At 35.6% G+C, this 137882-nt stretch overlaps 3 protein-coding genes and 1 non-coding gene across 12 annotated transcripts; 2 read left to right on the top strand and 2 right to left on the bottom strand.

The window, feature by feature from the left end:
• The first annotated feature begins 20552 nt into the window (after nt 1-20552).
• On the top strand, nt 20553-50905 carry LOC127871857 (snake venom metalloproteinase atrolysin-C-like). The gene is made up of 16 exons (XM_052415119.1): nt 20553-20607; nt 22910-23139; nt 23842-23931; nt 24727-24901; nt 38578-38642; nt 39241-39329; nt 41360-41453; nt 42157-42234; nt 42601-42758; nt 43442-43597; nt 44150-44341; nt 44681-44813; nt 45349-45462; nt 46720-46777; nt 47494-47712; nt 50737-50905. Coding segments are annotated over exons 1-16 (1908 nt in total). The 3' UTR covers nt 50739-50905.
• On the bottom strand, nt 37779-37868 carry Trnal-uaa (transfer RNA leucine (anticodon UAA)). Its single transcript is given in 2 exon segments — nt 37779-37814; nt 37832-37868. It is a non-coding gene; the product is annotated as a tRNA-Leu (tRNA).
• On the bottom strand, nt 50826-125707 carry LOC127871834 (C2 domain-containing protein 5-like). 5 transcript variants are annotated; one of them, XM_052415072.1, is made up of 28 exons: nt 125378-125707; nt 124200-124327; nt 123339-123469; nt 122198-122293; nt 121693-121848; nt 119684-119744; nt 117588-117713; nt 108498-108934; nt 104569-104654; nt 103557-103665; nt 101536-101650; nt 99849-100046; nt 99425-99529; nt 97863-97952; nt 97279-97336; nt 95424-95477; nt 93519-93593; nt 90175-90336; nt 86154-86183; nt 70418-70525; nt 68081-68209; nt 65601-65687; nt 62846-63071; nt 59693-59788; nt 58704-58747; nt 58257-58382; nt 55782-55928; nt 50826-54469 (listed from the first exon to the last, which is right to left on the bottom strand). In XM_052415072.1, the coding sequence occupies exons 1-28, from the start codon at nt 125465-125467 to the stop codon at nt 54344-54346; spliced, it is 3396 nt and encodes a 1131-aa protein (XP_052271032.1). In that variant the 5' UTR covers nt 125468-125707; the 3' UTR covers nt 50826-54343. The 5 variants fall into 5 exon arrangements, with proteins under 5 accessions (XP_052271032.1, XP_052271042.1, XP_052271067.1 ...); XM_052415082.1 differs by lacking the exon at nt 86154-86183 and adding an exon at nt 85972-85995; XM_052415107.1 differs by having other exon boundaries at nt 108498-108634.
• On the top strand, nt 75288-80919 carry LOC127871865 (60 kDa lysophospholipase-like). 5 transcript variants are annotated; one of them, XM_052415137.1, is made up of 6 exons: nt 75288-75415; nt 75968-76089; nt 76486-76584; nt 77501-77600; nt 79105-79206; nt 80541-80919. In XM_052415137.1, the coding sequence occupies exons 4-6, from the start codon at nt 77535-77537 to the stop codon at nt 80805-80807; spliced, it is 435 nt and encodes a 144-aa protein (XP_052271097.1). In that variant the 5' UTR covers nt 75288-75415; nt 75968-76089; nt 76486-76584; nt 77501-77534; the 3' UTR covers nt 80808-80919. The 5 variants fall into 5 exon arrangements, with proteins under 5 accessions (XP_052271097.1, XP_052271103.1, XP_052271091.1 ...); XM_052415143.1 differs by lacking the exon at nt 75288-75415 and adding an exon at nt 75439-75513; XM_052415131.1 differs by lacking the exon at nt 75288-75415 and adding an exon at nt 75544-75665 and having other exon boundaries at nt 75843-76089.
• Nucleotides 125708-137882: the final 12175 nt, after the last annotated feature.

The following is a 137882-nucleotide window of genomic DNA, read 5'->3' as shown; positions in this document are numbered from 1 at the left end:
CTACAAAGATTAAACTAATTACCGGCTAAGTATATTAACAGTTTCTTATTTTACAAAACATTTTCCCCTAAGCCAATGTCAAATTCAAATTTACTCGCCACGGTTGAACTGGATGGTGTTTCTTTAATCATAAATCACGTTCTATCTTTAAAGATTACTTTGATTGTGTACGACCATGAATACAATTGCTCTCTCAATCTTACATTAATTGTTCAGGTTCAATTGGAAATCTGGTTCATTTCGGTAAAAGATGCTACTGCGATACAAAATCGGCCATCGGTCACCCACAAAAGCAGCTTATCAAGAAATACCATCGCATTGGTTTGATCTTAATGGTCACGTAAATGGTCATTTAAATACACTTATTGCATCTGGTTCATTTCGGATAAAGATGCTACTGCGTTTCAAAATCGGTCAACTGAATAATGACCCACTAGGGATATACAAAAGTAGCTTAACAAGAAATACCATCGTATCGGTTTGATCCAAATTCGTAAATGGTCATTTAAATACACTAATTGCATATAATAGCTTGTCTCTATTTAACAACATATCACAAATACCCGCTGTAATATGTTTACACTACCCTTTGATATTTCGCGTATATTTATTAGGTAGATCCGATTCTAAAATAGTAGAAAAAACTAAATGTTTGATGAAAAAATAACTAAATAGATAAACTCCTACGACATTCATGATATGCCTTTAACGTGGTTTTTGATGTTAAAGATATGCAAACACAAGTAACACACCGTATTACGCGTCACGTCGATGGCAGCATGTTCCGTCGATGACAGATAGCTTTACTCGACCGCGCACACAGGTAGGTTAAAATTCATTCGATACAATTATATAAAGCAAGTAAGGCCAAAATCGTTGCTACGAACATATTTTCCATTGACTGAGGACGCCACCAGGTAATTTTGGACTCGTAGTTCAAGTTTTTAAAGAAATGTGAACGAGTTAAAAGTGACAGTTTCCGAAAAATCATGACAAATGACTGATTTTTGTTAAAAATATCTCAAAATTGAAATAAATGACATGATTTCGTGTTATACACATACGCATTTATCTCTCAGGGATACGTAAGCCAAATATCCGCCCTTTGAGTTGTTTAATGATCATGTTACAGGCGTCCAAACTGACCCCGTCGAAAAAAAATTGGTGCCGTAGTTGGCAGATATGTATTTTAAATGATGCCGCTGATGGCAGAAACGCTGTAGAGAATGCTAACTTAGATGACAGATTGTCAAAATAACTATTTCGTTTATTTTTCTCTTCTTTTTTGTACTTTTATACACAATTGAGAAGCGAAACTGTCCTTTGTAATATATTCTCAAGAAAAGAAGGTTATGTATGCTGTAGGTGTATGAATATTCTGTTCAATAAACTTGATTGTGATACCTATATAATATATATAACGAGGCTATAATATACTATAATGAGGGTGTTTTTTTGTAGAAAACCGTCACCACGAAGAGGTTCAGGTGTTATTACTGTTACTCTTGAGTTTGATGTCAACAAAGACACTGTACACCACCTCATAGAATACCACGAATCTTAACTATTAAGTACAGGGAACTGGAACTGAATGAGAAAACGGGTCGTCACGGCTACTGAACAAAGGATTATGACCATATGTTAAAAATATATGTGACCATACATCACAGTGGCATACACTGTATTTGATATTTATTATAATGATGCGGTATGAACTTTAAATGTTTACTAGTGCCTTATTTATCATAACAAGTGTCTGTGTTGAATCATGATTTCGTATATACGCAATTAATCCAAATGGCCATGTTCGTCGACATAATAATGTTTACCTCTTTTAAGATTTTCAGAACAATCTTTATAAGATTTTTTGAGTTTTAAGAAATCTTTTTGTTTATTATCAAATGTTTAATTGTTTTTCATTGTTAATGTTCTTTTGAAGATAGTCACACTGTTTTAAACTCCGACAAGTCATATTAGTATACCAGTAAGTCCTGTAGGTCCGTGCATTATAACCATTACAATTTTTAAGTGAAAACAAAAAAAAACACATAATCTGATTTAAAATTTAATGATAACAATTGTATTTCTAAGATGATAATTATCTAATATTGCTTTTATTGAACAAGTACGTTTAAAAATATAAATACAAGTCAAACGTATTTTGATGGAGAAGGTAAGTCATCTAGAGGTTTTGTTTTGTATGTTTTACTTGTAACTTATTCGTATGATTATGTTATTTTTTGCATCGGGCATTTCTTGTTAAGTCGTCTGGAAAGCCAGCGATAGAGGTAAAACTAAAAGTTTTGGACTCGAAAACACGATGATAAAAATTTAAATATTCTCAATTTATCTATATCGGTGGGTTTCCAGATGACTAAAGACGAGACGCTCAATGCAACGTATAGTAAAATAATTCGTTGAAGTAACAATTTAGATGTACAATATAAACCTCTCTCACATTATACGTTTTCACAGACATGCCATTCTAACACAAACAACGATGTCTCTAACAACATACACGTAATTTTATATCTCAGAATTTTAAAGTCGCAGTATACGTTATATAGGAAAAATGACGAACCCGATAGTGTATGATATGTAACAATAATGTTAAACTGTCCATATTCGACGTTTGTTTTGAGAATAATGTAACACAATTGTAGCAGGGAGATTGCAGATTTTATGTTATTGTTTACATGTTTTTACTGTTACAGTTCTAAATAAAGATTTATCAGATGAATTGTGATGTGTTGTTGAATATCTTTAAGACCTTTGCGGATATGGGCTAAAATCTTGGATTCATCGCATGCATGAAATTGTCTCACGCCCCTTTGTCCATGCGCAAGTTGATCTGGAGCCGATATCAGTCCTTTCTTTCGTTTCTGCTTCTTGCGATTTCTTTCTGTAGTGTCAAAGAAGTGGTCTCTGAAAATTTAAATAAGCTTTTCTATATAACAGGTATGGACAGTTACATGATAGCGATACATAGTTTATATTTTAATATCACTAAATATGATTCCAACTATCATTAAATATACATGTACTTATTTATTGTCATTGTTACATACCTTAGAACATATTAAGACGGAACATTCTGCCGGATAAATATCATAATCCTTTGTTCAGTAGCCTTGACGACACGTTTTCTCATTCAGTTCCAGCTCTCTGTACTTAATGGTTAAAGATTCGAGGTGTTCTATGAGGTTGTGTACAGTGTCTTTGTGGACATCAAACTCAGAGTCACAGTAATAACACTTGAACCTTTTCATGGTGACGGTTTTCTACAAAAAAACACCCTCATTATTTTATATTATAGCATCATTATATATATTATATAGGTATCATAATCAATTTATTGAACATAATATTCATAAACTTACTGCATACATAACCTTCTTTTCTTAAGAATATATTACAAAGGACAGTTTCGCTTCTCAATTGTGTATAAAATTACAAAAAGAAGAGAGAAATAAAAAAAATAGTTATTTTAAAAATCTGTCATCTACATTAGTATTTTCTACAGCGTTTCTGCCATCAGCGGCATCATTTAAAATACATATCTGCCAACTACGGCACCAATATTTTTTCGACGGGGTCACTTTGGACGCCTGTAACATGTTCATTAAACAACTCAAAGGGCGGATATTTGGCTTACGTATCCTTAAGGGATAACTGCGTAAGTATATAACACGAAATCAAGTCATTTATTTCAAACTTCAGATATTTTGAACAAAAAGCAGTCATGTTCAATGATGTTTCGGAAACTGTCACTTTTAACTCGTTCACATTTCTTTAAAAACTTGAACTACGAGTCCAAAATTACCTGGTGGCGTCTTCAGTCAATGGACAATATGTTCGTAGCAACGATTTTGGCCTTACTTGCTTTATATAATTATATCGAACGAATTTGTAACCTACCTGTTTACGCGGTCGAGTAAAGCTATCTGTCATCGACGGAACATTCTGCCATCGACGTGACGCGTAATACGGTGTGAGTAATGAAGATTACAATTAAGCTTGTACGGATGTTGTTAATATATACATCAAGTCCGAAAATGCTTTTTTAAGACTTTTAGATAAGGAACCGAAATAATGAATGCAGACATTGTATATATTAATACATACATATTATATATATATAATCTAATAATTTATTTATATTTATATATATATATATATATATATATATATATATATATATATATATATATATATATATATATATATTATATATATATAGGGTCAGAACATAGACCGATCTATATCGGACCATATAAACCAAATATTTCAAATTTTTGAAAATATTTTGATAAATAATGTGCGATGTGGACATAATATGGAAATAAAAGCAGACAACAACCTTACTAGCTTTAAAGACTGTTCATGTTTTGGTAATATTGACACAGCTGAGTAGGTGATTTCGCTTTAGTGAAAAGTTTGACGGACGACGAAGAAAGACCAATCACATTAACTAACCCTAAAATTGATCTACAAATAGCCCAATTTTGTGTCACATTTGAATAATTTTCCATTTCCTCAAAAACGAATTATTTACCATTCAACAAAATAAAGATCGTATTGCAGTATGAACATTTATTTCAAACATGTGCTATATACACTACAGTTTCAGGAACAGCAAATCAAGTAAGAAAATACAAATTAAACATATCATTTATTTGCGCCCGTGTTAATATTAAATATAAGATTTACAACAGTCGTTTCGTTTCATATATTGAAGTTTGAAATGAAATGTTAATAAATCTTTTGAAAGAACCATATTTTGAAAGGAACATTCCACACTTTACAAGGATTTCATAACTAAATGACCGCCATGTTTTCAAACAATTAGTGACGTTTCATTCATTCTTTTGTAATCTAACCATGAAATGAGGAACATGATTAATCTGTTTTGCCAAGTTTGCAATGTCTGTAAATGTATACAACAATCTGAGTGAATTTATTTTAGCAAAGAAAAAAAAACAACGTTTAACTACTTCATGATCAATTCCAATAACAATAATATCAATTTTGTGTTTCTTATCGACACATCGTAAATAAAACTGGAAACGAAACTTTCTTGAACAAAACGAACGATTAAATTTGCAAAATATAACCACTTTTTAAGCATATATTTTTGCATATGTAATTAGTAACCATCCAATATTTCATTCAAGGCCAAGGACAAAGAAGTTGCACTTTCAATCGATTCAGGTATTGGCAGTTGCTCCCGCTGCATTTCACACACATGTTCTAGGACTGGTATGAAGTCATCTTTACATCCAAACTGCGGTTTCTTTACAAAGTATCTCTCTTGAATACGATCAATGGTTTCCAATTCGCAAGGAAGCCGAAATAAAAAATATCGGGTTCCATACGCCTCAGGCTGGTAGTACATTACTATCGGTATCCCATTTGGTGTTTCCACATGTCTTTGCTGCCGAATCCGATGAGAATTCCATAGATGGGTGAAAAGGTTCAGATCGCGTTGTATTAATGGTATGAAACAGAATCACAAGCATTCTAAATGCACAGGATCATCATTCCGAAGCAAGCCGCTGTCTACCATATCCTTAAAATAGTTCCTCCAAAACACAGTAAAACTTACTCTTAAATTTACCCAAAAACGTTCAATTCTTTGATTGCCAGTGGATCTCCCAGTCATGTAACTGTTCATTCCAGACATGTTATCTCTGTCATTAAACCTAAACGCTATCTGCATAGCCCGTACCCAAACGTTTTCTGTCCCTGCAGCGCCACGAACCAGACGTGGAAGGCGACCAATTCGTTTCACAAAGTTAACAAAGAAGCCCGCGATAATTCGAGGGTTATTATTCGAATAACATGCCTCCAGCCATAATATGCATCTGGAAAATCCATCCACCGCAACGTGTATAGCAATTACAAAAGGCTTTAGCTTATCATACCCTTCAATGTGTATAGTAAAATTAGGACCTTTATTGGTATAGACTCTGTTTCGCAGGCGATGTGCAGACCTGAGAGCAACACCCTCAAGATCAATTACCTTCAATACACACCTTGTTGTTTCTTGGGTTGCTTTGACATTTGTGGTTGTGTTGACCAGTTTCCATATAGTTTTATAACCACATACAGCCATCCTTCTTTTATATACTGAGCGAATCGCTCATATAACGTCTGGAAGAGGAGACGACGCGTTGCGTCTTTTGAGCCCTTTACCCACGCAGTATCCGTTTCAGTTGACTCAAACTGAGAGCAGTGTTGTGTAGGAAAAGCAAGAATCCACATATATCCAGATGCGTATAGCCCTGTATGTGATAACGCGAAATCCAAACATCCCTTTCTTGATTTGAAAGTACAGCTAACGATGAGTCAACATATATCAGTGCCACTGAGACACAAATCTGCAATATAAAAAAGTTGTGAGTCGTTAAACACACGTTTTGCATGTATTAGTTGAAGAGAAATATCTAAATGAATCAATCGAGATTTAAGCTCTCTAAATGCTCATAAAACCCAACGAACACATTAATATTTATTGTTTGCAAACATTGTATGTTATTTTTACCTTTATACCAAGCATTCCTGCTGTAAAAATGGACTGTCTTGCGTGTTTCGAAAGAATATACCTGAAACTAAAAATCTGTTCGCCGCCGGAAGTCATGGACCAATGTTGCAATAATTGGATGATGTCAAAATTCTACGACGACATGATATGAAAAAGGTTTCATGGCTTAACAATAACTCATCGTGTCGACTAAAACTATGATGGCAAGTCAGTTTCACCAGAGCATGACGCCAACAATTATGTAGATTTGTCGACTTAGATCATGTCGACCAAATATATTTTCGGGAAAAGTCAGAAACATTTACGTCGAGACTTCAACTTAATGTCGTTATGACGAGTAGAATTAAGGTCGGAAAAGCTACAAAACTATGTCGACATACCATGTTATTTCACAGTAAGTCGATATAAATTATTCCGGCATGACCACATTGTTGGGGTGTACCATATACGTTTCCGTACAACCATGAGCTGAAATACCATAATGTTCCGTGAGCAATAGTATTTGGCATACTTACGCGGTCTTGTTGACTTTTTCGCTCACAATATTAGGCACATCCATCATTTCGCCTTGTTTATGTTCTGATATGATCCGGTGCCGTTTCGCATATTATCCGGAATCGTTCAAAAGTTTCCGGTATTATCCGTATTGGTTAGGCACCGTGATATTAGTAATACATTATGTAATATGAATAGATACATAACATAACGCAAACTTGTTCTAGTAGTTCCAATGTCAAAAGTTGTTCAGTCGCAAATAAGGTAGCTTCCGCTCGTTACAAATGGATGGTGTTAGTATATGACTATGTACGTTTTATTTTTAAGTAGCTTTACAATATTAAAGTTTGAAATGCTTTTGACAGATAACGACCTCGACGTTTCGACAATGGACGATACTCATTTTGTTATTAAAAGGATCATGATGATGGAAATTAAATTAAAATATTAAATATTGTACAAACACATATTTATTTCTTGAAATCTTTTAAAACTTTCTTTATATTTTACAAGTGACCATTTGCACATCTTCTTACTTCGTTTGTGATCTTCTGAGTGCTGTTTAGTTTGTAAGTCGAATTTAAAGTAGCTCCTTCAAAACAGAGTATCCGACGGCCTTCGTTTTAGTATTGAACAACGGAAAGCACTATTAAAAAAACGGTTTCCATATAACAAATCTTTTTATCGGGATATCCGAAATGTCAACTTATTAACCAATCGGTCTCAATTTATTCGATGATAAAGGCTGAGCGTTCGGTTTTACATATATATTCTGTTGTCTGACATCCTTTACATTGTAAAATTCAGTGTCTAATTGGCGCATTGTCCCGAAATTATTACTGGAGAAATATTACATAACGTGGAAAAGTATGTGAATAAATAGAGTGGTTGTCAAGTTTTTTCGACTGTTGAAAGTCAAATGCAGTTTTTTGAAACAATTTAGCCGTAATAGTAATACTATATCTTCGTCCATTAAAACTATTTTAATCTTAAAGTCCCTAAAACGCTCAAAATCAACGAGAATTTGTAAAGTATTTCGTAAAATAAAGTTAACACCTAAACAATCAGTGTTCCTTATAGCATAAGCCACAATTTCAAAGCTAGATGTGGTATGATTACATAGATTTTTGCAGATACAAAATGCTCGTTTGTATTTATTTGTGACCACACTAAATTCCATGTTAATTTTCTGCGATTATATCTATTGATACGACACACGAACATTAAAAAAAATCATAATAAAAACGAGCATTTTGTATCCACAAACATCTTTTTTATCAGACCACATCTGGCGTTAAAATTTCGACAATGGCCATAAAGAACAGTGATTTGTAATTGTTTATCTTTATTTTACGAAATATTGTACAAAATTTTCGTTGATTTGTATTAGTAATGTTACTTTAACCATTAAGAAGTATGTGCGCATGCTGAGTGTAAAAAATACCAAATAGTATGCTGTACTCTGCATTGAGATATGTTTTGACGATAGACTTAAATTCGCTTGCCTTCTTCCAATATAATTTTGACCTCTGCGTATCGTATCGTAGAAAAACAAGTTTAAAGTAACATTACTACTCAAAATCAACGAAATTTTCGTACAATATTTCGTAAAATAAACTTAATCAATTAAAAATCAGTAATCCTTATGGCAATTGCCGAAATTTCAACGCCAGATGTGGTCTGGTTAAATAGAATTCAATTGATTTACATGTAATCAATGACCGGAATAAAGTTTAATGTTGCTATGTTTGCAAATACATATATACAAACCACAAACATATTGATATTTAAAACCAAAACAAACTGGTAGAGTCATCCAAATATAGCCCGAACATTTTCAAAAATTTCAGAACAAAACAAAAGTACATTTGATTTTTTTTTAAATGGTTAAGTTTCTTTGCAGCGTTTTCACGATTCGCTATTTAAGATCGAGGTATATTTTGACTGCATCGCGCATTCGTATAATACATAGTTCTGTCTAGGTTATTAAAAGGAGACCATTGAGTCGATTCTGAAGGTTCAAAGCACACTCGGATTATGTTCTTACATAGTCGGTTGCCTACCCAGTTGTTCGTTAAAGAGTCCGGTATAATGGCTATGGATCGTTTCAAAATATAATTTGAAACCCTAGGGGATAAAAAATATTAAAGGCATTAGATAAGGAATCTGGATATTGATATACATTTTGTAATATGTTTAAACGAGTAAGACATATTTAAATTCACGATGAGGAAATAACATCTTAACAATTTCATGTGTGCAACAATTCAAATATTGACTACTTAAACCTTCTTTAGTGTATGTCGTGATTTGCACACGTGTCAAACTAGGTCATTAAATCGCGTTAGTTCGTATGCATCTTAAACCATCAACAGCTGTGAGTGACGTTATACAATGTTCGACTGTAGTCAACTTACCTCGTACAGAGCTTTGTAAGACTGTATTAAAGGTTGAAAGGGACATCAATCTTGAAAAGAAAACAGCATTTGTAATCTTAAAGAATGTCTTGTTAAATATATTATTCGGTTTCGTAAGCAAATATATATATATATATATATATATATATATATATATATATATATATATATATATATATATATATATATATATATATACAGTCAGGAACGTGAAAAAAACGATAGAGAGACAATTCGAACAATACAGTTTTAATAAAACATTATTTTAGTGATGGTACGTATGGTAAAAAAATATGTGTATCATAATTATATTCGTCATCATGTCAAGTCTCCAAATAATGGTTATGTGTACATTAGAATAGTTCATACATCAAGTATAGAATCTAGCCAGCTCAAGATGTGACCGAAGTTTGGCGACACACCGTACAACTGCATCGTATTTGTTAGGAAACCAATAATGGTTTTGATTTGTCTTATGAACATAATTATCTTCACAGCATATTGAGAATTTCATTACACAATGCATGACGACTGTACAAAAAGTATATGAAATTGTAAAAAAAACTATGATATATTCGATGTTCAAGTACTCTGCCTTCTGAATTTTTGTCATCAAACAACGTTGAACTGTGTTCGTTACGTTCATACGGTACTGCAAATAGAACGTTATTATTGAGTTTCAAACATGAAACCTTATTTAGTTTTGGTATTCAGGACTAGGTTTGCAAAACAGAAAACTACCTGTTATTGGAGAGCAGATGCAAATACTTTGAAAAGTCATTCGCTTTAAAGTAGGAACTCATTTTACCGAAAATTCTTAAATAAATTCTGTGTTAAAAAACGTGAGCATGTATTGTTCATATGCTTAAACCTCTGTACAAAATATATTTTAGTTTCATTTTATTTCCACAAAACATGAACTGTAATTGATTACACTGTATTTACTCGGTATCGAATAATTAATATTGTGAAAATATGTCATATTTGTATGTTTCGTTTTGTTGCTTCGTTGTATACTTTGCGTGTTGCTTAAATCACGGTGTATAACCATATAGGTCCCCCTCTCTGATGAAACGCTATATCGGTAACCCTCTCGGAATCGATAACGGTCATGCTCGGATAAAAACATGGTTCTTTGGGGACGGTCATCCTTAAAACAACAATTTATTTTTAAAAAGGGACACGGGTCATTCAAAGTAAGTATTGCACGGAAATTAGAACATTATGCTTTGTAGTTTTATATGTTTATTTTGTTTGCTTCGTTAGTGATTACTTATATATAAACAAAACAGTCGATGGCTGTCCCGCTATAGAAAATGAGTTTTATTATTTTTAAAAGTGTTTTGCGTGTACAATGAAAACATCTGGTCGCTTTAATTAAATACGTTGTAAAAGAATAATGGTAGATATGGTTTAAAGTCTCTATAACGCTCAAAATCAACGAACATTTCGTAATGTATTTCGTAAAATAAAGTTAACACCTTAACAATCAGTGTTTCTTATAGAAATAGCCAAAATTTCAACGCTAGATGTGGTATGGTTACATAGATTTTTGTAGATACAAAATGCTCGTTTTTATTTATTTGTGGCCACAATTAATTCCCGCGAATATATCTATTCATACGACACACGAACACCAGTGTTCATGTGTCGTATGAATAGTTATGCAAAACAATCATAACAACGAGCATTTTGTATCTACAAACATCTATTGTACCAGACCACATCTGGCGTTGAAATTTCGGCAATTGCCATAAGGAACACTGATTTTTAATTGGTTAAGTTTATTTTACGATCAATTGTACGAAATTTTCGTTGATTTTGAGTAGTAATGTTACTTTAAAAGAAGAACAGTCCATTGACATTGTCAAAAATTTTGATACTTTGACTTCTTTCTGTTTGTATGCAGCACGGGTATCCCTCCAATATGTGATTATACATACCTTCTCAGGCAACCTCTCGGTTAGATTCAGTCTACTGCTGCTTAAAGTGATATTATGGGAATTTTTCACTGTTGAATTTAGCTGAAAAGAATTAACAGGTCAAAAGAGTAAGTTAAAATGTGGTTACTGACCAATTATCTGCAACTCATCTTGCTACCTTTTGTTTATAAAAATATATTTTTTATTATTTTTACGTGACCCACCCAGTCCTGTAAGCCGAAATGATCCGTAAAACAAAATGGTGTCTTTGTGTCGTATAAACGAATCTGCACTAAAACTAAATTTAAGTTCACATTGTACATGCGTGATCAGTTGTCAAACGAAAGTAAGGTTGATATCCAAATGCATTATTTTCCTCTTTCCGGGATATTGTTTTAGTATGTTGATGCTGCATTAACAAATATAAGTGTATATGAAGTGAAAACACCAAAAATAACACAACGGTTGCGATTGACACCTATAAACTGTAAGATGCCCATAATATCACTTTAATAAAGATTTAAAAACGATTGAAAACCCCGACTGAGAATTCGTTTTACATATCACGTATTATTTGATTACTGTTCCTGCAAAACAGGCCTTGGCTTAGAAAACTGTTTCATGTATCAACCCCGACAAGTCCTAGGTCGGTAGATGGGAATTTTTATTAAAAAATGAGTGTTCCAACAGAATTTAAACATCAAGCGAAGCTAAGATAAGCCCAACTGGAGCAAATGCATATACTTGTAAGATATCCATCGCAAACACATCGTTGGCAATCTTATTCTGCATGCTGCTAAACATTTGATCGAATATCACCAAATCCATGTAACCGTGTTCATGCTTATAACCTGAACGATAGGTGTAAAATCTCATGCTCGGAAATATTGATAATGAGTTTGGAAGTTAAGTTATAATTGTTAGACAATGTATGCATATTAAGGTCGGTCGGGCAATCAGACACAAGAATTTTGTGTATGCCTTAACCTGTAGTTCGTGGCTAGCTGGTCGCATATTTGTGAATGCAACTGGCTGTATTTCTGGTTTTAGCGTACATATATTCCAAGATAATTCTTACAAGGCGAATCGTCATGTATGCGTATTTGGCATCGCCAAATGTAGAGTTCAATATTTATTCCGAAAGTTACCGACAGTAAATAGCTTGGTCTACTAAATCTAACGATAACAGACACTGGTCTTTCAAACGCGCGTTTTGATCTGACACGTTTGCTATCTTATTAACATATATTTGTGTCATATGCCTTACCACACTGAGGCTGACTCTATAACAATTCAGAAATTTAATGGTGCGTTTTTATTGGCGTCGCTATGGAGAGCGGCGACTAGTATGTAATGCTTTTTTTTCGCTAATGGGAGGAGAAGTAATTTTACGGATCAATGTATATATTTTTGTTTTAAGAATATTTTGCATAGTGATGATTTTTTTTTGTAAATTAGTGTAAATAAGTACTGCATTTATTACATTTATTACAACATTTATTGCCATTAATGCAAAGCTAATTGTTTTAATTAATAACTGATCCACAACTGATCACAGGGGAAAGATCACAGGGACTGGGCAAATACGCGAAACTTTCTGGTTTTGTATAAAAACAAAACATAATCAAAATATATTTATTTTGTGGTTTTTCAATTGCTTTTTTAGTGGTGAATCAATGTAGTACGATATTTGACGACCTATCGCGCAAGCAAGCTTATTGGAAGGCGTAGTGGTACGAAAACGTACAATATATTAGTTTATTAATATACATATAATAACGATCGCTATACACAACTTCACCAAATAGCAGTACATAAATGATGTCAGCCGGAATAGCTCAGTTGGGAGAGCGTTAGACTGAAGTTGTTTACGCAACAATCATCTAGAGGCTCCCGGTTCAATCCCGGCTTCCAGCACGAACGGAACAGTTCGGCGGCCCTACTTTTTTTTTCAGTCATGTAAATGAATATAATAAAGCTTTATTTTATGTAGACATTTTAAAATCCATATTACTACATTGGACATTTTTATATAAATTAATGGATGCCGCGTGGTGACAACGTTAATTAAAATTTCTTACATCACTTATATATCTTATAAAAAAAAATACATGTGTTTTTATATTAACAAATTAATGCAAACAACACATCTATTATCCATGTATTTTTATGGTTGTCTATCATAGGCCCTAGGTACTATCCCTACCACATATTGAGCGCGAAGATCGACACGTATTATTGATTGTAACCATGAGATGCGATAAAGGAAGCAGCCGCTTATCAAGTAGGAGCTGTGTCCCAGCAACCCGTTTCCCTAGAGTCAAGCACTCCTCGGAGTTTTTTTTTAAGAACCACATATAGAGCGCGAAGCTCGACACGTATTACTATCCAGGTGGTATGGGCCCTTTAGCATTATCCGACCATTACGTCCATAGTTATCTTCCTTAGAATTCGAGAAATTTTGAAATCGTTGTTCGAAGTTCACAATTTTCATCCGATTGTTCCCAAACTTGCACAGGTTTTTTTATCAATAAGGACCCAACCCAAACTCTATATGAGCAATATCGGACCATAAGTCCAGAATTATGTCTCTTTGAATTTAAAAATAAAAGTGAAAAACTGCTTGGTTAGCTGATTATGTCAACATTTTTCATCAGATTCTTTCCAAACTTACAGTGTCTTCATATCAATGAGCATTTCAAATGAGAAACATCGGGACAATAAGTCCAGAATGTTTCTATTAAATTTGACAAAATAAACAAATTCCACTTTTTTAAAGATTTCACAACTTTCGTCTGAATCTTTCCAAACTTGTGTTTTATATCTGTATTACTTGAACCCTATTGAAAATGATGAATATCGTAGCAATAAATCTATTATGATCTTTTACTGAATTTCAAAGTATTGTGAAATGCAGCTTCTTTATGCAATTTACAGTTTTCATTCATTTTTTTTTTCAAACTTTTACAGTGTCTTCATATCAATGAGTACTCAACCACTATCGTTAATGAGCAACGTAAGAATAAGTTCAGAATCATCTCCCCTTGAAGTTGAGAAAAATATAAAATTACGCTTACAAGATGAAGCAGATTTTTTTTAACCTACACAGTTCTGTTCCATTAATGAAAACTGCGCACGGATGCCAGTCAAAAAAGGAAACCAATGTAAATAAAATGAATTATGAAATATTTGGGGGTTACAACAAAAAATCATAGATAATGGTTATTTGGGGGTTATAACACAACATCATAAATAATGGTTATTTGGGGGTTATAACACAAAATTATAGATAATGGTTATACCAGTATCTTTTTCTATTTTGTTTAAAATAATCGGCCAATATATTAATATTGACAGTAGAAAAAAATCGTTCCATGTAACTTCATTGAGTGCCTTTTACACTGAAATTCCCGACGCCCTTTGATGCTTTGCATCAATACTTATCTTGTTATTTATCCGTTTCTTATAAAACTTCTTTGTGTAAAAAGTAAGAATAATTGTTGCCGTTTTGTTAAAACAGTATGGAAATAGAAAAGAGCTGTGTGACATATTGCTGGTGATAATTTCGGTCATATACTTAGTTTGAGTGTATGTGTTAAATTGAGCCACTTTGACAGAACCCTCCAATATACACACAATGATTCCCGGCGCAATTCTTAGAACAAAATCGACTATTTTAAAATTCGCATCGATCATAGCAAACACGGCCGTGCAAACTAAAGTTTGTATATTTTATAATTCATGAAGATTGGCTCTTCATATTTGGGTTCAGCTAAACTGGCGACTCGAGCGAGGATGAAAGTCCGAGTCACCATTACTTGGCAGTGTAACTGAATCTGCATACGAGGCAATTATGGAGTCAGATACATTGTTTGCGGCTGCAAGCGGAGAAACGACGGCGTTATTACTGCCGTTGGACGAAGATCCGATTCTATCTTTATGTGCTCAAGATTCGGTATTAGCAAACACGTACAGTTCAATCGTGTCTGCGATAGGTTTTGAGCACAATGTCAAAGAATTTTTTTCAATGTAGTGTTTGAAAAAAAAAAAAAGAACTTTACACTTTAAGCCACAAATACTCAAATAAACAAATACACTCTAAAATAGTACGTAAAATAAAGTTAACCCATACAAAAGTGTTTTTTTACAGCAATAGCCTTATTGTCACCGCTAGAAGCGGTCTGGTAGCATAGATTTAATGAGATACAAAAATGCTCAATTTTATTTTGTGTTGTCACAATATATTGCATGTAAATTTACCGAGACGATATCCTAACATTTACAAGAGTACGCGAGATCGGCGTCGGGCAGCTCGTGAGAACAACTTCTTGCCTCCGACGCTGATCGTAAATGTACATGTTGAATTAATGAAAATTTGTCTGAAGCTGTTTTCAACCTTGATTTATCGACATCAATTTTCATGAAACTTAAGCATGTGTATTATCAAGCTGCAGTAGTTCACGTTGAAATTTCGACGGGTTCGGCTTGGAAATTCCAGAGTTAAGGTCCCTTATTTGATTTAAAAAAAAACAGGAATGTATCCGTCTCGAGATGCTCTTAGTAACAGGGTGCAAGAGCACGTGACGTTGTAGTGTTCCCAAATTAAACGTTAATGGATATAAACACACCGGTAAAACGTACATTATTTCTTAAGAATTTCGACTGGTGCATAAAAAACACATTTGTATGCTGCTAATGGCAATGTGAAAAACATCAGAATTACTTTATTTAACAAGCATGTGTTCTTGTTTAAAACTTCTATTTTTACTGCATTCATGTATACGGTTTTGCTTTACGCAACGTAAAATTTTGTCACCAATTTCAGACGTATTCAATGATTTATTCTTATACCTTGATATATCGGCACAAACAGCAAGAAAAACTGTTTGTATGCACTAAATATGTTTGCAAATGCATTTCAATAACTTGAGATATTTGCAAATATAAAGTTCTTTACGTTGTGTTTACAATCTGTCCAGCCCGTGTGTAAGACCCTGAAACCCCCGTTGATTCTGCACCCTGAGTAAGATTTGTTTTTAGTTTCATGAAATTCAAACTAAATGTATACCATCATATTGCATTAGTGCGCTTTCAACTTTTGTAGGTATCAACTCTATAGAGGTCTGGCCCCTTAATTGAATGAAACTGAGTAATAATCAAGAGTACAACATGAAACTGTGTAGCGCGTATCTAAACTCCAGGGAATGGAAAATTAAAACGAAGTACATTCAAACATAAGTCAAATGATATTATGTTCCGTGAAATACATACTTTTGACGTACTGCGTTTCCTTCAAGGTCAAACACACATTTTTGGTCACCACTCTTCCTCACTGAAACATGTTTTATCTGAGAATGACAGGTACCGCATCCGATATGGATACTGATATAGCGTTTCATCCGAGAGGGGGACCCACTGTGCCTATACCTCGTGACTTTATAAAATCTTTATTGGGAGAATAAAGCGCGACCCAGTTAACATTGTTAATGATGTCTTTTTAAATATGTCACCATTTAAAATGGGATTAAGTGGAGAGCCCGCTCATTCGTTTGCTATAGGTATCATGATCTTTGTAAACAAATAAGTATTTATTCAGTTAAGTGCAATCGCGCGATTGAACGGTTAGACAAATGTCGGATCAGTGTGGGGGCTTCATATAACAAAAGCGCGGTTGCACTTCGCTGAAAAAATACTTATTTGTTAAAAAAAAAGATCATGATACCTATAGAAAACTCTCACAAATGAGCAGGCTCTTCACTTTATCCCATTAAAAATGGTGAAATATTTCAAAAGACATCATTTAAAATGTTAACTCGGTCGCGCTTTATTCTCCCAACACAGATCTTAAAAAGTCACGTGGAATAAGCACCGTCATGGATATACAACGTGAATGTAGGCGAAACAAAATAGTTTCATAATTACGATATTGTATTGTATTGAGATTTAATTTTTAAGTAACCAACCCTGATAAATTATTTCATTAATGGCGTTTACAAAGGTAAATACAACGTGTACACAGCGATGATGGCTCCAATTACTTATTCACCTACTGACCTCCAGAAGTAAAATATACCGTTTGCTTACTTACCAAATAAAACGCGAATAGGGACGGTCATAAGTAATTTTAAAACACGTTTATATTTGAATGCTGCTTTTTACATATTTTAGTAGCCTGAAGTAACTTATCATTGGAAAAACATCATTTTCATTTGATCATTGTGTCAATAGATGTTTTAATAACGAGTTTGAAACTTAAGCAGTGTGTAGTGTTAATGATTGATTTATTATGATGCTGTCGCCGCTAGTTACCTATTTCCCCGCATTATTATATTCATGATATAGCTAGTTATAACTAAATCAAGACTAAATTAGTCCTTACCACGAGTTGGTTGTCATGCTGTCTCGACTACCTAAACAAGAGGCCCATGAGGGCCTGAATCGCTCTACTGGCTGTAATCAATAGGGCTCAAGCCCTTGATAGTATGAACAATCTGAGTAAGTTTTAAATAAACAGACCCAAAATGGGAAATTCATCGCATAAACAAGAAGAAACGTAAAATTTAAACTTCAAATGGCTCCTTTTCAACAATAAGTTGGACAAATTTTCTTCACTCTCAATGGGGATCTGGCCCTTGATGATATAAAACATCCGTTGAAGTTTCAAAAGGATAGAACTTTATATGTAAACAAACAAGAAATGTGTTTGTCGGAAACACTATGTCCCCTTCTGCGCCGCTTTGAAATAATTATTTTTTGACCTTTGACCTTGAAGGATGACATTGACCTTTAACCTCTCAAAATGTGCAGCTTCTTGAGATACACATGCATGCCAAATATGAAGTTGCTATCTTCAATATTGCAAACGTTATGGAAAATGTTAAAGATTTTCATTTCTTCTCAAATTCAAGGGGAGAAGATTCTGGACTTATAACTCCGATATTGCTCATTGTCAATAGGGTTTGACTAATCATTCAGATAAAGACACTGTGCAAGTTGGGAAATGATTGGATGAAAACTGTGGACTTTATTGCGTAAACAAGCATTATTTCACAATTTTCTCAAATTCAAGGGGAGATAATTCTGGACTTTTTACTCTGATGTAACCCATTTTCAATAGGGCTCGAGTCCTCATTAATATAAAGACACTGAACAAGTTTGAAAAGAATCGGATGAAAACTGTGGACTTTATCGCGTAAACAAGAAAAAGTCTAACGCACGCACGCACGGACGACGGAAACCACGCCATGACATAAGCTCTTCAGGCCTTCGGCCAGTAGAGCTTAAAACAGAAGCAACTTAAACCTGTAAAAGTATTAAATGTCATTATTACGTCGCAAATGTCTGACTGAAATCTACAGTACATAAACCGGTCACGGGTATTCAAACACTGGTAAAATTTATCATTATTGAAATAGTCGAAAGATGAACCTATTTTACCCCATGTGGAAAGGCCTACAAAAAAATGGTGTGGTTCTGGTAACATTGCCAAAATTTCTAGGTAGGGTAGGTCAATTTTTTTTTTTTCCAGACAATAGGCCTGTTTTAAGAAGTCATTTTATTCTGATGGTTTTCACATAAAACCTCTATGTACGTTCCAATTATTGTGTAGTGATCTTCTTTGTATATTTATTATTTTAACCACTCTTTTTTCCAGCCAGGTGAGATTCAACCTATGATAAAAACCAACAGAACAGCCACCATGATTCCGGTTTACGCCCAAAAACTAAGTTTAATACATGAGTATCACACTGTATGCACGAAATGAATGCAACTTGATTAAAAATAAATATAAATGTTATTAAATCGCGTATTTAAAAGTAAAATAATCACTGTTTTACCCCACCCACTCACGATCGCATGAAACTTACTCAGTGCTTTTCACAGGATTCGGGGTATGGGCTGCACCCTCCATACGTTATTTTTATTACATCTGTAGCGTGAAATGATTTTATTTGGTGCGTTATGACTCTTCTAGAAAAAAACAGCAATGCTGTCATCGATAACAACATTTAAAAAAATTGTTTTACCCTTTCCCGCATAGATACGCATAATCCCGTCTCGATCGATTCCTTAATACATCCGTATCAACCATACTTTCTATCAATTACTACATATACTTACTACTTTTCCCGTAGCTACTCATTACCCGATAATCCCGTATATTCCAGTTGTAAAGCAAATTCTGGTAAATACGATAACAGTGCTCAAGAATTTCAAGAAACACAAACATTCGCCATTTTTCTAGAGTATCAATTTTGGCACGTGTTACTATAATTGTGATTAAATAACGTCCAATCGGGGCGGTTTTTTTTCCACTGAACACGCGTTAATCGCCTGACGTGATGTTCATTTTGTATAAAACACAAAATACACCCACACTTTCCATGCGACGTTCTACATGTCTGCACAATTTTTTCGCGCTTTTTATTGAGACACTGTTTATTTGACGCTAGAATTTGTCAATGTCGCGTTATCATTAAAATTCGGAAGCGTGTTTCGGATTACAAATTGAATAATGCTCATTTGAGAATCGAACGAAACATTTACAGTTGTGCGTAATTAATTCAACGATAATTTGTTAAAGCACATTACGTGTCGAATAAATGTTTTGACCTTATTATGCATGAAATGCACAATACCAACGAGGATTTCATCCTGTTGTCATCATCTGTCTTCTACTTCATCGTGGACGTGTACACCGAAGGGACCGATGAGTGTGTTAGATAACAAAGCCAACAAAATGCCATTAAATCACACACTTCTGAAAATTACGTCACTCGTCGTCTGCATGATTTTACTGCAGGTACAGGTATGATTGCTTACTAGTGTTGTCGCTCATTCAAAGCATGCTATCTCATTGGCCAACTACAACGACGATCCGCCTTAAGGCGGGCTTTAGGTGGGTAAAGAGATACATGACGTAATTGACAGGATCATAAATCGGCTCTCACAATTTTAAGCTAAGTCGATATCGCTTTGATATTTATCCTACCGGAAAACGGTAAACAAAGTTTAGGGTTGGCACGGCCAATAACAAACTTTAGGGTCGGCGCATTTTTCTAGGTAGGGTCGGGTGACCGGAACCACAATATTTTTTAGGCCTAAATACAAAAGTGGTATATATTGAGGTTAACCTATGCTAAATCCATTTTAACCGTGTTTTTTTTTCCGAACATGATCTTAAAATTAGCAGCTCTGGTGATTTTTCTGACGGCGGGATGGGCGCAAGGTATGCATTTTGATGGCATATTTTTGTTTTCTCATACACAATCATCTTGCATTGTTAAACAATTTAATCGAACGCGTGTTTCATGTTCCTTCCGTTTATGTGTTTTTCCTTAACATAAATTGTTGTTATTATTTCCAGTCGGTGTTGCTATTGTAATTGTGTGCAGTATGTTTGTTCATACTTTTTTATCTTCATTTCACTGCGTGTTTGAATTTATAAACGGGGATAAGTAGAAAAACAACATAATGTATAGAACGCGAATAAAACGCACGTTTTTTATTTTATCTGGCGTAAGCTATACAAATTACCAAAAGTCTTCCGAGATTGTGTTATTAGGTACAGAAATGTTATTGTTCTAAGTAACGATAATCACAGAACTAGAACAATATTAAACATGCAATAAAACAGCCATTTTTGTTAAGTTTAAACATATTATTTATTTGTACAAGAACAGTGCATGCCAATAATTGAAAATACAATCAATATAATAAAAAAGTTTGACACGAAACAAAATCATTCCTATACTGTTTCTCTCCTTGCAGTAATATTCACGCAATAAATGGGTGTGTTTTAAGACTAGTTTCCATTGGAAACGCCGGAAACGAGAAAAGAAATTTCACGATAATGAATTGTTTATGACAAGGTTAAATTTTATTTTGCGCATAGTATAAATATTAATATTGACTTGTCGATATGGTCGCAATAGGCACATATGGCTTAGTACAGCCTGGGACGTGACGATACATGAAATCTTTATGAAAGTGTAAATAAGTTAGGTTAAAAATAATTTTTAGAGTTAATGCTTTTAGCTTTCCGACTTCTAAAGTTGAAAGATAATTACTTGTTCTGATAAAATTTGTAAAATATTTGACAATTAGCGAAAACAAAGCAGATCTGGACTATTATATATCAATCTTCTAATATATAAAGCCTTTTGAAATGTTATGCAGTTATGCTTATTAAAGAGTTTTAAAAGGTTTCATTATTCCTTTGGCTGTCATAGGTTACAAAACAATACGGTTATTATGTGTAAAACTTCCGTTTATGACATTCGTTGGTTCAACTTCTAATTGATTTCATCTTACGCCTATATAGCTGTGCCCTTGCAAATTAAAATAATGTTTTGTAAATGGATGTGCTTTTGTGTTTTGTGTTTTTATTTAAAGATAGATTTAACCTTGCCGTTATCAATATTCCATGGACATTCGTATCAGTTTCTAAATTAAGATCATAAATTAAATAATTGAAATAAATATTTCAAGACAGGTGTAAATATTCATGTATACACGGGCCACATTTCCTCCTTAAGTGATAGCCTAACAGCCCAAATCACCCAAGCAGATGTTGTTATGTGAATATGTATGTGTTTAAGTCCGAATTAACAATTGCCAGCATAATATAAACTGCTGGATGTTCATACTACTTAAACCATTGAGATTGAGAATATATATGGGCCGTGCTTTGTGAAAAGAGGGTTTATTGCATATGCGTAGTGTCACGAAGTACGCACAGGTTAATCATGAACGACGACGTCCGCTTTTATGATATTTTTCTTAAAATTAAGTTTAAGCGAAAAGCATCGTCCCTGATTAGCCTGTGCGGATTGCACAGGCTAATCTGGGACGACACTTTACGCACAAGCATTAAACCCTCTTTTCACAGAGCTCGGCTCTTATGAATAAGTTCTTTTGTTTGTTTTACTGCTGTTTTATAGGCGAAATAGTGATGTTACTTTTAGTGATATTATACATTCAAGCCATATAATACAAATTCAATAAAATATAAAATATTTTAAAGAGTTAAATTTAGTTGACATTCCTCATGACATGGTTGTAAGGAAAAAGAGTTACATCATGAAAAGAGCATACATCGCTAAGCTCGAACCCCTGGCAACCGGTTTTCTAGCCATACATATGCCCACTGCACCAACACAATGTGGGTGAATTGTAATGCTGTTGTGTATTTTATAATTTCTATATGTAAGCAAATGTTTGTATTGAAATCCCCCATTGTCCTCGTTTTCCTTACGGTCAACAACGAATGATGTACAAATTTTAATGAGGTCCAGGTTAAATAAACCGTATAATCCATATGTTGCTATTGTATTATTGTATAAATTAAATAATGACATTTTGTGAAATAATGATCTTTTGTATCGCCATTTTAAGAGTATGTATCAGGAAAACATTCTTATGATTCATACAAATTCGTGAATATGCAAACATGTTTATGAAACTTCTTTAAAATAAGAAATTCGAACGGACTTTTTATGAAACGTGCTATTTTTATCGTACTACTACAGCTATAAATCAAGCCGTTTGGCTTGAGGACATCACCCTGAACCCCAAGACACGCAACCTTGACCTGGGGTTGCCGGAAAGTCTTCAGTTTAAGCTGAAGCGGAGCGGACACCAAGATCTGACATTGAATCTCGTGGAAAACAAGCGACTGAACCAGAACGCCCCAGTGTACGAGGTCCACACAGAGAATCATCAAAATAAACTGGTCAAGAAAGAAACATCGCCCATCACTGTAAGTTTGGTTCCATAGTGTAATTGAGCACTAATGTTGGTGTTGAATTAAAGACAAGTTTTTTTATGAAAAGAAAATGTTAAAAAAACTACCAATGATAGAATTTTCAGCTGCTCGAACGTCAGTTTTACAGAAACAGAGCTGAATGAACGTCATGGTACTGTCTAGTTAAATACATGACCAGCTCCTATACGTCATAGTATTGTTTAGTTAAATACATGACCAGCTCCTAAACGTCATAGTATTGTATAGTTAAATACATGACCAGCTCCTATACGTCATAGTATTGTCTAGTTAAATACATGACCAGCTCCTATACGTCATTGTATTGTCTAGTTAAATACATGACCAGCTCCTATACGTCATAGTAGTGCCTAGTTAAAAACTTGACCAGCTTCTATACATCCTAGTATTGCCTAGTTAAATACATGACCGGCTACTTCACGTCATAGTATTGTTTAGTTAAATACATGACAAGCTACTATACGTCATGGTTTTGTCTTGTTAAATACATGACCAGCTACTTCACATCATGGTATTGTCTAGTTAAAAACATGACCAGCCACTATACGTAATAGTATTGTCCAGTTAAAAACGACGGGTATACATTGGCAGCATATTAAGTTTGTTGTACTACAGGTAAGTGTAAAGTTATTTATCGAAGGCCCGCTTTTGTTCATAAGTGTTTCATATCTGTTTAAGGATGTGAAGTTCTACCACGACAAGGAGAACGGTGGATCGTTCATGGTTGAATGCTCCAAGAGATTGAAGGGCGCGTGCCGACGAACACTGGTAAGGAATTCTACTGTGCTTCACCGCTGGTGTTTACATAGGCCTAAGAGAAATCTCAACTTAAGTTGTTCTTACGTGCAAATTGGAAATTAACATATCTAAAATCACTGTTTTCTGCTTAGCGTACAACAGTCCATTGTTAGAGCAATATTACCTAGTTAGAAACATTTGATAGTAAAAGAACAAAACACAAATTATACATATAGGTGAGGCATTTTATGAATTTTCGGTATTGTCTTGAATTTTCTATAACTTAAATTCTGAATACGAACCATGCCATAAAAATGTATGCCACCATGATACCAATATACGTAACAAAATATACGCAGAAACATTTAAACCGTTAAAGAGAAACATTTAACGAGGCTTTTGCAACAGAAATCCTATGTTCAGCATTATAATTTTCCTAGATTATCATGGTCGACGGTGCATGATAATGGGTGCAGTTTACTGCTATTTCAAAAACATTTTCAAATGCAAACTCATGAATATAAACTACTATTGTCAAACCTTAAATCACATGATATTAAAGCTTGAATATAAGTGTTCGTAAGTGTTTTGAGACGATGTCACAAATATTTTTACAAAGTCGATTAAATACTGTGCCTGAAGGTTTAAAGTGTCATTTTACCACAATATTTTTTCATTCATGAATGAGGTTAAGACCGATAAGGATTTGAAATGAATTAATGACATTCCTTACAGGCTATACATGCATATGCATACACATTCAAACATTCGCAAAACAGCCCATGACTGACATGGTTTAAATTCGATTTCTGTTTTTATTTATAGACTGGTAGCTTGGAGATTCACAATGAAGCCTTCGAAATCGAACCAACGGCTGATTCATATGTATCAAGGTCACTGGCCGTGAACAAGATTAATCCCCATATGCTCACCAGGGTGGTAGATCGCACCGGCAAGGGGAACCCCAGCATTATTGCTAGACGGGGTCACAATACCGAAGGTAACCTAGATACTGCCAAGTTAAACCATCAATGTAATATTTCAGGTGGAATAATTGCCACGATATGCATACGGGTTATGAAATACATGGGATACATTTCACTGTAACAATACGACTGCAAACTTTAAATGACAACTGATCCTTTTTGAAAGGATTATTCTTTAAAGCACCGGCTGACTATGTTATTAGTTTCGCATGAGAAACCGATGATATCTTTTATGAGGAATACCTTTGTTCGTTATATATTTAAAAAACCGTGACCTTAGCATGGCGACATTGAAAAAAGCAGATTGGATAACATATGATTCGTGATTACTGTAGCCAACCCTTCAATTGAGAAAGCCATTGAGATGTTCCTTGTGTATTAGTCTATTTACAGCAATAAGTGAACCATATAAAGAGGACAGTTTTAATCATATTGACGCTTATGTTATAATGGTTTCTTAAGTGGTAAATTCGAAACATATTTTTGACAGTTAAATAAGAATACTTCACGTTTTACAATTACATTAAACACCCAATAAATCAAGTTTTTTTATTATTGGACAATTTATCGACATCGTTAATTGCGAAATCTAAATGTCTTCTAACATGGAACACTGTATATGCCGACACAAACAAGTCCACTTAATCACTCACATGCTTTGCGAACAAATAGTTTGGACTCAACAATATTGTATAAAAACAATCAGGCAATTAATAATGTGGTATAATTTAATTAGAAAATCTCAGTCTGTATCGCAGGTTTTACACACCGTTCTTAAATTGCATTGATGAATATATTATTTACACACAAACGTATAGTCGGTGTGGCGAGCCAGTCGAACCCGACTAGGTCTAGGTCCGACAATATAAAGTTTTGGGGGCAAGTCACTGCAATACACGCGTCACGTTAACACCTTTATTTCGTCTACATAAACAGTGCCGCCGACGACGCCGACGTGAACAAGTACTACGTCGACAATGACGTCAACGACGGTTATGGCAACGATGACAAATGCGAAGACTATGACGAATATGGCGATTACAAATGCGTTCTAATTGACGTTTCTGACATATATCATCCTACGAACAATCTTTGTGACGTTAGTGACGTTTGTGACGGTTATCTGTAATTAACAATGCGAATGAAGTATAATAAGCAAATGACAATCTTTCATGCAGAATCTAAAAACATGTGCGCATTAATAACCTATAATATTATAAAAATTACACAACATTTCTCTCAGCTGATACAATAACACATACTTGAAATGAAAACTATATTCCATTTACAAATGACTGTGTGGTTTTCCTTTACCCTTATTACAGAGTTAATTAATCAGACTTAAAAAGTCGCTCAAACCAAAAATGTATCAATTAATTTACACGTGCAGAAAAAATGCAAAAAACATTAAAGTCACTATAACGCTCAAAATCAACGAAAATTTCGTTAAGTATTTCGTAAAATAAAGTTAACACCTTAACAATCAGTGTTCCTTATAGCAATAGCCAAAATTTCAACGCTAGATGTGGTATGAATACTTAGATTTTTGTAGATACAAAATGCTCGTTTTTATTTATTTGTGGCCACAATTAATTCCGGGTGTGTAGAAATACCGAAATCCCCGTAATTACCGAAATCCCCCGAAATCCCCAATAATATTTATTATTTATCAAAATACTGCGGATATTAAGATAGAATATTGCAAAATACAATCTATTCACTGATGAAAAATTGTTTTTATCCATTTTTGGTAGTGAAAAACTAAAATATATACATAATTATTGGGATTCCGAGGATCGCCGACAATAGTTATCTCCCTTCTCAAATACTCCTGGAGGGAAACACCTATTCGGGCGAAGTAGCCAAATTTATTTGTCGGCGACAGCGGTTCTCGATCACGGGGATCATCACTTACCTGTGTAATCGGTCGGTCATTCAAAATCTTATCTACTTCCGCGTAGAGAGTTGACAGCGCCTCGTCGCCCAGCAGTTGTTCGCGTACTACGGATTTCAATGCGTTTTTGAAAAAGCGCACCAACCTCTCCCAAACCCCGCCCATGCGGCTTGCGTATGGAGGATTGAAGTGCCAAGCGATTCCCTTTTGTTGCAAATGCCTCGAAATTCGGCTCTGATTCCATTAATTCATCGACTCACGTAGCTCCTTTTCGCCAGCCGATAGATTTGTGCCATTGTCACTGTAAACCTTTTCTGGATGGCCTCGACGAATTACGAATCGCTGCATGGCGCATATGAATGAATCAGTATTAAGACTGTGCGTTATCTCTATGTGTACAGCTCTCGTGCACAAACATGTAAATAAACCACCGTACCTTTTCAGTTGTCTCCTGCCGGATTTGACGTATATTGGTCCGAAGAAGACTACACCGACGTACGAAAACGGTGGTTTGTCCGGCTCCAGTCTTTCAGCTGGATGTTGACCCATTTGTTGTGATTCAGGACGTTGTTTCTGTCTCTTATAAAACATGCATTTGTTCAAAACAGACTTAATCGTCTTAAGACCTGGCAATACCCAATACTTTTGTCGCATCAGCGACAAAATATGATGAGCACCCATGTGAGCGTTTGTTTCATGGTATGCCTTGATAAGGATCCGTGTTACGTGATGATTACCTGGCAAAATTATTTGATGCTTAGTATCACTGCGCAAGTCGGCGTTCTCAAGACGACCGCCTACTCTTAGCAAATTATCTGTGAAAAGTGGACTTATCTTTGCCATCGAACTTTTCTCTAGGACTCGTCCTAATTTCACAACACTAATAATCTCACTGCTATACCCACCATTTGTACAAGTGACAAAATAGCATTTGTCGCGGCCCTCATTTCACTTACCGTCAAGTGCTTAAACTCTAAGCAGACATTCTCTTTCTGTCGTAAATATTTCTGTATGAGATATGTCTTGAATCTGAGAAGCCAGGCTACCGACCGCTGTAGCCTAAACCAGTCTGAATGCATTAGCAACAGGTTATCAAGCCCGCTATTGGTTTTCAATATTGTCGCGTGTACATAACGGTCCTGTTTTACCTCAATATCGTCAGATAGACTGGCTACTGGTTGTGGTATGGATGGCCAGTCGGACTAACCTTTCAGCAGGAAATCCGGTCCGTTCAGCCAAATGTCATTATTTTCTATCTCATGCGGACAAAATCCCTTAGACGTGTTGTCAGCAAGATTAATTTCAGTCGGAACGTACCTCCAGTCAATTGCCGAAGAGTCATCTACTGCTGTCGGCTGCAAACATCTCCCCTTCCTTTGCTTTTGAGCCTTCCATGATTGTCAGTGCCAGTCTATCTTCCTGTGACATACCTGTCCGAATGTCAAATCTACAATCTGGAAAATCGGTATTCCAAATTTTTTCTATATCGCTATGTACCGACGACATTTGAAAATTTACATGACGGGTAGAGGACGAGGTTTTCCCTGTAGGGCCAATTATGCTCCAACCAAGGATTGGCCGTATTGCATACGGCTCACCCCGGTTACCTCTCCTCTCTTCCTCTACCCAGAAAGCCTCTGGGGTATCACTCCCAATTAGCAAATCTACCTGAGCGGCGTTAACCTTTGGCAGTTGTATCTTCGCCAAATGCTTCCACTTACCAATTTCTGCTCCAGTTGGAAGAGACTGAAGGGATATAGGTAAATGTTTTACAGACCAAACTCTATTTCCGTCAATACTTTCGCGACCATCTAGAGAACTCACCTTGAAGTTCAGCTGCATGCCAGATCTGCGCTGGATAGACTGATTAACAGTTGTAAGGGTGAAATCCCGCATCGTACCCTTAGCGTTTAACTTACTTACTAAACTATCACTACACAGCGTTATGTCGCTGCCTTCATCTAACAAGGCGTATGTTTCCGTCTGTCTGGAACCATATTTTACTACAACAGGGACAATGCGTAAACTTTCCTTGACCGCGTCTGCTTTTGTACAACAATTGCTATTCCCCTTGCTATCGTCTGCACGTCGACCTACATCAGCAACGGTCCTATGAAACAAAGTATGATGTTTCTGTCTACAGCCATCTATCTCGCAACAACTGCTCTTTCGACATACTTAGCATAGTGCTTGAAATTTAGACAATTGTAACACATTCGGTTCTTTCTTACAACATCTAATTTTGCATCATTATCAAGAGCTTTAAATTTGTCACAGTCAACCAGCTTATGAATCTCCCCACAATAAACACATGATAAGCCCCTAACTGATTTATAACGCTCTTTTCCCGGATCATTGCCTCTACGCGCTCTGCCATTACTATCAGCTGTTGTTGTGGATAGAGTTACAAATTTCCCACGTTTTGATCCAGATCGCCCGGCTGGCTGCTTAGAAATGACTGGTTAACACTCATTAACTAGATCATGCCCGTACAATGTATTTGCAACAATAGCCCTCTTTTGAATAAATGCAAGTAGATCTTTAAATGCGGGCTCGGAACCCTGTTCAATTAGTTTGCTAGCTTGATCAGTCCATTTAGCCTGAAAATGCATTGGTAGTCTTCTTACAATTTTCTTAAGATTTTCCGTGTTATTAATATCAGATGAATAACCCAACTGTGAAAGTGTTATTTCACATTTTTTCATGTCAAGTGACAGATCCATTAAGCTTTGGACATCATTAGATCGAATGCAGGGGCCATGAATTAAACGTTCAATATGCGACCTAGCAACTAAGTGAGGCTTACCATACCTGTTGAGAAGAATTTCCTTAGCCCTTAAATATCCATCTAAAGGAGGAAGAACCACACAATCCTCAATTGCACGTTTTGCATCACCCTTAAAAAAATGCAATTAAATAACTTAACTTAAGTCTATCGTCTGTTACTCTGCACTCAATGTTAGTTTCAAAATTCCGAATGAATTTGCTATAGTCCGCAGGATTGCCACTGAATCTTAATATTTCCGGTTTGGGTAAGTTTAAACTCTCTTGAACACTAATAGTCATGTCCCTAAATCCACTGTAGACATATGCCTGTCGGTCCGATTCCGCGCGTAGTCCTCTGATGAAATCGGTGACCTTCTCTTGTGAATATTGGGCGTCCACTTGCAACACTGGGATGGCCTTGTTCGATCCTTTGTCACCACTATTCCCGGGAAGCTGGCTATCGGAATCGGAACATATTTCCGATCTAGCAATTCGGTCCTCCAGGGCTTGGATTTCTATTTGTTGCTGTAATTCTGTTTGTTGTTACTTTTGTTGTAGCTCAAGTTCAATGCGACGTCGCTCAATTTCCAGACGCCGCATTGTTTGCGCCAGTTTCAGTTCCGCAAGTTGGCGCTTTCGCACCGTTGATGTTGCCGTCTTCTGGCTGCTCCCTCCGCTGACACTCGAAAGTTTAACTTTCGTCGCTAGCCACATTTTAACACGTGCTAAAAGTGCTAGATAGTCAGGTTTGGTCCTTTCAAATAACAAACTGGTCTCCAAACGTTCTTCGGACATGAACATGGATATGTCTGAATATTCACGTTCATAATCACCCCAGCATTTCGCAAAATTCAACTGGAGATTTTCTACATTTTCAACAGGTGGATTCTCGGATAAGAAAATGTCCATAGCCTTTGACATTCTCGCAAGACCGGACGAACAGCCTTTCATTTTCGACCATTTCATGACGATGTTATCTTCATCCATTTTTCAGTCTTCACAGAAAACTGTACATCAACTGTACGACAACTCTTCGAAGAATGTACAATAACTCCTTGAAGAATGTTCAATAACTCCGCAGTCTTCCAAGAAGTGTTCAATAACTATGGCAAATCTTCGAAGACTGTTCAATAACTTCTTGAAGACTGTACAATAACTGTTCAACAATTGTACACTAACTTGCAGTCTTCACCAAAAACTGTTCAATAACTTTACGGCAACTCTTCGAAGATTGTTCAATAACTCCTTGAAGACTGTACAATAACTGTCCAACAATCGTACACTAACTTGCAGTCTTCACCGAAAACTGTTCAATAAATGTGGCGAGCCAGTCGAACCCTACTAGGTCTAGGTCCGACAATATAAAGTTTTCGGGGCAAGTCACTGCAATACACGCGTCACGTTTACACCTTTATTTCGTCTACATAAACAGTGCCGCCGACGACGCCGACGTGAAGAAGTACTACGTCGACAATGACGTCTACGACGGTTATGGCAACGATGACAAATGCGAAGACTATGACGAATATGGCGATTACAAATGCGTTCTAATAGACATTTCTGACATATATCATCCTACGAACAATCTTTGTGACGTTAGTGACGTTTGTGACGTTTGTGACGGTTATCTGTAATTAGCAATGCGAATGAAGTATAATAAGCAAATGACAATCTTTCATGCAGAATCTAAAAACATGTGCGTAATAATAACATATAATATTATAAAAATTACACAACATTTCTCTCAATTGATACAATAACACATAATTGAAATGAAAACTATATTCCATTCACAAATGACTGTGTGGTTTTCCTTTTCCCTTATTACAGAGTTAATTAATCAGACTTAAAAAGTCGCTCAAACCAAAAATGTATCAATTAATTTACACGTGTAGAAAAAATGCAAAAAACATTAATACAAATCAATAACCATAAAATAACAATATTAACTTACTGAACAATGCCTTCTCAATCCCCAAACATTTATATTTCGTTAATGAGAAACACAACCCGCTTGTTTCAGAGTCTTAACGTGTTCTGCGGGCTTCGGGCGTCGTTTCAATCGGACGTAAACTAATTCTAAATAAAACCATGCAAATTACATCATTTTGACCAATCGAATTCTAGTATTAGCCCCAGCAACCACTTCTAAATATACCCCTTGCCAAATCTGGAGTTCCGGAAATGCCATGACCATATTAGGAGTGTCGAAACTTCAAAGAATTGATACGCATTAGATGGGACACAACAATTAAAATATATCGGTGGTCGACATTCCCAGTCCAGGAACACCGTTATTGTTTCATCATCGTTCTGGTTTTTTTAACAATGGTGCTAGTCTGCAACAGTCGGCTATGGAACGCCTTCACTGTCTTATAATACCAAAACTTGTGATATTAGGTCAATCTGATCTTTATATGAACATAAATCGTTATGTTATAATGACAACGGATATTGTTTCTTTATAAATAGGCATTACTTGTTTATATAAAGGCAAAATACCTTTATATAAACATAAATCGTAATTATATAAACACACATCGTCTTTATATGCAGATACAATTGGAAAAATACGTTAAAAATCTTATATTAATTGATGTAAATATGTAATCTCAACAAGTAAAGATAAATTTATAGTACATAAAGATTTTAATGTTTTGCATGATCCTAAATAGTTGTTTGTATTAAGATAATTGCGTTATTACATAAATCCATATTGATGAGGCCGTATCGCTATCAGCCATGGGCATGATGGTCATGGATTGCCAATTCTGCAGTGCATTTTAAAACTTTATTCTTTCACCAATGGTCACCAGACCAAAATTTGTAAACTCGTTATCTTCCAACGATTTACAACTCTCAATAGAATCTCTTTTTTGACTGATAAAATTTTGATACTGTGAATGTAAATCAATTGAATGTAAAACACGCCTAACTCTGCCATGTTATAGACTACCGCGCGATTTTCCGTTGCGTGAAAAAATATTTGGCTTACAATTTCACTCACCAGTTGTATTATAATGATAAAATCACTTTATATAATGATGAGCGACCAATATATAAATAAAGAATAGCTTCGTATATTACTGTCTAAACTTCATAGAAATATTAAACTACATCTATCTTCATATCAATACATAACATCTATGTATCGAGATATAATACTTATATATAATACAATTTTATCTGTATCTCTCAATGTTGTATGTACATATTTATAAGGATCTTTTATATTTATTTCATAACAATTTATGTTCATATAAAGATCTTTTGCCTTCATATAAAGAAGTAATGCCTTTATATAATGGAAGATTATCTGTGTATAATACAATCGTATCTGTATATTTTTACATTTTATCTATATATAAGAAAATTATTTCTTTATAGAGTAATGCTTTATCTGAATATATTTAAATTATGTATGTATATATTGTGATTATGCACATATATATATAATGGTTACAGGAATTTATGTAAGGTCAGATTGACGTAATATCACAAGTTTTGGTATAATAAGACAGTCAAGGCGTTCCATGGTCGGTGATTGTGTTGTTTATATATAGTTCTCAATTGTCGGTGTGATCAATTTAATTTCGGAAACAGGATTTACCTCTTCCGTATGCATAAGAGCAAAGCATTTGTTTATACATAAACACAATAAAACAATTGTGTTTTAAAACATGTGCACAGTCTATGTTTGTCTATTGAAAACAACACTATTCAGATCACATAAATCTAAATACGGCTGACATATGTGAACATTGAATTGTCATTGAGACGATTCAATGTATTAAATTGATAACATTTATGGACGATATTAAGTAGTTAGGCATGTACAAATTGTTCTATTGTTAAAAGATCTTAATCGCAATTGATTTAATCAACTTTCATTTACTTATTAACTTAGAGAATTCATTGAAAAATGCTACATCAATACCCTTAATTTTAAACTGTGTCAACCAATCTCTCTCTTGATTTCCATGAGTGATATAGGTTAACCAAACACCACTTATGATTTTTTTCTTGTTGCACCACTGCAGTCGTTATTTTTTTATTGACCATTAAAAATTAGCAAAGCGCCGTCCATCTTTCTTAAAAAATATCTGACTTAAGCAGTGTTTTTAATATCGCATAAGTTCAACAACCGTAACAATATTTTTACCGGAAAACCCGATTAAATGTTTAAATGACGGGAATTACTAACGAGTGCTGGCGTTGTCAGTGATCAGACTTTACGATTGGTTTGCAAATGTTGTCCGATACGTACGAGTTTGCGTTGCTATGCACACGTATCGCATACGGCATGCATCTAACATGGCGGTCAATAAAGAAAAGAAATTTCTATGTTAGTGGATCGGCGTATAACAAAGATCTATCAATCAACTATTTATAGATCTGTGCGCATAACTAAATAAGGTTTGTTTTTGCATATTCTGCTTTATCATGTTTGTCGCCCTGTAAATTTGATTTAATATGATATAGGTGAAGTGGAATATTTGGAATATAAGCATATTAAAAATATTAATGTTTATTTCTCATCTTCGCCTGTGGTCGTTCAAGTTCTGTGCGAGTATTCCAGCTGTCCTCACCTCCCGTCTATCTGTTTTGTCATCCATAACTTAACTTCATATGTTTCTAGGCAGCTTGTTCTTTATATTTCCTTGGATGTTCCAGATGAGATTTTGCATTGTCGTATTGGATGGTGGCTTGCGAAGGATGTCGCATATGCATGTGTAACGTCTCTGTATGACGTCCTTTTTCAACGGATTGCAAAGTTTGTTCTTCTTCATTATTTGTTTGTTAGTTATATTGTCTGGCCTGATCTGGAGGATTTTTCAGAGGAAAATGTTGACAGACAAAGGGCTTTATTTCATAATGGGTCTCTATGTGTCTGCTCCTTAGAGTAGTATTGTCTTCACGATGATGTCGAGGATCCAAAAGGCTGCTCGTGCTTAACCGATGCATGTTCTAACGTTTCTATCGTTTTCTATATCGTTGACTTCGTTTCTGAGAGACAGGTGAAGCTAACTACCTTTTAAAAATGAGTTTTGCAGGTCAACTCTTTCCTAGACTTCCTGATAATGTTTGTGATCTTTCCTGGCACTCCGTAGTTTCTCTGCTGTCTCCAGATGGACTACCGTTTAACACCGTCTAAGCAGTTGTATGAAGTTGACGAAGAGGGCAGAGTTCAACTCCAGGTATTTTAGAATGATGTGCATGGTTACGGCCCGATCCCAGCACAATCACTCTATTCAAAAGCCGGCTGTTTAGTCATATAGATGCGGGTCTACAGAATCTTTTATTATGTTTAGCAGGATGCGACTACACATCGTTCCTGTGATGGAAAACAACGTTATCACAGGTAAGTTGGAGCAGGAGGAGATGTCGCCTTTCTTGGGGAGCTTGATGCGATGTAGTTCTTTCCAGTATGTTGGTATTTCATTCTCTTTCAATATCTTGCTGCGACGTCAGCCTTCAGCGCTTTTGCTGGTAGGCCGCAAGGTCCTGTAGACTTGCCGTTCTTCAATTGTTTGATGGCGCTGAGGACATGGTAGTTCGCTTGTAGCTGGTGGTATCAACTGAGTGTTCAGAGGGGCTAGCCCGTTAAATAGCGCCTGTATGTGCTCGAACGACCTCTCTTTTGCCCGTCCCATATGATATCCCTCTTCCGCTTATCCCTTACTAGCCTCTCTGACTTGGTAAACTCTACTGCTGTTTTCATGGTGATGGAGTACAGTTCCTTGGTTCTGTTCTGCTTGATTTTTGTTGCAGACGTCTCTAGATAATTCCGATGTTCTGCTCTTAAACGTCGCTTTGCGTTCCGATTATATTGTGATTACTCTTCTAGTGATTTTGCTATTGCGGCTCTTGCTTTGCTGTTGTTGACACGTTCGTTCCTTTCTCTTTTTTCTCAATTTTCTGTAGAGTTGATGTTATTCCTATACACATGAATTAAATTCAGAACAGTGTAACACAACAATAACTCTGGATTGTGAATATTTATATTTTTATATTATATTTATATTTTGTAATAATTACCCCCAAACTGCCACTAACATTTTCCCACAAAATATTAGAATTTTATATTCATGCTTCTTTTATTCATGCTTCGTTTTGTCCGTTTTTGCATGAACTGTGCGTAAAATGTGCGTTTTGAATTAACTTCGCCATACACATATGCGCTCGTCCATAAACCCCTTCGTATGCATATTAAAGTAAGATCTACCTGTATGTCTGAGAGAGTGTGAACTTCATATAAGAAATAATTGCAAGTGTATATTCAAGATTATCCCAAGTATATGTCCTTGCTAGTTAAAAGTTTATATCCAATTTAATTCTAATTGTACTTCCGAGATAGCTACAATAGCAAATCCAAGAGTTTCTATCTATTGAGTATATAAATCCAATTAAGTATAAAGTATAAAGAGTATATATTTCATATTTCGAAATGTATATCCGTGATAGTTTCACCTGTAAAGGAGAAAATAGTTCCAAATTAATGTCAAATACATTACCAGCAGTATCGGAGATCCACGCAGGTGCAGGTTCATATTCGGTATAGTTCAAATCGCATATGCGATAAAGCTCAAAGTGCCCATCTAAGGAATTATCTGCAATATTTATAAATGAAATTCAGCGTGAGTTTTATTTGCAAACCAGTGATCGTACAAGATAAGTATTGATGCAAAGCATCAAAGGGCGTCGGGTATTTCAGTGTAAAAGGCACTCAATGAAGTCACATGGAACGATTTTTTTTCTACTGTAAATATTAATATATTGGCCGATTATTTTAAACAAAATAGAAAAAGATACTGGTATAACCATTATCTCCAATTTTGTGTTATAACCCCCAAATAACCATTATTTATGATGTTGTGTTATAACCCCCAAATAACCATTCTCTATGATTTTGTGTTGTAACCCCCAAATATTTCAAAGCTCATTTTATTTACATTGGTTTCCTTTTTTTACTGGCATCCGTGTGCAGTTTTCATTAATGGAACAGAACTGTGTAGGTTTTAAAAAATCTGCTTCATCTTGTAAGCGTAATTTCATATTTTTCTCAGCTTCAAGGGGAGATGATTCTGAACTTATTCCTACGGTGCTCATTTACGATAGGGGTTGAGTACTTATTGATATGAAAACACTGTAAAAGTTTGAGAAAAAATTGAATGAAAACAGTAAATTGCATAAAGAAGCTGCATTTCACAATACTTTGAAATTCAGTAAAAGATCATAATAAATTTATTGCTCCGATATTCATCATTTTCAATAGGGTTCGAGTAATACTGACATAAAAACACTTAACAAGTTTGGAAAGATTCAGACGAAAGTTGTGAAATCTTTTTTTTTTAAGTGGAAATAGTTTATTTTGTCAAATTTAATAGAAAAAAATCTGGACTTATTGTCCCGATGTTTCTCATTTTAAATGAGGTAAAAATGCTCATTGATATGAAGACATTGTAAGCTTGGAAAGAATCTGATGAAAAATGTAGACATAATCACCTAACCAAGCAGTTTTTCACTTTTATTTTTTAAATTCAAAGAGACATAATTCTAGACGTATGGTCCGATATTGCTCATATAGAGTTTGGGTTGGGTCCTCATTGATAAAAAAAAAAACCTGTGCAAGTTTGGGAACAATCGGTTGAAAATTTTGGACTTCGAACAACGATTTCAAAATTTCTCAAATTCTAAGGAAGATAACTATGGAAGTATTGGTCGGATAATGCTTAAGGGCCCATACCACCTTGATAGTATTACGTGTCGCGCTTCGCGCTCTATATGTGGTTCTTAAAAAAAACTCCGAGGAGTGCTTGACTCTAGGGGAAACAGGTTGCTGGGACACAGCTCCTCTTTGATAAGCGGCTGCTTCCTTTATTAAGGATAAATAGCAACTCATTGTTACAATCAATAATACGTGTCGCGCTTCGCGCTCTATATGTGGTAGAGATAGTACTTAGGGCCTATGACAGACAACCATAAAAATACATGGATAATAGATGTGTTGTTTGCATGTATTTGTAAATAAAAAACACGTGTATTTTTTATAAGATATTTAATTGATGTACGAAATTTTAATTAACGTTGTCACCATGCGGCATCCATTAATTTTAATAAAAATGTCATATTGTAGTAAAATGGATTTTAAAATGTCTACATACAATAAAGCTTTATTATATTTATTAACCTAACTAAAAAAATGGTCAGCCGCCGATCTGTTCCGTTCGTGCCGGAAGCCGGGATTGAACCGGGGGCCTCTAGATGATTGTTGCGTAAACAACTTAAGTCTTACGCTCTCCCAACTGAGCTATTCCGGCTGACTTCGTTTATGTACTGCTATTTGGTGAAGTTGTGTATAGCGATCGTTATTATATGTCTATTAATAAACTAATACATTGTACGTTTTCGTACCACTACGCCTTCCAATAAACTTGCTTGCGCGATAGGTCGTCAAATATCGTACTACATTGATTCTCCACTAAAAAAGCATATTAGAAAAACCACAAAATAAATATATTTCGATAATGTTTTGTTTTTATACAAAACCAGAAAGTTTCGCGTATTTGTCCAGTCCCTGTTATCTTTCCCCTGTGATCAGTTGTGGATCAGTTATTAATTAAAACAATTAACTTTGCATTATTGGCAATAAATGTTGTAATAAATGTAATAGGCACAAATGCAGTACTTATTTACACTAATTTACACAAAATCACCACTATGCAAGATATTCTTAAAAAAAATATATATATTGATCCGTAAAATAACTTCTCCTCCCATAAGCGAAAAAAATGCATTACATACTAGTCGCCGCTCTCCAGAGCGACGCCAATCACAGACAAGAGGCGTATTGATATACCAGTAATAATAAATAAAACTATTCAAATATTTCAGCAATATTGGAATTGATATTTTCAATACATTTAAGGATAAATATTATATCAGCGATATGTCTTAATGAATTTTAGTGACAATTATAGTCTTAAATGATTAAATTGTTATATATGTACGTCGCGTTGATGGTTTCAGGGTTAGAAAACAAGCTTGCCAAAGAAATACGAGGACTCCTCCTAAAAAGAGAGCGGAATATAGAGGTGATGAAAAAAGGATTAAAATTATTTAAAATTATTTAATAGTAAACCATATGAAATGAGCTTTACTGATTGTACCATTTAGTTTCAAAACGATCTCATTTGAACATTATGTACGCTGAGCAAGCTACTACATTATTAACCCATTTATGCCTAGCGTCTAGAAAAAAGGCCTTGCCAAACAGCGTAGACCCAGATGAGGGGTCTGCGCTGTTTGCTTAAAGGGATGTTTGTAAGAAATATTTTAAATATAGAAATAAATATACTAGACCTTCCTTATTTTGGAAATAAATTGATCCAATTCAGAAAGATGGGGGAGTCCACTAGGCATAAGTGGGTTAATCGACAAATTGGCCATAAACCAGCATGTTTTGACATTGCTGGAGTTTCGAGACAAAAGTGGAATGTAGAGAACTCCGTGTCCTATGAAAACATGAAAGGTTACAATAAGCATTTTAGTTGATATCATAGTGTGCTCCCACGCTTCTTGTGTTACGCAATATACCATAACTTACCATATCTTCGAAAAAAATATATATTTCTGGTATTGCTGGCATTTTTAATGATTACGCAACTGATTTATTATGTGTTTCAACTAAAGAAACTTCACCAACATCGTCCGAAGAGACAAGCAACCAACACGTACGCCCTGGAAATCCTTGTTGGCGTCGACCCTTCCGTCTGGAAAAAGTGTGTAGTTGATATTTGTTGCTCGTAATTTGAAAAGTGCTTTATCTATAAAGCTCTTGACTAAGGAATATGACATTTTATTCGCGTTGACCTTTAAATATAAAGACCCGGTCACCCAGTGATATACGGCTAAATCACGGCCATACCTAGTCAAATATTGATCTCCCGCGAAGAAGACGATGTTGTTCGCGTTTATGTCGAGTTTAAGAAAAGCTAAAGTCGATGTTCAGACGTGGCAGGACGCGGGTAAAATTCGGAACGGCTTTGGAACTGCACAAAACTTTATACCGCGAACAACCATGGGTGATACACGAAGTAAAGAAAAACAAACGTGTTCCGGCAGTGATTACAACTTCGGAAGACAGAGCGGACTGTCACTGTCATCGGACGGGTGTTACGCGTTGGTATCAAGTGCTCTTTGCGATTTATAGCTGAAAAGTGGGGCGCACATAGCACCACCTAAGATAGTTTAACACGACGTCTTGAACGAGTGCTAAATACTAATGTATTACTTCTGATTTTCGTCATATAAATGCAGCAATTGTCTTAGACTTTTGCCATCTCAGTCTAGATGTCAATTGGTGAACATGAACCTTCAACGGTTATGCTCCAGCACCAGCAGAATCAACTGATATAGGTCCGACATATCCTTGCTGAGAGAAGGAGAGGGAGGATGAGGAGGAGGGTGGTACGGAATATCTGGGTGCGTGACTAGATTGCGTTGAGTCCTCCGCTGGAGCTATACGACCGTTGCATGGTCGAGCTGCTCAACGAAGATCCAAGAGCCTTTCGGAACTTAATGAGGATGCCTCCTGCGATGTACTATGACATTTTCCAGAGTCTTCCAGGCAGCAATCGTCTGACTGTAACCTGTCTTGCTTCGCAAAGGTAGCAGTTTGCCTTCAGCAACTCTAGAACGCCCTCCTCTACAGCAGCTTCAAGGCTCCATTCGTTCTTGGGAGCCTTGTTGGCAGCCTATGCCTTACCCTTGCCATGTCCCCGTCCACGGCCATTGCCTACGAGTACTGGTTCTTCCTCCCAGATTTGTGGATGAGGAGTAGAAGGCATCACTTTTTACACAATTAGTGTTTCTCCCTCCTCATGTCTTGGGGGCGATTCTCCAAATCTCCACAGGGGAAGCAGGTATGGAAGCAGGGGAACCACATTTCCTGGGCATTATTAAATTGAGAACATAGAACGAACTTGGACTGTAGAAGATCGCCAACTGTGAGGACCAGCCGTGCGCGGCCTCTTTTATACGTTGCAAGCTGCGCTACGGCTAGCCGTAGCAACTTGTCTCTTTTTCCCCGCGTTTAAACACGCGCGAACCTATTTCTTCCCTTACACGCGGCAAGAGGTGGTAAGCCTTGCATAGGCATTGTTTCAGCACTGGAACAGCCGCCGACGGCCTCACCAAGTCGAAAGCAAGGCAAGGCAAACATTGACAAGAAATTGCCACTTACGACCATGTCCACCAGATTTTCAAAACATAATGTACGTGATTAATCCGTAATGCGCTGTGTGACAGGGCCTTTATAGTTTTAAGTATTGAAACTAAGTAACATTGTAAATCAAAAACTAAAATGAAAGCAATTTATACAATTAATGACTGAATTAACCATTATTTTTTATGTTTTATGACATATTAGTAATTTCAGTTTTCATTCAGCTTTTTACATGCACAGTTTTGTGTCAACAATTGAGAAATATATTTGGTTCATAGAAATTGCGTATCCCAGTATGATATTTGTTAGAGTATTTCTCTTAACCCATTTATGCCTAGCGTCTAGAAAAAAGGCCTTGGCAAACAGTGTAGACACGCGGCGCTGTTTGCTTAAAAGAATGTCCGTAAGAAATAAATATACTAGACATCCGTAATGCTGGAAATAAATTGATCCAATTTAAAAGGATGAGAGAGTCCACTAGGCATAAATGGGTTTAATAACAACGATGCCGATAATTTTACACGAAATAATGCATATATTACAAATATTCCACCTGTTTAAGTACGTTTCTGACTACGTCTGCAGGTACTACGCAAAAGCTGTTGCCACGGCCACTATGACGAAAGATGCGGCAACCGAGTTGTTCATCCGGAAACGTTTCTCGCACATCATTAACGGGGTAAATAGAGCGCGCGTGTGCGCGTGCATGCTTGTATGTCTGTGTGCAGTTGTGCCGCAATAGAAGATTGCATCAGGATTGACCGCGCCCTCATGGTATTTTATTAAGGTTACTGATGACAGAGAAAAGTACAGAAGACGCTCTATTCCAGAGACGATCGATTTCTTTTCTTTAAGGGACGGTGTGCAACACCAAGACAACTGCATGTCGGTTAAATTTCCCATACGAACGATGATCAGTCATAAGGTGTAAGGGGGATTCGAACCTGCTGCTAATGGATCGTGAATCTAGTTTGCTTTCGTCTACTTCTTAGCATATGAAGCTGAAAAACATTGTTTAACTTCATTTAAAAATATGATGTATGATGTACTTAAAAATGTGTGCTTACTTATTGACTACGCATGCGCGTAAAGGGTTTTCCCAGATAAGCGTGTGCAGTCCGCGCAGGCTTATCAGGGACGACACTTTTCGCTTAAACTGAATTTTTGCCAAGAAAAGACTTTCTTTAAATATTATCATACAGCGGAAAGTGTCGTCTCTGATTAACCTGTGTGGACTGCGCAGTATTATCTAGGTAGACACTTTACGCATGGCATTAAACCCCCTTTAACTAAGGACTGCTCATTTTATTAAAATATTACTTACAGCCAGGTACTGATGTCCGCCCTAAATACAAATCAACAACAATCTCGTGTCATTTTAGATAAGTCTTCGCTATGAAAGCATCGACGATTCTGAGTTGAATATGTACGTTACTATGACTGGAATCATCATTTATAAGGTAGGTTTTAAGGACAGAAGATTCGTGGATTTGTCTCTCAATGAAAATGTGTTGGAAAGAAATGTGTAGACGTACTCATGATAAGCTATGTATTAATAGCGCATCAACCGTAGTATCAGCAGTATAGGCATTATTATCTCAAAGCCCTGTAAAGTTGGAATCCTTGGGACTTCACAGCGCGTCATTATGAATCAATAAGATCGATTGATGAAAATTCAAATACGAGACGCCGAACTAATATGCATACATTCAATGCTGCTATTTTGTTTTTGTTAAAAAATTCATAATGCATACATTCTGATATATTTTTGGGGAAAATCGTCGCTCTGCCAATCTGTGAAAAGTGTTAAGAAGCTTTTTTTGCAGACAATTGCTGCCAATAATCCGCTGCCGAATGGGAAAACGGTGCAGACGGTTGATGGAAGGGAGGTTGCAGATGGTGGATTCTATTTGGACCAACTGGTCAGCTGGCTTGCCGGTCTCTCGGGCAAGCCCGATAATGATCACGCTATGGTGTTTACCGAGTAGGTCGTGATTTTACATGTCCAATATATCGAATTAAATCGAACAATTGCAACACAGTAAATCTGGCATGCTCGTGGTTGTGTTTTATGAAAATGTATCCTTAAATGTTCCCATCTTATTATTTTAAGTTAAAACTGTGCTATTGAAAATAAAACTCATTTTATAATTCGTGTACATGTATGTATATGTATTATGAAAACGAAACATAGGCCAAAATAGTCATTTGTTTTTACTTACATCAACAAACATGTATGAAATTTATGTTGGCTTAAATTTTACTGTAAAAAGTTTTGAAATTCTCAATTTCATAAAAATATTTTATGACATGCCGAAATGCCGTGTTTCTATGGTAACTTAAGTTTACGCCAAGTAAATTTAGCCCATTTGATCAGGTACGAAACATGATCGGTAACCTTGAAGTTATGTTTATGAACTGTGCAGTAGCTGTTTAAAATCTAAACATGGAAAACCGAAAAAAGCGTACGGTCTTAACATAAAGAAGTCGGCGGGGTTCGCGGAAACAAATCATTTTTACGCCTTAGTATCATATGCGTAAAATCAAATGATGTGCATATTTACGTCTGTTTTTGATTCCAATTTCGTTATGTATTAGTTGATAAGAAAGACAGCTTCGAGGTATGCAAATATGCATTGCTTATCGCTCTATGTGAACATCCTGCAGGTACGACATATACTCGGTTGAGCAAAAAAAGAGAGATTACAATGTGATTGGCATGGCCCCGATGAATGGTGTATGTACGAGCGAGCGTGTGTCCATCCAAGAGGACAACGACTACTTTCAAACAATAAGTACCGCTGCGCACGAATTAGGACACAAGTAAGTCCATGTAATGTAACAAGTATAGTCGTTTTGATTCATATACTTTAGATATATACATGTATATAAGGATATACATGTATACTGACTTGCAGTGCTGGACAGTAGCCAATATACTGGATCTGTTGGGCGACTGTTGCAGTGCTGGACAGTAGCCAATATACTGAAACTGTTGGGCGACTGAATCACCTGAGATCATATTATTAAACGACACACATGTGCTTCTATTATGTTAATTACATATATATATATTCAATACACATTTTAAGTATATGATACATAAATATGAACAGAAACCGATATGCATTGCCTATGAAATGATTATACTGATCGACAAGCCTCGTAATGTAAACCTTTCATATACTCGTCAAATACATTCTAGCATACAAAGACATTTTCTGACTTTGAATGCTGCTGAACCGCTAGCTGAGAATTGTTGTCACGGTTGAAATAGCGTCCCAACGATTTGGGATCAGAAGGTAAGTAAGTTAGGAATGAGTAAGCTTCGAAACATAGCGCAAGAGTTTTCATGCATGTACTTTTTCCATACAGTCTTGGTTCCGACCACGACGGCGAAAAAGAAGATGCGATCGCCTTCGCTTGTTCAGCCGACTCTACGTTCATCATGGCCCCGTCCACGTCCTCATTCAGTCGCGACGATGCGTACACGGTGAACCCATGGCACTTCTCGAAATGCTCTGTAAAGCAATTCAAAAAGTACATCAAGTCGCTGGGTAAAAACAAGTGAGTCCGTATAGGGCAGCAGAAAGGCACGAAATAGACAAACTAGGTCTATAAAATTATAATACTACCAAAATTGTTTTTATTGATCGCAACATCATGGTCGTGAGGTCATATCTGCTCGGCATTACAATATCGGTCCGAAGTCTGTATTGCCAATATGGACCATACGCAAAAATGACAGTGATAAGTGGTATAAAACTTAATGTATAAACAAGCAACTAGGCATATACAGTGGTGACAACAAATATGCTGAACGCATAGCACATGTTAGGTCCTCATAATACGATTTTGATTATAATAGTTCCATAATACGACTCAAAGATGCACCATTCTTTCAAGCTGCCTGCTGGACGCCGGAGAATCCATGGACGAGTACAAAATCCACTCGAGCAAGCAACCCGGGGAGCTGTACTCGCCCGCAGAACAATGCAAGCTCGAATACGGGCAAGAATCTGAATTGGGGTGCGGCCAGGTAAGATATAAGAGAGGATTACGATGTGATACTGTTTGATATAAACCCTGGAAAGGGAGGCAGCATTTCAAATTTACTATAAAACTATCACCATAGTATATTTTTAACATAATTACCATCGTCATCATCATTATCATCGTCATCATCATCAACATCATCATCATCATCATCATCACCACCACCTCCATCATCATCATCATCATCGTCACTATCACCATCACCGTCATCGATGCTATCATCAATATCTTTATAGTATATTATTAATTATTCTTCTTCCAACTGTTCCTATTTCTCTTTTTGTTCTCTCCTCATTTTAATTTTCAAAGAAGTCGGCATTTTTGATAACTTGCCAGAAATGTTTACCGAAAATGTCACGTGTAAATTCCGCATCCTAACCTAAAATGTAAAAAGTTGCCATAAAGAGATTGATGGTTTCTGTCTCATCCAAACTTTGCCATAAATTGATTGAGTTTCAAATAAATTATCATTTTTATTTTTTTATTATTATTATTATTATTATTATTGTTGTTATCAGTCGGCCACAGACCCACGGATATGCCTGCACATGTCATGCAAGCAGCGTGACGGTGAATGTACCGACATTGCTGCCGCCCGAGGCACTCCGTGCGACAAGCCTTCACTGAACAAGGTACGATTAAAATAAAGGCGCCCAGAGCTTTGATTTCATTGATTCAAAATTTATACGAAAAAAAGTTAACGCATATGTGTAGCCTACAAGATAAGTTTTGATGCATAGCATCAAAGGGCGTCGGGAATTTCAGTGTAAAAGGCACCCAATGAAGTTACATTGAACGATTTTTGTTTCTACTGTAAATATTAATATATTGGCCGATTATTTTAAACAAAATATAAAAAGATACTGATATAACCATTATCTATAATTTTGTGTTATAACCCCCAAATAACCATTATCTATGATGTTGTGTTATAACCCCCAAATAACCATTATCTATGATTTTGTGTTGTAACCCCCAAATATTTTATAGTTCATTTTATTTACATTGGTTTCCTTTTTTTATTGGCATCCGTGTGAAGTTTTCATGAATGGAACAGAACTGTGTAGGTTTTTAAAAATCTGCTTCATCTTGTAAGCGTATTTTCATATTTTTCTCAACTTCAAGGGGAGATGATTCTGAACTTATTCTTACGTTGCTCATTTACGACAGGGGTTGAGTACTCATTGATATGAAAACACTGTAAAAGTTTTAATGTGTTTACGAACCCCCCCCCCCCTCTCACACATATATTTCATTGTTACAATAAAACAGCATATTTATTTAAACTAAAATGTCTACATCGAAACAAAAAGTTAACGTAGAACACAAATAAAATAAGTCGATTCTACTGGTGCTCGAACTTTGGGCCTCTCACATGTGAAGCGAGCGTGTAACCACTACAATACGGACGCGCTTGAAAAACCACCTTTTAACTTAGATATGAATAAGCTATTAATAGTCGGTTTAAATGTAAACCCGGAGTTATAATTCCAATATCAGTGGGTGGGGATTTTTTTCATGGCTCTTTGTCAATTTTTTTTCTCATGATTTTATATAGTTATTTGAATATATTGGGCTCCTAAAAAAATAAATAAAAAAATACTATCCAGGGTACGTTACTTCCACCTGTGTTACATGCTAGTCGCCGCACTTCACGAATAAATATACTTGTTCACAGTCCGACGAACTTCAAAACTCAATTTTGACGTGGGACTCCATCAATTAAATACATTGTTGATTATCAAGAAGTACTTGATCAAAACTGCATGCAAGGTGATAAGAACGTTGATGAAATGGACACATTACTGATTTGATATAGGTCGAATGTCTAGTTTCTTTTTACTTAATTTTTTATTTAACTACATGTAAATACGTTGATTCTGTTATAGTGGTGCAAAGAAGGACTGTGTGTCGATAAAGGGGCGTCCGGTTATCAAACGGTTACGGGTTAGTATTGTACGAACGAAAAAAAAAGAAAGATATATTTGGGCTCTTCTGGATTCAACTTGTCTGTTTGTCCTGTTGTATCGGTGCGGTTAACCCTTTGCATGCTGGGAAATTTGTCGTCTGCTAAAATATCGTCTGCTGAATTTCTAAAATTAGCGTTTTCTTCGATTTTTTTTTTCAAAGAATACTATCAGAAAAGCAAACAGTTTGAATCCTGATGAGACGCCACGTTCTGTGGCGTCTCATCTGGATCCAAACTGTTTGCAAAGGCCTTCAAAATTCGGTTACAGCACTGAGAGTTAATAATTCCGTCATTGTAACCAATGCTATATTATCTGCATAGTATTCCCATTCGTAAGAGTTTAGAGTAACAGTTATCCGACTTCGCTAACTGCTAGAAAATATTTTTATGACCAGGGGTGAATATAAATCGATATCACATCCAATTCTTTTTTAAATGTATGCTTACACATATTTTGTATTTTTTGCTGAAATAATGACTTCGCGTAACGTTATGAAAACGACGTCATTTCATCGTATAACAGTGAACATTAACAATTATTTTCACTGTCGATGTTCACTATTCCAAACAGCGATTTATCACTTCTTATTCACGTTTATTTCCCTATTTACAAACGGAAAGCATAAAATACATATTTTTTATAAAACTCCCATGGAAAGCTAATAAACCATTTAATTACTTACGTCTATTTCAGCAAACAATACACCAACGACGATATCTACGCGGCCTTCGACGACTAAGGCAGCGAGTACGGCCCTCATACCGGAAGAATGCTCCGATTGCACCGACTGCTGCTGGTACAACAAGCTTTGTGAAGAAGTGAGCGCCGACTTCGAGGACATATACGACTACGAGCCTGACTTCTTGTGTGACGACACCTCCGGGCGGGACCGTTGTTACGCCACGTGCATGTGTGAGATAGCATTTCAAATTGTTTAATTGTTCCACCATCACTGTCCCATTACAACCCACCAAATCCAAGTACATGCCACCCATGCAAATTTCATCCCCACCCAGTCCCCGGTGAAAAGTTAAATTCTCATCAATAACAGGCGCACATTATTTAAACTTTGCAAGGCGCTTAATGAGCAAGTGTAATTTACATACTTGTATGTATGTTCTGCTGTTGTTATTCCTTCAATACTATTTGAACATATTTGACAAAAGTCATAGATATGTAAACCTAGGCGTGCTTGTTCGTATTGGTACTTAGGGATCTCAACGATTCTTCTTCGTGTGGAGCTCCTTAACTTCTTATTAGTTTTAAATTTTAATTCTAAAAATATGTTCCTCTTCGATGAATTATCTCAGATTTAGGTCAATTAAAATGTGCCATAAGTTATTTCTTTATCAAGCTATTTCTACTCAACAAACTGTTCAATTTGTTACGAGTCCATAAACAATGAAGATCAACGAATATTTCGGAAAATATTTCGGAATTTTTTTAACACAAACAAATTAATGTTCCTTATAGCACCAACCAGAATTCCAACGCTAGATGTGGTCACAGGTGGAAGTAACGTACCATGGATAGTATATGAGCCCAGGAGCCCAATATATTCAAATTAATATTATATAAAATAATGTTTAATGAGAAATCAATTGACAAAGAGCCTTGGAAAAAATCCCCAACCTGTGATCTTGTAATGATACCAATATCAGATGGTGGAGATTTTTGTCATGGCTATATTGGGCTCCTGGGTCCATATACTATCCAGGGTACGTTACTTCCATCTGTGGATGTGGTCTGGTAACATTGATTTAACAATACATAGCAAATTTGCTCTTTTGTGTGGGACTATAGGAGGTTTTTGTGTGACGTCACAAAAGGGGTTTTCCGTTACTAAAAATAGATTGGCCGTCAACTTCTCGATCGCGGCCAATTACATTGTATCAGAGTAAAGGTCGTCGGAAGACTTAATAATTACAATTTCACAAAACAAAACTATCAATACCCGTATTCTTTAAGTAAGACTTTAATAAATGATATTTCAAAAATAATAAAACATATAATAATTTGAATATTACTTTAAGTGGTGTGGATGCGATAGTGTTATTTTTCATCAGCGATTCAAATTTAGTGCTAAGGGTGGGTGCATTGAATCGGTTATAAAACAAAGCCCTGAAATAGTTCAATACATTTCAATCTTGAATTGTAGTTTTAATTTTATTTTACATTGAATGAATTTTCGTTTCGTTTGCATTGAATGAAAATATTAATAAATTTAAGCATTCAAATCGAAAAAAACACCTGCATATTTTGCAAATTGAAATGTCTTTGCATGTACATGTATATTGAAAACTCTTCTGTAGTGATACTGAGCGATACAAATCTAGCATTTTATGATACCATAAAACTACACATTTAATTTATTTTACGCAAGTATTTTATATCCCTATGATGACCAAACGCGACTGCTTGTTTTCATGATGATGTTTCGAACACTGCAGTAACGCACGATCTTTACACATTAAAGCAGATTTTACATTTGCAGGTACCCGTTAAATACGTTAATTGTGTAGCAGTAAACTTGTACAATATTTTAAATGTATAGTTATTAAACACTTTATTGTTATGTTTAAACTGGTTAATTTATATATACTTAATAGTTCCTAGCTGTTAATCCATTTCGGACAAATGTCTATTTTTTTAAATATGTTCAAATATTTTATTTAAGCAACTGTTAGGTTAGACTTAATATGCCAAGAGATGACATGGAGGTATCATAAATTGTGTTTAATGACCAGACACATGTGGTTTATGCAGAGACCCCATACAGAGCCATACAAGCATAGGTCCCTGGGTTTATGACACACTGTTTTTTTTAGTCATTGTCTGGACAGTATCCGATCATATCGAGATAATCGGTTTGTGATAAACAAAGGGGCAATTAAACACTGGGTTAAAAATGCTGAAACAGAGTGTAAAAATTGGTGTGAACAATTAAATAAATAAAAACATTTACATTTATCAAGAGGATTTAGTTATTCTGTAACAAGGTAAGTTTTTACAGACAAATAGGTTCAAATCAGTTTCTATATGTTGATTACATAAAATCAATCAATTTGTTGTTTGTTTTCGTCCTTATTTGTGTTCGTTCATTGGATTCAATTTAATCTGAAAGAATTTTCAATTTCTGAGTATTTTTTGTTCATTAAAAGGGTCGCGAATATGATTGTAATCCTTATTACAATGCGGTTCATCAAATGCAAACAATAGCAGAATGGCCGCAGTTTTGACGGCCAAAATTAGAGCATGCGCAAACGTGACGTCATTATCGGAATCCCCAAAACCTCCTATATATTCAACACATGTTCATGTACCATGTTAGTGTTCGTGCCTCGAATGAATAGATATCGTTGCGGGAAATCAAAATGGAATATATATTGCCAAAAATTATAAAAACGAGCATTTTGTATGTAGTTAAATATATGTTACCACACCACCTTAGCGTTGACGTTTTGGATATCGCTATGAGGAACACTGATTGTGTATGGGTAAACTTCATTTTACGAAATATTCGTCGATTTTGAGTTTTTACCGGTATGTGACATTTCTAGACCAAAATGACGTTTGCACACCAGCAATATTTTCTTCTGCAGTGATTCAATAATTTCATAATTGATTTTTAGTGCATTTGCTTGATGCATTTTTTCAGGAAATATTGACCATACTTTAATACAATGATTAATTAAGCTCCACTGCAGCAACGCGGTATCTATATCACCAGGATGTTCCGCTTCTTACATTTGTATTTGATTTTTATATTTCAAATTAACCTTTACCTTGTTTTCATTTCTCTGGGACTATGATAGCAGTGAACGAAGGATTCTATTATGAACACAATTATTATAGTTTCTGTCAATCACTTCGATCGAACGTATTCGAACATGTGGACACATCTGAATTGATAATTAAATCTTTCGTTTTTTTCAGAAGACGATTGGCAATGTGGGCAAGAAATAATCGCGAAAACATGCTCTGTTACGGCGGTCCCTCTGTTACCACGGACACAAATTGCTTGCAACAATTATATACATGTATTACGTTTTTTGACACAACTTTATATTGACATTTCTTTTCTAATAAACAAAGCATCTCCGAATTTGTTATAAGTTCACTTCCACCCTTGTAGACAACTGTAAACAATATATTATCACGAATAGCATGTGTGAAATAGATATCTTGTTTAACAATCTTAACAATTCCAAATGATATACGTATGTGATTCCCACGTAAACACTGGTTTTGGCCAATCGTTTATATCTAAATTTTGTCAAAATCCTATCACACATACAACAAGAAACCGTCGGAGACGGGTGATGCTCCTCAAAGTTTTTTTGTCACAATATTGCTCTATATATTCAGATAAAAGGAAACGTCTAGTAGTTGGGGGACAAGAATTGCACTATATGTACAGTTAATGGAAAATTTCAAAGGGCCATAACTCTGTGAAAAATCATCCGACCAGAACCGCTGATAATATGCACATCACAGGTGGTTAGCGTGTGGCTATGATATTAATTAGTAAAAACATCATTTTGAATGATAAATAATCATATTGAAAAATTACATTTTATGGAAAAAAAAATCACTATCAAATATATATATAACAAGGTATGCAACTCAAAATCACCCCAAAACGGGGTGCATCGCTTTGAACAGCCATATCTTCATCAATTGTGCAGCGATTTTCACGATCTCGGTCTTATTCAACGCAGAAATGAATTTCCTTTCTGAAAATGTATATGTCTTGCAATATTTTTACAAATGCTGGGTCAACTTTTAAGAAATAACACGATACACAACTCGCATGACCCAGTTGACAACGATCATGAAGCCTTTATGTAGTCTTTAAATAATAAGAATAATTTAGAAAATAATGCTGGCGTTAAAAATAATTTAGAGTTTAATTATTTCAAAATTCCAACCTTTTTCATGAGCTGTTAACTGTTCAAGAAAGCATCAAGAGGTGTTTAAATCAATATAGCAAAAGTTATTGCAAATGTTAAAGTTGGCGCAAACCAACCAACAGACCAACAGACCAACCAACCAACCAACAGACAGGGCAAAACAATATGTCCCCCCAGTATATACTGATGGACATCAAAATAGATTACTGAACCAGGTTAAACAAGGGAGATAAATACTGCATAAATACTGCAAAATCATGTACATGTTGTCTTTCTTTCAGTTATCTCTTAGTTGAAAGGCTTATCATAAGTGTTTATGACTAAAACAGTTATGTTAACAATGAAAATTCTGTGTTATGAAAAATTACATAATACAGTTGATGTCACATAATATTGACATAATAAAACCAAACTTTACTACACAGGAAACAAATGTTCTGACCAAATTACACGAAGATTGAGCAAACTAGAAAGTTAACAAGATTTTACTATAGCCATAATTATATATATAGCCATATAACAAAAAATGCCCCGCCCCTTGGCAGTCATGTTTTTCAAGCAAAGGTTACCATTTTTGAACTCATCCAAGATATCAGTGGGACAAATCTTCTGAGCAAGTTTCATGAAGATCGGAAAATAAATGTGGCCTCTAGAGTGTTAACAAGGTTTTACTAAAGCCATATAAGGAAAAATGCCCCGTCCCCTGGCCGCCATGTTTTTCAACCAACCGACATCATTTTTGAACTCGTCCAAGATATCTTCTAACCAAGTTTCATGAGGATCGGACAATAAATGTGGCCTCTAGGGTGTTAACAAGATTTTGCTATAGCCATATAAGGAAAATGCCCCGCCCTTTGGCAGCCATGTTTTTCAATCAAACATAACCATTTATGAACTCATCCAAGATATCATTGAAACCAATCTTCTGACCAAATTGCATGAAGATTGGAAATAAATGTGGCCTCTAGAGAGTGAACAAGGCAAATGTTGACATCCCACAACGCAGGACGGACAACGGACGACGGACAAAAGGTGATCACAAAAGCTCATCATGAGCACCTTGTGTTCAGGTGAGCTAAAAACATCAAAACGTGTTCTGAAAAAAAAACACAGGAAATAAATGTCATACTTAAATAATTATATCAAATCAATTACATGCAGTATAAAAAATATTGTTACCAATGAGTAAAAGAACTAGAATATTTAGATTCTAGTTCAGACTTGAAATTTTTAAGAATGATAATTAAAAAAAAGAAAGATATTTCCGATAACATTGAGCCGAACAAATTTCACTCATAATCCTTAATGTCCTCTTCTAGTGATGAAAAGTACCCGGGCACGAAAAACCTACAGTATTAAAATATGAAGCTGTGGAAAAACCTAGCTTTTTGCATGTGCATAAAATATTGTCCAAGATAGCATGCGCAGTCCTTACAGGCTAGGGACAATAACCCAGCTTGTATTGATTGTTCTGTTTGAAGTAAGTCCTTTTTAAATGAAAATTTAGTCTAGGTGGATATGATTCGTGTTCTGAAAAAAACTGGGCATAATGCATGTGCATTCAGTGTCGTCCCAGATATGCCTCTGCAGTCTGATCAGGGACGACACTTTCCACCTAAATTGGATTTTTGCTACGTAGAGACTTCATTTAAACGAAAAATGTCATAAAAGCGGAAATTGTTATCCCTGATTCAGATTAGCCTGTGTGGACTGCACAGGCTAATCTGGGACGACACTACGCACATGCATTATGCCCAGTTTTCTCAGAACACGACTCATATTGTCAGCCCTGTTATCCCAGATACCGGCTCACATAGGTTAATATATGTCTCGAGAACAACCACAGATACATGAACACAGTATGTTAACCCTTTGCATGCTGGGAAATTTGTCGTCTGCTAAAATGTTGTCTGCTGAATTTCTAAAATTAGCATTTTCTTCTATTTTTTTCAAAGAATACTATCAGAATATTAAACAGTTTGGATCCTGATCAGGTTCCAAATTGTTTGCAAAACCTTTAAAATTCGGTTCCAGCACTGAAAGAGTTAAACAAAGTGGGCACTAAAGCAGCAATGAAGATGTAAACTATCAATGGCTGGAACATGTTAATATTCTGGAGGCTGGTTTCCAAAGCAAAAAAGCATGATTGATTTGTTAAGTTTTGGTACTTAACATATACAATACAATATTAATTGACAGTAATGACAGGTCAAAAACACAGGTATAAAGTGTGTTTTCCAAGTTTGAACAATCCAAAGCACAGTCCCATGTTAATTGACAATTTGCATTACCAGTACTAGTTTCATACAGTTATCTCCACGTTCAATGTAGTAGGTTTTGATTCCCACCAGGTAAGTCTTCTCAAGATACTTTTCATCATAACAACGTAAGCAACATTTCAATTCTACCACAGAATTGCTTAAAATCCATTCCTTATCACATCTTTACAGTTCAAGAACAACTTAAAACAAAAACTTCCTCCCAAACTACGAATCTCTTAACTAAATAGGCCATAAATTAATTACATTTATTGATTATTAACAACTAAGGTTTATTGTGAATTGCACACTACTGAGTCACAAGTAATACTATTTTAAAAGACGTGTCAAAGCGTTATGACGCCGAGCCTCTCATGTCGCAAAGCTTGGCGAGTCGCTGGGTTTTCTGCTGTGAATGAGATCAGGAACTACCGCAGTTATCTCCCCTTCACGACTGGCAAACACCGCATCCCCACAAACATTAATCAAACACTGACTCTGAAAAAACATCAACCCATCATTCTTATGATCATTTTAACCCTTTGCATGCTGGGAAATTTGTCGTCTGCTAAAATGTCGTCTGCTGAATTTCTATAATTACCATTTTCTTCGATTTTTTTCAAAGAATACTATCAGAATAGCAAACAGTTTGGATCCTGATGAGACGCCACGTTCTGTGGCGTCTCATCTGGATCCAAACTGTTTGCAAAGGCCTTCAAATTTTGGTTCCAGCACTGAAAGAGTTAATGGATGTTGAACCTTCCTTCATAGCGAACATGCATTAACCTAAATATCAGTATAGGACATATGCAACATTAATGATCTTCGAGGTATTTGGTTTCAATATAGCTTACATTTATCATATTCATTGTTAAAACAATGGTTGATCAAAGATAACTTGTGTGTTTGTGAAACACTATGTCCCCCCATATATTAAACCTTTGACCTTGAAGAATGACCTTGACCTTTCACCACACAAAATGTGCAGCTCCATGAGATACACATGCATGCCAAATATCAAGTTGCTATCTTCAATATTGAAAAAGGTATGGCCAATGCTAAAGTTTGACACAAACACACAAACAAACACACTAACAAACCAACAGACAGGGCAAAAACAATATGTCCCCCAGTATAGACTGGGGGACATAAACAATATGTCCCCCAGTATGAACTCGGGGACATAAAAAAACATGCATGCATAACATTAATCATGATAATAATAACGAGTAAGCCAGCAAATATAACTGGACTTCAAATGCCTTTTAAAGTCTCTATAACGCTCAAAATCAAAGAAAATTTCGTAAAGTATTTCGTAAAATAAAGTTTACACTTAAACAATCAGTGTTCCTTATAGCAATAGTCACAATTTCAAGGCTAGATGTGGTATGATAACATAGATTTTTGTAGATACAAAATGCTCGATTTTATTTATTTGTGACCACAATAAGTTCCATGCTAATTTCCTGCGAATATATCTATTCATACAACACTCAAACACAAAAATGGTACCATGTTAAAACCATAATGAAAACGAGCATTTTGTATCCACAAACATCTATTTTAACAGATCACATCTGGTGTTTAGATTTTGGCAATTGCCATAACAAACAATGATTTTTAATTGTTTAGCTTTATTTTTCAATATATTGTACGAAATTTTCGTTGATTTTGAGTAGAAATGTTACTTTTAATGTGTAACAAGAATTCCAATTTCTAACAATTAAAAGATGTTAAAAGTTTGTAAGTTTGTAACAAATAAAAACTAAATTTTAATGACATTACATTCCATTTTAATGTAACTACCCACCTGGTTTTTATGTTCATTGCTGAGCAGAACACACTGTGTCATGTTGTATGCCACTAGAGCATTTCCACCCAGGGACGACACATGGGCTCGAACAATGGCAAGTACTTCTGTGATGAACTTCTGCATGAAACCACATACTCCACCCACCTAAAACAAGAAAATAAGTGAGCAGCCGAATGAGAACAAGTGATGTGTTTGTGAAACACTATGTCCCCATATATGTGACCCTTCACCATCACCTTTCACCACTCAAAATGTGCAGCTCCATGAGATACACATGCATGCCAAATATCAAGTTGCTATCTTCAATGTTGCAAAAGTGTATATTGAATAAGCGATTCTGACCCATATATTTGACCTTTGACCTTGAAGGATGACCTTGACCTTTCACCACTCAAAATGTGCAGCTCCATGAGATACACATGCATGCCAATATTGCAAAAGTTATGGTAAATGTTTAAGTTTGACACAAACACACAAACAAACACACAAACAAACCAACAGACAAGGCAAAAACAATATGTCCCCCACTATAGTGGTGGGGGACATAAAAATGTGTAAAATGCATGTGTGTACACTGTCGTCCCAGATTAATCAGTAATAAGCAACACATCTTTCCACTTTTATAGGTTTTTTCGGTCAAAGAAAGTCTCTTCTCAGCAAAAATTTTGTTTGGGCGGAAAGTGTCATCCCTGATGAACCTGTTACGACTGCACACTTCTGGAATGACACTTTAGGTACATGATTAAGACCATTTTTTGCAGAGCAAGGTTTAAATAGATGTACAATTATTTTGATATATAAATTTAAAATTAGGGACCCATCTCAAATTTGTTGGGTCATTGGCTGGAAGACTCCTGCTACTTTCCATCACTAGGTAAGTACTTAAATATTAGGTCTGTTAACACCCATTGGGGAAGCATACTATTCTGTGTATTTAAACTGTATAAACTGTATCCTTTTTGCCAAAGCTGCATTATGGGAGGACCAGAGAATTTCCTAGCAACATGCTGAATGTACATTTTAATACACAACAAAACTTGGGAAACATTGATTTACAGCTTCAATACTGTAGTTCTGGGTTTATTTGTGCTTGTTTTTTGTTTGTTTATTTTCACCATTTTGTTCCCTAACAAAACAAAAATGAGTGTAAATAATTGTGTCTATAATACAATTATAAACATACCAAATTGTGTTACTGTAAGTGGTAACTTGAACATTTTCTGACTTACAGTCCTTTGCCAATGTGCAATACTGTTTTCCACTCTTGGCCAAAGCATTAAACCATAGCAACGCCAGATCATGTCAATGTTCATATACAATCAATAACATTTCTGTATTTTTACTTTCATTGCTATTTTCCTGACTTAATGATGACTTGAATTCACAACTTCTGGAATTAATAAAATGGTCATAATTAGAGGAAAATTCTTAAAATTGTTGAAGTGATTGTTTTTCAACAGAATAAAGCCATGTTCCATATCATTAGAACAAATTTTATGAAAAAGTTTTATGGCGATTTAACAGAAAATTTGGATTCTAGACTTGTTACAAGGTTTCACTATAGCATTTTAAGGAAAGCTGCCCCACTCAATGGTGGCCATATGTTTCAATGGACTGAAATTTTTGTGAACTACACCCAAGTGTCATTAGAACAAATGTTGTAAACAAATTCAAGAAAATTTGACAAAAAATGTGACTATTAGAGTGTTATGAGGTTTCACTAAAGGCATATAGGGAAAACTGATTCTTCCCTGACTTACATGTTTTTCAACAAACAGGAACCAATTTCAAACTCTATCCTAAGAACAAATGCTCTGACCATGTTTCATGAAACTTGGACTAAAAAAGTAATTTCTAAAGTGTTAAAAAGGCTTTTTCTTTAATTTGACCATGTGACCTAGCTTTTGACCGGAGGTGACTCAGTGAGAGATATCATTAGGACAAAAGTTCTGACCAAGTTTAATGCAGATTAAACAATAAATAAGACTTTTACAGTGTTTACAAAGTTTTGCTTTAGCCATAAAAGGAAAAATGCAGCAGGTTTTTCAATGGATATGAACAATTTTCAATCTCAGCATGCAGAGATCTCATAAGAACAAATCTTTTGACCAAGCTTCATAAAGATCAGACTATAAATGTGAATTCTAGAGTGTGTAAAAGCTTTTTCTTAAATTTGACATTGGGATCTAGTTTTTAACCTTAGATGACTCGGTGAGAGATGTCATTGGGCAAAAGTTTGGACCAGTTTTCATGAAGATTTGCCAATGAATGAGCCCTCTAAAGGGTTAACAAGGCAAATGTAGACAATTCAAAAAGGCAATCACAAAAGCTCACCTAAAAACGTTGTGGTCAGGTGAGCTAAATAGCAGGCAGTTATCAAAAGAGATACTTTATTCAGCAGAATCAGGTGCTTATAATTACTGATGATAAGTGCCTTAACAAAATCTCATAATCCAATAGCTTTAAACAAACCTCTTTCACAGAGGAAGTTTCTCTTATGAAGAAGAAGTTGTAACTGCCGATGTAGCGTTCGATCCTCGCTCCAGGCACATAAGCAAGGGGTGTCACTTCTATGCCATGAAATGTTCGACTGAACACCTGATGTATATACATTGGTACTTTTTTATTATTTTATGCAGTAGAGTTTAAACTCAAATGCAAAATTTTGTAAGCTAGTATATGTTTTGGGTTGATTGTTGTATCACTTCAATATGTTCGTGTCAGAAACATTGAAACTATGTACTTGCTGTATTGTATTTTGAATAAGTTTTGTAATTGTCGATACCCGTACTTGATATATTTAAAGAGTTAATGAGACCCTTATGATTGTTGTGAACATTAGTTTGATTTAAATTTGTTATGACAATTATAGCTATTAATTTCTAGATATACAATTAAACCCACAAAAAGAAAGATTACCTGACTAGTATTCCTGCTGTTACTGACTACCTTTAATCTTGCAGCTGAAATATAAATATAGCACCAATTTTCACAAGTAACTTTGTTTTTCCGAAAATTAAAACTGATTGGTGGATTCAGTAACTGCTTAAGAAGTAATAACAGAAAACATTAATAACATGTGCCCATATTTGTATCACTGACAATAGACTTGAAAGTACACAAAGTTTAAGTTAAAATTCTGAGAAATAAATATGGTTTCAGAAATATTACACACTCAAGGTTTTAAAGGGTCATACACTACCTTTTATAAGTACTTAAAATGAACCAAAAAATCACACATGCCATATTGTCAGAGCATTCTAGCTATGGGGTTTTTTAACTACTGTCCCTACATCAGATTTGTTCAAACATTTGTTAAAACCATGTTTGTTCTAAAAGTTGAAAATAAAAGTTGTGACTCAAGCTCCATTTTGCCTCACTGATGATCACTTACCATTGGATTGCCCATTAAAAACAATCACTAGCCTAGTATTATTGTTGACACCTTATCAACAAATGTGATCTATTAATTTTGCAGCGATTTCTTTTGCCCAATTGAGAAAAGTTCTGCTACAAGTCAAATGCGGAAAAATTTGCGCGAAAAACCCTTTAATTGGGAAATTGTCAGTCATGAAGTCTTCTTATTGGGAAATTGGTGTACATGTATTTGACTTTTTGCTCACAAATACTTTAAAATTGATAACTAAGTGTTGTTAAGTTGTCAATATTTAATTTAATCAGGATATAGCCATAGAGCTGCAAAGGTAAAATTAACCAAATGTTATATTTTATCTATAAAAAAACACACAACAATTTTCTATTTGCATTTTTTGGACAGCAATTTGAAAAAAAATAAAATTCTTTTTTAATTGGGAAAGTGACATTTCACTTTATAAGGAATGAAAATGCTGTTTATTCATGATCTTATGTAACAGTGAATACAGAAGGGCTACCAATTAATGTTATACCTTTATTAGCACTGGCCCCTGACCCCTCTGTGACCTCCTCCATGGGAAACATCATCTCATCCACATTCTCCCCACTGGCCCCAACCACATTGCTTACTGGACACAGAGAGATGTGCATTCAACAACAATATTATTGATGTAGGAGTTCATTTTAAAGTGATATGGTTTTGAATATTCAAAAACAAAATTACAAAAAGACAACAAATAGAATTCCTAAAAATACTTAAAGCAGGCTGTCAAGTGACCTTTTTTCAAAAAGTAGGAAAAAATAGGAACTACTTTTGCAAGAAAAGAAGGAAAAAAGTAGGAAAAAGTAGGAACTTTTCCCTCAAAAGTAGGAATACATAATACTAATTTTTTAGCCACAGGTCCAGGAAACATAGCTGGAAACAGAGCAGGAGTGCCATCACATGTTCTGTATGGATACCCACTTGAAGCTACCTTAAGGGCCCAGATGATTTCAGCCTTTTGTATCTGTTCCTGGTGTGGTGGATGTACTTGCATACAGAAAGATTTATCCCCACCACCCTGAGAGCTGCTTGGCTTTGGAGCACTTCCAAACAAACGCTTTTGTGAATTATCATGCATGTATTTCATGTTTTCCTCGTGTTTTTGTCCATCTGCCTGACTTATCAGTTGATAAGCACCAGAATTACAACACGAGATGCAGACAGTACAATATCTTGCAAACTCATTGCCGGTATCTCTCTTGCACCATGATCCAAGTGTTTTTTCCACTGTTCTCCAACTTCTCCATCCATGAAGGGTAAAACTTTTCAAGTTTCAAGCAAAGCTACCCTGATTAAGAAGTATAATTAGATGCTGTTCATTTTGGTGTATCATCAAATAAGTGGTTAGAGGTCTTCTGTGTATCGATATACAAATGGTAATATATTGTGCATGTTATATCCTTAGGCAGAAGACCAAATTTATTTAGTGATACACCAACTTGTTGTACAATATGAATACTAATATATAAAGCAGTGTCAATGCTCTGCTACAGCTACATCGGGAAACCTTTAAATTGACAATAGGGTGCAGTTATAATGACTTAAGTTACATTCAAAATGACTGGTCATTGCAGAGCAGATTATGCAACTGGAGATAGACCTTATCACCTGACATCTTTTATGACATCATTGATTGGGCAATGAAACAGTTGCACTATATTGTTTATTCCATTTTCAAATAATGGTTTTTACATTATTGATGACTTCGCGGGAGTGTAATAATGCCGTTTAATAATTTTAATACTACACTGTAACACCTTAAAGTTACCTCACTAGCTATGGCATCATTAGACAAGAATTGTGTTTGTCAGAAACACAATGCCCACTATTGCGCCGCTTTGAAATAAAATTTCAATATATCATTTGGCAGGTTTAGAAATTATCTCCCTCTTAAAGCTTATTACTTCCCTTGGATTGTATTTTTTGACTTTTTGAAGCTATATATATTTGACTTTTGACCTTGAAGGATGACCTTGACCTTTCACCACTCAAAATGTGCAGCTTCATGAGATACACATGCATGCCAAATATCAAGTTGCTATCTTCAATATTGCAAAAGTTATGGCCCATATTAAAGTTTTCGGACAAACACACAGACAGACAGACAGACAGACAAACGAACTGACAGTACAACTGCTATATGCCACCCTACCAGGAGCATAAAAATGTATCAGGGCATTTAGGCTCTGTGCATTTATCTTTAATTACTAAACATGATGTACCTATGATATCAATAGAACATCATATCCGTTGTCATGTAATACAGAATTTATTACATTATATTTGTAAATGATGAAAACTCGGCAAAGCATCATTTTATCTTTTTCAAATAACTTGTGTAATAAATTCCATATTACATAACCACTCATACAATACATGTATCTCTATATCTCTACATTCCAAACAGCAATATCATGTAAACATGCATAAGGTTTGGTCAAATTGTTGTCAATGGAAACAAAATAAAACTGGAATAAACAATGGGTTCCCTCAGCTCTTGCATCACTGGGAACTGTGTAAGGTAGTGAAGTCTGCAGTGTACAAATGCTAAGGAAGTAAACAAGGCACTATTGTTACTTAAAAAAAAACTTGTCAATAATTTCAAAAGTTACATAAGAAATAAATATTTATGCTTCCTGAAGAGGTGCTAGCAGACAGTCAGCATGGGTTGCCAGGTCTCATCAGGTCTCATCTAGATGAATGCACATTAACAGGGATACAGTCATGCCATAGATTCATTCGTCCTGCAAGTTTACTAAATAAACTCTTGAAAAAAAATAATTCTCCATTGAAAATGAACAAGTAGGAATAGTAGGAAGATTTGGTAAAAAAATAGGAAAAAGTAGGATCCTGATGAAAAAGTAGGAAATAGTAGGAAAAAGTAGGAAAAAGTAGGAAAAAGTATGACCGCTTGACAGCCTGTTAAAGTGATAATATGGGCATCTAACAGTTAATAGATGTCTATCGCAACTGTTGTTTATTTTTGGTGTTTTCACTTCATATACACTTATATTTGTTAATGCAGCATCAACATACTAAAACAATATCCCGGAAAAGAGAAAAATAATGCATTTGAATATCAACCGTACTTTCGTATGACAACTGATCATGCATGTACGATGTGAACCTAAATTTAGTTTTAGTGCAGATTCGTTCATCAACACAAAGACACAATTTTGTTTTACGGATCATTTCGGCTTAGAGGACTGGGTGAGTCATGTAAAATAACAAATATAACATATATTTTTATAAACAACTGGTAGCAAGATGAGTTGCAGATAATTGGTCAGTAAGTTTGTATGCCTGTTCTGAAATATTGCAACCTTTTACACTCTGCCTTACCATATTTATTTAGACTGTTGAATGAAGCATAAACTGCAGGGAAAAGGATTTTAGGATCTAAAGGATTTTAAATCTGCTTAATTTCTGCTTAATTTCAAAAACGTCTTATGAATATGATTTCCTTCTAGGGAGCCTAAGATAATGGCTAAACTATCTACAGATGGCTATTTTAAATATAATGACTTGCCACAAAGTCAACACATAGGTAGTTAGGACGCTATGAAAGATTTGTTATTAATCATGAGAATGTGTAGGCCCAGACAAATAAAGACAAAGCAATTGGGGGAATATGAAGACATACCAGGTTTCAGCAGTGATTTACTGGAAGCCCCTGTCATTGGAGTCTCAAGACCATGCATGGGCATAGGATTGTCTGTGAGTGAGTTATTCTGGGACGTGCTGTCGTCAACACGTACACAGATTCCTGTCACTACAATCTCAATCTGATTCTCTTCAGGGGCACCCACTGCAAAACTCACGTTACACAGGCAACACGGGATCATGCGGCGAAGTTTGAAGAACAGTCGCTGAAATAGTACATGTTTGTCTAGTTACAAAATACAAATACAATGGTACATGTGCAAAGAAAAATAGCTGATCACTATATACCAGAAACAATAAATTGTGAAAAATGATGGTCATTGAACATTTTAAAACACTGATATACTAGTGATGTAAGTAAGTCCTGTTTGTAAATAATTATATATAAAAAATAACTATCAATCTACTCACATTAACATTATACTCTCCCACATTCTCAACAAGATGTGTTTGTGAAACACAATGTCCCCCTATATGACGTTTGACCTTGTAGGATGACCTTGACCTTGACCCATCACTTCTCAAAATGTGCAGCTCCATGAGATACACATGCATTTCAAATATAAAATTGCTAACTTCAATATTGCAGAAGTGACATTACATGAGCAATTTTGACCCATATATTTGACCTTGAAGGATGACCGTGACCTTGACCTTTCACCACTCAAAATGTGCAGCTCCATGAGATACACATGCATGCCAAATATCAAGTTGCTATCTTCAATATTGCAAAAGTAATCATAAAATTAGCGATTTGGGCCACATATATTTGACCTCTGACCTTGAAGAATTACCTTGACCTTGACCTTTCACCACTCAAAATGTGCAGCTGCATGAGATACACATGCATGCCAAATATCAAGTTGCTATCTTCAATATTGCAAAAGTACTCATAAAATGAGCGATTTCGGCCACATATATTTGACATCTGACCTTGAAGGATGACCTTGACCTTGACCTTTCACCACTCAAAATATGCAGCTCCATGAGATACACATGCATGTCAAATATCAAGTTGCTATCTTGAATATTGAAATACTGCAAAAGTGTACATTAAATGAGCGATTTTGACCCATATATTTGACCTTTGACCTTGAAGGATGACCTTGACCTTTAACCACTCAAAATATGCAGCTCCATGAGATACATATGCATGCCAAATATCAGATGCAAAATGCAACTCTGACATTTGGTATCCAGAAGTTGCTATCTTCAATATTGCAAAAGTTATTGCAAATGTTAAAGTTGGCGCAAACCAACCAACCAACCAACAGACCAACCAACAGACCAACAGACAGGGCAAAAACAATATGTCCCCCACTACTATAGTGGGGGGACATAAAAATTGACATGTGCACAAAATCACTCAAAGTTTTGTGGTATCTCCTGAGTATCTTGCCAATCTGTATATCCTGACAAGACTGCCTGGATGTGGTAGTTTTTTGTCTCACAATACAGAGACTAAAGGCATTAATTTTAAATATTTAATTTTTCTAAAATTCATGTTATTTTATATTTAAAAACAATACTTTGTTATCAACATAAGGCATATATTGATAGAACATTCTGTCTTCCCCTGACAATTAACTGACCAAGCTCTTACCCTAAAGGCCTTGGGGATGGAATTTACAGGTAATGCGTAATTGTAACTGGGCCAAAATGTGTGTCTATGATTAGCATGGACATGCAGAGAGTAGTCCACATTGCCCTACACTGTTCAGTGTAACATCCCATCCTACAAAGACATGGTTATGTTGCCAATGTTCCACGGAATTATGCTAAAATCAGCAAATGAAAATTATTGCGAATGTATTCAATCTAGTCTGCTGGCGTTGTATTAAGGTCATTAAAGTTAAAAGGCTGGGTAAAACAACTACAGAAAAAAACAAAAACAAGAGCTGTCACCATAGGATGACTTATGCCCCCTATAAACGCTTGATAGAAGTTATGAGCTTTTTTGACACCTAAACGCAGATTTTGAAACCTAAACGCGGACCCTAAGTTCAAGGTCAAGGTCACAGGGGTTAAAATTTGTGGAAAGGCCTTGTCCATATACACATGCATACCATATATGAAGGTTATATCTCAAGGGACATAGAAGTTATGAGCATTTTTCAAAACCTAAACGCAGATTTCGAATCCTAAATGCAGACTCTAAGTTTAAGGTCAAGGTCACAGAGGTAAAAAATTGTGTGCGTATGGAAAGGCCTTGTCCATATACACATGCATACCAAATATGAAGTTTATATCAAAAGGGACATAGAAGTTATGAGCATTTTTCAAAACCTAAACGCAGATTTCGAAACCGAAACGCGGACTCTAAGTTCAAGGTCAAGGTCACAGGGGTCAAAATTTGTGTGCGTATGGAAAGGCCTTGTCCATATACACATGCATACCAAATATGAAGGTTATATCTCAAGGGACATAGAAGTTATGAGCATTTTTTGAAACCTAAACGCATATATCGAAACCTAAACGCGGACCCTAAGTTCGAGGTCAAGGTCACAAGGGTAAAAAATTGTGTGCGTATGGAAAGGCCTTGTCCATATAGACATGCATACCAAATATGAAGGTTATATCTCAAGGTTCATAGAAGTAATGAGCATTTTTCGAAACCTAAGCGAAAGGTGTGACGGAAAGACGAACAGACAGACGGACAGTCCAATCACTATATGCCCCCTTTTCTTCGAAAGGGGGCATAAAAAAACAAACAACAACATGAAATGCTTATTTACCCTGAAGACACTGTCAAAGAATTCAGAGAAGTCCTTGTTAAGGCCTTGGAGGTTATCAACAGTCCTCCGAAATACTTGAGTGAACATCTGTAATGCAACATGAAACCATAACTAAGTTTACCAGTCAAATCATCATACACACTCACATTGATTTACAATTTCTCTGGATTTTTTTCTGCATCAGCGTTCAAGTACACGCCTGTCATTTTCCTCTGTTACTCATGTCCATGATCTCGTTCCAGGAAGACAATTAGGAAATTCAGGTTTGATCACCCTCACTTTCAGCACTTCTACCATGTACCAAATTGACATGACGCCTTATCTATGATTGCTTCGCCCACTAGAATTGATCCGCCAATCAGCGATCGATTAATCGGGCGCACTCGTTAGCAACGACCTGTCCGCCATTTTCTAGACAAGCTACACGTTTAGGTTCACTTTTATTCCAACGAGTTTCTTTTGTTTTCCTCTTTAACAAAACGGTTAAAAATTGCTAAACGGTGTCAATGGAGATTATGTAACTCGGACAATCGATGTCCTGAAAGATTAGTTGGTGACATTTAATTTATATCGTTTCCAAGGCCGAAAAGAGATCTTGAGAAGTGTAAGAGATGTATAAATACATGCGGTCGTCACCACGAACAACTGAACGTCAACACTGTCAAAGACAATTATAATATATTTTTATCGGATATACTAGCAGATTTAAATAGTTAATGTTATCGATCTGATTATCACATAATATTTCACTTTAAAAAAAAATAGTTTTATCAGTTACTAGGTCAGAAGCGAGATTCATCTGCATAATTTGAAGAGAAATAAAACCCAGCATGAAACCAAATTCATGCTGTGTTTTATTACTCTGATAGTAATGCACTTAATTGACATCATACATGTTATTTGAAAGTGACATATGATATATTATCTTATTAACGGTATCTACACATTTGCACTCATGTGGTGTCACCAGGGACCTGTACAAACAAACTTTGTTTGTATAGGTCCCTGGGTGTCACCAATAAACGCTTTTAATCCACACTAGGAGCTCGAATGCCTAGATCTCATTTTTAAAGGAGTTCGGATTAAAAAACGGAAATAAAATATGGCAAAAACGGTGTAAAAAGGGTTAATGCAACTCTGACATTTGGTATCCAGAAAGATAAGTTGGAAGAATTAAATTTATACATTTTCCAACGCGGCAATGTGGTATTGACAAGAGCGAGTGGAAGCTTCAAGAATTACCGAGATCCCCTTTATAGAACATTAATTTATTTCACAAACTTGAACTGTCATATAAGCAATAACTAAGCATTATTAAGTATGTATTATGTCACTGTGCATGTAAAATGATTGAGAATTTTGGTACCCAATTTGTGTAACTTTACGAAATCCCCGTTAAAAATCGCGTTTCTGTGCGTGTCAGAAACAAGTGAAAACCATTTTGTTATTATTTTAATAAAGACGTATCGATAAATGCTATTGTAAAAGAGTTATTATTATTAGTTAACCAATAAATGCGGTAACTTCGGGGAAGTCGGTACCTGCGCGAGCGCCTGATATTGGTAGCCTTATTAATTTATAATAGCCTGGCTGTATTCCATTTCGTAAAACGTTAATTTTATATCAGACAATGTCCAAACTTACTGTGTTGTTTTTGCGCTTTAAATTATAGTGATTGATAAATGTCCCATTAGCAATGTTTAATATGATTAATATCACTTTTATACGCATTAACATGTGGGATTGAGGTACCAACCCGGTGTCAGAAACTGCGTAAAACTTCACCGAATTCCCAGTTATAAAGCGCTATTTCGTGTCAAATACACGGGTAGGGGGGGGAATGTTTCGGTAATAATTTTGTAAATAACACGGTAAATACCGGTGAAGTGTTAATTTATTGCAAATACCACCATTACACGTAATAACGGGTTCGATTTCGGTAAGCGCGCAAGCGTTTGAGAGCGTGTTTAATGTACCGATTTACCCGCTTTAAATAGCTGATGTTCTCTTAAATCGTATATTTTTTGCATTTGCATAATAACTAAATGGCATCAACCCCTTTACAAGTGTAATATGGTGTGTAATAAATGTGTAATAAGTCCATAAAATCATCCGGAATATCGCGTAAATCTATATTCAGTCTATAGGCAAAGAAGCCATTTTGGTGTTAGCTTGTCTAGGTTTTCTTCCCGCTGAGCCACGTGATTAAGTGGGCGGCGCGATCACTGATAAGGCGTCATGTCAATTGTGCAGGGTAAGTAAAAGCAGTGAAATACATTTATTTTAACAAGCACCTTTCTGTATCCAGCTTTAAGATAATATAAAATGGAAAAAAAAACGCTAGCTGACCTGTATTGAAAGACATCATCTTGTTTATTTCTGTGACATAACTTGAAATAATATACTCAATAATTTGGATGCAAACTGTTGTATTTGGTAGACATTATGTATTTGGCAAGATAGAGTATTATATCCTGTACCTGCAAGTTTGAAGCAAGATTCTGGCTGGTGAGTCCAGGGTAGGTGTCTGTGTTACATACGTACATTCCGGGGGGCTGGAGAACATCCGACAGCATGGCCTTGACAGAGTTGTCCTTGGTGTCGTCCACCTGGTAGTGAAAGAAAACGAGCCATGTTTTGAGAAAAAGGGGTTAAAAGCATGTGCGTAAAGTGTCCTCCCAGATTTGCCTGTGCAGTATGCACAGGCTAATACGGGAAAACTCTTTCCACTTTTATTACTTTTTTGTTTGAAGTCTCTTTTTAACAAAAATCCAATTTAGGCGGAAAGTGTTGTCCATGATTAGCCTGTGTGGACTGCACAGGCTAATATGGGACGACACTTTACGCACATGCATTATGTCCAGTTTTCTCAGAACGGGACTTATACATTTGAGCATCAATCTGTAAAAATTGGGATCAACACGTAGGCGTCAAGTGTTGTCCCAGATTATCCTGTGCAGGCGTATCAGGGATGATGGTCTCCGCCGTAACTGGATCTTTGTCAAGAAGAAACTCTTTTTTTAAAGAAAAATATCATCAAAGCAGCAGGAGAGGACATCCCTGATTAGCCTGTTTGGACTGCAGGGGGTAATCTGGGACAACACTTTACACACATGTATTACACTAACAATCTGTGACAACACTTTACCCACATGTATTACACTAACAATCTGGGACAACACTTTACACACATGTATTACACTAACAATCTGGGACAACACTTTACACACATGTATTACACTATCAATCTGGGACAACACTTTACACACATGTATTACACTAACAATCTGGGACAACACTTTACACACATGTATTACACTAACAATGTGGGACAACACTTTACACACATGTTTTACACTAACAATCTGGGACAACACTTTACACACATGTATTACACTAACAATCTGGGACAACACTTTACACACATGTATTACACTAACAATCTGGGACAACACTTTACACACATGTATTACACTAACAATCTGGGACAACACTTTACACACATGTATTACACTAACAATCTGGGACAACACTTTACACACATGTATTACACTAACAATCTGGGACAACACTTTACACACATGTATTACATTAACAATCTGGGACAACACTTTACACACATGTATTACACTAACAATCTGGGACAACACTTTACACACATGTATTACACTAACATGCTTTGACTGAGCAAGGCTCTTAAACAGTCAAAACTGAGAACAGAGGTCGGCCAATGGAAATGGCCAAAGTGACCTTTGTTGACAGGTGACAGCTGTTCTTGGATCAACACTTTTTGGTCAGTTGTTCAGTCAGTAGTATTGCTACATTGTTACTCCACCCAGTCATTTGCACATGGCCTATTGCTGATAACTTAGCATAATAACACAAATAACTTCTATTGAATAATAAAGAATAATAAGTTCTAAATTGATTTCATTTCATATCTGTGTTTTAACTAAGTCTATGACTTTATCAATGATAGTATTTTTGTCTACTCATGCAACTGGTTCATCCTGTAAATCTGACAGTTCATTATTAAATTGATTGGGATACATTTTAAAATAAAGGTTGTCACGTGTTGTCCGAACAAGTATAAAAAGCAACAACACTCACAAACTTTCTTTTATTTTTTAACACCTTATCAGCATATAAAGATCTATTGACTTTGTAAGCACTCATGCTTTGTTGTTTTGACTGCACCTGTTTCATTTCTGTTTTAACTTTTCAAAATTGAAACAACTGCCTCGTGACCGTTGTTCTCACTTCAAAAATGACTTTTGGAGTGAAATATGTACGCTATTTGTTGGCCTTTATGGACAGTTCACCGTTATTCTCAAGTGTGATATATAGAGTGATTTTTGTTGGGGGATTCAAACTGAACGTTGTTTGCAGTTGACTGTTGTTCTCATTTGACCACAAAGTCACTTTTGACTGTTATTTCAATATTCACCAGTTTTCTATTGTGTTTTGAATTGTAATTTCATAACATCGGAAGAACATCTTTTTGTCTGAATCATCTTTTTGTGGAATAAATCTGCATTGACAATAAAATTTCTGAGATATACAATAAAACAAGTTGTTAAATATATTATTATTCCTATAGCAATATATATTAAGGCGATAGAGTTGGAATATCATCAATGGATAAATCTCAGACATAACCCCTTGAGCAATTAGTCAGAGAACAATTGCCCGCCAAAATAACATTCACTTTTAAATTATAACATACTGAATAAATTTATAGAGTTATCTTTGCAGCCACCTTCAAATATCATGTTGAAATTTGCAATATTCAGTTTGGACCAACATGCACTAAGTACCTCAAGAATGAAAGTGTCCTTGTTGCCAGCCGAAAGGTCAAGATCAGATGTGTCGTCATCGCTATCGTCTGTCTGAACACCAGATGTCAGGTTCTGGTTGGAGATTTCCTATAAAACAAGAGAATGCATGTTATTAAAATTAACAGGACATAATAAGGGCATGTAAACCTTTTATCTGATGTATTAGTGCAAATGGATTTAATAATCCACTCAACTCATGAAGTAAGCATTCATTAAATTGATTTGTATGTAAAAAGTGTAAAGCGCATATGCAGAAAATGGATCTTGGCGTGCTCACTTTTTAAAATGTTTAAACTATGCTAAAATGGTGGCTGACATTAGAACAATTAATATTTCACAGCTCCTATTGTGTCACAATATATTAGTCTTGATAACTTCAAGCAGATAAACAAGGGCTGTTTGTAAAACAAGCATGCCCCCCAAATGGGCTGTCAGTTGTAGTGGCAGCCATTGTGTGAATCCGTTTTTTGTCACTGTGACCTTGACCTTTGACCTAGTGATCTGAAAATCAATAGGCGTCATCTGCCAGTCATGATCAATGTACCTATGAAGTTTCATGATTCTTGGCCTCATTTCATGATTCTAGGCCTAATTGTGCTTGAGTTATCATCCAGAAACCATTTTACTGTTTTGAGTCACTGTGACCTTGACCTTTGACCTAGTGACCTGAAAATCAATAGGGGTCGTCTGCCAGTAATGATCAATTTATCTGTGAAGTTTCATGATCCTAGGCCTAAGCGTTCTTGAGTTATCATCCGGAAACCATTTTACTGTTTCGAGTCACTGTGACCTTGACCTTTGACCTAGTGACCTGAAAATCAATAGGGGTCATCTGCCAGTCATGATCAATGTACCTATGAAGTTTCATGATCCTAGGCCTAATTAAGTGTTTTTGAGTTTTCATCCGGAAACCATTTTACTATTTTGAATCACTGTGGCCTTGACCTTTGACCTAGTGACCTGAAAATCAATAGGAGTCATCTGCCTGTCATGATCAATGTACCTATGAAGTTTCATGATCCTAGGCCTAAGCGTTCTTGAGTTATCATCCGGAAACCATTTGGTGGACGGACGGACCGACAGACAGACGGACCGACATGTGCAAAACAATATACCCCCTCTTCTTCGAAGGGGGGCATAATAATTCCCCAGACAACAGAGATGCTACCGTAACATAAATGATGTACCTAGCACTGGAATATAGCAATTTGATCATGCTTACCCAAATTTAAACAACAGCACTTTTCAACAAAAACATTCAACTTGGCTGCTGACAATCCGATCAAAAAGTTCAAAACGTACCAGTGCAAGGCCAAACATAACACTGTGCATGGCCAACAGGTGCCAGGATGGATTGGTATTCATTGTAAAAATAATATGGAAATAAACGAAGACACAATCTGAAGCATATTGTTATGAAATGGTGGGACATGAAATGTGAAGGTGAAGAATAATCAAGTTTCTTTTAATTCCTTTGCATGATATAAAGCATGTTTTAAACAAGAGCTGTCAGAGGACAGCGCGCTTAACTATTCTTGAGTGCTTGACATTATAACGTAAGCCATCATGGGGAAATTGTTCATATTCAATAATTTATTAGACGATCTTTCAAAAATAAAAAAAGGAAACACATTTTTTTTTTTTTTGGGGGGGGGGGGTTGAGAGGGGGTTTAATGTGGGGTGTGGTCATTTATTAGACGATCTTTCAAAAATAAAAAAAGGAAAAAAAAATTGGGGGGTAGGGGGGGGTTGAGAGGGGGGCATAATGTGGGGTGTGGTTATTTATAGGTTGGGGTCATGTTGGTAAACAAGTATGCAACATATAAAAGCAATACGTCAAAGGATATAGGAAATATTTAGGGCAGTATGCAAACTTTAAAACAGATTTACCAATAATATGCATACTCTAAGTATAAAAGGCACAATAATTATGACAAATGCTTGATAGAGTTGTCTGCTCTTGTTTATAGGTTGGGGTGATGTTGGTAAACAAGTATGCAAAATATAAAAGCAATATTTCAAGGGACAATGAAAATAAATGGAGTAGTACGAAAACTTTAACATTTGCTGCATATTCTAAGTGGAAAAGGGGCCATAATTATGACAAATTGCTTGATAGAGTTGTCTGCTCTTGTTTATAGGTAAGGGTCATGTTGGTAAACAAGTATGAAAAATATGAAAGCAATATGTCAAGGAACAATGAAAATAATTGGGGTAGTACAAAAACTTTAACATTTGCACGCTAACAGTACAGCACGGAACCGAACGCCGACGCCGGGGTGAGTAGGATAGCTCCACTATATATATTTCATATATAATTGTCGAGCTAAACATGCAATAGCTGATCCTGCTTAAAAGCAGCACAATTTAGAGAGATCTCAGCAGTATTATATTAATATATTTAAGCAATCAATTCTGTGAACAAATGTACAAAAAGTGCACTAAATAGATAACCAACATAATAACTTCTGATATGGGGGGATTTTACATGTTATGGCAGGGATTACTTGTAATCAATAGGGTAGGTAACCCTTGAGACGAACTTGATTACAATGAGTCAGAAGGGAACCAGGTATTGTAAAGAACAATGCTGAGTAGGAAAACGCACCATAGACTTTGCAATGTTGGATCAAATGGAATGTAGCGTAAATGTTACAATTAACAAGCCTACATATAATAATGATAAGTGCTCTAGACTTTTATGTTCCAATTGTTGAAAGAATAGTTACACATAGGGCACATTACTAAGGAGGGTGGTCATACAAAGTTTACCTCATATTGAACTCTATAACATTTAATGCAATCAAGCCAACAGCTGAACTGAAGGATGGATGGACTGACCAACATACAGAGTGACCAAGCTGTTTATCTTCTTACAGCAGGGGTATATAATAAAGTGGTTTCAATCAACCAAGACCTGAAGTGAACACTTAAGATGCTCTTCTTTATTTTAGAAAGACACCTACATTATACTGGGTTGTGCTCTGTAAAAAAGGGAATTAATGCATGTGCCTAAAGTGAAGTCCCAGATAAGCCTGTGCAGTCGATTCAGGCTAAGATTAGCCTGTGCAGTCCCAGATTAGCCTGTGCAGTCCCAGATTAGCCTGTGCGGTCCATACAGGCTAATCAGCTTCAACACTTTCCACTTTGATGATATTTTTTGTTTTAAGGAAGTCTCTTCTAAGATAAAATCAAATTTTAGGCGAAAAGTGTCTTCCCTGATTAGCCTTTGCAGACTGCACAGGCTATTCTGGGACAACTTTTTACACATACATTTCATCCCCTTTTAACGTTAAATGTAATGTATTTAGGTATTTGTTGATACCCATGATTTGAATAGATAAATCAATCAATTTAAGCTGATTTATTAATTTTCCAATCTCATATAATCTTGAGGACTGGGATTGAGATATGACATCTAAATCAATATGTGATAATATACCAGGGTTCAATGCAAGCACGTCATACATAAGTCCAAACGATTACTATCATGAACATAAGTTATACACAATTTAAGAGATGTTTCTCATACTTTGGTTGCACATTTATATTCTGGGCAATAAATAGTTTTGCTTTTGTCTAAATTTGCATTATATCAATATAAAGGCAACTGGTATTTAAGAAATTAACCACAAAAGATCTATAAAAGAAGAGATGTGTTTGTCAGAAACACAATGCCCCTTTTGCGCCGCTTTGGAGCCATATATTTGACCTTTGACCTTGAAGGATGACCTTGACCTTTCACCACTCAAAATGTGAAGCTCCATGAAATACACATGCATGCCAAATATCAAGTTGCTATCTTCAATATTGCAAATGACCAACTTAAAGTGGGCATCTTACAGTTTATAGGTGTCTATCGCAACCATTGTTTATTTTTGGTGTTTTCACTTCATATACACTTATATTTGTTAATGCAGCATCAACATACTTAAACAATATCCCAGAAAGAGAAAAATAATGCATTTGAATATCAAACGTACTTTCGTTTGACAACTGATCATGCATGTACGATGTGAACCTAAATTTAGTTTTAGTGCAGATTCGTTCATACGACACACAGACACCATTTTGTTTTACGGATCATTGCTGCTTAGAGGACTCACCAGTCATGTAAAATATCGAATATAATATATATTTTAATAAACAACTGGAAGCAATATGAGTTCCAGTAGTTGGTCAGTAACCATATTTTAACTAACTCTTTTGACCTGTTAATTCTTTTCAGCTCTAATTCAACAGTGAAAAATGCCCATAATATTACTTTAAGGTTAAAGTTTTGACACCACTTTGAAGCCATATATTTGACCTTTAACCTTGAAGGACGACCTTGACCTTTCACCACTCAAAATGTGCAGCTTCATGAGTTACACATGCATGCCAAATATCAACTTGCTATCTTCAATATTGCAAAAGTCATTTATTATTGCAAAAGTTTAACCAAGGTTAAATTTAGTTTGGAAACAGAATGACAGACAGACAGGCCAAAACCAATATACCCCCGATCATTCGATCCAGGGACATAACAAAAATCCACATTTGATAGCTTAATCCAACCATATAGACTATGTATGGAATTAAGCAATATTTTAATATTGTAATATATATATGTGTCTAGCATCTTAAAAAGCTTGTTAGTGAGTTAATCTATTTTTACACAAAATCTTTTGTGTCTTTATTTTGTACAATCTTAGAAGGTTTGTATAAACATAGATGTATGATATTCCTTTGACTGAATATTTCTATAGCCAAGTGTATTCAAGTTTGCATCAAAGCTTTTCAAAACTGATGGGCCATTAATAGATGCTGTGAAATTGATCTTACTGCATATCAGTGACTCATCAAGCATCAATTGGTTACACTCCATGAGATCAATTGGTTACACTCCATGAGAAAATCAAATCTAAAATCTGCTGACAGTGTTTAGGACCAAACTTTCAAGAATATATCATTCGCCTGTACTTTTATTTAGTGCAAGTAAGATTTTAACAGAATACTATATTAAGAAAGGTTGAAAAAAATGCACAACAGAAATATTTTTGTATTCGAACTTTGGATTAGAAATCAGGCACTGAGTAAAGTTTACCTTAGCAGGAGCTTATTCTATCTCCTTTCTTGATAAATATTCTAATTTATAGTCTTTAAGATAAAATATTGAACGACTTTACATTGAAATAACATGAAAACTATTTGCCGTTGTATTGTTGACAGTGGCAGTAACATAAGTGTCAGGAAATGTAGATTATTATTTAAAGGATGAATTAAAAATATATTTTTATTTTAAATTCTTGGCATTCTTGTAAATTAATATAGGAAAAAAAGAAAGCAGTGTTTTATTAACACAATTTGCACAAACTTATCCCATGCTAATCAGTATGCATTATTATGATTTCAAAAACAATAGATATTTGGCACAGAAATGGTGACATTTCTTTAAATGTTCACAAAATAAAACATGCAACAGTGTGATGAATTAACATCTGACACCAATAAAAAGTACTGAAACTATTTTCAACCTCCATTCCAAAGGAATGTCATATTGCCTTGTGGAGGATTCCGGTACCCAGTTACGAGAGGCATCTAGAACAGGAACCAGTGGTGATATTCAAATGCTCCTGGATATGGGTGCAGACGTAAACTCACAAAATTTGGTAAGCACAGTCATTTGAAATCATATGATATATAATTGTTATTAAACCACATCTTTTGCTAAATCTGCAAAGAATTTTATAGTCATGAAGCTATCATAGCATGCATACATGCTTTTTAAATTGATAAATTATTTTTTATAACCATCAGCTAAAGTTATTTATATCTAAATACAGAATTTCATTTTTTAAATACACATTTAATAGTTTAATTTCTGAATGCCAACATTGCATTTTTAAATGTTTTTTTTTTTGCTTCTGGGTTTATAATTATATTCATTAAAAGCCCAAGGACACTTAATGAAGAACAAACTATAAGAAGAATATCTTTCATGCAATGCTAATACACTTTTTTGAAATTTTGTATCACCTAACTATTACCACTGACTTGATTCACAGAATGGTGAGACTGCCCTGCACATAGCAACCTGTCTCGGGAAGGCAAGCGAGGTCATAGTGCTGTTGGCAAATCAAGCAGACCCAGATCTTGCCAATCATGTATATAGGTTACACACAACTCTCAATATTGACTTATGGTTTGCAACAGTTTTAAGTAAATGTGTTTCAATTATTTACATACATTTTGAAGTTCCTCAATCAAAACCACGCTAGGGCATGCAGTATATTATAATATGATTTTGTATCTTTTTATAAAAATACGAGCTGCGACTCGTTTGACAAATAAGTATACATGACAACTACAATGTTTAAAGTAACTTTCTACTCTAAATCAACGAAAATTTTGTACAATATTTCACAAAATAAAGCTAAACAATTAAAAATCATTGTTCCTTATGTTGAAATTTCAACGCCAGATGTGGTCTGGTAAAATAGATGTTTGTGGATACAAAATGCTCGTTGTTATTATGGTTTTAAGATGGTACCATTTTAGTGTTCGTGTGTCGTATCAATATATATATTCGCAGGAAATTAACATGGAATTTATTGTGGTCACAAATAAATAAAAACTAGCATTTTGCATCTACAAAAATCTATGTAATCATACCACATCTTACATTGAAATTGTGGCTATTGCTATAAGGAACACTGATTCTTTAGGTGTTAACTTGATTTTACGAAATACTTTACAAAATTTTCGTTGATTTTGAGCGTTATAGAGACTTTAAACTCAATGCCTGAATAAAAGATCTTTAATCACCCTCTGAGAAAACTGTTGTCCTCAAAACAGGAATATCTGTTGTAGCTGTCTAGAAAGATGTATGAATACAATATATTTCATGTTATTATAATACATAACATAGCATATATGTCTTTGTGTAGTATACTAACTAAGTTCCAGGATTTGTTTTTCTTGGAAGTGTCTGCGCTGAGACAGACATTGTTAATTCCAAAAGTCTTTATGTGGGTCATTTTCTGCCTAGAATCTTGTATACTTATTCCATCGTATTTCCAGAATGGCCAGACTCCTCTGCATTTAGCTGCCAGCCATGGCTACAACGGAGGTGGTAAAGGCTCTGTTAGAGGTAGCCTGTGATTCTAACATGAAAACTAAGGTGTGCATTGTTACATTTCTTAACTCAGACAAATATCCAATCTGTTCCACAGAACAGTTATTTATTTTTAATTTGTTCTTGTAACAGTAAATTTCAGGAAAAAAAATCCAGTTTTTCAGGCAACTACTGTAAGTAGTTTTCCAACATTAAAACTTATTATTTTTTTGGTGTCCAAAAATTGAGAGAGAAAAAACAACAGAAGATTGAAAATTATTCGACAAACAATAAATATTGCATTGATAATCAGATACAGGTATGCAATCTTTATAGCGTCAATTGTTTCAACTAATAATTGCACGTGCTTGTAAAATACCTTGCTATATAGTTTTAAAATAATTGTATGTATGTTTCACTTTTAGCTGTTTGGTGAAACCAGTATCAATTACTGGTATACTTAAGCGGCCCATCCACACGCAATATCATTGTCAATTTTATTGACTTAATAATATTGACAGAACATTTTTTGCGCACAAAAATATTAATCAATATTTTGTTCATTTGTCCTTGGTCATCATTCAAAGAAGATGGATCCTGTTATAATGATAAGTATTGCGCTACTATTGGATAATTAAAAGCAAAAAAAAGAATAAATTTTGGACAAAACAATTGTTCCAGCAAAAAAAGAATTTTGGACACGTAATGCTCCTGAATGAGCTTCGTGTAAATTATCCAGAAGATTACAGAAATTTTCTTCGTATGGATAAATATATATAGATTAAATATTATTGGCGGGTGCAAAACACTTGTCAATAAAATTGACAGTACGTCAATAAATATTTGAGCTCTCTGATTTTCATCAATACATTGACGGTGTCTTTAATATCATCTATTCACTAAAATTATATTGCCAATCTTCATAATTGACAATAAAATTTACAATTATATTGTGTGTGGATGGATCGCTTTAGTTATTTGCCCAATAACACAAATGGCCAATTGCCTTTAGGCATTTGTCTGCCAGGTTTTATTACCTTAATCCAGTTGTAAAATGGCATGATTGAAGTGTCACCAGACAAGCGCAACACGGGAAAAGTCTGGTAATATCGAATTGTAAAACAAACAGTTGGAAAATTTAGAGTCATTAATTATGGACTAAAAACCCCCATGTATGAAAATATAGAGTCACCAAAAATATATTTTTGGCTGTAAACAATGGTGTCTGAAAACTTAGTTATTGGGGTATTTAAATAATTGTCAATTTACCTGACCAAAATTTAAGTGTTCACAATTTGTCTTAAAACATATGGGTCGTGCTCTTCTCCAGGAATTAAGCCAAACAAAACATTACATTTATTACTGGTGACCTTGATCACAACAACTCCTTGTGCAATCCATTAGCCAACACCCACAGGAGAAGAACACCTTCCTTGTCTTTAATATGGTTAACCACAGACTGGCTTTTCAATCAACAAAGTAGTTTTCTCTTTATATACTATGAGTTATTATATTATTTTCACTTTACAATTACACAATTATTATTATCTTATTTTCACGACGTATTCAGTACACAGAGATGACTGCTCTTCACATGGCTTCAAGGAATGGTCATACAGACACAGTGAAACTCCTGCTGGACAATGGGGCAGACACTGAACAAAAGGATGTGGTGAGGACATTCAATGAGCCGCGTTCTGTGAAAACTGGGCATAATACATGTGCATAAAATGTCGTCCCAGATTAGCCTGTGCAGTCCAGACAGGCTAACCAGGGGCCCTATCCGCTTTTATGGTATTTTTAGTTTCAAGGAAGTCCCTCCTTACAGAAAAGTTTAGGCAGAAAGTGTTGTCCCTGATTACCCTGCACAGGCTAATCTGGGACAACACTTTACGGACATGCATTATGCCCAGTTTTCTCAGAACACAACTCCAATAATCTAAAAGCATTTAAGCCTAAATTGCTCTTGGAAAACTGGGCATTATGCATGTGTGTAAATTGTTGTCCCAGATAAGTCAGCGATGTCTGCACTGTCTAGACTAGATTTTCTTTAAGAAGAGACATCCCTTAAACAGAACATTCCATAAAGTGTTGCACCTGATTGGCTTGTGCAGACTGCACAGGCTTATCTGGGACATTTTAGAACATGCATTAAGCCCCATTTTACCATAGGGCAGCTCATTTACTGACATGATCAGTGCAGTCTGCACTCCCTATGTGTGTGCATTCTTCATGTAAGCAGAGTGTAAAGCTTCCTTATTACATTGCATAACATACATTTAATTAAAATACTACTATATTATGTGTGTTTACATTTTAATAGTCCATTAAAATGCTTGATTATATATATATAATTTTTGGACTGCCAGTTTTATTTTTCACCATATTTTTAATGATATACATGTATATAAAGGATCTTGCATGAGTGGTCATTTTGTATTGAATTTATTAAACAAGTCATCTAAATAAAGACAAAAATGAGGCTTGCCGAGTTTGTATCTTTATTTAGATGACGAGTTTAAAATAAATTCAATACAAAATGACCACGAATCTAGAATTCTATTTATAACATGACCAACAAATGTTCTTTTTATTATGCCCTGTTCACCATTTATTCACATTGTAAAAGTGTTTAACTAAAGAAATTCGCTGGAATAATGACGTCATTTCGTCAAAAAATGACGTCATTTCACAGTTTTAGTGTAATAACACCCGTGTAATAAACAAAATTGAGCATTACTTTATTTCACTCCTAGGGCGTAGGTCATGTTATAAACATGTATATACATACATTCATAATCACTATTTACACAATTAATCAGTCATATGTTCTATTTTTAATCGCTAAGTGCAAACAAATATTAAATTACCCAGAAAGTAATTGAAATATAGAGAATGAAAGTATCATACATGTTTGTTTTAATGATATATTTACAGGATACAACAATTTTACATATTATTCTTTACTCAATAATCATCCACGACCACTTCCCCCATGCATTCCAGATCAACAAGAATGCAGCATTTTATGCTGCAAACCAAGAGATCCTTGAAATGCTACAGGCTCATGCAGGAGCAGAGCTTAATTCAAAGTCTGATGGAAACCAAAATGTCCTTAACATGCTTGATAAAGAAAAGCCACAAGAACAGAGAAAACAACCTGGCATTTTCGACAAAAAAGTAACTTTCAGCAAGAAACATAAGAAAATTATGAAGATGAGTGTGTTTGATAGATTGACTCGAAGTAAATCACAGCTACATGTACTGAAGTAATCATGATATAGTGATTGATGAACAATATTATCAAAGTATAACTTGGACATTATCTCGTGAAATGAATTGTTAAATATATTTCTGAATAAAATATAGGTGAAGCTGGTAATGAAAATAAGTTTTAAGTTGTTCTATAAAACATTCAGCTTATTTATGTAACAGCTTACATTTATCCTTGCTTGAAGTTTATAGTACAGTACGCAACTATGCAAAATAATCAAATAAACGTTGCTCTTGAAGAAACTGAACACAATGATCGTGGCAGTTTTTTCTGGGAATGTAATGCTTTATATAGTAAACTAATATAAAGTGATAATATTATAATATAGCAATCAATATGAGATCAATTTACATTTTCATACACACGTTTTTTACATCAAAGATTATGAAAAATGCTTCAAGTGAATAAAATATGTTTCCTACAAAACAAAACTGTACCTAAAGCAAGTTTTATCAATCGCTAACAAGAAATATCTTTAACAAGGGACAAAATTGTCACAAAACCAGGTTTTCTTTGTTGAAAAAAAATCTGATAAAGGGAGAAAACTCAAACTGAACTTTTGAAATGAACAAACAAAATTAACCCCATTTGTAAGTTTGTTTTTTAAAAAAATATATTTTTAGTCGTGGCGACCTTGACATTGGAGATATTGACGTGATTCTTTCGTGCGACACACCGTCCCATGATGGTGAACAAATGTGCGAAATGATTTTAAAATCTCACAATGAATGACATAGTTATGGCCAGGACAAGCTCATTTATGGCCATTTTTGACCTTTGAACTCAAAGTGTGACCTTGACCTTGGAGATATTGACGTAATTATTTCGTGCGACACACCGTCCAATGATGGTGAACAAATGTGCCAAATGATTTTAAAATCTGACAATGAACGACATAGTTATGGTCCGGACAAGCTTGTTCCGCCCGCCCGCCCGCCCGCCAGCCCGCCAGCCAGCCAGCCAGCCAGCCAGCCAGCCAGCCAGCCCGCCAGCCAGCCCGCCCACATTCGCCAATCTAATAACCAGTTTTTTCCTTCGGAAAACCTGGTTAAAAACCTGGTTAAAAAAGATATACGGCGTTGATTGTGGTTGGTTAAAGGTAAAGAGTTTAATGAATGAAATCAAAGATAGCATATGTCTTTGTCTGTGCAGTTCTTAGCTGCATTTTAAGCAGTACAGGATGTTACACATAGTTTTCTCGCTTTATTTTACATTATTACATATTTCTGATCATATATCTATAGATACAAAAAAAAGAAGAATGGAAGTTAAATTAAAACTTGTTAGTCAACCGGCCACACGCGAAGTATCCGCGCGTTCTTTGGACAAACCTGTTTAGTTGTTTGTCAGGCATTGCTATTTAATTTGATTATTTACAGCACCGGAAATCACCTCGCTCATGCTCAATACATTGGTCAATATGGTGGAATAATTCTTGTTAAGTGTAAACAATTGTATAATTCTTATTATAATAATAATTCAATACTACTCCAGCAGCTGGAGTTTTACTTCTTTATATTGTTAAATTAATCAAAAATAATATGTATCATGGTTTTGTTGAAAACACATTAAGAATCTATTATTGAGATACCATAATTATATGGGCGAATAATCTTCATTTAACATCTGGTCTAAATAAAATTCCAGTTCACCTAGTTCACGCGATACCGTCTATATTATATAAAGATCCCTGTACTGACCGCAAACTGACCCCGATTCATTGCAGCTTGGAATGCAATGCTTTAAAGTGAGGTCGCGATTCCAACGCTAAAACCACGGCTTGTTTAAAACTTCATACTTTTACATGTTTAATGTCCAATTTCGAAAACAATTAAAATGGTTTGGCCAAAACTTATATCAGGATATCGAAAAACGATACTTTTATGAACTTAAATATACTAGTACACAGACAGGAATATGGAAGTAATTACTAAATATGAGATCATAGCCTTTAAGTGCAAATGCTTTGGCGCTGGTAATCCTCTGAAAATAAAAGGTGCACGCACAAACTGTATTGATGTGAACAGTTGAGTGTAAAAATAGACGTTCACGTTTCCAATGTTCTGGTGGTATTCTCAAATCAGCCAATGGACTAAATGAAGTGTATTCATCTGTGTCTAGCCGCGGGCATTTTATGAATGAGATTAAAGGTCACCTAACGTCAAAAGTGACGTAAAACAGCTAACGCCGAAAAAACAAATGAGACTAGAAATGTGCCTCAAACACTGGCCTTTCAAGGACACATGTTTGGGCAGTGACAAATCCATTAGGTATATTCTAAAGTGGACAAAAAGATGAAGAGCCATTCTGCTGAATTTTGGTTGCAGTCTGAAGTCTTTCCTAACTATCATCTACTCATTTATGTGTTTAAAGTGATATTATGGGCATCTCACAGTTTATAGGTGTCTATCACAACCGTTGTTTATTCACTATATGTTTTCACTTCATATACACTTATATTTGTTAATACAGCATCAACATACTAAAACAATATCCCGTAAAGAGAAAAATAATGCATTTGAATATAAACTGTACTTTCGTTTTGACAACTAACAAAAGAAATGATTCGACGTACGATGTGAGTCTAAATGTAGTTTTCATGCAGATTCATTCATACAACACAAAGACACAATTTTGTTTTATCGGATCATTTCGGCTTAGAGCACTGGGTGAGTCATGTAAAATATCGAATATAATATATATATTTTTTATAAACAACTGGTAGCAAGATGAATTGCAGATAATTGGTCTGTAACCACATTTTTACTAACTCTTTTGACCTGTTAATTCTTTTCAGCTCAATTCAACAATGAAAAATGCCCATAATATCACTTTAAGCAATTAAACTTTGAAAACATCAACAAAGCAGTTTAAGAAAATTTCCATGCATATTTTGTGTGTGACTATATTATTTAGTGGGAAAACAAACAAAGGGCCATATTTCAGCAAGGTTAAAACTGGTCACAATAAAAATTCTTTTCTTTATCTACACCTTAATCACCTGCAAAATTTGATCAAAATCTGGTAAGCAGTTAAAGACAAAACAAAATATTGATCCGCATAAACATACTATAGCAGAAAAACGCACAAACAGCCAGAATACTGCATGAACTAGCAACTGTAAAATTCCTTCCTTTATGACCATCTAACCATTTACATGTAGGTCATTCAGCTGTGACAGTTTGTGTGAGATCATCAACTATGCAAGAACAGTATTATTAAAAACACACACTGCATAGTGTAACAAGAGCACCACATTACGGGTGCCACGCTTGGCTGCGGGTGCAGTTTTGAATAAAAGAAAGCTTGTCAGAATTTTTTATTTTTTTTAGAGGTCACAGTGACCTTGACCTTTGATCTAGTGACCCGAAAATGGGTGTGGCATGTAGAGCTTATCAAGGTGCAGCTACATACGAAGTTTCAAAGTTGTAGGTTGAAGCACTTTGATTTTAGAGCCAATGTTCAAAACCTTGTTAAGGTTTTAGCACGAGGCGGACGACACGGCACGACGACGACCAGCTGGCTTTGACAATACCTCGGGTTTTCTCAGAAAACAGTCAAGCTAAAAACAAAGCTGCATAGTGTAAAAACAGACAAAGGGCCAAAATTTGGTCTAAACTGATCAAAGCCTAAATGTCTCTGTTATGATCGTATACACATTATAGTCATTCAGAAGTGAAAGTATGATCAATATAGTGTTGAACAAGAGATGAGTTCGTCAGAAACACAATGCCCCATATTGCGCCGCTTTGATTTTTTTTGTTTTACCTCTGACCTTGAAGGATGACCTTGACCTTGAACTTCCACCACTCAAAATGTGCAGCTTCATGAGTGCGCCGCTTTGAAAAAAAAAAAAAATGTTTTGACCTTTGACCTTGAAGGATGATCTTGACCTTGAACTTCCACCACTAAAAATGTGCAGCTTCATGAGGATGCCGTTTTGAAATTTTTAATTTTATTTATTATTATTTTTTTACCTTTGACCTTGAAGGATGACATTGACCTTGAACATCCACCACTCAAAATGTGCAGCTTCATGAGATACACATGCATGCCAAATATGAAATTGCTATCTTCAATATTGAAAAAGTTATGGCCAATGTTAATGTTTTCGGACGAACAGACGCCATATATTTGACATTTGACCTTAAAGGATGACCTTGACCTTCACCTTTCACCACTCAAAATGTTCAGCTCCATGAGATACACATGTATGCTGAATATCAAGTTGCTATGTTCAATAGTGAAAATTTTATGGCCAATGTTAAAGTTTTTGGACAGACGGACAGACGCCATATATTAGACATTTGACCTTGAAGGATGACCTTCACCTTCACCTTTCACCACTCAAAATGTGCAGCTCCTTCAGATGCACATGCATGCCATATATCAAGTTGCTATGTTCAATATTGAAAAAGTTATGGCCAATGTTTAAGTTTTCGGACAGACAGACGCCATATATTTAACATTTGACCTTCAAGGATGACCTTGACCTTCACCTTTCACCACTCAAAATGTTCAGCTCCATGAGATACACATGCATGCCAAATATCAAATTGCTATCTTCAATAGTGAAAAAGTTATGGCCAATGTTAAAGTTTTCTTCGGACGGACGGACTGACTGACATACTGACTGACGGACAGTTCAACTGCTATTTGCCACCCTATAACTGGGGGCATAAAAAGCAGCAACTGTTGAAAACACACACACAATTGGACTATGTATATCTAAGTGGATTATGAGCATTCAGCTGTGAAGGGTTGTGTGAAATCCAACCAGCCATCATAAAGCGTTGAAACACACAAGTTTAAGGGCAAACATAATAACTATGTATTTATGTAATTACTGACTTTCAAGAGCAGTGCTTGAATCCTCTCACCCAAGTGATGAATACAAATCAATTAACATTTTCAAAATTAATCTTAATAATTCAAATCAATAAAACAAATCAAGATAAATCTTAAAAGTAAGTGTGCTAAATAAAACTCTAAATTGAACATAATACTGGCAATAAATTAAACAACATATTAACATTTGTGTATCGAATGAAAACAAAATGTGTTATTCAAACTGCATATGTCATAAATAAGCAAAAGAACGCAAATAAAAAACGTCAAGTTTCACATAAAATTTAAATTGCAAAAAAATGTCCACAAATTTACCTTCCTTGACGTCAAAAGCCTCACCTGAGAGTGAAAAGTTGTGAGAAGCCTTCACAAACAAAGGAAGCTGGCACATGCATTAATGGTTAGAAAGGACATTTGAAAGGACATGGTAATACAGTTACACGTTTTGTATGCTGTTGAATAAATAGATTGACCAAGTGTGAAAGATTTACAGATACCTGTCTGGAGAATTTTCTACCAAGAGTCTTCTAAAAAAATATGCGTTAGTGTAAGCATTTACTACAGTTTAACCTTTTCCCTCATAAGAAGCAAAGTGACAATGGCTATGTGCAACCAGCATAAAACCAGAACAGCCTGCGAGTAACTCGCAGTCTGTTCAGGTGTTATGCTGTTTGCTGCTCATAAGTAACTAAGGGTTGGAAATGTCGCCTCTGAAACTTTAATTAATTAAGAAAGGGATTTAATTAAATTTAACTTTTCATGTAACTACAAATGCGTCAAAATATGTATCTTAGTTGTAAAGGGTGAAATGTTTTAACTATCTATGTAAATGTTCTAAGCAAATATAAGCATAGTTTTATTTGTGAATCAATAGTAATAATATATATAACAAGAGCACCGCCTTGCGGGTGCAGACCGCTCATCTATTTTCTTTTTAAAGGTGAAGGGACTCTCATTTTCAATCACAAAGGAGGGAGGGATGGAGTGAAGAGGGGTGTATAGTGTGGGGGTGTGGAATTTATTACATTATCTTCCAAAAATGCGAAAAAAAAACGCAAAAAAAAAATCGGGGGGTGGGGGGTTGAAGGGGGGGGGGTAGTGGTGCGATGGTTGGACGGTATTTCAAACATAAAATAATAAAAATAAATATTTGTGTTTTTTAACCCTTTCAAAAAAAAAAAAATGGGGGGGGGGGGGGGGACGGGGTGGGGGGTAAAGTGTGAGGGTGTGGTGGTAATTTGTGAGATGATCTTAAAAAAAAAAAAAAAAAAAAAAAAAATAGGGGGGGGGGGGAATGCTGGTGGGGGGAAGGGGGGGTGGGGGGGGATTCTTGGGTGCGATGGTTGGACGGTATTTCAAACATAAAATAATAAAAATAAATATTTGTGTTTTTTAACCGTTTAAAAAATAATAATTGGGGGTGTGGGGTGGGGTGGGGGGTATAGTGTGAGGGTGTGGTGGTCATTTGTGAGATGATCTTTAAAAAAAAAAAAAAAAAAAAAAATTGGGGGGGGGGAGGGGGGGGGAGGGGGGGGGCACAGGGGATGGTTTGGGTGGAGTCTATTGTGGTATGTCAGGTAAGAGTAGTTTTGTCAAAGTAACAATCAAATGTAATCATAAATAAAGAAGTTATGGCAATTTTAGCAAAATTTAATAATTTGACCTTGAGAGTCACAATTAGTCGAAACACAAAATTTAACCATATATTCAAAGTTACTAAGTCGAAAAAGGGCCATAATCCTGTAAAATGACAACCAGAGTTATGCAACTTGTCCTTTTACTGTACCCTTATGATAGTTTGCAAGTGTTCCAAGTATGAAAGCAATATCTATGATACTTTAGGGGTAAAGTAGACCAAAACACAAAACTTAACAAAATTTTCAATTTTCTAAGTATAAAAAGGGCACATAATTCTGTCAAAATGCCAGTCAGAGTTACATAACTTTGCCTGCACAGTCCCCTTATGATAGTTAATAAGTGTTGCAAGTATGAAAGCAATTAGCTTTGATACTGTAGGAATAAAGTGGACCTAAACACAAAACTTAACCAAATTTTCAATTTTCTAAGTATAAAAAGGGCACATAATTCTGTCAAAATGCACGCCAGAGTTATCTAACTTTGCCTGCCCAGTCCCCTCATGATAGTAAGTTAGTGTACCAAGTTTGAATGCCATAGCATTGATACTTTCTGAGAAAAGTGGACCTAAACGCAAAACTTAACCAAAATTTTCAATTTTCTTAGTATAAAAAGGGTACATAATTCTGTCAAAATGCACGCCAGAGTTATCTAACTTTGCCTGCCCAGTCCCCTCATGATAGTTAGTAAGTGTACCAAGTTTGAATGCAATAGCATTGATACTTTCTGAGAAAAGTGGACCTAAAGGCAAAACTTAACCGGACGCCAACGCCGACGCCAAGGTGATGACAATAGCTCATAATTTTTTTTCAAAAAATAGATGAGCTAAAAATGAAGAAATTACTCAGCTCAAGACTGAAAATTACATCACAGCAAATAAAAACTAGAAATGGCGTGTCAGAGGCCGACGTGTATCCCCACGACGCATGTTCGACCCAGGGGCGCCACATGGTTGGTAAGGGTCCATGCATAGTTGAGATTGACCGTATTGTCACAAGAGAAGTTTAGTATTTATAAGAATGGAATCGTTGTAGGAATGAAGAAATTATATTAAAAGACAATTTTGGATGGGTGTGGCCTATTATGGGCGGGGCGTCCCAGGGTTGGTAAAGGGTCATACATAGTTAAGATTGACCGTATTGTCAAAAGAGATGTTCAGTATCAATTTGAAGTAAATCGGTGTAGAAATGAAGAAATTATAGTAAAAGGTAATTTTGGGTGGGCGTGGCCTATGTGGGCGGGGCGCCCCAGGGTTGGTAATGGCGCCATGCATAGTTGAGATTGACTGTATTGTCATAATAAGGTTCAGTATCAATTGGAAGTGAATCGGTGTAGAAATGAAGAAATTATAGTAAAAGGCAATTTTGGGTGGGCGTGGTCTATGTGTCCGGGGCGCCCAAGGGTTGATAATGGGGCCATGCATAGTTGAGATTGACCTTATTGTCATAAGAGAGGCTCAGTATCAATTAGAAGTAAATCGTTGCAGAAATGAAGTAGTAAATGTAAAATAACATAAAAAATGAGTGAAAATCTCTGACCCCGCCCGCCCCAACCCCCATAACTTTTGACCCAGGGGTCAGATAAAAATTCCTACACTGTCACCGTCGCACATATGCTCATAGCTACCATGTATGTTAGTTTCAAGGTTTTAGTGCTAATAGTGTAGGAGAAGCAGGTGGCCAGGACGGACAGAAGGACAGACGCACATCAATACAATATCCCCACTTTTTCTCCGAAAACGTGGGGATAAAAATTCCTAACTTTGAGTCTCGGTCGTGGACATTTTTGAGTATTTTATTAACAATGGTCATTGATTATTAGACCATTTTTATCCAATGATGAAATCACTATAATTCTGTAATCAACCCAACTTAACAAACACATGCCTGGGCTTCGGATTGCACAGGTATTAACCGGAATTTTAAGTTTGATTTTTTTTAACCAAGGTGTATAACTCCTTCAGAATTTACCAAATCTGATGGACCATTTCACAATTTGGAGCTTGGAATTTTGTCCTCTAAATTCTAAGTTTTCAAAATGGACATTTAGAATCTACAAAACTCATATGTTATGCTGCTTTGCTTGCAAATCTTAAATATACTTTTTTGAAATTCATTATGCACTTTGTACACAAAACTACTGGGGTATGTCTAGAAGCTAAAATGAGCCACCCTATGCCAGATTGGGTCTTATGACATTTGCAGCAAGGGTATATCTAGACCATACTGAGCTTTATACCCACTCTGCTATAAAATCAACCAAAGTTTCATAGTGCCAGTAGCAGACAGGATAGCTCCTCACCAGACTGCTCTACTGCAAAAGCTTTGCAGGAACAACTTTGGCCCCATATGACATTAGACCCATTTTGGCATGATGAGGCTCAAATGCAGGTATTGTATAGTAACACAAGAGCACTGCATAACGGGTGCCACGCTCGTCTACTGTTGCAGTTTTGAATAAATGCTTGTCAGATTTTTTTGATTTTTTTTTATGATCACAGTGACCTTGACCTTTGACCTAGTGACCGAAAAATGGGTGTGGCGTGTAGAACTCATCAAGGTGCATCTACATATAAAGTTTCAAAGTTGTAAATGGAAGCAATTTGATTTTATAGCAAAATGTTAAGGTTTTGAGCACGAGGCGGACGGCGGACGACGACCTGGCTATGACTAGCTGGCTATGACAATACCTCGGGTTTTCTCCAAAAACGCCGACTTAAAAATTACCTTGCTGCACAAAAGATGTTATTTCATTTAATGTAAATGCAAGAAAAATAATTAAGAAACGAAAAATAAAAATCTTTATGAAAATAACTTTTCAACCAACTGCCCCCTTCAACCAACTCGCAAACACTAAGTTATGCTATATCTATGGGTTACACACCACTGAGTTGAGGTTGTACAGATCCTTGTGTCGCTGCAGTTTCTCCTGTATCTGCAACTGGAGTTCCTGCAATTCCACATTCTCCTCCTCTGAGGTCACCTGACCCACAAGGCGGGGCACAGGTGGCGCTGGCAGCGGTGATAGGAACACCCCTGTGCCGGTCTGAAATGTTAATAGCAATATTCATCTTCGATTGGTCATTGTCGGCTCGGGTACTACTTACATGTACCCTGGGTACTCTAAAGTATACTTACATGTAACCTAGGTACGGTAAATATACTTAAATGTAATCAGTCGATATAAGACTAATAAGATACCTAAGTTGTATGTCGTAAAACGCGCTACCGATTACTGTAAAACAATATTGTTAACATGTATCTTAAACAAAAATATATTTTTAAAATACTGCATTAATATGCTTTTTGAGTACAAGTTTTGATAATACAGAGGCCATTTAACAGAAAATTGACATAAATGTGAACATTACTAATTTTTTTTTAAAGCCAACAACGACAGATTTAGGGTTAAAATTCCCAGGTACTTTTAAGTATATTTACTGACTTACCGTACCCGGGGTACATGTAAGTAGCACCCGAGTCAACAATGACCAATCAAGCAATATTACCCCTGTGCATGTTTAAAACGTCAAGAAAAACACCCTTATTACAAACTGAAATGTTATTCAAAACATATCATCAATATGCAAGTTTAAAATTGTCAACATAAAAATAAGGACCATAGGCTGTTCTGGAAAATCATAAGAAACCTAATCACCATTGTGCTGGTATGAATATTCAAATGGAACAAAAACTTCATTTTATGACATTTTAACTGATGATGTTACTATTAGCCTCTCACATTATAAAATATAAATTGAATGATGGGAAACTTGCAGAGTCTTAAATTGTAAATAAACAAACATGAATATGCACAGAAAATGAAACTATTCATGATAGTATGCTCAATGTCTGAGGCATAATATTTATTACTCAATTGGCATTATTAAGGAATGATTCAAGGAATCTTGAGTTTTATCTATCTGAGCCAAGAATTTAAGCCCAACAAGAGATGTGTTTGTCAGAAACACAATTCCCCCTACTGCGCTGCTTGGAAGCCATTTATTTGACATTTGACCTTGAAGGATTACCTTTGACCTTAAAGGATGACCTTGACCTTTCATCACTCAAAATGTGCAGCTCAATGAGATACACATGCATGCCAAATATCAAGTTGCTATCTTCAATATTGCAAAAGTTATGACCAAGATTAAAGTTTTGGGACACACACATTGAGTGAATGAATTAATGACTGACTGACAGACAGACAGGCAAAAAACAATATACCCCTGATCATTTGTCCCTGGGGAATAAAATATGTTCAACAATTAAAATGATTATGATTGAAGGGCCATACATCAAACATGCTACAGGAAAAATGTCTGGTTGTCTAAATTGGACCTCATTTTTATCTACAAACATTATCACTAAGTTTCATAACAAGAGCACCGCCTTGCGGGTGCAGACCGCTCATCTATTTTCTTTTTAAAGGTGAAGGGACTCTTATTTTCAATCACAAAGGAGGGAGGGGTGGAGTGAAGAGCGGTGCATTGTGTGGGGGTGTGGACATTTATTACATTTTCTTCCAAAAATGCGAAAAAAAAGGAAAAAAAAATCGGGGGTGGGGGGGGGAGGGTGGGGGGGATTCTTGGGTGCGATGGTTGGACGGTATTTCAAACATAAAATAATAATAATAAATATTTGTGTTTTTTAACCGTTTCATAAAAAAAAATGGGGGGGGGTGAGGTGGGGGGGGGTATAGTGTGAGGGTGTGGTGGTAATTTGTGAGATGATCTTAAAAAAAAAAAAAAAAAAAAAAAAAATAGGGGGGGGGGGGGGATTCGGGTGGGGGGAGGGGGGGGTGGGGGGGGATTCTTGGGTGCGATGGTTGGACGGTATTTCAAACATAAAATAATCAAAATAAAAAGTTTTGTTTTTTAACCGTTTAAAAAAAAATTGGGGAGGGGGTGGGGTGGGGGGGGGGTATAGTGTGAGGGTGTGGTGGTCATTTGTGAGATGATCTTAAAAAAAAAAAAAAAAAAAAAAAAAAAAAAAAAATAGGGGGGGGGGGGGAGGGGGGGTTGGGGGGGGGGGGCACGGGCGATGGTTTGGGTGGAGTCTATTGTGGTATGTCAGGTAAGAGTAGTTTTGTCAAAGTATCAATCAAATCTAATCATAAATAAAGAAGTTATGGCAATTTTAGAGAAATTTAATAATTTGACCTTGAGAGTCAAGGTCATTCAAAGGTCAAGGTAAAATTCAACTTGCCAGGTACAGTAACCTCATGATAGCATGAAAGTATTTGAAGTTTGAAAGCAATAGCCTTGATACTTAAGAAGTAAAGTGGATCGAAACACAAAATTTAACCATATATTCAAAGTTACTAAGTCAAAAAAGGGCCATAATTCCGTAAAAATGACATCCAGAGTTATGCAACTTGTCCTTTTACTGTACCCTTATGATAGTTTGCGAGTGTTCCAAGTATGATAGCAATATCTATGATACTTTAGGGGTAAAGTGGACCAAAACACAAAACTTAACCAAACTTTCAATTTTCTAAGTATAAAGGGCCCATAATTCCGTCCAAATGCCAGTCAGAGTTACATAACTTTGCCTGCACAGTCCCCTTACGGTAGTTAGTAAGTGTTGCAAGTATGAAAGCAATAGCTTTGATACTTAAGGAATAAAATGGACCTTAACACAAAACTTAACCAAAATTTTCAATTTTCTAAGTATAAAAAGGGCACATAATTCTGTCAAAATGCACGCCAGAGTTATCTAACTTTGCGTGCCCAGTCCCCTCATGATAGTAAGTAAGTGTACCAAGTTTGAATGCAATAGCATTTATACTTTCTGAAAAAAGTGGACCTAAACGCAAAACTTAACCAAAATTTTCAATTTTCTAAGTATAAAAAGGGCACATAATTCAGTCAAAATGCACGCCAGAGTTATCTAACTTTGCCTGCCCAGTCCCCTCATGATAGTAAGTAAGTGTACCAAGTTTGAATGCAATAGCATTGATACTTTCTGAGAAAAGTGGACCTAAACGCAAAACTTAACCGGACGCCGACGCCGACGCAGACGCCGACGCCGACGCCGACGCCAAGGTGATGACAATAGCTCATAATTTTTTTTCAAAAAATAGATGAGCTAATAACCGTAAACATTTTAAAATAAAAAGCATACATCCCCAGAGATGCTTCCATAATACACCCTTTTTTAAATTTGACATTTGAAAAAAATAAACCATACAATAAATTGACAGTAACTAACAATTACACAACTTACAGCAATTCCAATCAGCATGCTTTCCCCCACTACAAACTGCATCTTCAATCCAAACAGGCAGTTCATACTGCGGATCTTAAATAAAATAATTTAAAATGAATGACATAAAAATGCCATGGAGTGGACTCAGCATGAATTAATATTGGGTTAAGTGGGCTACAAATAAATTAATATTGGGTGTAGTGGACTCAGCATGAATTAATTTAGGGTGCAATGGACTCCATGTGAATAAATATTGGGTGAAGTGGACTCAGCATGAATTAATATTGGGTGTAGTGGAATTAGCATGAATAAATATTGGTTGAAGTGGACTCAGCATGACCTAATATTGGGTGAAGTGGACTCAGCATGAAATAATATTGGGTGTAGTGGACTCAGCATGAATTAATTTTGGGTGTAGTGGAATTAGCATGAATAAATATTGGGTGAAGTGGACTCCATATGAATAAATATTGGGTGAAGTGGACTCCACATGAATAAATATTGGGTGAAGTGGACTCAGCATGACTACCTATTGTGTGAAGTGGACTCGGCATGAATTAATATTGGGTGTAGTGGACTCGGCATGAATTAATATTGGATGTAGTGGACTCAGCATGAATTAATTTTGGGTGTAGTGGACTCAGCATGAATTGATACTGGGTGTAGTGGACTCAGCATGAATTATTATTGTGTAAAGTGGATTCAGCGTGAAATAATATTGGGTGTAGTGGACTCAGCATGAATTAATTTTGGGTGTAGTGGACTCAGCATGAGTTGATACTGGGTGTAGTGGACTCAGCATGAATTATTATTGTGTGAAGTGGATTCAGCATGAAATAATATTGGGCGTAGTGGACTCAGCATGAATTAATATTGTGTGAATTGGATTCAGCATCAATTAATATTGGGTGTTTTGGACTCAGCATGAATTAATAGTGGGTGCAATTGACTCAGCATGAATAATTATTGGGTGTAGTGGACTCGGCATGAATTAATATTGGGTGAAGTGGACTCAGCATGACCTAATATTGGGTGAAGTGGACTCAGCATGAAATAATATTGGGTGTAGTGGACTCAACATGAATAAATATTGGATGTAGTGGACTCAGCATGAATTTATATTGGGTGTAGTGGACTCAGCGCATGAACTTATATTGGGTGTAGGGGACTCAACATGAAATAAATATTGGGTGTATTGAATCATCATGAATAAATTGTGGGTGTAGTGGATTTATGTTGGGTGGAGTGGAATCATCTTAAATTATTATTGGTTGCTGTGGACTCACCTTGACTTAATATTGGGTGTAATGGACACACCTTGATTTAATATTGATTGAAGTGGACACACTTTGACTTAATATTGGGTGTAGTGGACTCATCATGAATTAATATTGGGTGTAGTGGACTCATAATGAATTAATATTTGGTGTAGTGGACTCGGCATGAACAAATATTGCGTGCAGTGGACTCAGCAAGAGTTAATATTGGGTGTAGTGGACTCATTATGAATTAATATTGAGTTTAGTGGACTCAGCAAGAATACATATTGGGTCTAGTGAACTGATCTTAAAGTAATATTGGGAGTAGTGGACTCAGCATGAATTAATATTGGATGAGTGAAACAACATTATTTAATATTTGATGGAGTGGACTTAGCATAAATTAATATAGGGTGTAGTGGACTGACATGACATACTATTTGGTGGAGTGATATATAATCAAGAATTTATATGGGTTGAATACAATCATCATGAATAAATATCAGGAGGAGTGTCCTCATCGGGAATTTCAATATTACATCAGGCAGAGAAGTCCCATAACTAATACATGGTGTAAAGTAGACTTAAAATGAATACAGAACTGAGTAAATGATGCAGAAAAACAATACAAAACGGTCACTCTAGTCCATGAAAGTCACTTTACCTTTAGTTTTACCACAAGCTGGTTGTGAAGTTCGTATTCCATGAAAGGCAGAATCTGCAATGTATTGGTGCAATGTATTGGTATTGCTTTACATCATCGGGGTATCTCTCAACACTCTGATTGATAAGCTATACATATTAACAAGAGCTCCGTGGTCTAGGGCAGACGTTCACCCAAACAGGGCCTTGGCACAGGATTTTTTGCAACATAACTGACCATAAAAAAAATAATTTAACACTTAATGTCACAGTGACCTTACCCTTTGAACTAGTGACCCAATTTCAAAAGGGGTCATCAATTGTCCAAGGCAAATACACATGTGAATTATCAAGCCAATATGTCCATTCCTTGACAAGTTATTTATCGGAAACAATTTTCACACGTATTGTGACATTGACCTTTGGTCATCTTCTGTCCAAGGCCAATGCACATGGAAAGTATCAAGCCAATCAGTGTATAAGTTGACCAGTTATTGATCAAAACCAATTTCACACTTAGTTTGACAGTGACCTTGACCTTTGACCTAGAGACCCCAATATCAATAGGGGCCATTTACTGACCAACGCCAATGAACATTGGGAGCATCAAGCCAATCGGTCCCTCCGCTCAAAAGTTAGGAAACGATTTTCACTCTTAATGTGACAGTGAACTTGACCTTTGAACTAGTAACCCCAATTTCAATAGGGGTCATCTTCTGGCAAAGGTCAATGCACATGATAAGTATCAAGCCAATTGGTCAAACAGTTCACAAGTTATTGATAGGAAACACTTTTCAAATTTAGTGTGACAGTGACCTTGACCTTGTGACCACAATTTCAATAGGTGTCATCTACTGGCAAAGGCCATATCACATACAAAGTATTAAGCCAATAGGTCAATCCATTAACAAAATTATCAGAAACAAACCGGTCTATTGACATACAGACCAACCAACCAATCGACATCCAACAAAACAATATACCTCCTCTTCTTTAATGGGGGGGGGGTCATTAAATCACATTTATGAGAAAAGTTATACCAAAATAACAAATAGAACCATTTTTTATCAAATCATATCAATATTGCAATGCACTTCTCTATGATAAATAGCACAGATATTACAAATCACACTGGTACCATAAAGCATTCAGACAATACAAAACATATCTTTAAAATATTATAAATTAAAGTTTGACTTAATAAGATTGGACCAGAATCTTGTTCATTTGCTAGTCTGACCTTTAGACGTTATAATTAAAGAAAAATCTCTTTAAATAAAAAACATAAAATACAGTTTTGATGGGATATATATTGACTTTAAAAAAAAGAGGACCTAAAAGTCTTTGTCGAAGTTCTCATATTTACCTGGCACAATTCTATATGACAATAAAAAGTAACTTGCAACTAGGGATGAGTTGAATTGCAAAGGTCTATATTTGGATGATCCTACAACTGAGCCATTTCATAATATTGTTACAGCAAAAAACCTTAGGCAAAAAGTTCTTGTGACTTATGCCTTTGACTGGCTGACCTTCACATCAAAAGGTCTCCAATGATATCCCAAGTAACCTGCATACTATTTTTTATTGTTCAAAGGTCAAAGCTTTCTTTACAAAGCAGGCAGACACAATATTTATAGCCCCTGTGACCTTGACCTTAAACCAAACTACCCCAAAACAGAAGGAGTCTTCCTTTCTTAGTTTCTTGATAAAGAGGAGCAAGAGGGGCATGCTTAATTCTCAAATTATTGACAATATTAATGTACAAATGCATGGATTATATCAGTCAAATAAACAACAGCATATCATATAGACAATCAAAACCATTGAAGTCTTAAAGTTTCAATTCAAAAATAAAAGATAAATGATCAACTCACATCACTTATTTCTTTGGCATTCACTTCTGTTTTGCCATCTCCTTTTGGACGACACACTCTGCACATGTCACATAAGTTGACAATTTATATCAAGTATAATAAAACAACATCTATACAGACAGGTAAATACATTTTGCCATCGCTGCATCAAAAGTCATTACCAATCAACAAAATCACTGTATATCATCAAAAGTCATTTCCAATCATCATAATCACTCTATTATAACTAGTTTATAAACCATGATTGAATTAGCTGCTAGAATTTCATTTAAATGATGAATTTTTGTGAGCTGCCTATGAACTAATGTATGTACGCATAACATTTGATTGCTCTTCAAATATAGCATATGAATCATTTTAAAATGACTATGACTTAGTTATGACAAGGACTAACACCGCCAAAATGCAATAATTTTCATATCGCATGGTTTAATTGTTTGAATTTCCTTACTGTTTGGACACGCTATAACTCAATTGCCTGGAAAATAGTTCATGAGAACAAAGTTTTTCCATTCAAGCCTCATAAATTCTTCCTTAAGCAATTGATATTTGAAAAGCTGTTTCCAACTATGCTGCACAGTTACCTAGCCTGTATAAAGGCCCCGTGGCCTACGGTGTGGATCTCTGGGGGACGGTTGATGGTCGTGAACAACAGGTCAGGAACGTAGCGACGTCTGCAGCGTACATGGGAATGCACCAATAAATACTTCAAACTTTTTGAAAACAGATGATAAACATTCTCAGGGCAATACATGATATTAAATGCAACAAACGCTACATCATGGCACATGGTAATCAAATAAGATATTTTATCATGCAAACAACAATACGTCACATAAATCTCATGAACGCAATGAAATGCATCAAGTGAACACATGATAATGGGCAATGATTAGAAAGTAAATTAGGCAAATATTGCTAGGTTTACATATTTAGATTTGCTGTTTTGATAGGTTTTGTGTTGTGTTGAATAATTGAGGTTGAAAGACATCATAAACTTAATATTTGTGGAATACATTGTCAAGTAAGTTTTAACATTGTCGCATGTACGCATGTCATTGTACGATGTTGAGCGTTGCATGGGATATCATACAAAGTGAATTTAGTCATTATCAACAAACTTAAAACATTTGCACAATGTAAGGTCATTATTTAACAAAGCATCGTGAGTCATGTTAAATATTGTAAACAGCCCTGAGACCTAGACACACAATACATTACATGACATTGAACAATGTCACTTGACAATGACCAACGACAACCTATATCTTTTCTTTTCTTGCTAAAACCTAGAGAGATAATGAAGCAATAAAATACTCAAATGTTTCATTGCTTGTGGAGTGATGTTGTTAACTGTAAAGTATTGGTTTTGATTGTCAAATGTTGTTATTGACTGTCAAGTGTAGTGTTGTTTGTTGAGAGTTGTTGTTAATTGTCAAACATTGTTGTTTTTAAGTGCTGTTTTCAAGTATTGTTGTTAATAGTTGAGTTATGGATTCAAGTGTTGTAATTTGTTGAAAGATGTCATCCATGGTAAAGTGTTGGTGTTAATGGTCAAGTATTGTTGTAGATTGCCAAGTAGTCTTGTTCATTGTAAAGTTGTTGATTGTCAAGTGTTGATTGTCAAGTATTGTTGATGATTGTCAAGTGTTGTTGTTGATTTTAAGTATTGTTGTTGATTGTCAAGTATTGTTGTTGATTGTTAAGTATTGTTGTTGATTGTCAAGTGTGGTTTTTGATTAATAAGTACTGTTGCTGATAGTCTAGTGTTGTTGTTGATTTTCAAGTGTTGTTGTTCATTTTTAAGTTGATGATTGTAAAGTTTTGCGGTTGATTGTCAAATTATGCTGTTGATTGTCAATTTTTTTTGTTCACTGTCATGTTGTGCATGACTGTCCTGTGTGAATCTCAAAGGTTGAAAGACGACATTCCTTGTGTACAAACTAGATTCTGTGGATTGGTTAAGGAATTCTTGCCCAGAATACATAGAGGATATTTGATTTCTGGTTACGATAATCATTCATGAACGGTCAGATAAAAACATAAGAGAAAACATTTGTCTCATTTATATTTTAAGTCACAGCATAGCATGAAATACTTGTATGTCTATTGCTCTATGTCTACCAGCTATGTATGCAGCACTTACCTGCAGCAGGCACACTGTGTCAGGTTGATGGGGAAGGGGGAGGAGCTCGGCTTGTATGGGATGTGACATAGGGCGCAGTTGTACCGGGGGCTGCTCTCGTCCAACCTAGAACAGACACACACAGACTAAAACTAGCTGGATACTATGGATGGCTGTTAAAATATTAAGCATTTCCAAACGACTACCGGTACCTTTAATTTTGAAATATATTATTCCATTAGACCATGACCTTTCAGCATAGCTTGAGATTAACAGCCTTACAGGTGTTTACGGGACAAGTTAGTATATCTACTCTGCATATCTAAATGTTAATCCTGAAACTATGACAAAACCCAAACATTACATAATAAAAGGTCCTTGTAAAACACATCTCTTAGTTAAATAGTCTATTAAAGTCTAAAGAAAAAATAAGACAATGGTTTACCCCAGTCTATGAGACACTTGATTAGCCAGGTTTACATCCACATATAGTTTTTTAGACTGGTCCCGTTCTGCAGACATATTACTGCGGTCCCCTGTGTTCACTACCTGTGGTGGAGCCAGTCTAGTCGACTGATACTGGTCCAGATTCAGATTAACTTTGGCAGCAGTTCCCATCGCTGACAGCAGGATGATGTCATCACTAAGGCAAATAACAATCTTACATATTCAATAAGAGCCCATTTTATTCCAAGATCTGTGTATAATTGAGCCCTGCCGTGGGGAAAAGTGGCTTAATGCTTGTGCGTAGAGTGTCCATGAACAATAGTCTTTGCAGTCCAAACATTGCGTTAAGTGTCCATGAACATTAGCCTGAGCAGTCCAAACATTGTGTAAAGTGTCCACGAACATTAGCCTGAGCAGTCCAAATATTGTGTAAAGTGTCCATGAACATAAGCCTGAGCAATCCAAACATTGTGTAAAGTGTCCATGAACATTAGTCATAGCAGTCCAAACATTGTGTAAAGTGTCCATGAACATTAGTCATAGCAGTCCAAACATTGTGTAAAGTGTCCATGAACATTAGTCATAGCAGGCCAAACATTGTGTAAAGTGTCCATGAACATTAGCCTGAGCAGTCCAAACATTGCGTAAAGTGACCAAGAATATTAGTCATAGCAGGCCAAACATTGTGTAAAGTGTCCATGAACATTAGCCTGAGCAGTCCAAACATTGCGTTAAGTGTCCATGAACATTAGCCTGAGCAGTCCAAACATTGCGTAAAGTGTCCATGAACATTAGCCTGAGCAGTCCAAACATTGCGTAGTGTCCATGAACATTAGCCAGAGCAGTCCAAACATTGCGTAAAGTGTCAATGAACATTAGTCATAGCAGTCAAAACATTGCGTCAAGTGTCCATGAACATTAGCCTGAGCAGTCCAAACATTGCGTAAAATGTCCATGAACATTAGCCTGAGCAGTTCAAACATTGCGTAGTGTCCATGAACATTAGCCTGAGCAGTCCAAACATTGCGTAAAGTGTCAATGAACATTAGTCATAGCAGTCAAAACATTGCGTAGTGTCCATGAACATAAGCCTTAGAAGTCCAAACATTGTGTAAAGTGTCCATGAACATTAGTCATAGCAGTCCAAACATTGTGTAGTGTCCATGAACATTAGCCGAGCAGTTCAAACATTGCATAAAGTGTCCATAAACATTAGCCTGAGCAGTCCAAACATTGCGTAAAGTGTCCATGAACATTAGCTTTAGCAGTCCAAACATTCTTATCCGGTGTGAAACATTTGGCTTTTAAGGAATATTTTGTTAAATGGAAATTACTTGTAAACAACAAAATAGTCTAGGCAGAAAGTGCTATCTCTGAAAAACTGTTGTGAACTGCAATGCTTACATGTGTCTTGGATGGCACTCAACACACTTGCATAAAGCACAGTTTTACCTTACATCAGTTTAATTTTGGCACAATAGTAAAGACAACAATTTTGAAGGTTAACAAAAAAAAAGAATATTATTTAAATATCTTTTATATGAAAGCTCTGTTTCAAAAAACTTTCCTTTTATAAACGAGAACATTTAATGTCTTTATATTCATATTAATTAATAACACATTTAAACATATTTTTGAATAATTTGTGTGCCAAATATGGTGTCTATGCATGCTTCCATGTTCACCATATTGATGTCTCCTCACTGTAACCAATGACAGCATGGCAGCCCATGGCCCTGGTGTGGGAGCGGATCTCCGTCCTGATTTCATTCCACCAGGCATCTCGAGTCTCTGGCTCCTCTGAAAACATACAAAACAATCAAGTGAAGAACCAGGCATCTTGAGTCTCTGGCTCCTCTGAAAACATACAAAACAATCAAGTGAAGAACCAGGCATCTCGAGTCTCTGGCTCCTCTGAAAACATACAAAACAATCAAGTGAAGAACCAGGCATCTCAAGTCTCTGGCGCCTCTGAAAACATACAAAACAATCAAGTGAAGAACAAGGCATCTCAAGTCTCTGGCTCCTCTGAAAACATACAAAACAATCAAGTGAAGAACCAGGCATCTCAAGTCTCTGGCGCCTCTGAAAACATACAAAACAATCAAGTGAAGAACCAGGCATCTCAAGTCTCTGGTGCCTCTGAAAACATACAAAACAATCAAGTGAAGAACCAGGCATCTCAAGTCTCTGGTGCCTCTGAAAACATACAAAACAATCAAGTGAAGAACCAGGCATCTCAAGTCTCTGGCGCCTCTGAAAACATACAAAACAATCAAGTGAAGAACCAGGCATCTCAAGTCTCTGGCGCCTCTGAAAACATACAAAACAATCAAGTGAAGTATCAAACAAACTATAATCCCATGAAGATAAATGAAAATGAAAAATTAGCTTTTAGTTTGGCAGCATCACTGAAAATAGAAACAAAATATTTTCATTCATCATAGCACCTACAACAAGAACTTTCCAAAGCCAGAGCATTCCACTTTCCTTAAGCATTGATAGCTTTATGTACTTTTTCTGTCAATCACCCAGTAAAATTACCACAAAGACAAATTTAGACTTGCACATCTTTAGTTGTTATATAGTATAGGTTAATTAAATGATGAAAATGTATAAATTAAAGCCTTGTAGTCAAAGGCCCTTAACGCTGACAAGAGAACCACAGGAAATCTAGTGTTCCAAGAAGCGTTTGGGATGTTTGTATTATAAATGTAGCTTCTGACCTTGCCTTTTAACTTTAATCATTTTATCTTGGTTGAGATATCATTGGAACACATGTTTTTTTCTTGGTTGAGATATCATAAGAACACATGTTTTTATCTTGGTTGAGATATCATTAGAACACATGTTTTTATCTTGGTTGAGATATCATTAGAACACATGTTTTTATCTTGGTTGAGATATCATTAGAACACATGTTTTTATCTTGGTTGAGATATCATTAGAACACATGTTTTATCTTGGTTGAGATATCATTAGAACACATGTTTTTATCTTGGTTGAGATATCATTAGAACACATGTTTTTATCTTGGTTGAGATATCATAGAACACATGTTTTTATCTTGGTTGAGATATCATTAGAACACATGTTTTTATCAATTACAAGCTGATCTGGGAAAAACATGTTCTCAAAATTTAACTTTACCCTGTGCAAATACACCTGAGCAACCATTTCTTTGAACAGACTTAACCCGTCTTTGATATCAGATGAGAAATAATTAGAACAAATGGCCTGATCAAGTTGCATAAAGATTTGACTATTAATGTGACTTCTAGAGTGTTAACAAGGTTCTGTACCATAGCTATATAAGGAAAACTGCCCTGCCACTTAGCAGCCATGTTTTAAATCAAACTGGAACCATTTTTAATATCAACCAAGATATCATTAAGATATATCTTCTGACCAAGTTTCATGAAGATTGGACCATTATCAATGTGACTTCAAGCTCAAGCTTTTTCTTTAATTTTTACCTATAATTTTATTCAAAAAAATTACCTAGTTTTTTACCTTGACTAAAATATCATTAAGACAAATGTCCTGACCAATTTTCATGAACATTGGACAATATATGTCGTTTCTAGAGTGTTATCAAGATAAACGTTGATGATGGACAACAAACAACAGACAAAAGGCGATGACAAAAGCTCATCAAATAATTTTTTGTAACTATGAGGTTGGGATGTGTTCGTAAGTTACATACCAGGGTTATGGATCTTGTCGAGCAGTTTAACACTGCGAGCTGCCACCACCCCTCCGAGATGAAGAATGAAACCAGGTGGAAAAGATGTCATGGTAAACAATGGAAACTCCTGGAACATGGTAATCACAATGTCAAGTTGTATATACATACCATTACAAATAATTAATGGATGGTATACCATGCAAAACAAGAGATGTGTTTGTCAGAAACACAATGCCCCCTATTGCGCCGCTTTGAAGCCATAAATTTGATCTTTGACCTTGAAGGATGACCTTGACCTTTCACCACTCAAAATGTGCAGCTCCATTAGATACACATGCATGCCAAATATCAAGTTGCTATCTTCAATATTCAAAAAGTTATGACCAAACTTAAACGAAGGTTAAAGTTTTAGGAAAGAAAAATACCATGATATTTGACCTTATGGATGACCTTGACCTTGACTTTTCACCACTCAAAATGTGCAGCTCCATGAGATACACATGCATGCCAAATATCAAGTTGGTATATTAATATTAAAAAAGTTATCAAACATAAACCCAGGTTAAAGTTTTGGGACACACACATACAATGACTGACAGACAGACAGACAGGCAGACAGACCAAAAAAATATATACCCCCGATCTTTCGATCCGGGGGCATAAAAATGATGTACTGACATACCATGGAAAGTTAAAAAGTTAAGCGTGCTAAAACAATTAATTTACAATTTTTTATAAATAAAAGAATTATTACTCTGAAGTGAAAATCATTGTGTCTTAAACTTGGCTCAAATTTTATGTCAAAACACACTTCTGGAATTTCTGGAATTTCAGAAAAGATTCATTAAAATATGTACAATTTTGAGAGCAGAAACAGTGAATGGGCTTTCAACCCAACAGACCATCAACCTGCCAAGGGTGTTTCCACACAATGTCCTGTCAAGAACAGGTTTATTCAACTAAATTTTACAAACGTTACAAAAAAAAATTATTCCACAAAGGTCGAAAGGAAAATTAAATAAATAGAAACCATGAGCTCTATGTTGATCTGTTGAGAGCAAATTTTTGGGAAGTTTTTCCCACTGCCACTGCCACTGCTACAGTCCAGGAAGTTGCCTACAAGAGAAAGAACAATTTTGGTTAGGCAATTGTATGGGCAGTAGCGGTGAGCAGAATTATGCCATTTATTACTTAACACAATGCAGTTTATAAATATTGATACAATGACATCAGGATATAAGTTTCAAAAAGATTGGGTAAAAGGTAAAATGCCCCGCCCCCTGGTGGCGATGTTATTCAACAGACGGGAACTATTTTCAAACTCAGACCAGATATTATTAGAACCAATGTCCTAACCAATTTTTATATAGATTAGACAAAAAATGAAACTCCAAGAGTGATAACAAGGTTTTTCTATAGCCATATAAGGAAAAATGTCACGTCCCCGGCTGTGATGTTTTTCAACCAAATGGAACCATTTTCAGTCTAATAAATCATCAGGAAAATCTTCTGGCCAAGTTTCATAGATCGGACGATAAGTCTGGTCTCTAGAGAGTTTACATTCTGGCCAAGTTTCATAGATCGGACAATAAGTGTGGTCTCTAGAGAGTTTACTAGACAAAGGCAAATGTTGACGACACTCAAGAGATGCCGGACGACCGCAACAGACAAAAGGCCATCAAATAGTTCACCATAAGCACATTGTGCTCAGGTGAGATCATTAAGCTTATAGTGCTTAGGTAAGCTAATTAGCACATAGTGCTCAGGTGAGCTAATAAGCACATAGTGCTCAGGTGAGCTAATAAGCACATAGTGCTCAGGTGAGCTAATAAGCACATAGTGCTCAGGTGAGCTAATAAGCACATAGTGCTCACATGAGCTAATAAGCATATAGTGCTCAGGTGCTCAGGAGAGCTTTAAAGGATGATGAAGGACAAGGTTACTGTACAGACAAGCTCTTGTATGGACCTTTGCACTCCAAAGTGTGACCTTACCTTTTGAAATAGGGATATGAGTTTAACTAGCCACATGGTTTGCATTTGTACCAAGTTATTTCAATATCAAATAATATATAGTTAAGTTATGACTGAGAAAAGAATTTTCACGAAGTTTCGTGGCCATATGACATTTGACCTCTGCATGTGACCTTGACCCTTGATGTATTGAGATGACATACACATGTTATCTGTATCTACCTGTATACAGATACTCCATATACAGTTTCATATAATAAGACGCTTGGCTTCATGAAATTGTTTGTTGAAACAAACATTTTATTTTACATTGTCATATCACATGGCCATAATTTCCTGACAAATCACAAGAACAGAACAACCTGACCACCCTACAGGGATGCTTCCTTTAAAGATTTACCCAAATGTGATCACAACGACGGGAGATCTCACACAAAAATGACAAACTTATTAAAAAAATGTCATAATAATAATCTGAGAGTTAAAATCTCCAAGAAAATACATGCAAGAGCACCCTATGTAGATTCTTCATATAAAGTGTTAACCATTTAAGAACATCTGCGTCAGAGATCTCATGCACACACTAAACATGATTCAAAGGGCAATAACTCCCAGTAAAGTCCTTGGACAGGAACTTACTGACAAGATGCACACACCCACTCTACTGATATCTTGATTGAAGTTTCATCAAAATTGAATGTTAAGTACCTTAGTTTCGAAGAAAAAGATTATGAAATAACATGTAACATTTATATGTTTCTTTTGGGGAACTAAAGGGAAACTGCATTGTAAAAATCAAGAGAATGAAGCACTTCTAGGTTATCACACAAGTGATTGGTGAAGCCCTTTGTTTCCCTAGGTAACTATGCAACAGGATACTGTGAAGCCATTGTTAACAAAAAATTAAAATTCCACCATGGATGCATCAAAACAAAGCTATGTGGACCCTCTTCAAATCCAATAACAAGTGAATATTGTGCATAACTATGTACTAAGCAAATGAGTGTTGCACAATTCGTTTAACAAATAGATGAATGGCACATCCTTGCCACGCAAATAAATAGCACACAGCAATATAAGCAGAGGCAATAGACAAGCTCAGAATAATACAAGTTATTGTTCATATATTTGTTAAGCAATAAATGTTGCCATTGTGCGCTACAAAATGTTAAATGACAAATAAACAGTCATTATAGTAAATAAGGTACTTCTAACAAAAATTAAGAAAAGCAGAAAAACTTTACTCTTATAACAATGTATCCAGGGAAAAACTGTACCATATTGTGTCTTCATTTTGCAAGTGTACTGAGCAGCAAAGCTAACAAGAAACTGTCGGAGACGGGTGATGCTCCCCAAAGGTTTTATTTGTCACAATATTGCACTATAAATTCAGATAAAAGGAAACGTCTTGAGAGCACAGTAGTTGGGGGGACAAGAATATTTTTATATAAAATTTCAAAGGGCCATAACTCTGTGAAAAATCATCCGACCAGAACCCGCTTATAATATACACAGCTCCTCTTGGTAGAGAAGCTTCCTATAAAGTTTCATTGAATACCGGTCATTATAAGTTGCTGAGAAATAGCCCGGACAAGAATTGCACTATATGTACAGTTAATGGAAAATTTCAAAGGGCCATAACTCTGTGAAAAATCATCCGACCAGAACCCGCTTATAATATGCACATCTCCTCTTGGTAGTGAAGCTTCCCATAAAGTTTCATTGAATACCGGTCATTAGTTGCTGAGAAATAGCCCGGACAAGAATTGCACTATATGTACAGTTAATGGAAAATTTCAAAGGGCCATAACTCTGTGAAAAATCATACGACCAGGACCCCCTGATAATATGCACATCTCCTCTTGGTAGTGAAGCTTCGAATAAAGTTTCATTGCATTCCGGTCATTAGTTGCTAAGAAATAGCCCGGACACGAATTGCACTATATGTAGAGTAAATGGAAAATTTCAAAGGGCCATAGCTCTGTGAAAAATCATCCGACCAGAACCCGCTGATAATATGCACATCTCCTCTTAGTAGTGAAGCTTCCCATAAAGTTTCATTGAAATACAGTCGTTAGTTGCTGAGAAATAGCCCGGACAAAAATTGTGCATGGACGGACACACGGAAGGACGGACGGACAGACGAAGCGGCAACTATATGCTCCCCCCAAAACTTTTTGGGGGAGCATAATAAAGATCAGATTAGATGTTGCCCAATTAATCTATAAAAGAGTCGAATCCTGAGAAACCTGGGCATAATGCAGGTGCGTAAAGTGTCTTCCCAGATTAGCCTGTGCAGTACCCACAGGCTAATCAGGGACGACTTTTTCCTTGGATTTTTGCTACGAAGAGACTTCATTTTAACGAAAAATGTCATAAAAGCGGAAAGTGTCGTCCCTGATTAGCCTGCAGACTGCACAGGCTAATCTGGGACAACACTTAACGCAAATGCTTTATGTCCAGTTTTCTCAAAATACGACTCAATACTATACTTAGCAGCCAATTAGATCAACCGTACACCACTAGGTTACCAATTAGATAAATGGTGCACTAGGAACCCAATGAAATGTGATTGAACTCAGCTAGCAAACTAAGAAAAAATACACTTCCGAAACATCAAGCAAATTAATGGTAAACTTCTAGGTTACAAAGCATAAAAATTAATAATATTCAACAAGTATGCATAAAAGAGTAGTGTAGAAAGCAAAATTAATGCACATTAACAATATAAACGTGTAAAAGTAACCATAAATAGTGTGTTTAATTTGAAAGGTTTTCAAACATAATTTGAAAATCTCTTTTTAAAATCATGATTTGTAATATTTGCATTTATTAAATAATATTATCAAGCTAAATGAACACAAAAAACATACACAAAATTACATATACCACTTAGTGAGTGCAATATTTTTTTTAATTGAAGCCCAAAAAATCTTCATGCAAAAATTTTACAATAAATGTGACTGTTCAGAAGCAAAATGTTTACCTTTTGGTGGCGTACTAGCATCAGATCCAGAAGAGTGCCTAGTGCCTGTACCGTTCATTTTCATGGGGCTAGTAGAGCTAAGCTCATTTTTACTTTGAGGGGAGGAAGGGGCATTGCTCTCCTCAGGGACTGGTGAACTGTAAGCAAAATCAAATGCAAAATGTGATGCCGAGGAAGGCGGGCCAATCCCAATGTGAGGTGGGGCGGTCTGTGGAGGTGTGTGGCCAGATGATGATTGGCGGGGGAGGCAGGCAGAATGCGTGTGCTCCAATTGGAATGAGTGGTGATGCTCAAAGGCCAAGTTAGAGGTGTGATGGGGCGGGGTTATGGGGAGGTGAGGGGCATTTAGTGAGCGCCGAGCTTGGAGTGGGTTGGAGTTTGTGCTCATCACTATTGGCATGCTGATGTGGAGAGCAGGCAACAGAGGACGCTGCGAGCTGAAAAAGAACGGAAACGAAACATGCTTTACAAGCCCATCACCAGACACATCATGCATGGTCATTAACCTGGTACAATTGTTATTGAAATGTTTATTAAATTTTGTGTACAAGTCAATACATCAATAAGGCAAAATTTATTTGGCATTACATAACTTATTTTGTAAACAGGTAACCTTAAACAGTTGAAATATTAACATCTTGAAATAGTTCAAGCTACACAGAAAGCAGAAATATAAACAGGCTACTAGAAAGTTTTATGATAATGGCACAAATCAAGAACTAACAAATAGCACAAAAATAGGAAAAGCCAGCTGTATCATGAATTTTAGAAACAAAATGAGCCTCCCTTAGTGAAAAGGGGGTTTAATGCATGTGAGTAAAGTGTCGTCCCATTTTAACCTGTACAGTCTGCACAGGCTAATCAGGGACGACACTTTCCTCCTTAACTGGATGTTTGCTAAAAAGAGACATTCTTTAAACAAAAAATATCATGCGGAAAGTCTGGTCCCTGATTAGCCTATGTGGACTGACCAATCTGGGATGACACTTAACGCACATGCATTAAACCCCCTTTACACAGAGCATGGCCCAAATAGTCTGACATTCAAATGATCTTTTGAGAAAATAGTTTGCTTGTCAAGGAGTATAATCATACCTCCAAACTCTCATCTGTCTGAGCAGTTATATTTGAGCCACAACATTGGATTTTTTTAAATAGAGGTTTACTTTCTTAGAAAATTCTACACATGTATTAAAGCAGAAAGTGTCCTTTCTGATTAGCGTGCATGAACTGAGCAAGCTAATGGGACGAAACTTTCCAAACATGCATTACCGGTATGCCCAGTTTTAACTGAGCTCATTTAGTGTTTAACACAGGACATTATACAATCAAGCCAAATAGTTGTCAGCGTTTGAGCTGCTTGACTGCCTACATCAATTGCTAGTGATGCATGTAAGAGACTGAATACAAAACATCTTTTACTTGGATATTACTGGTTGTGTACGTAATTCCGGCCTGTACGTAAAAAATTGGCCACCTGTGTTAATCATTTTCATGATCTAAACACACGTGTTTTGATTATTTTTAGAACAATCAACTTGAAAACCAACCCTAATCTCAATATTTTGCAAATTAAACAAGCATATCACTGTAAACGTTTGCATTAAAATGTCTCAAACATAACACAAGATATTTTCTCATGGGAAAAGTGACGTCATTATCCATTGCTAAAATTATATTCATATAAGAAACAAATATATTTGATAAAATTATTTCTATTTCTATCTGATAAAATTTAATTAAGGTATTTTCAATTAATTGTATAAAAACATACATTTAAAACATTTAAAAAAATCAGGACCTAAATATAAACTTTTAATATATAAATTACCTCCCTTGATTTGATTATTAATAGTTTACATGTTGTAAAATTAAATATAAGCGTTTACTAAAAATCGACACTAAAGTCAACTTTTTAAACAAAATGTTTTTACTTTCTAAGCTATGTTAGTCAAAATTGATTAAAACTATTAAAAATAAATATTTTTTATAAATTTGCAGTTCCCGATTAACCGTGCAGGCCTGTCAATATTTATTATAATAGGTGGGGGAGTAACTGGTATAATAATGTCACATATATTTTAAGTTTTAAGTCAAAAATTTTGTTTGTGTAAACCTTTATTAATACTCTTAAAATGAGGACATTCGTTTAAAGATATTGCTTTGTAATTGTACCTGCAGATTAAACTGAAGTGGCCGATTTTTTAGGTACAATTGCCCAACGAAAATTGATAGTTTATATGTCATTAATTTCTGTTCATAAAAGTAATTATACACTGATCTAATTCTATTGAAATTTTCATGCTAGGTGAGTTTTGAACCCAGGATTATATATGTGAAGTTTAGTTTAAACCAGTTGCCTAAAACAAAAGATTTTGTTAAAATAGTCCCAAAAGTGGCTGGAATTACGTACACGACCAGTACATGGTTTTCACATATATATATATATGTATGATGGTAATAGTTGAAAACAACATAAAAAAAACACAAAAATAATTTTTTTATTAAATTTCTTTGACCCATAATGATGATGCCCACAATATTCCTAAGAAACAAACACAGATTCATTGGTTTAGAGACAGCTTATGAGGTTTATACAATTATACAATTGCATCTTCAACATGATAGCAGTTCTATTCCTAACAGCATGCGTACAGTTTAATGGCTAGTGGTGCTCAAGCAAACTATGTTTACATGATAAAATGGCAATGACTTTTCTTTTGCATGTTGAACAAGAAATTACGATTGCAGCGTGAGAGAGAAGCATTGTTTACATAAATGCAATATTAAATACATTTATCTAATGATTTTAATGAAAATTAATATTTGTTTCAATCCAATATGACTTCAATCTTGCATACTTTTTTTGAAAATAAATCCCTCATTTTATGAAAACAAAGATATAAATGTTCCATTTGTATGTGAAAAGTTTAAATTTACATATAATATGCATGCGATTTTGTCACTTGTTCAACAATTATTTTATGTTAAATAAAATAATCAAGATTAAATTGTCTAAATTTATGGTTATAATCAGACATTAATTATGAAATTCGTTCAGTTTGAAGGTTTACAAATTGTTGTATCATTTCTCTATCCAACACAATAGTTTCACGCTTAACTCTGAACACCATTCAATGGCTGACAACAGTAAATGAGTCGCAAGTGAGCCTCGATAGTTAAGTGTAACAAGAGCACCGCATAACGGGTGCCACGCTCGGCTGCGGGTGCAGTTTTGAATAAATGAAAGCTTGTCAGAGTTTTTTTTTAGAGGTCACAGTGACCTTGAACTTTGACCTAGTGACCCAAAAATGGGTGTGGCATGTAAAAATCATCAAGGTGCAGCTACATATAAAGTTTAAAGCTGTAGGTTGAAGCACTTTGATTTTAGAGCTAATAATCAAAACCTTAACAAAATGATAATATTTTAGCATGACGTGGACAGCGGATGACGAGCTGGCTATGACAATACCTCGGGTTTTCATTATTATGTAAGCTTACATTATTATTATGTAAGCTCTGAGTAGGACCAAGAACGTTGTGACAAAAATAAGACACAGATATTCCACTTTGTTTTGAAATTTCATCATTGACCTTTCAGAGTGACCTTGACATTTGAGGAATGGAGACAGGTGTTACACCTGAAACATTGTCTTACGGTGGTTTACATTTGTGCCACATTATTTTATAATCCAACAATATATGGCAAATATTTATTTGACCCTCTTCCATTTTTATGCCGCAACCTTTTAAAAAGGTTCAAACTTTTTTTTACTTGTTTAATTTTTAAATGTTTTTGTAAAAACATTAGACTCCTATTGTATTACCTTTGAAATAATAATGATAATTAGGTAATGTAACAATTGATTGCACTTCAAGAACTTACAAAAGTGTCTACAATATAAGAATATGAGATTTAGACAACAGAAACAACAGCAGCAACAACAGGGATAATTTTTATCAACGGCAAACAACAATTCAGGCAAAACTCCACAATGAAATTGAATACAACACCTATTTATTATGATTAATTTTCTGTTAAATATATATATCATAAGAAAGAACTTTAAAACAGTATGTATTATGCTGTCTGAACAATGTGTATCTTAACTTAATTATTAATCCACCATTCATTATCTTTATTTTATTCAACTGAATCTTATTACTGTATTTGAGTCATTGAAAAAATGATAAAATATACATTAAGAGAATCTTTTTTTGGCAATAATATTATTGTCCATTTTTATGTTTTATTTATGTCAATCAATAATATACGATGAAGAGATTAAACTGTGGCATTTAATAAATTTGCTAACTGAACAAGTTATGCTTCAACATTTTGCATATGTTCATGATGTTTGCCCAACAGCCGTGCTGATTAAATGCATACACCCTAGTGAAAGCCTTGTCTGAATTGATAAAGTAGTCAATTTCAATAAGTGAAGGCAAAACATTAGGTCAATGTCAAAATAAGGTCAGTGCATGTGAATGAGCTGAGTGTTGAATTGAAGTAACTGAGCTTTTTAGTGAGTTGTTTTGATGTTAACTGAAGGGTAAATTAAGGTTAACCAAAAGAATAAGTATGTTGGTGTCAAGGTCAGAATGAGGTCAGAGGATGGAAATGTGTTTAAAGAAAATGTATATTAAAGTAACATTACTACTCAAAATCAACGAAAATTTCGTACAATATTTCGTAAAATAAAGCTAAACAATTAAAAATCATTGTTCCTTATGGCCATTGTCGAAATTTCAATGCCAGATGTGGTCTGGTAAAATAGATGTTTGTGGAAACAAAATGCTTGTTTTAACTATGGTTTTAACATGGTACCATTTTAGTGTTCGTATCAATAGATATATTCACTGGAAATTAACATGGAATTTATTGTGGTCACAAATAAATAAAACCGAGCATTTTGTATCCACAAAAATCTATGTAATCATACCACATCTAGCGATGAAATTGTGGCTATTGCTATAAGGAACACGGATTGTTTAGGTGTTAACTTTATTTTACAAAATACTTTACGAAATTTTCGTTGATTGTGAGAATTATAGAGACTGTAAAGTATCAAAGCTCTGTAGAATGAGGTATCTGGTTAACCAAGCAATATGATCTTCTTAATTAGTTGTAATCCAAAATCAGATAAATGTCACGGTCAAAACAAGGTCAGGTAATTCAAGTGTATTGATAGTGTTCAAACACTTCATTAATGCTGTTTGCCAATCGCTGAATCTAAACAGGAGCAGAGGCAGAAGGCATAATAACAAATAATACAAACGCAAAACTTTTATGTCATATATTTGATTTGTTACAAGTCTTGGAAATTGGCCTAGGTATTGCAGTTCATTATATTATATAACAAGAGATGTGTTTGTCAGAAACACGATACCCATATAATTATTGTGCAGCGTTAAAATGAAATTTAAATATACCATTTGGCAGGCTAAGAAATCATCTCCCCTTTAAAGCTTATTACTTCCCTTGGATTGTACTTTTTGAATTTTGACTTTGAAGGATGACCACTCAAAATGTGCAGCTCCATTAGATGCTTTTGCATGCAAAATATCAAGATGCTATATTCAATATTGCAAAAGTTATGGCCGATGTTTAAGTTTTCGGACGGACACACAGACAGACCAATGGACAGACAGTTCAACTGCTATATGCCACCCTACCGGGGGCATAAAAAGAAGATGCACTTTACATTAAAAAACAATGCAACGACTTAGATAAGTTAAGCATGTACAGTGTCGTCCCAGATAAGCCTGCAGACTGCACAGGCTAATCTGGGACGACACTTTACGCACATGAATTAAGCCCAGTTTTCTCAGAACAAGACACATTTAAACAATGAGCCTTGTTGTATTGGTGAAGACATTTGTTAAAAGTAATTTCCATATATACATGTAGTAAAACAATAAAATATGGGACACCTAGGTCATGATCTAAAAAAGAGAACTACATGTATATATAATGAACGATGTCAAACATACAAAACATCAAGCTTTGAACCTTGTAGTTTCAAAGGAAATTTGTTAATTATTAATTTATTATTAATAAAAGAACTTAAAAATTACCACCGGCATGGTCAATTTTTCCACAGCTGCGTGGTCTGAACATACTAAGTATAGGACTACTAAACAATTCTGAATACAAAATATAACTAAAATTAAGTAAAAAAGACCCTGTTGTAAGGCACATTTTGAACACAAGAGCACCGCATAACGGGTGCCAACGCTCGGCTGCGGGTGCAGTTTTGAATAAATGAAAGCTTGTAAGAATTATTTTTTTTAGAGGTCACAGTGACCTTGACCTTTGACCTAATGACGGAAAAATGGGTGTGGCGTGTAGAACTCATTAAGGTGCATCTACATATGAAGTTTTAAAGTTGTATCATGAAGCACTTTGATTTTAGAGCCAATGTTAAGGTTTTAGCACGCCGGTCAGCGGAAAAACACGACATGACCAGCTTGCTATGAAAATACATCGTGTCTTCTCTGAAAACAGCCGAGCTAAAAATGTGTAGAGAACCATTATCTGATGTAATTCTTAATATAAAAGCAGTGGGCGTTGCGGTTTCCGAGAAAATAAGAGTTAACTTATTTTTTGCTTCACAAGTCTATATAAAACATATCAACAAGCGTGCCCGGAAACCTTTTTACAACAGGGATATAAGAAAAAGGAGCTAAACGTCAGACCTACAGTTGCCATAAGATTCTTTGACAGAACAAACATTTATTATGGAAAAAATACTGTTGATTTTTAATGATAACTGTAACAAAAATTGCTTAAAAACGTTGTTAAATATGAACAACAAGACATTTAATCTTTTTTTTCTAAACTATTTTTGAAAAGCAATAAACACATAAACATGCTACTTTTAAATGAAACTGCTTACATATCTAAACAAGAGCACCGCCTTGCGGGTGCAGACCGCTCATCTATTTTCTTTTAAAAGGTGAAGGGACTCTCATTTTCAATCACAAAGGAGGAAGGGGTGGAGTGAAGAGGGGTGTATCGTGTGGGGGTGTGGACATTTATTACATTATCTTCCAAAAATGCGAAAAAAATGCAAAAATGCAACAAAACAAAATTCGAGGGGGGGGGATTCTTGGGTGCGATGGTTGGACGGTATTTCAAACATAAAACAATATAAATAAATATTTGTGTTTTTAACTGTTTAAAAAAAAAAATTGGGGGGGGGTGGGGATTGGGGGTATAGTGTGAGGGTTGTGGTGGTAATTGGTGAGATGATCTTTAAAAAAAAAAAAAAAAAAAAAAAAAATTAGGGGGGAGGGGGGATTCAGGTGGGGGGAGGGGGGGTGGGGGAGGGATTCTTGGGTGCGATGGTTGGACGGTATTTCAAAAATAATAAAAATAAATATTTGTGTTTTTTTACCGTGTAAAAAAAAATAGGGGAGTGGGGGGGGGGGGGGATATAGTGTGAGGGTGTGGTGGTCATTTGTGAGATGATCTTAAAAAAAAAAAAAAAAAATATTGGGGGGGGGGGGGGGGGTATCGGGGGGGGGGGGGTATCGGGGGGGGGGGGGAGAGAGCACGGGGGATGGTTTGGGTGGAGTCTATTGTGGTATGTCAGGTAAGAGTAGTTTTGTCAAAGTATCAATCAAATCAAATCATAACTAAAGAAGTCATGGCAATTTTAACAAAATTTAATAATTTGACCTTGAGAGTCAAGGTCATTCAAAGGTCAAGGTAAAATTCAACTTGCCAGGTACAGTAACCTCATGATAGCATGAAAGTATTTGAAGTTTGAAAGCAATAGCCTTGATACTAAAGAAGTAAAGTGGATCGAAACACAAAATTGAACCATAAATTCAAAGTTACTTAGTCAAAAAAGGGCCATAATTCCGTGAAAATGACAACCAGAGTTATGCATATTGTCCTTTTACTGTACCCTTATGATAGTTTGCGAGTGTTCCAAGTATGAAGCAATATCTATGATACTTTAGGGGTAAGTTTGACCAAAACACAAAAATTAACCAAATTTTCAATTTTCTGAGTATAAAGAGCCCATAATTCCGTCCAAATGCCAGTCAGAGTTACATAACTTTGCCTGCACAGTCCCCTTATGATAGTTAATAAGTGTTGCAAGTATGAAAGCAATAGCTTTGATACTGTAAGAATAAAGTGGACCTAAACACAAAACTTAACCAAAATTTCAATTTTCTAAGTATAAAAAGGGCACATAATTCTGTCAAAATGCCAGTCAGAGTTACATTACTTTGCCTGCACAGTCCCCTTATGATAGTTAGTAAGTGTTGCAAGTATGAAAGCAATAGCTTTGATACTTAAGGAATAAAATGGACCTAAACACAAAACTTAACCAAAATTTTCAATTTTCTAAGTATAAAAAGGGCACATAATTCTGTCAAAATGCATGCCAGAGTTATCTAACTTTGCCTGCCCAGTCCCCTCATGATAGTAAGTAAGTGTACCAAGTTTGAATGCAATAGCATTGATACTTTCTGAGAAAAGTGGACCTAAACGCAAAACTTAACCCAAATTTTCAATTTTCTAAGTATAAAAAGGGCACATAATTCTGTCAAAATGCACGCCAGAGTTATCTAACTTTGCCTGCCCAGTCCCCTCATGATAGTTAGTAAGTGTACCAAGTTTGAATGCAATAGCATTGATACTTTCTGAGAAAAGTGGACCTAAACGCAATACTTAACCGGACGCCGACGCCGATGCAGACGCCGACGCCAAGGTGATGACAATAGCTCATAATTTTTTTTTTTAAATAGATGAGCTAAAAATTGGTGAGAATATATTGAATAATAAAATGCTGATTTATTTATATATACATTTATAATATAAATATACACACATAATTATGTATCAACACAATATAGAAGCTTAAACATGTAGGCCCTATCCAAGGAAAAATGATAAATTTAAGGTTAACAAAAATATTTTCATATTATAATTTTAAAAAGAAATATAAAAAAGCATACAGTATAGTTATTTAAACATATGACGTGGTGTTGATCAAAAGAGCTAATTTTAACTATTAAATGTGTTTACTTAATCACAGGTCATTAAGTACATATAAAGTACATTGGGCTTACTCCTTCAGGGGCGACATTCCCAGGGGGGACACCGGGGGGTCTCGGGCCTTAGCCAGGGTAACAGCAGTGCCTATGCCACGGATCACAATACCAGATTCTCCCTCCAAGTCAAAACACTGCTTAAATCTGAGTTGACAAAGAGAAATTGTGTCATTGGTGGTGTAATTATTATAGGCTACTCATCAGAAAATAATGCAATATTGTGAGTATGATGAAATAATTACTTTGTGTTACGGGTATATTACAGGGATCATATTTTCCCGCAACATCAATCGGTCCGGATATAAATGGGGAAAAGTATCCGAAAATGTGTATCCGAAATCATGACAAATTACGTTAAAATATATACCATTGATTTTGCCATTCATTAAGGTGGTATAATACATGTACAAGTAAAATTCCCTTAAGCATTTTTTTTTATAAACGAAACGAGTTTTCTCAACTGGTTTTATCATTTGGTATTTCATTGTTGTTTCGTGTGCTGTTTTATCAGACTTTTTTCATCGTTGTCATTATTATTAACCTGTGTAAGTATATACCGATGTTTTAAATTGTTGTCGACTCGATAATATCTTACAAACATGAACTGAACCAAACAAATGTCTGTGCGTAGGTTGGCTACTGACAACAACAAACCAAATAATTAAGAAATAATTTGTTGTCAAATAACCCACGTCCGATAGTTTAGATGCGTAGGGATATAATCACGAGAGCGACGCATTTGAAACCACGCATCTAATTTTCCGGTCGTGAGTTATTCAACAACAAAGTATAATGTACACGAATTATTTCTATTCTAACACGGTTTTACTAAAGATTTATTCAATGTATATTATTTTTCTTGTGTACTATTTTATGTGAAGTTCCGACCATAAAAATAACTTTCGGCTGTTCTGTCGATCAGATCCGCGACTTTCATTCATAATTATACCGGATAATTACGCTGGAGGAAAATGTATCGGCATGTTTCGTTTAGTTACAGCGCGTGCATTCAGACGCGTCTTTTCGGATGCGTCTTTAATCCGCTGTTCACAAGTTTTTGATTCTTGGTCTGACGTGCAATAAACCGGCCCTGACCGGTTTAGAGACTGCAGCGAATGGTTTATCACATCTAATCGAGATAAGAATGTCATTAGGGTGTGTTAGCATGTACACTGTGTAATCGATTTCATGACATGGGATTATTAATAGCAAACAGAATCGGACCGACTGTTTGGGATTTTCAATCGGTCTTTCATGACCCCAATCGGTCTAGGACCGACAAAACCGAAAAAAATATGATCCCTGGGGTATAATATGTTTGGCGGAAATGTTAGTGCTTTGATAACTATTCTAAAGGCTTCACTGGAACCTGACATTTAAACAAAGAATGGATTTGTGTTAAAACAGGCTCTTCTTTTAATGTTTGTGCTTAATGATATCACTGTCACCCAGAATATATATATAACAAATACGTATTGAAGACCTGGCTGCATACAAATCTGATTAACAAAGAAAGAGATTTTTAGAAACAGTAATTGCTAAAATGTAAAACACTTACACTCATCTAACTTCCACGTATTGTGCCAAGTGTTACTTACCAAATTAAATTGTACTCTTCCCACGCCAGTTACTTGAATTCCTTACCAAATTTCTAGTCCCTGACATCTCTTTGATTCCATACCTCATAACTTCATTCATATTTTTGATAACTTAGCAAAATACTGCTTACCTATACATCTCTTGGATAAATTACTCAATTAATCCCCACTCACTCATTTTTTGGATAACAAACCCAATTACTGCTTTATCACTCACCCCTTACATTACTTACATACAGAGTAATTCACAAATCTTAGATAACTTACTTTATTACTGCACCCTAACTGATCTCTAACTCTTTCAGTTCTGGAACCGAATATTGAAGGCCTTTGCAAACAGTTTGAATCCAGATGAGACGCCACAGAACTTGGCGTCTCATCAGGATCCGGACTGTTTGCCATTCTGATAGCATTTTTTGAAACAAAATCAAAGAGAATGCTGATTTTAGAAATACAGTAGACGACATTTTAGCAGACGACAAATTTCCTAGCATGCAAAGGGCTAAGATAACTTACCCAATGACAGCCCCTCCACCCATCTCCAGGACCTTCAACCCAATCTTTCTCGTAAGCTGACCTGGAACCATTACATAATTAAAATTCCATTGAAAACCATGTAAAATCAGCATTAATCTTCATACCTCAAATCCCATAATCTTGAACCCTCAACTCTCATAATCTTGATACATCAACTCCATTAATCTTGATACCTCAACTCACATAATCTTATTACCTCAACTAACATATTCTTGATAACTCAACTCCATTTATCTTGATACCTCAACTCACATTATCATGATATCTCAACTCCCAATTATCTTGATGCCTCAACTCCCATAATCTTGATACCTCAACTCACATAATATTGGTACCTAAACTCACATAATCTTGATACCTAAACTCATATAATCTTGATACCTCTCAACTCACCTAAAAATGATACCTCAACTCCAATAAATTTGATACCTCAACTCACCTAATATTGATACCTCAACTCACATAATATCGATACATCAACTCAAATAATCTTGATACCTCAACTCACCTAATCTTGATACCTCAACTCACCTAACACTGATACCTCAACTCACATAATCTTAATACCTCAACTCACATAATCTTGATACCTCAACTCACATTATATTGATACCTCAACTTACATAATATCGATACATCAACTCACATAATCTTGATACCTCAACTCACATAATCTTGATACCTCAACTCACCTAACACTGATACCTCAACTCACATAATCTTTATACCTCAACTCACATAATCTTGATACTTCAACTCACATAATCTTGGTACCTCAACTCACGTAATCTTGATACCTCAACTCACATAACCTTGATACCTCAACTCACATAATATTGAAACCTCAACTCACATAATCTTGATACCTCAACTCACCTAGCACTGATACCTCAACTCACATAATCTTAATACCTCAACTCACATAATCTTGATACCTCAACTCACATTATATTGATACCTCAACTGACATAATATCGATACATCAACTCACATAATCTTGATACCTCAACTCATCTAATCATGATACCTCAACTCACCTAACACTGATACCTCAACTCACATAATCTTAATACCTCAACTCACATAATCTTGATACCTCAACTCACATAATCTTGGTACCTCAACTCACGTAATCTTGATACCTTAACTCACATAACCTTGATACCTCAACTCACATAATATTGAAACCTCAACTCACCTAATAATGATACTTAAACTCACATAATCTTGGTACCTCAACTCACATTATCTTGATACCTTAACTCACATAATATTGATACCTCAACTCACATAATCTTGAAACCTTTACCCACCTAATAATGATACCTCAACTCACATAATCTTGATACCTCAACTCACCTAACACTGATACCTCAACTCACATAATCTTAATACCTCAACTCACATAATCTTGATACCTCAACTCACATTATATTGATACCTAAACTGACATAATATCGATACATCAACTCACATAATCTTGATACCTCAACTCACCTAATCATGATACCTCAACTCACCTAACACTGATACCTCAACTCACATAATCTTAATACCTCAACTCACATAATCTTGATACCTCAACTCACATAATCTTGGTACCTCAACTCACGTAATCTTGAAACCTCAACTCACATAACCTTGATACCTCAACTCACATAATATTGAAACCTCAACTCACATAATATTGATACTTAAACTCACATAATCTTGGTACCTCAACTCACATTATCTTGATACCTTAACTCACATAATCTTGATACCTCAACTCACATAATCTTGAAACCTCAACCCACCTAATAATGATACCTCAACTCACCTTATCTTGATACCTCAACTCACATGATCTTGATACCTCAACTCACATAATCATGATACCTCAACTCACATAATTTTGATACATCAACTCACATAACCTTGATACCTCAACTCACCTTATATTTATGCCAAAACTCACATTATCATAATTAATCCACTCATCTTGATACCTGACATCTTGGAGAACAGCCTTTGTCTGGCCTCATTTGATGATCGCGGTGTGCGAATCTTGTCAATCCACTGGTACTCAGGATCATCATTGACTACCAGCTCCTCCACAAACCCATGTACATACTGCAGTCTGTAGCCAGCAGGAACCTCCGCAGCTGTGCACAAACAAGAAAACTGTTTAGGCTAAAGGCCAAAAAAAAAATTTGCCTGGTGCAAAAATTGGGTAATTTACTCCTGTGTAACGGAAATATAAGTGAATACAGTTCAGCAAAGATCAATTCACTGCTAAGATTTAAACAGTTCATTCAAAACGATGGCAGAAAGTAATAAGTGATATAAGCCTCATCATGTCTAAATGGGTCTTATGCCATAGGCTGCCAGCGAAGGTCCAGACCAACTTGAACAATAGTGCAGTCTGGTCTGAAGCTACCCTGTCTGCTGTAAAGTCACGCAATATAACATGTCGTACTTAGCAGACCGGGCAGCTCCTGCATGGATACTCACTACAGAAGAACTGTATCCCACATGAAGACTGTCGGAACTTGTTGAAGTCTGAGAACAAATCTATCTTCACAATCACGTTGAGGTCGCCACGAATACCTGCACAATAAAACAATTTTTACTTATTTACATTTTGTTTACATAATAAAAGCTATGCAAACTGTTTAAACCTTTGTATTGTTTTACACTTGGAACTGCATATGCTAAAAAGCCTCAGCTAACTATGTGTTGTGACAAAAACTGATAATTTATGAAGTACACATATATAAGACCAAAGGTGTCTGTATGATGACTGTATCTGCAAAAAGCTAATAATAAATATGTTGAAATGAAGATCCATGAAAGTTTGGGTTACACTGTATTTCCTAGTTTGGGTTACATTGTATTTCCTTGTTTGGGTTACATTGTTTTCCTATTTAAATAAATTTAATTTGCCGAAATGCATAACACATTCTATGTATGCACTCAAAATCATTTAACATTTGAATAATGGTAAATGTAACAGTTTGTTTGTTTATTTTAACATTCTCGATCTAACTTTATCCTGTGTTCATTTGTGTTGTCAAATAAAGTAGCAGGTTTAGGTCAAGCCTTTTTTAGGGTTGTTCAGATAATCTAAATGACAACATTTTTTATCTTTAAAAGTGATATTATGGGCATCTACCAGTTTATAGGTGTCTACCACAACCGTTGTTTATTTTTTGGTGTTTCACTTCATATACACTTATATTTGTTAATGCAGCATCAACATACTAAAACAATATCCCGGAAAGAGAAAAATAATGCACTTGAATATCAACCGTACTTTCGTTTGACAACTGATCATGCATGTACGATGTGAACCTAAATTTAGTTTTAGTGCAGATTCGTTCATATGACATAAAGACACAAATTGGTTTTACGGATCATTTCGGCTAAGAGGACTGGGTGGGTCATGTAAAATATTGATTATAAAATATATTTTTATAAACAACTGTTAGCAAGATGAGTTGCAGATAATTAGTCAGTAACCACATTTTAACTAACTCTTTTGACCTGTTAATTCTTTTCAGCTCAATTCAACAATGAAAAATGCCCATAATATCACTTTTATTATATATCCAATCATAATGATGTTAATTTAACATCCTATTGTACAGTATACCATGCATGGTGTCATACACAGGAAACCAGCCAGATATGACCGAGGGGCTCTCCTTCACCAGGAGGGGGTTCAGGTCAATGTACACCTTTCCAATGGCGTCATGTGCACTGTACGTGTCATGGTCCAGCACACTTGGAAATACAGGCAGTTACAGATTAAAAAGTCTAAATTGTAAAATATGGCAATTAATACAAACAGCAATCTTTTCCTTGGGACTTTGTCTGTATGAACCTTAGACAGCAACTGCTTAATAACATGTTAATGTTTTCAAAATTAAGACTTTTCTACAAATTTGGTTAATATTTAAATACAGAACCATGTTCTGCATTTTCACAACTTTTACCCAAAAGTATAGAATCATTTCATATCCTTACAAAAGGCAATACACCAGACATTAAATTTGATCAAAGACAATATGTGCAGTGAATACAGAAAACACAAAACTCTTAGATCTGACATGTCTGACAGAATTGCAAATGTAAGTAGCTCTGTGCCCTGTATAAAACCCAATAATTGTAATTTGTTTGTTTTATACTGAACATTAAATTATTATTTAATGTGTTGCATTAAGATTACAAAATGTAGTGTCTGACAGATAGTGAGATACTTTTTAGATTTGCAAAGAAGGACTTTTCAGACCATTTTGAGAAAAACTGTTTAATTTTGTTATAAAATTAATAATAATTTTTTAAACAAATACATGTACATTTAACAGTCTACTTTACTAAAAAAAATCTGTGAATATGTCTTTTAAATATGAGCCATGCCATGCCCAAATGGGTCGGCAGCAAACTCTGAAAGCATTCATCACATTACTCATTTTTGCCTGATTTGGCTCATATCTAAAGTCACAAAGTCTACCGGAGTTCGAGGGGTTCATCCTGCAGCACCTCATCTTCCACCTCAAACTTAAACCAGTCAGAGTTCCACTGGGGGTACAGTGAGCGCTTGAACACTTCAGTCTTCTGTAGCTCTGTGCCCATTTTTATCTGGACATAACACAAGTAGCAATTAGCAGTTCTTTTATAAGACAGATTGTTTACAAATGGAAAATGATTGTGGAAATAAAAATAATCAAAACTAGCTCATGCCTTTATGGCATTGATCAATGCATTGTATAAACATATTACTATTTCGAGTGGTTTTCAGTATGGTACTTAAATAATTAAACAAGAGATGTGTTTGTCAGAAACACATAGCCCCCTATTGCGCCGCTTTGAAGCCATATATTTGACCTTTGACCTTAAGGGATGACCTTGACCTTTTACCACTGAAAATGTGCAGCTCCATGAGATAAGCATGCATGCCAAATATCAAGTTGCTTTCATCAATAATGCAAAAGTTATTGCAAAACTTTAACCAAGGTTAACTTTTTGGGACACACACAATGAATGAATGACAGACAGACAGGCCAAAAACAATATACCCTCGATCTTTCGATCCGGGGGCATAAAAATGTTTAAAACAAAATTGATATTAGCAATTGTTTACTAAAGTATAATTTTGCCCTATTGTTAAATGACCAGCCCTACAAACATTTTCTGAGCATCATAAATTCATGCAAAAATGAGGTACTGATATGCGTTCTACTCAATTAATGCTTCTGATGAGTAAATGTGACAAGTTGATTTTTACAACCAGAGGTCTCAGTTCCATATCTCACAAAGGCAAACTATTTTTGGTTTCTTGAGTGAAAAAAACAACACTTGTGTGCTTATATTTTCTCATTCATCTTTTTACACACTGTTTACCATCATAGATTAATTAACCAAGCATTTAAGTATAAATGCATACATGAAATAAACTTACTAAACTATTGTAATTTCAAGTTTTGTGAATTTCCAAGTGGTATATTTAAAATTAACTCAGAGACCGATCAGAAGTTAATTCAATTCAGGTACTCCTATAAATATGAGGTCGATTTACAAGCGGGGTAGCTTACGTCTAATTATTTGGACTATTAAATCCGGGTGAGTTAAAACATCGAGGAATATGAATTTTTGAACCCAAATCACAACACAGTTTTACAATAAAATTACTTCAACAAAGGCATCAGTGAGGTCAGTGGATCTGTCCATAACGGGTAAATCTCGAGCAGCCACGATTTTCACTTTCAACGTTCCAGGCATGTTTACCACAATTTATCCGAAAAACAATGTCCGAAATATATGCTACACCTAATGTAATATTATATTACATTCAAATCGTTCATCATTATCAACAATAGCCATTTTCATAATTATTGTCGCGAATTATCGTCTGCGTATGTTCTTGGAGGGGGCCCATCATATTTAAGGTACGAACAATTGATTTTTGGTGATACATTGTAATGCTAATTGTTGGCGACTAGCAGTATATATAGATAGATAGATTTGTTGTTGTTGTTGTTAGGTTACACTACACTATTAATCGGACACCGAACGCAATTCTGAATTGCTAAGATTAAGGTCGGTTTTTTGGCGAGAGGGTATAATTAGTGTGTATTTGCTATGCGTTTGAATCTTACACGAACCAATACTTTTTAAAAACATATGGAATTGATGACAAATTAGTGCAGAGACAATATCTAGGGTATAATGGGGCAATTTTGCTTGTGTTAATAGGTTACTCTGAAAATTCTATTTTTCATGATTTGTTGGCAAAAAGGGTTACAAACCTTCAAAAATTGTTATTGTTTTTTTTTTCAACCCAAAACTGATACTATGACACTACTGAATGGCATGCACAACTTCTCCAAAACATTTATGCTTAAATTGTTTATTCTTGAAAATGTATACCCCCTATTCACTTAAAATACCACTTTTGATCAGAAAATTCATATACAGAATGATGTTTACAATTTTTTCAACAAGCATATAGCCTCTTTTGCTATTTATTCAGCCACATTTTTTTCTCAGCCATTTAAGAGTTATGTTGCCTTTCTTTAACTAAATGAAAACATTTTCTACACTTTGAGATATTTCATTAAATATTTCACATCTTTACAACACCCAAAGGCTAATAAATTTAGATATCAAGTACTTCCATACCAACATGACCATTCTATGCGGGCAACCTAGCAACATTGATTTGTTAATATTTTCCTATCAACCTGTTATATGTATCATGAATCGTTTTATCGGAAACATTTAATGTTCGTTATAACTTTCAAATAATTCAATGGAGCGATATTGTTATTGACTGATAAAGCCAACATACATGTACTGATTAATAGGAAATTATTTGCATTTTATATTAAATGCGTAATCTCTGCCTAAACGTTTTTCAAACTATAGAGAAATATAAATTATATAAAATTGACGACTTTTATCCAAAAACATATGTGCAATATAAGTTTCAAGATAAAATTAAGTAGTGAGTTTTATCAGATATTGGTAATTATTTCCAATATAATTGAGTGACTTAGCTAAGGGAATTAATGAAACTATCAGATAGAACGATAAACTGAAATATGATTTATTTTTCAATATTGTATGCACTTAAGTTAAGTTTTAAGGCGTATTTACAAGCATTTATAGACAGTGCTCCTCATCAAAACCAACGAAATATTACTTGTTATTCATCTGTGTAAGGGTATACAATAATTTCGTGGTAGAATATTCGAGGAAACCATTAGAAACGAAAACTTGTCAGCTGACATTTTCTATGTGGTAACGGAAATTACCGATCGTCGGTTTCCGAAAAACAATATGTCGCGGTTTCCGCAAAACACGATGGTTGCGTACACAGATTTTGGTGTTACTGACTATTACTGGTTGATAAATAAATGACTTTGATTCTCATTTGATAAATTGGTGATTTCAAGGCTGATAAACTTGAAATATGAAAGCTATTCTGTCGTTTGGCATATGTCTGTCGATACATCTGTGCACTCGGTAGTTTCCGTAACCGCTCGATAAATGTTGGCAGACACAAGTTTGAATCAAAACTCTTGTTTGACACAAATACTCTACCACTTTCTTCCTAAATATTAATCAATGAATTATTTAAAAATCATATTTCATTGTTTGCAGCTAGCGACACTCTCTCTCTCTCTCTCTCTCTCTCTCTCTCTCTCTCTCTCTCTCTCTCTCTCTCTCTCTCTCTCTCTCTCTCTATATATATATATATATATATATATATATATATATATATATATATATATATATATATATATATATATATATATATATGACCGCGAAAAATAAAACTTGTTGGGTTACGATTTTTATTTCCTAAATAGCTTGCATGCGGCATGGCATTGAATGCTCTGAAAGATAAATATCTTGACTATCTTAATTAGATTATTTCGGACTGTTTGATCTTAATATATTGATATAATTTGATATAATAATGTACCACTTTTTGTTCACTGCCAATTTATTACATCAAGAGTTGCCTCCCTTGTTGGTTCATGCTACTGTTGTACCTATGTATCCTCCTACTAGCAGAGTCGGACGCACCAAAACCAAGCTCTAGCACTAGACAGATCATGTTTCCATGCACTTTATGCTGCAAAGCATGCAAATGGACAACACCATACGTCTGCTTTGACTCATGCGAAATGTGGTACCATCAGGATCGAGTGCACGGGGATGATTGACTCTGTCTTTAGGGCATTGACTAACATCACTTTGGAAAGCTTTCAATGCGGCATGCCAAACTTCTCAACAGGGATATTTGACACAACCCTGTTTGACACTTCAAATAACTACTCTGCCCATAGCGAAAGCACACATACAGATGGCTTCTATAATGTTCTGTAGTATCGCCTTCTTGCCTGGGCTTTTGATGGACCGGCAATTAACGACAAAAGTCCTCAGTCCATTGTCATCCCTTTAAGTAGTGGCGCTTGCTTGAGCTTTGCTGAAGCTGATTTCTGATACGTGGTCTATCTTGGAGCAGCTACTAAAAAGGCATTGAACCAAAACATCCCATCGAAGATGCTGTCTGGAAATCTGCACAAACCTTCGATCACAAAAGCGGTCAAGGCCCTTCACATGAAGAGAAATAAACTATTTGTCCGACAAAAAGAGACAGGAAAGTCAAAAGATTGTGAACACTATATTCAAGCCAAAGCTACCTCTCAACGACTTTAGAGGCAAGCTTACTGGAACTACGTTGAGAACCTTATAGAAGTTGGTGACCAAGACCTAGAGCTTCATCAAGTCGGCCAGAAAGGACAACTCTAGGGTGGCACACTTGAAATACAATGGCAGGAAGTACAGCGACCCTCTTGACAAGGCCAACTTACTTAACCGACAATATCAGTCATTGCTCACCCATGATTAGGACAGTTATGCTAACCCAACACCAGATGGGGAACCAGCACCAACCATGCCACAAATCCAGATTATGCCACATTGAGTGCTGAATTTGCTGCTGAAGCTTAACTCCCAAAAGGTAACGGTTCGAGATATGCTCCCAGCAAGGGTACTAAAAGAACTGGCAAATGAGTGCGCCCCATACCACTCCCATATATGCTAAAAGTGCCTGACAGCAGGATCCATCCCAGATGCATGGAAGACTGCCACCCTGTCTGCAATATTTAAGAAGGGAGACAGGTTCAAAGCGAGCAGCTACCGCCCAGTGTCACTTACTCGTATACTAGTATGCTGTAAAATGCTGGAGCATATCATCGTCAGTAATGTAATGGGACACCTGGACAGGAACAGCATCCTTACTCACTTCCAGCATGGATTCAGGAGGCGGAGTTGCCAAACCCAACTCCTAACACTGTCGTATGAACTTCTGAAGTCCTCGACAAAGGGAAACAACATGACCTTGTCATGCTGGACATCAGCAAAGCGTTCGACAAAGTTGCACACCAGCTTCTGTTGATAAAGCTGCAACACTACGGCATACGCGGTCAGACCCTGGAGTGGATCCGAGCATTCCTGGCAGACAGAACAGAGAGAGTTGCTGTTCACGGAGCAATATCAGATTCAGTAGTCAGTGGAGTGACCTAGGGGAGTGTTCTGGGACCGATCCTCTTTCTTAACTACATCAACGACCTCCCCTTTAAAATCTCTTCCAAGACTAGGCTATTTGCTAGACGACTGTGTGGCATGCAGAGAAATATCCTCGGAGCGTGAGTGTGAACTGCTTTAGGAAGTCATCCGTCATCCGTGGGGCTGGGAGAAGCTTTTGGGAATTTCCTATAACACAGTGAAGTGCTACATTCTGCGAAATCACAGAAAGCAATCGCCCATCTTATTCAGTTACACTCTTGTATGTGAAAAAGCTTCGACATACCTTGGGGTCGAACTGCCAAATGACATGTCATGGAAGCCACATATTCAAAACGTCAGCAACAGTTCCCTTGGTTTCATACGCAGGATAGGCAACGAGGAGGTAAAAAGCGCAGCATACTTTTCCCTCGTTCGCCCAAAACTAAAATACTGCAGCACTGTGTGGAGCCCATACCATAAGGAAAAGATCCATGGTCTGAAGATGGTCCAAAGACGAGCAGCCCGCTATGTGATGAACAGATACCACAACACCAGTAGCGTCACATCAATGCTCGATCACCTACGGTGGGAAACTCTAGAGTCCAGAAGGACAAAAGCCAAACTGACAATGGTCTATAATATGACAAACGACCTTGTGGACATACCCGAAACCAAACACCTTGCCCTTGGTTCGAGCCGGGCACGGGCTAACCAATCCATCAAGTACCTGCCATTAATATCATATACTTTATATTATCACCCCCAGCTTTTTTCCAAGTATAATCACCATTTGAAACAACGTACCGGCCTCAATCGCTGAAGCCCCCGACTTGGTGTCCTTTAAACGGGGGCTAGCAACACCCAGATTCTAAATAAGTTGTCAGCGCCAGCTACAACGTAACTCCTAATTACCCCTCATTGCTGTGTCGGTTAAGGTTCAAACCTCTTGGCGGCCACCGTAGCCAGAGAGGCCAGGGGGAGAAGGATGACACATAGCTGGTAACTCTGCTTTACTTTCTTTTTTTCTGTTAACTATCAAGCTCTTCTTACTTTACTGTTTTCACGCTTTATCCTCATTCTTTCACCACCCGTCGCATAATAATCATCATTATTGCAGCGTCGTACGATGTAGATGTAGATAGATGTAGAAACAAACCACAATTTACTGCATCACTATAACCACTATAACAATAGATGAACAGCAACGCTGATAGTTGCACATTAAGCCATGCATAGATTGAACGAATCCTCATGGACAATGTCATTACATAAAAGGTATTGCATTGACATCACAGAGCTAGGTATCGAATGGCATGTATCGGCAATACACATTTTCCCGCTCCACACAGTAGCCAGTATAAAAAATAATTTGATGGTATTTTCCAACACAATAGATATTGGTTCTCCACCTTAGGATTTGGTACTACAGCAAAGAATTTGTACTGCACCATAGGGATCGGTACTTCTCTTAAGGCATCAGTACTGTTTCGTATGTATTAGTAAAACTCAATTTGCATCAGCACAACACCATAGGCTTTGGTATCAAACATTAGGAATTGGTATTAAATGATAGGTAAAGCCACAACATCATATGTATTTGCACCACACCATAGGCATGTTTACCACACAATTTGATTTGACATCATACCAAAGGTAGTGTCCCCCAACCCTAGGTATTGGAACCACACTGAATGTATTGGTACCACACATCATGCATTTGCACCATATTGCAGGCATTGGGGCACCACACCATAGGTATTGGCACCACACTGAAGTTATTGGCATCACACTGAAAGTATTGGCATCAAACGGAAGGTATCGGTACCACACCATTAGTATTGGCACCACATCATATGTATTGGTATCACACCATAGGCATGGACAGCACACAATAGGCATTGGTACCAAACAATATGTATTAGCACCACACCATAAGAATTGGAACCGCATGATAAGCATACTCACAACACCATAAGCATTGGTATCACACAATGCGTATAGTTATAACACCATTGGAAAAGAAACCAAATAGGCAATAGCACCACACCATGGGATTTGGTACCCGATATCACCTCATTTAAGGCATTGTTACCAACTAGGAAATGGCACAACACTTTAGGAATTAACACAAGAGAATGGCACCATATCACTACAAAATCATTGGTTCCACTACGCGAACATTGACATCACTTCATGTACAATGGTATCACATTATATTGATTGGCATAATGGAATCCCATCACAGACATTGACACCTCATAAATTGTGATGGTATCACATAACATACATTAATACCACATACTATGAAATCACATTTATTATCACCACATCATGTGCAATTGCAACACATCGCAAAACTTTGAACATCACATAAATTGACACCACATAATGAACAAAAGTATCGTATAACAGTGATGTGACACCATCGCACATGAGGTGGTGTCCATGTCTGTTTTGTGATACTGTTTAACCTGATATTGTGTCCATCACTGTGATGTTTTACCATTCAACATGATGTTTTTTTCAATGCGTGTGATGTGACATTATTGCAAAGGACGCGGTGTCATTTTTTATGATGTGTTGCCAGTGCACATGCTGTGGTGACAATGTATGTGATTTTATTCGATTGCACATGATGTTTTGTCAATACCTGAATCTGATATTATTGCACACGAAGTGATGTCAATGACTCTGATTTGATACTTTTGCGCATGATTTTGTGTCAATGACTGTGGTGTGATACCATTTCACATGATGTGGTTTCAATTTTTTTTATATGTCACTATCGCACATGATGTGGTTTCAATTGCTCTAATGTGTCACTATGAAACACGATGTTGTTTCAATTTCTGTAGTGTGATACCATTGCATAGGATGTGGTATGTGATGTGGTATCCATAAATGTATTGTGACACCGTTGCATATGAGTTTGTGTAAATGATTGATATGCAGTACAATTTCATATGATGTTGTGCCCATGACTGTTTTGTGATACCATCGTACACGATGAAGATTGAAGTCACAGTCATTCACGCCACATAATGTACAAAGGTTATAACAGTCATTTACACCACATAATGTACAATTGTATATCACAGTCACTTACACCACATCATGTACAATGGGTTTCACAGTCATTTACATCACATAATGTACAAAGGTTATAACACTTATTTACACCACATAATGTACAATGGTTATCACAGTCATTTACACCACATAATGTACAAAGGTTATCACAGTCATTTACACCACATCATGTTAAATGGTTATCACGGTAATTTACACCACATAATGTACAATTGTATATTACAGTCATTTACACCACATCCATGTTCAATGGGTATCGCAGTCATTTACATCACATAATGTACACAGGTTATAACAGTCATTTACACCACATAATGTACGATGGTTATAACAGTTATTTACACCACCTATTGAACAATGGTTATCACAGTCATTTACACAACATAATGTACAATGGTATAGCACAGTCATTTACACCACATCATGTACAATGGTTATCACAGTCATTTACACAACATAATGTACAATGGTATAGCACAGTCATTTACACCACATCATGTACAATGGGTATCACAGCCATTTACACCATATCATATACAATGGTTATCACACTCATTTACACCACATAATGTACAATGACTATCACATTCATTCACACCACATAATGTACACTTGCTAATACATTAATTTACACCACATAATGTTCGATGGCATATCACAGTTATTTGGCATCACAACAAGAACAATGGTATGACATCACAGTCATAGTCACCACTTCATGCGCAATTGTTTCACTTAAGAATAATTGACACCACATCATGTACTATTATGGTACGACATCACATGCATTGACACCTGGGGTCGTATTCCAGAAACATCTTAAGTCATTTCTTAAATATGTTCACTTAAGTTCAAAATTACAATGTTTTGTATTTCTTTACTAAATAAAGACATGCATGTCTTTTGGTATTCCTCAAGTAACATTGACATAATGATGTTATTTTGATGTAATTTTCGAAGCCTAACTATTGCAATATGAAATGAAACACTGAATAAAAATCCCCAATTTAAGGCTAAAAATAAAGTTAACTTAAGATGCTTCTGGAATACCACCTCAGATCATATCCTATGATTAAATGTATCGACATCGCATCACGTGGAATGGTGTCCAGTGTGCAGGATCAACGGGGTTCACATGGGTTTACACACAGGTTGGACAGAATGTAAACACACCGTTAAGAACTATTGTTTTTTGCAAATATCTCAAGTTATTGAAATACGTTTGCAAAAATCTTAACAAGAAGTTTTTTAAATGAAAGATTTTGTCACTGATTCCGACGTATTAAAGGGTTGATTCTTATACCTTGGGATATCGGCACGAAGTGCAAGAAGAGCTGTCTTTTATGCACCAAAGACTTTCGCATGTATTTCAATAACTTGACAATTTGAAATAATAACGGTGTGTTTACATTCTGCCAAGACCTTGTGTTAACCACAGAAAACCCCGATGATTATGCACCCTGATTATAGGTGATAAATATACTTTACTGTTGTCAGTATTGACATATTAACTTGAAGAATACATATCATTTGATATTGAAATTTCATTTCTTAACAAAATTGAAATAAGGTGCACAACCATTCCAATGTAATCAAACCGGAGCATTTGAATTGCTGCCCTTTGTATAATCGTTCTCTTCTTCCAACGTAAACAAGGCTGACACGTTTTTGATCAAAATTCATGGAATTTAAAACTTCATTTAGACAGACGATTATCAAACAAATCACGTTATAAAGTTTACACTTGATATTGAAAAAATATTTATGTTGCTTTATTACTGAATAGTGCGTAAGTAATTATACTCATCGCATTTTTATCTAAGTGCAAGATCCGATAAAAAACAACGCAATATTTTATGAAAATGGAAGAAATACATTTTAATAGTGGACATACACAAAACATAATGGTGTACGCAATCTTATTTCATATTCATTGGTCTGTATTTCAAAACAATATGCACAACGAAACTATTGAATCAGTACAATATTAATAATAATGTATATTTGACAAATTATTTAATTTACAATAACCTATACTTTTTGTTTCATAAAAGGGTTCACGTTTAATTAAAATTATTCCCCCCAAATTCATACCATTTCTTGAGAATGTAAGAAAGCTCAAACTTACTTAGATCTGCCAATGATAAGGCCTTGGAAAATAATTCGACAAATTAGCCATGATTTTTGGTTCGCTTTATTCATTTTACGGAGTTTGTTTGTATACCAAAATCTTCAACTAAATTGATTTTTTTGCACGGTGAAATGCTATATACATGCTTTAGATCTAGAATATAAACTTCGAGTTATAGATCGATACTATATTACTTGAAATACTGATTCAAGAGTGATCTCTTTGCTTCCCTTGACATTGAAAACTATTTCTTCACGTGTGCTGAAAAAACCTCCTGTTACAAGATCAATTGTGATTGCGCATATATTGATTTGTAATTTGCATATATGGGCGTAGAGTTTATAAAAACAAACATTTACTTTAGATGACAACGCATATTCGACAAGTGTCACTGCGCATTTTTTATTGTTCTGGTTTTAAGCATCAGGTGATCGTGGAATGATATTTAATTCGCATTTCGCTAAGGTGAACGACCCTATGGCGACCAATATCTTCTTTGTTTTTGTTTTTTCAAAGTTCATGTAATATTTGAAATGTATTTACATAAATGTTTTAAGGAGCCTTGCATACAAATGTCGAATTAATCACATGCATTGCTTTAAGTAAAAGGCGAACATCGTTGTCAATTATATAGCTTTGTATGAGTATAGGCTATATTCAAGTTTTTCTCGATTTTCTGTTGTATATTTGCCACTATAAGTTGGTTTGGATATCAAGTTCGTGGGATTCAAACTAGTAATGCCGAGCGTCTAGAAAAAAGGCTTTGGCAATCAGCGTAGACCCAGATGAGACGCCGCATGATGCGGCGTCTCACCAGGGTCTGTGCTGTTTGCTTAAACCAATTTCTGTAAATAATAGTCTAAATATAGAAATAAATATACTAGACATCCCTTATTTTGGAAATAAATTGATCCAATTTACAAGGATGGGAGAGTCCACTAGGCTTAAATGGGTTAAACCGTTATTGGAAGAATACAAGTCTGATTTATTGAATAGATTCATATCACAAGAAGGAGTTGTTTATTGGACGATGAGATCAAATTATTCGAAAATCATTTCGTTATAACTTGTTTTAATAGCACTAGACCAATTAAAATATATAGTTGTTTGACGTTCTCAAGCTCGGAACATATTTTGTCGTCGTAGATGAGTAATTTTAAAACGTTTATTTTGTTGTTCGATCACTTCAACTTCAACTTCAACGAGGGTACTCGACAAAATCCACTACGTAGACATCGACTTCGAGGATATGCGTGTCAGAAAAGTCGCAAGCCTATTTTTGGTCATATTACCCCTTCAACATTCTCGCCCTGAATTTGTATTCCCAAAATCAGTTTAATGGAAACACTAACAGTGAACATTTTTACAAGATGTTACAGTAGGTTTTTCTACCTACTGCTTACACACATAATTATCGCAACGTAATATCGCAATGTATGTAGATTTCGTAAGCAGGTCATCTGTGACAAGTGCTATTTATAAAAACTGGGTTGCACTAGACAAATTTATTTTACCCGGGGATTTTACCGACGAGAACGAGCTTTCCGATTGGTGGAATGCGATATGTGAAAAGTAAGCCGGCTATTATTTACGAGACCCTCGCGAAGGTAGATCAATAGAGTGAATGCTAAATGGTATTATCGCGGCGCAAATGGGCTTGTGCAATGGCACGATACTTGCAGTTGTAGACGAATGGGAGGCGTCTGTCAAACCAAGGTAGTTTTAAACTGCCAGGCCACTCAAAGGCACAAGATCTCGCACATACATCGGCCATGTGATGATCAGTAACATTCCTTGAAATCACGAGGTTAAAAAAAAGATTCAATAAAAACGACATCTTTGTCAAAAACCAATTTGTTAGTTCGATTTAGATCTATAGAGATCCGTGCAACAAGCGGTAGTGTCTATTTCCGTTTTGTCTAAGTAAGCAAGATCAATACTCAAGACTTGTATTCCATATATATATATACATAAAAGTTATTGTTGCCTTAAATATCATGCATAAGAGGAATATTTAATTAAAGTAACAGCAGACTCAATAACATTTCGCAGATTGTCGCAGGTCACACATAATATTTAATTGGATTGTTTTTCTGTAAGTGCAGCTGTATAAGGGTCCGTCCCCTTAACGTACCTAAGGATACTTCATGACCTAGTCATATTTTTACAGTACACTCAAACCCCATTTGCTCTGTAAAAATCAAGATTTTATTGCAAAAATATGGCATAAAAGAAGAAGAACCATTAAACTCATACTAATTATGTTTCTATTGAGTTTGGGGAATATTGGCGCAGTTCGATTTGTTACCGAACACAGGTATGTATGAGTTTCCCATTTTGCTTTCTTAGTTGCTTATTAATCGTAGTTATCTGAAGTGTTCCCGATATAGGCCACGCAACTTGGACAACGACATTTGTGATGCTGTCCAATGTGTCATTTTTTATTTGGAACCGGAATATCAGCAGATTTTCAAATAATAGGGTACTTAACACGTTGATATCCCGACATTTGAATAACGGAATAGTTTATCAATTAATAAAACTGCATATTGAATATCGGGATACCGTATCGATCCCAGCGCGACTGCAATTCGAATATCTGCATATAATTGAGTGTTTTTGTTTAAAGGACCTCGTTGCAATCTACAAAAGCGTTTGAATAAAATATGTTTCACTTGATTCATCATTGAAATGGGTGAATGCTAAACTTTGTTGTTGTTTGTTTTTCACAGACCGCACGGTAGGGTCTTTTTACGAAAGGTCATGCAAACAATCAGTATTTTTATTTAATTTTTAGAGTAATATATCTCACAAACACTATCTATCTAATCCATAGGATTGATGGACGTTCGAACAATGAATCTATAAATTAAAATTTTAATTGACTTATTATCTGACAAAAGCTACATATGTTTTCTATTGAGTAATTTGTATATGTCTTTTTAATAATTTAAGGTAGCTTTTCTCAGATTTGTGCATGTGTAGAAGTTTGTCATTTATACTTCATATTTATAAATGTAAACATAGGATCTAAAAAGCTCCAGTAAAAAAAGGAACTCTCAACTAAGCTCGATCCACTGAACCCTAGAGTAGTTGTCTAACGCCTAGACCAGTCGGCCATCGGTGCTCATACAATATGTTATGTATTTCATACTTTATATAAGCAACCCTCGTAGTGTCACAAAATATAGAACAGAACAGAACTTTATTTCGACTTGAACATAGTACATCGTCTGTTTTAGCCATGTTATATTATACATTTGAAAAGGTCACGTGAAAAAGAAAAAGAAAAGTGGGTGTACAATAATAATAAGTATACATAACGTATTACATGACAATGACTTTTTAGGTTTTTACTTTTTACATCGTAAAACGATGCATATAAGGGATATT

The sequence above is a fragment of the Dreissena polymorpha genome, chromosome 1 (genome assembly GCF_020536995.1).
Source record: "Dreissena polymorpha isolate Duluth1 chromosome 1, UMN_Dpol_1.0, whole genome shotgun sequence".
NCBI classification, from domain to species: domain Eukaryota; kingdom Metazoa; phylum Mollusca; class Bivalvia; order Myida; family Dreissenidae; genus Dreissena; species Dreissena polymorpha.
Note: the sequence above shows the minus strand (reverse complement) of the source record. Positions and strands in the feature narration are given on the sequence as shown.

Bases quoted from the DNA above. Each gene is read 5' to 3' on its own strand.
- LOC127871857 (XM_052415119.1), top strand. From the start codon at position 20,553: ATGATCTTAAAATTAGCAGCTCTGGTGATTTTTCTGACGGCGGGATGG. The intron at 23,140-23,841 runs GTAAGTTTGGTT...TATCTGTTTAAG, and splicing joins AAGAAACATCGCCCATCACT to GATGTGAAGTTCTACCACGA. The intron at 41,454-42,156 runs GTAAATAGAGCG...GTGTCATTTTAG, and splicing joins TCTCGCACATCATTAACGGG to ATAAGTCTTCGCTATGAAAG.
- LOC127871865 (XM_052415137.1), top strand. From the start codon at position 77,535: ATGGCTACAACGGAGGTGGTAAAGGCTCTGTTAGAGGTAGCCTGTGAT. The intron at 77,601-79,104 runs GTGTGCATTGTT...CGACGTATTCAG, and splicing joins ATTCTAACATGAAAACTAAG to TACACAGAGATGACTGCTCT. The intron at 79,207-80,540 runs GTGAGGACATTC...CATGCATTCCAG, and splicing joins ACACTGAACAAAAGGATGTG to ATCAACAAGAATGCAGCATT.
- LOC127871834 (XM_052415072.1), bottom strand. From the start codon at position 125,467: ATGCCTGGAACGTTGAAAGTGAAAATCGTGGCTGCTCGAGATTTACCC. The intron at 117,714-119,683 runs GTAAGTTATCTT...TTGTCAACTCAG, and splicing joins GGTGGAGGGGCTGTCATTGG to ATTTAAGCAGTGTTTTGACT. The intron at 70,526-86,153 runs GTATCTGTAAAT...CTTGTTTTATAG, and splicing joins GTAGAAAATTCTCCAGACAG to GAAATCTCCAACCAGAACCT.